Source organism: Panicum hallii, chromosome 9, assembly GCF_002211085.1.
Source record: "Panicum hallii strain FIL2 chromosome 9, PHallii_v3.1, whole genome shotgun sequence".
Classification (NCBI taxonomy): Eukaryota; Viridiplantae; Streptophyta; class Magnoliopsida; order Poales; family Poaceae; genus Panicum; species Panicum hallii.
Genome location: NC_038050.1, coordinates 63,091,178 through 63,227,683, shown reverse-complemented (window position 1 = coordinate 63,227,683; position 136,506 = coordinate 63,091,178). Strand labels below are relative to the sequence as shown.

The following is a 136,506-nucleotide window of genomic DNA, read 5'->3' as shown; positions in this document are numbered from 1 at the left end:
ACCAGGCAGGATTGGTATGGAGTCTATGATCATGACGCAAATCCATGTCGCAACAATGCTACCCCATATCGCTGCATGTGTGATCCAGTTCCATCTGATGACATCCATTGCCAGGTGAATGTTGACAAGAATGACAACAGAGAGTGTCCAGAGGTCTCCGAGGCTGGAACTGTCAATTACACTCTTCCTGTACGCAAGGTAAGGGATGAAGAAACATGCAGCGCTCTGCCAGACTGAGTCCATCATGATGAAGATGAATAGCCTCAAATTGTAATTCTCCTCGCGCTGGCCCGGGCCATATAGCTGGGCATATTTCAGCAATGTCCGGCGGCTGAGATCCTTGTCTAGAATGGCAACAACAATAGTAGGGACAGCGGTGTATATCACAGAGTATAGCACGCTGCTCCACTCAGTTATTGCTGTTGTCAGGGTAAAACCAGTGTAAAGTACATACCTGCAATGGTTAACGAATTAATATTTGTTCCTTGCGCAGACAGAACCAAGAAGTTAATTATGGAACTGTGCTTACCAGAATAGCACAAAGACAAAAGTAGCATTTCTGTAAAAGTTATATAGGATCATGTAGGCCATCCTCTGGTAGTTCCAATGGCCATGAACCAACAACAGAGGAACCAAAAATCTGAATTGCCCCATGGCAAAATCTGAGGCCATAACAGCTTGCCTTCCTTCTTGCCCACTGATGCCAATGCCAACGTCAGCCATTTGAATCATGGATACATCATTTGCACCTGAAAACATAATTCTTATCAGATTTTTGACAAATAAAGGATAGCTGAAGTTCTGAAATAGAATATAACAAATCAAATCATACCATCTCCAATAGCTAGAGTCATGTCACTTGTTCTCTTCTTTATGAGATCAACAATACCAGCCTTCTGCAGGGGAGCTACCCGACAGCATAGGACGACGTCACAGGCTATTGCAATTTCAAAAAGCTGCAAATCGAAAATTCATTAAGTTACTGACAATAGAATTACTAAGTTTATACATATTCTAGTATGATAATATACCTTCTCTTCCCAATCCGTATCAAAAATGTAGACGAGGCTGTTTCCATCAATAATCAAAGCAAGGGGCACTCTAAGTTGTGGATCTGTCGAGAATGATTGGTATTTGTTAACCATGGCGATTGCATCATCCAGACTCTTTCTGCATGAGTCCCTTGAGCGACTGTTGATTACAATCTGTGTCATGTCCCTTGTCAAAAGTTTGCAGGAATAGCCGATGGAGATGGCAGTTTCTTGCTTGTCGCCTGTTAGCACCCAGACCTTGATCCCTGCTTGCCTCAGTTTCTCAATTGCTTCAGGTACTCCATCCTGCAGCTTGTCCTCAATACCAGAGGCTCCCAATAGGCGCAAGCTCCTCTCGATGTCGGCAGCCACGCCGCGGAGTAGGTTCCCTCTTCCTAGTAGTGCGGTGCTAGCCTTTTCATAAGCCATTTGCCACTCTTGAAACTCTTCTTGGCTAAGTTCCCGCATACCGATAACAAGCGTTCGCAGGCCTAGTGATGAATAAGAATGGAGATGCTTCTCTGTTGCTTGGATAACATCTGAATTAAAAGTTTTGTCAATGACCCCAAACATTGAACTATCTGCGCCTTTTACAAAAAGCTTGACTGACTTATCAGGGCAGCCAATTATAACAGACATCCTCTTGCGGTCACTGTCAAACTCATGAAGACCAAGGACATCATATCTGCAAATCAAGTTCAGTAAAAGGAAATTGATTAACCAAATGCTCTAGGAAATAGGAAAGGCATATGACTTACAAATAAATGCTTTAAGTGGCATTGAAAAAAAATGTGGTAACAAGCAATAGTCTTCTACATGTATATAAAGACAACAGGCGAATCCATACATTGCGCGATAAATGGGAGTTAAGCAATAGCATTCAAGGAACTATATTAATTCAGGTAGAGTAGTCCAGACAGTTTTTCTGTTGTTCCAGTACTAAAAACACTACCGATTGTTTGCACTAGACCCAAAAAGGTGAATGCAAGCAACAACCACAAACAACAAAAGTTTGAACTACTGAAAAAACCAGAAACCAGTGGCAAGCTGCGGCTGCTATGATTCTAAAGAAATCTGTTAGCTGCACTCCACCGAGAGAGTCTGCCTACATTATAAATCGCAAGAAAAATTTCTCAATCAATAGTACCTCTGCTTCTCACCGAGCACATCGATCACGATGTGTCCTGATGTTCGTTCAACTAGCACAAAGCCATATGCCGCAGCAGCAGAGACCAATGCCTGCTCATCTGGTGACTCGCCCTGGTAATCTATCACCTTCTTCTTAGGGTCCGGGCCATCAGTGACCATGGGGACAATAGTGTTGCACGTTGCCAGGGCGAGAAAGAACTCTCGGGTCTGCCTCCCTTGCTCTGTATCACCCCCATCCCTGATCAACCTCACCAGTTCCTGATCGGTGTTCACCGATACCTTTGGCGCCCAAATCCGATCACCCTCTGCTAGGAATCAAAGGTAATCAATTGCCAACTCCTATTCAAACGAATTGATGGGGATAAGGGAGAAACTACCCTACCAGGAGGTCGCTGCCGTGCGATGTCACTGTAATCGACACCGTCAATGCTCGCGCACCGGAACTCCATCTTGTTCTGCGTGAGCGTGCCGGTCTTATCAGAGAATATGCACTTAATCTGGCCTAGGTCCTCGTTGATGTTGAGTGCCCGACACTGGAACCTCGTGTTGGAGGACTCGTCGAACAGCCTGGTGTCCCGGATCATGAAGTAGGCCTGGCCGAGCCTGACCAGCTCCATGGAGATGTAGAGCGAGATGGGTATCATGATCTGGAACACGATGACTGCCATGAGGAAGATGAACACGATCTGCGCCGCTATACCGTAGTAATTGTAGTTCTCGTAGTCATTGTTCTCGTCGCGTTTCAGGTAGTCCTTCTTGTGGAAGAACTGCGCGAGCTCGAGCTCCTCCTCGTGGGTGCGCAGCCAGACGCCGGAGAGCGTGGCGACGAGCGAGCAGAGCACGACGAGGATGGCGGAGAGGAAGAGCGTCTCGCGGTTCATGTGCGTCTCGAGGCGGCTGCGCTTCTTGGGCGTGCCGGCGTTGTTGAGCATAGCCTTGGTCTCCCGGCCCGCGTACACCACCACGCCGATGGCCCAGGCCGTGTTCTTGAGCTCGCAGCCGCGCAGCACGATGTTGGATGGGCCGAGCGGTATCCGGCGGCTCTCCCCCTCGAGCTCGAGGTTGGCCTGGAATCCGTAGATGTTGCGGTTGGGGCGCTCGCAGCGGATGACGGCGCCGGCGAGCCGCTCGGGCGGTGTGGACAGGGTCTCTTGCTTGGCGTAGCGGGTCTTGAGGTTGGACTCGCCGTCAAGGTTGAGCGTCTGCACGTATGCCACGCCGGTGGGCTCGCTGGTGGCGAGGAGGACCATGTCCGCTGGGAGCGACTCGTCGGAAACGACCCGCACGACGTCGCCGACGCGGACGTGCTTCCACTTGGTCGGGAGGAACTGGGCGCCCCCGGGGACGACCGGGGAGAGGACGGCGGCGAGGCGGCCGTTCTCGGCGCGGTCGGAGCGGTGGCGCCGCCAGTCCTCGTACGCGTCCTTGACGGCGGTGACGATGAGGACGAAGGCGAGCGGCATGACGGAGGCCCCGCGGCCGAAGACGGCGAGCTGGGGCAGCTGGTTGAGCACGGCGATGACGAGGAAGTAGACGTAGGCGAGGCGGTGGAACTGCTCGAAGAGGTTCCGCGGCAGGAAGGTGAGCGGCGAGTACTTGGCGGTGCGCACGGCGTTGCCCGCGAAGTCGAGGCGCTCGTTGGTGCGCGCGGCGTCGCCCACGCGCACCACCCGCGCGTCCTCGTCGCCCAGCTCCTTCTGCGACGCCGACATGTGCCGCGACGACCCGTGGTCCTCGGCCATGGCGGGGGGCAGAGGCGCGGGCGGGAGGAGGTGGCCGACCGGCGCGGAGTCAGACGACACGGCGCCCCGAACCCCGGGCTCCCGTGTTCCCGGGCATGGCGCTCCCGGCGCGCGCGCGAAGGTCGGGTTTTTGGAGCGGCGGCTCTGGGGCCGAGCGGCGCTCGCTGCGTTCGGGCTGGGAGAACAGGGGAGAAGGCAAGCTCACGAGCAGAGGACGAGTTGGGTTTTGGCAGGCGAAGCAAGGCAAGGCAAGCGAGGAGGAGGAGGCGCGGGTGGTTGGCCGAGGTGGACGCCTGGGAGTAACTATGGTGACTGGCACATTAAAGATTGGATTCACCAGGGCCCGTTTACTCCGTCTCCCGCAGGCTGAAGGAGGAGGAGGAAGCGAAGCGCAGGGACGGGAAAAAAGAGAGAAATGGAAGCCGAACTGGTTTGACCATGGCGCTTGAAATCTGGCAGGCAGGGGGAGTTGGTGAGGACGACGGCACCGTCCGTATGAGGGGAGAGAGAGAGAACTCGTGGACTTTCGTGTGTGCTCCGCTCGCCCTGCCCGCGTTGGTTTTGCGTTCTCTGAACCCACGAATCTGCCGCAGAAGCTATTAGCAGAGCTAAGCTAAAGAATTCCCATTACTGAATTATTAGACTATGAGTGGAGGAAGATTTGGTAACGCTCTCCCCCTCTGACTGCCCGTCCTCCCAGAAGCTTCTCCGCCCCGCTCGCCGCCGATACGACAGAGAAAAAACGACAAGCGGATGGGAGCTGAACGCATCGATTGTTTTAGCTTCTGCTTTGACCAATTTCCTCGCTAAGCGGCCTAACTAATCGCGGAGAAACGGAGCTGTCGCCTGCGGATCATCGGAGCGCAACGCGGTCGAGGATGGACGGGAGCGGCCGGCCTGCGGTGGCGGGACGGCGGCGAGGGGTTTCGCTTTCGCGGCCACTAAACAATCCAACAAAGGCTACGTTCCGGGCGGTTTGGTACCGGGGGCGCCAAGCCGGTGCCGGCCGGCTGAGCTTTGTGGGCGGAGATCTTGAAGCTTCGGACCCAAAAAGGCCAGAGGATGGATGATGGATTGGAGATAGTAGTACTTCTTTTCTTGGTGCGGGTGGGCCCGAATCAGTTAAAACCGAGGCCTGTCAGCAATTCTGCATGCTGATGCTCTTTAAATCTTTTCCTGGCTGCAGAAAAGGCTTCGCGTCCTGTTCAGCAAAGCTTGCTTCGCTTCATGGCTAAGCTTCCAGTTCCAAGGCGCTCTTTCTGGCTGGTGGTTGCTAGGCGTTCTACTAGTATTCATTCCAGAGGCTTCTAATTTGTGAGAGCATATGATTGCATAGAAAAGCTTACTTTCACATACCAGTATGTATACTGTATCATTTAATACGCATAAATTACTCAATGAAATGGCATTAGCTGGGTTTTACCGGATTTTAAGCAGCTCTACGTCGTAATCATACTCGGTTTCTTAGGTAGGGAGAAAATAAGGCAGAATTGCATTACTTGCACGGCAATCACACACACAGGATCTCTGACCGTCTGACTTTGCTGTGCCCGCACGTACTTCTTTTTCCCACCATTTTTATTTCGAACTCCAAATCACGGCAAGGCCCGCGACCACGCTAGAAATCGCAAGCTGCTGTATAGTATTCCATCCCCGCGTATATTTTTATCCAAAGAGAATCTTGCCAGGGAGCCGCTCCTAATAATCCACATAGTAGCCAGTGGTAATAAGCCAACGCCGCGCACAAATCTTCCGTTAAGCCGCCGGCGGCGCCGGGTCAACGTCCGGACAAGCGGCTCGGGCAGGGAGCAGTTGACATCAAGCCGCCAACGACCGGGAGGAAGAAAAGAAATTTTTCCCGCCCGTCTGCGTGCTGTGAACCTCGCGGCAGGCCATCTCGTCCGCTTCTAGAAACCGGATCGCGCGGTGACGGCCGTGCTTGCGTCGTCGCGGCCACTGGGCTCGAGCCCCCTGCCCAGTCCCGCGCCACGACTCCAAGGCTCTGCGTGCATGCTCCTATAGAAAAGGGAATGGAATTCGACCTGGTGGGAGAAGTTCTCGGGCGTTCGGGCGTAACCCTAACCACCACCTCCTCAGAGCGTGGTGTGGCAGGCAGCAGCCGGCTGACGCTCGGAGAAGTTTTCTTGGCACCGCTACGATCTTTTTCTTTCTTTTAAAAGAAAAGCATGGACTGGATGATGGGTGATGGCTGGTGTGGCAGAGGAGCACTCCATTTTTCTAGCTAGACATCGTGACCGAAGGCGAGTTTTCGTGGAACCTGGGATATGGTCATGACGAGTGATGGCTGCCTGGCACTGGCTGAGACGTGGTGCGGCATCAATTCCTCACAGTGGCAGTACTTGCGAGGCAGGGGGACGCGCACTGTGCAGGCTTGAATCCGTGAGGAGATGCCCAGCACCAACAGGAGGCGCTGTCCTTGGAGGCGTGGGTTTCAGAGCTTTGGATGGCTGCATGGGTGATCGACCCCCCACCGTGCGTCAAGGCGTGAATTGACCACGCCACGTCGCACAGTGGATTTGGTACCCAAAAAAATAAAATTGTTGCGTTTCAGCAACGGGTACTTTATGCTTGGATTTGATCTGTCCGTGGATGGATGCTAGTAGGAGAGGACAAAGGTGCCATTTCTTTCCTGTTCTCCGTCCTTCACTTGAGCACCTGATCATTGGATCTGTTCTGCACTTCTCTTTTCCAGGAAAAGGGCAGGCAATGAACTATTTCCTTGTAATAAACAAACAGGCTGGGGTTCTATGATAACAACAGGTTCGTTGGGAGCATGGAGAAATTTCCATTTTAAAATATCTTTTTTTTTCCAGTCTATATAAACCGACCAATGCTGATCGCTACGTTGGAGGATTATGTTTCTGTTTTTTTTTATTCCGTTAAGTGCGGTTTGGGTTTCTTGGCAAGGAAGCTCTGGGATGTTGACGAGGAGAAAGTTCGTGTGTGGAATATCTCCCCGCGTGAAGTTGCCCAGAATTGACCAGCCGGCCATAACAATCCATGGACAGAGACAAGCCTCATATGATGATGATGGTGATACGATCAAGGAAGGATCTCTTGGAATCATGCGGCGGCCAATAGGAAACAAAACCAGGTCAAACCTGCTAAACTATACTGGCTGCCTGGACTAGTTAACGAACCAAGGCGCGGCGAAAAGTTAGGCGCGCACGCGCATGCTATCACAAAGGCATGCCTGTAACTGGCACTCCTATTGCACCGCGCCAAGGCCTCGCGAGGATCAAACAACCTGACCCTTCTACAGAAGACAAAGCGCAGCGGTTGACATGGCGCCGGTGACTGAAGCCGATGACCAATCGGCGACGGGTTAAACAACCACGGTAAACCGGCGAGAGTCGCCGGAGCCACTTCGACCCGCACGTCACGCCGGGTTGAACTTCGGAGGGCCGTACGTGTGCCCGTGTCCACGAGTAAAAGGTCTCGTTGACCCGGCACGCCGGGCGCGACCGTCTCGGGCACGGGGAGGACCCGCCCGCCGGGCACGCACGCGGCACCGAACCCCCGGACGCGCGGGCCACTTGGCGCCCGGCGGCCGGGGGGACCTGGCGGCTGGAGTCCGTGTCCGTGCCGCGCGCGGGCCGGGGCGGCCGCCGCCGCCGGCCGGGCAGGTTGGTTGGCCTACCAGACTACAGGCCACAGGGCCAGACGGGGGGGTCTGGACACCTGGGGCCAGGAGGACGGGGAATTTTTGGAAGCCTCGGGGTCACCGTCCGGTCTGGCCTGTTCGGTCGCGGCAGGGGCCCGCGGCCCGCGGATCTGGCTTGCGGAGCACGCACGGGAGCATCCCGGCCGTCCGGTTGCCGTCGAGCGCCCCCCGCACGGGTCAAATCCTGGCTGCGCCTCCCGCGAAAGGCCCGCCGCGCCGGCTGCGTTTACCACCGGCCCGTGGGCCCGTCGCCGCGGCGGGGGGCTTGACTTGCTCACCAGAAACTTCAGAGTTCCTTTTTTGTTTTGAGTTCCTTTTTTGCTCACGATGATGATGGGTTACCAGCGGTATGAGCTGGGCTGGGGAGACCAAAAATAGCGTGATCGTGGAAGCAAATGCAAATACGTGGAACCGGCGAAAGGGTGTAGCCGTCCAAGCCCGCGCGGCGCACATGTGAACGCCACACGAACCCCGTGGTCGCGTTGGCGCGCCGGGGCCCCGCGTGTCAGCCGGCGGAAGCTTCGGCGAGCCGACACGTACCGACGCGTCGTGGACGGTTTGCACTTCCGGTCCTTGCACATGTCCCATTAAATGGCGACTTTCTGGAAGGGCTTGAGTGGTGTCGTGCTCGTTCAATTTCCATCGTCGAGTTTTCCATCGGAATTGAATTGCTGAGGGGTGCGACCTCTCAACTCCAGCCGAAAGAAAGGCACTACGTGCTGTGCATGCACGCAGCGTCACAGGCTCCCTCCATGCTTCAGAGAGGGGGAAGAGGAAACCGGGGAGATCCTGATCACTTTCAGACTCGGCGCCGGAGACTGGCAGGCCGGGAGCTACAGAAAAGAGAGGGGTCGCAAAGTTTGAACGTCCTGTCCTGTCTGCCTTGGACAGGCGGTGGATAAGGCGCATTAACATCTGATTGCTGCTGCGGTGATGGCTGATGGCCAGATGGGAGGAGCCGACGGTTTTGGATGCGCGCGGAACAAGCGGACGCCCAACCGTGCCCAGGAGAAAGGAGGCCTGGGGACCAACCGAGTTCTAATTCCGTGATGGCTGCCTTGATCCACCGCAAAACCACCGTGCTGCACCAACCAACCAGCGAACTATAAAAAGTAACACCGATTTCGCGTGGCATCATGCTACAGGGTGCCCAGCGGCCTGAAAAACGCGGTGCCCGGTGGTCCGTACGCCGCGGACCAGGTTGGCAGGGACGCAGGGGGCCATGATTTTGAATGGTCAATCTGCCGCCTGCCTGCAGGTGTACTATACTATGCCGCCGGGCTGCTGATGCTGAGACGCCCCGTCGAGGAAACCCTAACGATCCAATCGACGGGGGGTGATCAGCGTAGCAGCCCCGCGGCCTGAGACGCCCCGTCTCGTCGGTTCGCTCATTTGTAGCCAAGTGGAGCAGGTGACTACTGATGTGCAGTAGGCAGAGTACTCTGCTTTTGCTGATCGCGGATGCGGAGAGGAACGTATCAGGCCGGAACGGGCCCGGGATTTTGGTGGCACCATTTGAAAAACATGCTCCTCCGGCGATCGTTTTCCCCTTGTCTTACTCTCGCGCACCCTATCCGACGTCTGCCTACGCGCGTAGCTATCGATCCCATGGCGTCGCGCCGCCCAATCATGCGTGCACTAATCTTTGTTATCCGCAACAACAGAAGATTAAACAAAGAGAGAGTGATTTCACCAACGGAACGGCGATGCGATCAACGAGAAAAGCAAGGCAGCGAGCAGAACAAACAAGCAAACAAACAATGCACCCAACAGCAACACAATGCAGATGAGACAACGGAGCTAGGGCGTACCTCTGTCTGGCGCCGAAGACGTCGATGACGATGTGGCCGGAGGTGCGCTCCACGAGCGCGTACCCGTACGCCGCGGCCGCGTACACCAGCGCCTGCTCGTCGGGGGACTCGCCCTGGTACTCCAGCACCCGCTCCCCCGCGGCGGCGCCGTCGGCGGCGATGGGCACGATGGTGTTGCACGTCGCCAGCGCCAGGAAGAAGTCGCGGGCGCGGTCGGCCCTGGCGCCGGCGCCGTCCCGGAGCAGCGCCACCAGCCTCGGGTCCGTCCTCACCGCCGTCTTCGGCCGCAGGACCACGCCGTCCTCGTCTGCGTGCGCCAGACACAAGAAATTCGGTTCAGAAACTGAGAAATGTTCATTGGCATTGCTGTCGATTTCCCATTTTACTCCTTGTGCCGGTCAGCAGAGCAAAGGAGTAGTACTGCTCAAGCGGCCTGACGTACTCATTTGGTCTGGTAATTGCTCTATCAAGTTTCTAACCAGGGAAACAGAACAGATGATGACGATGACTTGTCGCTATCGAGGCAACTGGGATCCTTAAACAATGATAGATCGGTGTTGGGTTAGTTGAGGAGGGCCAGTAATTCTTATCCGACAGGGATGTTAGCTAGGGCCATCAGTGATCGCGAGGTTGGGCCGTCGGAGCCTTGACTCTGCAATGGGCGATCAGGACGCTCAAATGGCAACAAAAGCTGCGGCAAGCTCGGTGTCAGGAAGTGCCAAAAGTTTTAGCAAACTCAGATACCACTGGTGTCTCCCTGCAGCGAACTTTTCTCAGTGGGTCTTCGAAACTAAGGCGAAAAGCCTGTTCAAAAGCCTGATACTAACAGTTCCATAGTCAACCACGGTGAACAGTACTGCACGGTAATGTCTGTGTCCTACACTATGAATAAAAGATGGCGCGCACAGGAAACGGCACTACAGTAGTAGTGTCATCAGTTCCTCGGTCAGCGTCGTCAGAACCCTCAATTTCCAGCAGTTTTCCAAGCTCGTGCGATCGGAACGGAGCACGGTGACAAACTGACAATTTTAGCATTGCAAGTTCGCAACAGACACGTGTCATGCCTTGATTTGATATGCTAAACTAAAACTGCCCGCCACCGGTGACTATTCAACCGAACTGAATGATGAGTACTTGACCAACTGAAATGGGGTGTCTGAAACCTGCTTACCGGTCACGGAATGGCCGTCGCCGGCGCCGTCGGTGTCGCTGAAGTCGGCGCCGTGCACGCTGGCGCACCGGAACTCCATCCGGTTCTCGGTGAGCGTGCCGGTCTTGTCGGAGAACACGTACTTGATCTGCCCCAGGTCCTCGTTGATGTTGAGCGCGCGGCACTGGAACTTGGCCTCCCGCTTCTCGTCGAACATGTGCCGGTCCTGCACCATGAAGAAGGCCTGCCCGACCCTCACGAGCTCCATGGAGATGTAGAGCGCGATGGGGATGATCACCTGGAACTGGATCACCGACTTCATGAACGTGAACACCACCTCCGCGCCCATCCCGTACCAGTTGTACGTGCCGTCGGGGTCGTCCCTGGACGAGAAGTCCCTCTTGCGGAAGAACGGGATCACGGCGAGGTCGTCGCCGTGGTCGCCGAGCCAGATGCCCGCCAGGAGGGCCACGACGAAGCACATGACGAACAGGACGACGGCGAGCATGAGGGTCTCGCGGTTCATGTGCGTCTCCAGGCGGCTGCGCTTGGACGGCGCGCCGGAGCTGTTGAGCATCACCTTGGTGTCCCGCCCGGTGTACACGGCTACGCCGACGACCCAGGCCGTGTTCTTGAGCTCGCACCCCCGGAGCATGATGTTGGAGGGGCCGAGCGAGACGGCGCGGCGGCCGTCGAGGTCGACCGTGGCGAGGAAGCCGTAGATGTTGCGGTTGGGCCGCTCGCACTTGATGACCCCCGCGAGCGCCTCCGGCGGCGTGGGCATCGTCTCCTGCTTGGCGTACCGCGTCTTGAGGTTGGACTCGCCGTCGAGATTGATGGTCTGCACGTACGCAACGCCGGTGGGGTCGCTGGTGGACAGTAGCACCATGTCGCACGGCAGCGTCTCGTTGGCCACCACGCGCAGCACCTCGCCCACCTGGACCTCCTTCCACCGCTTGGGCTGGAACACGCCGCCCACCAGCACCGAGGCCGTGCGGTTGTTCTCGTTCTTGTCGGACCGGTGCCGCCGCCAGTCCTCGTACGCGTCCTTCACCGCCGTGACGCCGAGCACGAACGCCAGCGGCAGGACGGACACCGCCGGCGTCAGCACGCCGAGCTGCGGCACCATGTTGAGCGCCACCAGGACGAGGAAGTAGAGGTAGGCCACCCGGTGGAACTGCTCGTAGAGGTTGCGCGGGAGGAAGGTGAGGACGGAGTACTTGGTGGTGTGGATGGAGTTGTCGGGGATCCCGGCCGGCGGCGCGTTCGTGCGGTCCGCGTCGTTGATGTACACGAACCGGGCGTCCTCGTCCCGGAGGTCGCGCTGCGAGCCGGCGCGCTCGGACGCGGAGCGCCTGGTGGACACGCGCCCGAGGCCCGCGGGGGTTCCGGACTTGGACCCGTCGCGCTGGAACTGGAAGCTCTCGAGCGAGGACGCGATGGACTCGGCCTTGGAGCCCGACCTGAGGTTGGCCGCGAAGGTCACCGACGGCGAGTCGGCCATGAGCGACCGCAGCGATCGTGTCCGCCTGACCGAATTCGCGGGAGAGTGCCTCAGTATCGGCGACGGCACCGGGTCCGGCAGCCGCGCGGGCACGTCGTCCATGGCGGCTTCTCCCGCCGCTTCATCCGCCTGCTGCGACGGCGGCAAGGGCGGAGTGGACGGCGGCAGCAATGGCCGTTCCGGCCGCATCGCTGGTGCGCCCGTGGTTCGTGCTCGCCGCAAACTAAGCAGCCGCGGCGCGCAGAGAAGATTGGAATCAGCGAGGCGCGGAACAAGAAGGGATCATCACCCGACTTTGTCCGGGCTGGAGTTTACGAGAGAAGCGGCCAATTTTTTTGGAGCGGCCGATTGGTGGTTTGCTGGGGGCGGGCGGGGCGTTCGAAGGGGGACGGGAGCTCGAGCGCGATGACGCTCTGTTGCTTGCGGGAGCGGGAGAGGAGAGCTCAGGGTTGTGCCGCGAAGTGGACGTGGATGTCTTGCGGAGCAGGGAGGGGTCTGTGCAGGAGCAGGACTGGAGGAAAAAAAAGAGTCAGTTGGATGGCTGGCGGGCGCACGAATTGGACCGGAAGGCGTCAGCGTTTGATTTTCCGCCGGCCCTTGGCTGCGTGTGCACACGGTTCACGGCATTTGAAACAGTATCAACAGGGGCCTTGGCCGTCTCCCTCACTGCCTACTGGAAATTAAAAGAGACCGCTGTTGTGATTAGTAAAAGAAAAATTGTTTTATTAAGAGCTTGGAGGAGCACCGATATGGCAGTTAAGGAGATAAAACAAAAAATTATGATACCAATGTTGTATAGACAAGAAAATCATGAAGTTACCGTGCTACTGCATATCATACGGCTTATCCAGAAATTCCTCAGTTACCGAGTAACCGATTTCATCGTGACAATTTATTGTCTAAATTTGACTACCAACTAGACATGCCTAATTATTTTTTATATGCCTCTTGATTCTTGTACACCGTCTAGCGGAAAATTTTCAGTCACGAGCATACAGGTTACCACAACCATTGTCATGGTTCTTCGTCGAGGAACATAGGCAGGCGAATGTAGGCGCGGAATGTAGCGACAAAGCAGCTGCAACACCGATGGCAAGGCGGTGGAGGACCATTAGCGGACAGTGTCGGTTGCGGGAAAGCGTTTAAATAGCAGAGAGTACCGACCTTGTTTCCCCCTTTGGATAGGTGACAGGAAAAGACATTGTCCTGCGGTGACACCGAACCTATTCACCGTAATGAGAACCAAGTGGTAATAGTTAACTATTTATTTAGCAACTGGATAGAGTGTACCTCCATGTCCTTGCACACTGTCTAAGTGCTGGCATTCGAAAACTACTGGAAGAAAACACCATGGGCTATGGACAAAACTACGGTGTAAACAACGTCCACGTCATTTTGACAAAGAAAAACGACTAAAAATTGATATTACAGATTTCTCCTGGAAATTACTTCTTCAGTAGTATGCCTGCAGCTTTTAGCGCAGAGACGACAAGATACGGTCCTGTTAATTCGGAGCCGAGCCATTCTAGTAAGATGGCCGCGTCGTCATTTCGGCGCGCCTGGTCCACGGACCGTTCATACGACACCTATGGCTTCTAGAGGCTCAGAAAACGGGCCTGACATGGAAGTTTCTGAATCATGGCTTAGGTCAGCAGAAAAGGCCGGTGGCAGAACCACGGCGGCATGTGCAAAGTCCTCCCCCGGAGAGTCAACCGGCATCAGGGTCAGGCTGGCTAATGATTCAAAGTAATACGGCTGGACTTGATTAGGGCACCCGGTATTCTCGCTTCTAGAGAACGGGTCGTTCTAGACGGCTACTACTGGTCTCGGAAAATCACCGTTTCCTTCTAGTTTTTCTTTCTTCAAGAACGATCGCCGCTTCCCGTCCCTCTAAAGAGCTGCCTAAATTTCAGAGTTGTAGAATTATGCCGAAAGCACGTGCGCTTCTGGATCAGCTCGGATCTGGACGACAGGACTCGTGTGATTCTGTATCAGCACAACCTAGCAAGCACCTCCTCATAAAAAAAGAAAAAAAGAAGAAGAAGAAGCCTAGCAAGCACCTGGCTCCATTTGTGAAGCCCACCTGCTCCGGGCTTGCGGGCGGCTGACTCCAGCAGTGCGCTGGGCTGAGTGCGTCCCTGCCTGAGCCCTAAGCGTAACCGTGGGCCCTGGGCTGGTTCCACACACCATCTGGCACAAGAATGGGCCGCAAGTCCAATGTCTCGTGTGTTCGAGCCTGATTAGTTTGATTCCAAAATTTGACTTGCCAAAATTAGGGTATGTCAAAATATTGGTAAGAACTTTTTACCGAAATCTTGACTAGTAATTTATGAGTGGGTTACATTTTTGCATTCCAAATCTTTTTAGCAAAACTTTGATAAGGTAAATTTTAAACTTAAACGAATCAGGCTCTGTATGCCGAAACCACAAGAGGATTGACGATGGGATTCAACCGCAGATATTCCCAGTCGTGCGCGGGGATCCGAGCGGACCCGTCGCACAAGCGCTGGCTCTGCACGGCCCACTCGCTTTTTTATTTTTTACCGACCCATCAGTGGTTTTAACGGCCCAAATTTACTAATTCCTTCTTTCTTTCTTTTTTCTTTCCTTCTGGAACAAATAAGTTAAAATTTTATTTCACGGGACAAATATTTTTGTTCCATATTAAATCTAATACAACTTATTTAATCGATTAACTACAACATTTATTATTTGTTCTAGTGGAATAAAATTATTTTAGTTTTGCCCCTGCGAACATTTATTATTTGTTCTAATGGAACAAAAATATCGTATCCTTGTCTCTGCTATTTTGAACTTTCAGATTCTTTACATTCAATTTATTCAGAATAAAGCCACTAAGAAAGTTGTCCGCTTTCCGCTTGTGATTCTAATTTGTAAAACGATTAGTGCGAGATGTTTTAGACCTCCTTTGGTACTCCTTCTTGAAGAGCTTAAAGAAAATTTATATAAAGCTATGCTAAAGAGATATTTTTTTAAGTAACTTCATCGATGAAATATCTGGTGAAGCTGTTTTCAGTTTACACTGAAGAGGAGAAGCCGAAAATCGTAGTTTCGCTCAGCTTCTCCCGCAGACCCATATTTCACCAAACAAATTTTGAAAACAGTTTCAACTTCATCAGAGAAGTTGCTTCACGAAAGAGCTACTTTAGAAATTATTTTAGAAGAAGCTGAAACTGTTCCGGACGGAAATCTAGTTTCACCAGTGAACGTCATACACAGCTAGCTTCTTCATGCGCGCTCGCGAACGAATAAATGGAGAAAGCTCGACAACCATGTGGGTCTTGAAGTTGCTGCAAGTTGCTGCCCAAGAAACGGACTGGAAGTGCTTGTGTGATGGAACGTTTTCTAGTCACGCGCGTTATGCGTAACAGCGCCCGATTCAACGGGGGGCCAGGCTTCACCCCATCCATTCGACACTAGGGCTCTCAAAAAGAAAAGTTAAATGGCCATTATATAATTTTTAAAAAGTAAGGTCAAATGTGCACTTCGCCCTCCTCCCGCCACAATAAAGTTAGCATCAGAATAAAAAAAAAGTTTCCCGATGTATCACTGGCTCATTTCAACGCCAACATTTTACTGCCACATAAACGATCGTTATGCAATGAACTTTGCTTTGCAATGTTCAACAGTAACAAATTATGCGGCCCAACCATCCTTGAAGAAGCCCGTGTACCCGATGGAGCAAGCTAAAAAAGCCCGCGCTGCGAGCGATGTGCACAGCGCACCGTCCATGCGCGCCTGTGCCTGCACGAGGAGCAGCGGACCCCTTGAGCATATGCGCGCGGTGTGGCGCGCAGTGGCGCAGTCCACGACCACAAACCCCCCACTCGCGCGCTCGCCTCTCGATAGTTCACGGCAGAGCGGAGAGGATTCCACGGGACGGGAGAAACCGGCCAAAACCGCCCGCTCCGCCGGCCCCGTCCGCCCGTGCGGCCGTGCCAAGTGTGTGACCTTCTCCGCCGCCGTACGCGCGCGCGCGCTCGGTCCCCTGCCTCTGCCCGCCTGCCATCTGCGGCGTGGTGCGGTCCCCGTGGCCCGGCGCGCAGCCGGGGAGCGGCGGCGGGGCCGCCACCGGACGCGACCGTCGCGAGGCGCCGAGGGCCGGGGGGTCTACGTGGCGGCCGCGACGGCGGTTCGGCGCCGCCGCTGTTCGCAGTTCTCGTCGCGTTCACCTCCTCGTCCTCGGGCGTCCTCCCTTGCCGAGACGTGGGGGCCATGCACGCGCGCTGCGAAGCTGGTTTTGGATTTGGTTCTTGACGGGATCACAGGAGTTCACAGGAGTTCAGGATCCGGTTAGTTTGATACGATCGGCGCGCGTCGTGCTGGTGGCTTATCAGGTCCACGAGAAGGCGTTTCGTGGCATGCTGCAAAAGAGAGAGAGATAGAAGGATTCTTTATATATTTGGCTACAGGCTATGTGTTATATGAATATTTACCACCATTCAGAAAAAATAATTCGGGGTCTATGCCGTCGTCAGGAAGAAAAAACACATGTATAAAAATTGAGAACACCGCACCCAAAATCTGATGAACCTGTCCCTAGTTCTTCACTGTCTTTGGGTTTTACTACTGTACTTCCCTGTGCTTCTCTTGATCAGCGTGCAAATAAGTATCATTCTGAAATAATTTTCTTTGCCTGATTAGCTCTATAGTTGCAATGCAAAGACGAGGTGTGAACCAGTGATTTTTCTTACAGATCGACACTAGAAACTCGGGATATTTTCCATTCGTGGACCTTTCGTGTGTTCTCCTTTTGATAAATTTATCTGTGTTCCTGATTCCTCGGAAGGGGTAAATACGATACCTCCATCCAGACAGCGATTGGATTCGATAACAACGGGATGCCGCCAATTCGAGTGGGTCGGTCAGAGTGTGTGTCATCGAAGCTGGCATTCGGCAGCGCGCCACGTAGTGACCTCGCCGTGCAGATATTTCCGATGAGACAAAGCCGAAGCCTCCAGAAGCGTGGATTTCGAGAGCGTACAGTAGGGGGAAACGGAAAACGAAGTCCCAGCTCCACCACTTCAGCCCACCAGACATACCCGTAGTCCTGTTTAGTTTGCACCCGTAAACGAAAAAAAAGCTGTAAACCTAAAATTTTCAAAAGAATCTTACTAATTTGAAGTACTAAATAAAATTTATTTACAAAACTTGTTATATGGATGGGCTGTAAATTGCGAGACGAATCTAACGAGCCTACTTAATCCATGATTTGCAACAGTGATGCTACAGTAACCATCCGCTAATTATTGCTTAATTATGGATTAATTAGCATCATTAGATTCGTCTCGCGATTTACAACCCATCCACGCAAAAAGTTTAGTAAATAGACTTTATTTAGTACTTCAAATTAGTAAGATTCCTTTGAATTTTTTTTTTACCTTTTACGTCTGCCGAACTAAACACAGCGCTTGATGTTCTGATGCGAGATCTCCTGTTCTCCGCGAACAGAGATGATTGCTCATCAGAGACCCCGGACAAGGCACCGCGTGGACAAGAGCTGTATTGAGTGCTAGCATGCTGCATGATTGGAGCTGGAACATGCCATGCTCCCCCTTAGTTTCTTGCACCACTCTGAAACTCTGCATACGGTATTACCTAAACCTGAAAACTCCAGGCCACGCCTTGTTCACAAACCTAAAGAAACGGGTTGTGGTGGTTGATGAATTAGCACCCTATCTAGTTGAACACAAGACTGGACCACCTTTATCTAGCTTGAAGGAAGCAAGAGAAACCACAAAAGTCCAAGCCCTACCTTGTTCACAAAGCTTTTGTCAAATTGCAAAGGATTAGCTTCGAATTACAGAAGCCATGGTCCTAAGATGAGGTCTATTGCCATCACCACCAGTTTCTTCCTCAGCTGTTCCTGACCCCAAAGGTCAAGGCAGAAACAAGCCACAAACTCGAATGTCAAAGCAATTATCTTCAAGCACCATACAAGGTCTGCCACAACATAAGGCATGATTGATTATTGAGCTTCGCGGAATACACCCAAATAAACAACCTGAGGCTGAGGGAGAAATGGAAGTGCAGGAACTCAGCCACATAATTTATAAAATGCGACCAAATATAGCATGCAGACGAATTCATTCGCACAACTACCATACAGGAGGCAGAAACTCCACAACACCACTCAGCTATTGCTAATACAAACTAGAGTAGCTAAACTACTGGAGGACAGGCAGGCGGGCAGGCTTCACATGTAAAAATCTTGGCCTGCGCTCTACTACCATGAGAGCTACAACCTGCACACATCAAGAACCATGGAACTGTACAGAATGGAAGGATCTGATCATCCTAAAGATGATCATGCATCTCATCTTCCTGATGAGACCAAGGACCTATCCTCGGACCCCAGCCTGACCAACGGCTTTGTTGCCGCAGGGAGCTTTGCAGGCTCGGGAGCAATGACCTCCGCAGCAGCATCTCCACTGGGGATCAGTTCTGGCTTCTTGGTGTAGGTGAACTGCAGGTCCTTGTTTCCGGCCAGTGCTAATAACTCTGATTCCTCCAGCCCCCTAGTTGGGCCAATGCTACATCTATCTGGTTTGTGCTTTGCAAGGGCATCCTTGAACTTCTTGATCTGCATAAGGTGACCACTCCCATCAGTATTCATCAAATGGTAACAACCACTGCCGAGCAGCAAGCTAAAGTAGAGCTAAAATTGCACAATGGCTAGGAAATTGATCACATGATCACCACCCTATTCAGTTGGGTTCAAGGGGGGTTGAAAAGGTTTTGCTTGTTAAATTTTGATGAAAGCATTACAACAAACTCAACATTGGAGTACAAAATTGAATTGGGCTCTAAACAAGTTTCTCGTCATTACCAGTACTCGTATTATGAAATATATGAAAATGAACAGCTGATCGGGTCAGGATCTTACAGTTGCGTTGGTACAACTGAAGCTGCAGAGCCGTCCCTGAGCTCCCCTGTAGAACCTGAAGAAAGGGAGGACATGGACATGGAGGCTGTAGCACATAGACTTGTGCTCCTCATAGTTCACTTGCAAGAACAGCACATCCGGGTTCTGCTCCGCAAACTGGCAAATCTGCACAAGGAGATAGATTAGTCAGAACTAAGAACGACCAATCTCGTCAACGGTTCTCGGATCAGATGAAGAGTATGTTCGACGGCAAATTCGATACCCTTTTTTCGGTCACACCTTTGGGTGAAGAGCACGGCAACCGCCGCACCCGGGGGAGAAGAAGTCCACGATTACGAGCCTGTCGCCGGCGTTGGTCAAGGAATCGACGAGGTCCTGGGCGGACTCGATCTCCCGCATGTTAGGCTGCAGCCCCTTCTCCCACCACCTCATGGATTTCCCAATCGCAAGGTTCATATTCATCTGCAGGAAAAGAAACCCAAAGCAGATCATATTAGGGTTCCAAGTCTTCATCGTTCCAGTTTATTTTTCTTTCCAAATCAAAGCTAAGAAACTCGACGGGAAATGGTCAAACGTACTAGAAGATAAGAGTATGACCTCGAAACCTCTAAAAGTAAACCTACGCAATTTTTTTTAGAAAAACAATTTTAGGAATGAACGAAAATAATCGCAAAATTAGGAGGAGAAAAACTAGTAAGAAACACACGAACTACGAAAAAAACAGAGAAAAAAGAGATTAAAAGGGAACGGTATGATAATCTATATTCACCTGCACCGGCGACGCGACGAGAGTCCGGGGCGCGGACCTGGATCTCCTGGGCCCGACCGCCAGCCTCCCGCCGAGGAACGCGGTCTTCCTCCAGGTCCCCCCGATGCGCACCGCCGACGGCGCCATCCGCGCCGCCACGGCGCCCCTCCGCCGGTCCAGTAGCCCCGGCGCGGCCCGGTTGCCGCTCGGCGACACCACGCTCCCCTTCGCGACCGCCTGCGCCGCCGCCGCCGCCATGGCCGAAACCGCGCTCGAGGAAAGGAGGAAGAGCTCGCGATGGAGAGAAACCACAGCGCTCGAGACTCGAGAGGGAGGAGGGAGATGGCAGCACGAGAGAAGAGAAGCGAATCGAAGATTGGAGAAGCGGCGAAGGAAAGTAGCGCCTTTTAAAAAGGAGGCCCACGGATAAAAGCAAGCCGGAGCGAGAAAAATCGCCGCGTCTTTTTTTTCTCTTTCGATTTAATCCTCCAGTCAATTATCTCTCCACCGATTCCTCGCAGCCGTCAGATGGACCCGCTAGGCTGCCCTCGGCCGCCACGTGGGCAGCAAGCTCTGGAATATTCTCCCCCGCTGGGCGCCTGGGCCTAAGAAATTCCGAAATGGATATATTCTTTGTTTGAAAAGGAAATGGATATATTCTGGATAAGAATAAGAAACGGTCGCCGGGGCCACATGTCACGCGGCGGGTGGGAGGAGGGCGCGTGTGGGCGAGCGAGCGTGGAGTGTAAAATCGGGGACTCGTGGCGGATGTATTTTTGGGTGAGGATGAGGTGGTGGGGTCCACGTTGCAGCGGGGTGGAGGCGGGTGGCCCACGACCGCCAGAGTTTGCAGGTGAGAGGTGACGCATATTTCTTCTTTTGTCCCTTTTTCATTTTCGAGGGCGTGACTCCTTATTTCCAGGCCAAAAAAGAAAAAACTTTGAATATATTCTGGATTTCCCGAAGGGGCCCACATGGACGCGACGGTGGGGGATCGGAGAGCGTGGGTGAGCGTGGCGTGGTGTGTGATCCGGGGACTCGTGGTAAGGATGAGGAGGTGGGACCCACGTTGCAGGGAGGTGAGGTGGGCCCACGACCGCCACCAGGTGGCGCATATTTTTTTCTCTCTCTCGTTTTTGTTTTGGAGTTCGAAGACTTGCTTGTCGGGTTGGTCAAACGTCGATCTCTGTTTAGAAGATAAGTCGTCCCACCAGTTGAATGTTAAAACTGTGCTTTGCTTAATTTAAACTTTCCGGATAACTTTTGCGTTTAACAGCAGGGATGTGCCTGTTTTAGATGGAAAATAGCGTCAGGTTGCCATCTAGTGGTTTACACTTCATATTTGTATTTCGAGTAAAATAGAAGCGGCGCTTCGTTTCGTTTCTAGCTGAAGATTATCGCGATGCCTTCTAAGTTTAGTGTCGTCACAGATAATGTAGCAAGCTAGCAGCTATCTTTAGCAAACCAATTGGATATGGATTGAGTTCCAGTGCTGACTAGCAGCTCCTATTCATAGCAGGCAGCTTCGGATAAACGGATCATGGGTGCGGTAAAGCCATTGGCTCTATTGATAGCAAACAAGGTTGTTGGAACTTGGAAGCATGGATGACGCGAGTCGGCTATATTTACGAGCTTTGACTGGCCCAGGAGGACAGCACTAGCAAGTTCAAACCACACATGCAATACCGTGCTTCAACTAACCGTGATCCGGCCCAATATATTTTGGGCCGCACTAATGCACAGAGCTAAATCTGAAATTAAAACTTCCAGTGTTCTTTTTTTTCACCGATATAGTAAATTTTCAGTGCCCGGCAAATTGTAATATACAAATACAATAGAGTAATTTTTCAATGGTCGGAGAACTGAATCTCCAGTGTTCTTCTTCACCAAACATCTAGCAAGCATAGTAAAGCAATTATCCATTACACTACGGGAGGAATCAATCAACCAATACCAACCAACAACAGATACCTACAGCCTCTGATTGACACTTTCCCGTTCGTACCAACTTCTGAAAACGGTCAAATTCAGGAGAGGAAAGTACAAACTGCCCTAGGAAGCTTTATTAGCAGCAGGATTTCTACCAAATTGTATGATCACTGGTTTTCCTTTGAACACATAGCCATGAGCTAGATTCTGCAAAGCCATACACGGGACACTTATTAGCACCCATGGTTTCCATGGACCCAATAACAAAGAATCATGGAAATGGCAAGACCAAAAAGAAAAATCATTGGGGGGAGAAGGACATGCGTTGTTTACAGATAAATAATGCCATTTACGTTTCTTTTAAATCATCCCCCATGTTTTGGTGTCTTAATGACCCTTCAAATGACTCCAGTCACTAGTCAAAACTTGACTTTGGAGCACTCAGGTTGCACCCAACTACTCAAGAACTGGATCAATTAGCTATCCATCTTACTGTGCAACAATCCAAACAAGTGTATCATGTCAGAATCAAATCACTAACCAGAGCTCGTTGAGCGAGTTCAACAGTAGGAAATGTCACAAAGGCTTGACCACGCATCCGTCCCTCCTGGAACATGATTGAAGCAAGGCATATTATATAATGAGGGACATACAACAACTTAGCCTTTTGTCCCAAGCAAGTTGGGGTAGGCTAGAGATGAAACCCACAGAAAATAAGAATAAGAAACACAAAAAGGGCACAAGCCAAAGGAAGAGTTAGGAGTTAAACAAAAAGTAACAAAAATCACGGTTCAGGTACGTTAATTGCTAGTCTCCAAGCGTTCCTATCCATAGCTAATTCCTTAGCGATATTCCACTCCTTAAGGTCTCTCTTAACCGTCTCGTCCCAAGTTAGTCTAGGTCTACCTCTACCTCTCTTAACATTATCGCCCCGCTTTAAAACTCCACTACGCACCGGCGCCTCGGGAGGCCTCCGTTGCACATGTCCAAACCATCTCAACCGATGTTGGATCAACTTCTCCTCGATAGGTGCCACCCCGACCCTATCTCGAATCTCTTCGTTCCGGACTCTATCCCTTCTTGTATGCCCGCAGAACCAACGCAGCATACGCATCTCTGCTACACTCAGTTGCTGGACATGTCGCCTTTTTGTAGGCCAACATTCGGCACCGTATAACATCGCCGGGCGAATCGCCGTCCTATAGAACTTACCTTTTAGCCTCTGTGGCACCTTCTTATCACAGAGGACGCCCGAAGCCTGCCGCCACTTCAACCAACCAGCTGAAATTCTATGCCTAACATCTTCATCAATGTCTCCATCTTTCTGAAGCATTGATCCTAGATACCGGAAAATATCCTTCTTGGCCACCACTTGACCCTCGAGGCTAACGTCCCCATCCTCATGCCTATTCGGGCTAAAGTCGCACATCATATACTCGGTCTTGGTCCTACTCAACCTGAACCCCCTCGACTCTAACGTGTGTCTCCACAGTTCTAACTTCATATTAACCCCTGCCCTACTCTCGTCAACTAGCACCACATCATCAGCAAAGAGCATACACCAAGGGATATCACCCTGTATGTCCCTTGTGACCTCATCCATCACCAAAGCAAATAGATAAGGGCTCAATGCTGACCCCTGATGTAGTCCTATTTTAATTGGAAAGTCACTGGTATCGCCATCACATGTTCGAACACAAGTCATCGCATCCTTGTACATATCCTTGATGAGGGTAATATACTTAGTTGGGATGTTGTGTTTTACCAAGGCCCACCACATGACGTCTCTCGGTACTTTGTCATACGCCTTCTCTAAATCAATAAAGATCATGTGTAAGTCCTTCTTCTCCTCTCTATATCTCTCCATCAACTGTCGTACTAAGAAAATCGCCTCCATGGTCGACCTCCCAGGCATGAACCCAAACTGATTTTGGGTCACCCTTGTCAATCTTCTTAGACGGTGCTCGATAACCCTCTCCCAAAGCTTCATCGTATGGCTCATCAGCTTAATCCCCCAGTAGTTAGTACAACTTTGAACATCTCCCTTGTTCTTGAAGATCGGTACTAATATACTTCTCCTCCATTCCTCCGGCATCTTGTTTGACCGGAAAATTAGGTTAAAAAGCTTAGTTAACCATACTACCGCCCTCTCGTCCAGACATCTCCACAACTCAATGGGGATGCCATCGGGACCCATTGCTTTACCTCCCTTCATCCTCTTCAGAGCCTCCCCGATCTCTGCCTTCTGAATCCTCCTCACAAAGCGTCTGTTGGTATCATCAAATGAGTCGTCCAACTCGAAGGTAGGACCCTCATTTTCCCCATTAAACAAATTGTCGAAGTATTCTCGCCATCTGTCGTTGATCTCCTCATCCTTCACCAGAAGTCGATCTGTCCCATCCTTGATGCATTTGATCTGGTTTATGTCCCTTGTCTTTCTCTCGCGAGACCTAGCTATCCTATAAATGTCCTTCTCTCCTTCCTTCGTACCTAGCCGTTGATAAAGGTTATCAAAAGACTGACCTTTCGCTACCCTTACAGCTCGCTTTGCAGACCTCTTCGCTAATCTATAGCCCTCGATGTTGGTCGCGCTCTTGTTGAGGTGAAGGCGTTTGAAACACTCCTTCTTCTCTCTAATAGCCCTTTGCACCTCGTCATTCCACCACCAGGTCTCTTTCACTTCTTGCTTGCCTCCCCTACTCACACCAAACACTTCTGAGACCACCTTCCGAACACATGTCGCCATCTTTAGCCACATATCATCTACATCTGCTCCTTCTTCCCAAGGCCCCTCGCCTAGCATCCTCTCCTTAAACGTCTGTGCCTCTTCCCCTCTAAGCTTCCACCACTTCGTTCTCGCAATCTTGGCACGTTTGTCCCGGTGGGCACGTACCCGAAAACGAAAATCCGCCACCACAAGCTTGTGTTGGGGGACAACACACTCCCCAGGTATCACCTTACAATCTAAGCAGGCACGTCTATCCTCTCTCCTAGCAAGGATAAAATCGATTTGGCTCGAGTTTTGTCCACTATGGAAGGTCACTAGATGGGACTCTCTCTTTCTAAAGAGGGTATTCACTAACAGCAAGTCGTAGGCCAACACAAAATTCAAAACATCCTCCCCCCTCATTCCTACTACCATACCCGAAACCCCCGTGTACTCGCTCATATCCTACATTAGTCGCACCCACATGACCATTGAGGTCTCCTCCTATGAAGAGCTTCTCGCTGATAGGCACGGTACTAACCATGCTATCGAGATCTTCCCAGAACTGACTCTTGGAGCTCTCACTAAGACCTACCTGAGGAGCATAGGCACTGATCACATTCAGAACCAAATCTCCAATGACCAACCGCACTAGGATAATCCGGTCGCCTTGCCTCCTAACATCTACAACTCCATCCTTAAGGCTCTTATCGATCAAGATGCCTACACCATTCCTACTCGAAGTTGTCCCCGTGTACCAAAGCTTGAAGCCAGAACCCTCCACCTCCTTCGCCTTCTGGCCCTTCCATTTAGTCTCCTGCACGCATAGAATATTTATACGTCTCCTAATTGCTACATCGACTAGTTCTCTTAACTTACCTGTTAGAGACGCTACGTTCCAACTACCTAGACGAATCCTAGTTGGCTCGGCTAGCTTCCTTACCCTTCGCACCCGTCGAGAGAAATGCGAAGACCCTTGCTCATTTTTCACTACACCCGGGCGCAGATGTAGCGCGCCACAGAGGCTGCGACGACCCGACCCTTGCTCACTTATCATCGTACCCGGATCACGATACGACGCGTCCCAGAGGGGATGACGACCCGGCCCTTGCCCATTTAACACCACACCCGGGTTCCGATGTAGCGCGTCGCTAAGAGGGTTACGCCCCAACGAATTTCTTATGGGTTTCATTTCCATTAGAGTGGCTGATTTTTTACGCTGGTTCGCCAAACCTAACACAACCCTCCACATTTTCTCATCGCGGGCTTGGGACCGGCAACATATAATGAGGGACATACTGCCAATAAAAACAAAATTTTACAGTCTCAAATGACAGACGTTTTTCACATAATTTTCACCATGAGTAGTTCATAGATTTTTGCAAATTAATTCCTTTCTGAATAATGATAAGGGCACGAGTGAATGGTATGTAAACCTGTACCTGCATTAACTTGATACTCAGACCCGATCTTGCACTGTCCATACTTTCGAAAAGAGACCCTGGAGAGATAAGTTAGAAACATAAATTGCAAACAACACTGTAGATAAAAAATGTTTGGGCAACCTGGCACGACCTAGAATCTTAAGCACAGCCTCATTAATTCCTAGGTAGCATATCGTTGATCTGTCCTGTTACCTCATAACACGTCTCTATCCCCCCTGAGCAGTACATAGATACATGCAACCATGCATCTGTACTAATGATGCTGAGATAACCATAGTTAGATTTAAGGTATGACTATCGTTGGACAAGATTGCTTTGGTTCCTATTGGGCCTGAGTTGCAAAATAGTTGGATCACATTTCAACCTAGCAATTAACAATTACAGGACGAAGTTAACCTTGTAATGGTAACTCTATGATTCCTAAACGTTTTCTTTTAAGACAAATACTGAAGCAAGGATGTGAAAAGAGTAAGTCTAACAGCCTTACCAAAGACATAGAAGAAGTCATCATGAGTGACATCCTTTGCCAAGTTCTTAATGTACAAAACAGCAGCAGGATTTCCTGGAGTGTAATTCTGTAAAAGGAAAACATAATATTTGGAGTAAATTCACTTATCAGTAAAGAGCCTATGACCTGAAGAAATATCAATGATGCTTTTCAAATTCACCATTCTTCAAAATTTTAGGTACTACCATATCATCACATCAAGATGAAGATGAAGAAAAACTCAAAAACTGATAATAATGTATGTGCATACTAATAACTTGGAAACTACACTACAACATCACTAGTTCAGGAAATATTACATTGTTAGGACTGCCTATTAAATCTCTGTGCAAATGACATGATAGTACATTAACAATTTGTACCTTGAACATAGGAAGGGACAAAATCTCCTCTGGTGGTAATTTATCTTTCTCTATTTCCTGGGGTGTGACAAAATGTTTCTCTTCAAGCTGTTCATTTGTTGAATCCATTTCCTTGTCAGCTGTACTTTGTACTGGTGGTTCCTTCTGCGTAGTCTTAGGGGCAATTTTTATCTGAAGAGAACCATTACATTAGGAAAAGACAAGGCACTCAAATTTTCAACCCATGAGTACACAGATAAAGAGTAGTTAACCTGGAGTACTGGGTTTTTCTTTTTGATCACTTGAAGCTCAGTAGAAACCAATGCAGCAGGTTTTACCCCAACAGCTTCATGAGCAACACTTTTATCAACTGCAGGACCAACAATAACTTCATGCTTTGCACGCTTGCTTTTCCGTTTATCAACATCGTCCTGCAATAAACAAAGTGTTCATGAATGATTTGAAAAGGATTTTACAAGGTGGAACTAGAAACACAGAAGTAGCAAGTACATCAGATGATTCCAACTCAGACTCATCACTAGACAAATCAGCTGAACGAGCTTCCTCAGGTTGCGGTGGTGGTGGAGGATGAGGGGGAGCAGGCACTTGTGATGGTAGCGGTGGCGTAGGCAATGCCATCCGAAATGGAGCTGGAAGGTTCATCTTGTTCATTAAGTGCAACACCTGTCACAAGAAAATGCATCTATTCATGCTGAATGAAAATATAGGCCAAGAACCATGCCTTGCAAGTTGTAAAAGTGAGTGCATGGGGTGGAAATCCTAATAAACCTGTGTGTAGAATCGAGGGACGGCAATGAGGGCATTGACAATATTTGTCAATATGTTTCCATCTGGTGGTGGATATGCATACCTAAAAAGATGCAGAGCACATGGATCAAGCTCGAGCAAGTGAGGTGGTTTAGGATTGCCAAAAGTGTATAGCAGAAAGTACTTCAGCAAAGAACAAGAGGTGTTCAATTCCAAAACTGTGCAACATTGTGGATCTATAGTCAGCAAACTGCATCAACTAAGTCAACAAACAATAACTTGGGATATACATACTTTGCATCGACAGCTGAAAGGCCAGCAGCAGAGGAATTTTTTTGAAAAGTAAATCCAACTATTTCACAATGTGACAGACAACTCAATTCATAATCCCAATAATTCAACTATCCAAGCATCATGTTGTGAAAAAGGAGAGACAAATTCACAGTTAGTGAAAATATTTCTGTGTATGAATATGCAGGCAAACTTGGCCATTGATTATAGATGTCTCAATTCTAAATACCAGACAGCAGGTCAATTGTAAACAGAAATCAGTATTTGAAGGGAACAATCATATAAAATTTACAGGACAGAGTATATTCATGAGATTTAAGAAACGGCTAGGCACCTTGACATTAACATCAAGAGATAGTGTAACATAATGAAGCTGTGAACTGATAACATACTCAAGATGCGGAGGAAATGGATAGTCCACACCAAGCTTTGGAGCAATTGGTTCAGCAGTCGATGTAGGATTCTTCTGATTTTGGGAACCAGCACTTGGTACCTGGGACACCCCATGCACTAATTGGTCCTGAGGCTTCACATGTGCATTATTTGCATTTGGCTGATTTGCTCTCTCAACTATTAACACTTTCCCAAGGAACCTCAACCTGCAAAGCCATCCCTTAGTGAACAAGGCAACCCATGACATATCAGTTCAAGATGAACACAATGGGGCACTAGTTTACAATGTTGATGAAACAAACCTGTTCAATAACGAATGTGCATGATTGGCCGCGGCCTCATCCCTAAAATCTACAAATGCACAATTCCTCAGCCTGCAACAGACCAACAGAATGGTTTAGCAACCAAACAAACACAGGAGGCAGCCTGGCGTCCAAATTTGACCAATAACTACTCTGCTGAAGAAATATGGCAGAGATACTGAACCTACGGCACGATAGTCCATTGCAGCACCACATAATCAGTTATATTAGCTAGAACCACACGCTACTGCAACTAATTAAGCATGCGGAACAAACGAAGCAGAGCACCATTAAGCAAGTGACAGGGAGGAGGCAAGTACTTTCCACCGGCACAGGGGCGGACGGACGTGGCCCCGTAGTGGGAGAAGAGGCGGGAGAGCATCTCCTGCGTGATCGCCTCCGGGAGGTGCCGCACCAGCAGCGTCGCCGCCCCCGCCGGAGCGGGCCCCGGCTGCTGCTGGTGCTGGTGGTGCTGCTGGAGAGGCGGCGGAGTCGCGGGGTAGGGTGCTGTTGGGGCTGGAGGCAGCGCGTGCGTCGCCGGGAAGGACGCCATCGGAGCCGGCGGCGGCGGCCTCAAACAGGTCTGGAAGGAGTAGGGTTTTACCGGGGCGGCGGGTGGGTCAGGGCCGCTTCAGTCGAGGCTCAAGCGCCGGGTCCGGCGGAAGGAGCGTGGGAGCTCCTTCTAGAGGTGGGGTTGGGACAGGTGGGTGGCGCCGCGCCGGTAGCGGTGGCTCGCCGGATGGCCGGGCGGGAAGGCAAGGCGGCGAGGCGTCGTGTTCAGGCCGGACCGGAGGACGGAGGAGGGGTCTCAAGTGTTGGCTGTGGGCCGGAAGGCTCCAGAGATGGTGCTCCTGTTGGAAGCCCATATTGTGCAGATCTGCAGGACTTTTCACATGGGCTGGGAAGATGGGCTGCAATGGCCTCGGACGCGTCGTGGGGGCCTTTTTACATTAGGCCTGTGAATGACGGTCGGATTGATTTTGTCGCCCTGGTCCGTGTCACCGTGTGCACGTGCGATATGATCCTAAAGAAGTTCCTAAATTCAAAAAAATGTTTAGCAGGGTGACGTGTGATTTCAAAAAATATTTGTTTAGCAGGGATGTCCGGAGATCCACGTTGTTGACGCGGAGTTTGGAGCCGCTGCGTGCATGGCAGCGGGCAATGTCCAAGAGGGCGACTTCCGATTCACCGCCGATTTAGGCTGGACGGTCGAACCCCATTAAAAGTTCGTCGTTGTCAACGTCCGGATCTGGAAGGCCGGTTCGTCGTTGTCAACTCCACGCCGGTGGCTACGCAGTCAGCATGCACAACGCGTCGCGTTTCCATCATCCGTACGGCAAACCGCGTGCGCGCGCCCCCGCGTCGTCCTGTACGTACGAGACCTGATTGATTCGACCGGACGAGTGGAAAGGAATTAGGCCAGGCCAAACCAAACCAAATGGAAGCGTCGAACTTAAGAAACGCTCTCGTTTTCTCTAGACATTACGCGGCGGCGGCGATCAACTAAAGCGCGCTCGCTAATAAATAGGCGTGTGGAATACACGACCGGGGCGATTCATCAAGTGATGAGCAGCAGATCGGCAGTGCCTCCATTTTTGACAAACCGCATGGTGGCGGGGGGTCGGGTGTTCAGTTGAAGCCCAGCGGCCCTGGCTACACGGCGGAACGCATGCCCGTCTCCGTCTCCATCCTCTCCATCAAGGCCGGCGTTGCGCGGCACGTGTCGCCGTCGCCGCTTCAGAACGAGCCCCCCAAGCTGGCGCGTCATGCCCCCTGCCTCCGCGTTGCGACCACTAAGCCCTACGGTGACCGGCCGCCGTGCCGGGACGCGCAAACGCCATGCATGCCTCGTACTGCACCTGCACGACACGAACGATGGTGGGTCGGCGTCTCTAGAACCGCCCGTTCGTTTTGCGTTCTCCACTTCAGACCGCTTGACGACGACATGCATGCTCCGGCGCTGGTACTTGGAAGCAGGCTTTGAACCGTGTCAAGAGCAGTGTGCCAGCTTTCTTTCTTCCAGCTAGCTAGATTTTATCCTTAGGTGCTCATCTGAGAATTGTCCTCTCGACCAACGGAACCAAGCTGACCGCGCGCGAGGATAAATTAAACCAGACTGAGCGCCCGGCCCATTTCGGGGAAGCCATCGCGCGCAGAGAAAGACAAGCCGTCGTCGCTCATCAACGGCGCGGCAAATGAGCAGCTCTTGAGTTTGAGTGCATGCCACGAACACCACCTCAATTTTATCCGCGGCCACAGCCATGCACGATCGCCGGCACTACTACGCGCTTAAACTAATCGAACGTTAATCTCCCACTCTTCTTCCCTCTTGATGTATTTTAAAATACAACGAACTTTCTGGAGCGGAAACATGCATGTCACGCCGGATATCATAAAAAATATCTTCTCGCGCCCAAACCCGCACGCTTTTTAGCTCGTCGCGCGGATTTCCCCCGTTTGAAAAAAATATCTTAGCCCTTGCTTCCGAAACTCTCGAAACACGAGAGTCCCAGACCGACGCGCGATTACACACGTGTTCTAATGGCCGCCATCCCGCTCGACGGGGCTACTGTTGGCCACGAGGCCAGCGAGAGAGGATGATGCCAAGGACGGACGGGGACGTCGCCGTCGGGGTTCCCAGGCGGCGCACTCAACGGAGCAACACCTGGCAAGCTCCGCGACGCAACCAGCCGCACCACACGCCCGGTCGCCGGGCTTCTTGGACGAGACGAAGAAAAAGGGCGAGACGGGATCAAACCCGCGAGCGAGGGGTTAGAGAAGACCGGACAGACAGCCGGACAGCCGGTCCGGCGTTGCGTCATGACTGACAGCTCCGATCCGAAGGGAGGAGTCGGCCGCCGGAATAGCTCGAGAGGGCGAAACTGGCTGCTCGCGACATGTCACAGCTACAGTTACCGGCCGGGGCCGAGATCACGGGGCGCGCCCAGGCGCAGTGGCAGTGGCCAAGCGGCAAACATCCTCCGGATGTTGCCAAATGCTTCTCCCCCTGATCGTTTTCGCGCACATTTATGGCGTTCCAGGTCTAGCAAACTCTCGCGAGATGTTCGTCGCGAGGCTGCGGTGCCGAAACGTGTCCGTCTGTCCGAGGTCTACTGTGGCCGCGAGCCGTACGAAGCATGAACAGGTTGACACACGTACAACGTGCAGTTGGCACCGATCACGACTGCTGGCTGGTACGGTTTTTTTCCAAGCGTGCAGTTGAGACGCAGGTAGACGGAAAGATTGAGATTTTGTAGCTGCAGGTGCAGCTAGGTTAGCTGATAGTACTAGCCCCAACACGCTCGCGGACGGACACAGCATCAACCGCTGTCATGACGCTTCGCTCGGTGCAGTTGCACAAGTTGATGATGGGCATGTCACGAGCGGAGAACCTAAAGCTACCAGCATACCAAGACCTCGCCCCCCATCTGTTTAATGTTTATGGTGCAGGCTGCAGCACGAGTAATAAGTGAATCACTTGACTGAAGATCTGCTCACTTGCAACTGACGGGGACAGGGGCGTACCAACCACAGGGAAAAAAAGTGGGGCGCGGCGATCTGGCTAGTAGAGCGAGAGGAGGGTAGGTTTGGGTTGGGACTTTGGAAGCCTCCGGTCACCAAACCTTATCTGCTCCGGCCCGGCACCCCGCCGGCGCGTCACGCTACAGTACAAGGCCGGCACTCACGCTAGACTTCTTCGTACGATCGCAATAGCATACATGGCTGCCGCCCGGTACACGACGCCGGAGCTTGAGCCGGCGGTGCTGCGACCACTTTTTAGGATAGGGTTATGGTACGGGCTCGGAGGCTCGGACCACGTGGTTGTTCGGGTTCGTTTTGTCCACTCCTCTCTCTTTTTTTTCGTTTGGTTGCACGCGCGCTTTAACGCCACGGCTGGCCAATGGAATTGTGCCTCGGAAGGTCAGAAAAGGTGATTCGGTTCGGAGCCAATGCGCCATGTGAACAATGCGCCGGCGTCGGCGTGCGTGCCACGGCGGCGAAGCCTTGCGGATCGGAGCTGGTTGCGGAGTTTCGGACTGTTTGGCGACGATTTGAAGCCACGGAGTAGCAGCTCGAAGTGGCAAGTGCGTGACGCTCTGATCTGTCCATGGAGACAGGGAGTTTGGCGTCAGGCTGGCACCTTTTCAACAACTGATCGATCATCGATGCGTGCAGTGTGGCCATTTGTTGGCGGCCACGGAGTAATGAAAATCTGCAATGGTCTGCAGTAGCGGAAACGGCGTGGTACATGCTGCACAAGTGCACGAGGTTTCCATCTAGAACATGAGAGATGAGCTAGATGGATGAGTGTGGTGGGGTCATGGCGATGTGGCCTTGCAGATTTTTTTTTTCTTGGACACCAAGGCTGGAGCGACCAATCGGAGGCCACCGGTGGGCCAAGGCGGCAACGACGTCAACCGAGGCACGCGCCCGCACGAGCCCGAAGCGCGTCACACGTCGCGGGCAAGAGGGCGGCAACCGGGACGCCACGGCCGGGGGAACGCTGAGCATGGACATGGCACACGCTTCTTTGATAGAATTTGTCTTCATTCTCAATAAGAGATTGCATCGTCAAAAACATATAATAACACGAGTGCTTAATGTACCAAATGCCTCAATGTTTTAAAATCATGCAGTTCTGTCAATTGCGTGGAATAGGGGTGAATCTGGAAGCTTAGCGACACACATTGGTCGCACTATAATGACCTCATAACATCATGTCTATGCTTCAAAGGACTCCAAGTTTCAGATGTGTCTCCGTAGTGATCACTTCGGTCGCATACAGACACATATGTATTATGCAAGAGTTTTGTTGTCGTATTATTGGCATATATTATAAGCGAAATCGTATCGAAAACCAGACAAGAGTTGAAGAGAGGGGGGCACCTCCCTCGGTCTCGTCACACCGAAGGCACCTTTCAACTATGGCCGTGCTATATCTTAACTTGCAAATAATCTTTGGGATGCTTCACCTCACATTTGTACAGCCGCGTTAACTGTTTGATTAGTACCTAAGTAATCGAGTCATCGTATGATTTTGCTATAACACGGTTGTATAAATGCGCTATGAAGTATAAACCATGAGATTTATTTTGCATTTATGCATCATTTCAGGTTTACTAAGATATCTTATTGTCTATGCAACGGATCACTAATCTTTGACCCATGTTGCACAAAATTCCTCGTGTACATATAAGCGATACATTCGGTTGTGGGCCGGATCTCAAGAAACGAATTGTGTTTTCTTCTGGCTATCAAAAAGGAAACCAGATTTGAGCAGATATTATCTGATCCATTTGAATCCAATCACCTTTACAAGAGCTATGCTGCTAGCATCATTCTCCGTAAAAGCAACATGACACCTTACGGCAGCCCAAATCAACTGGACAGTGACAGAGCGTGTTGGGCTAACAATGCTGTCGACGAGGATTTTCAAACTTTTATGAAAAAAAAGGGGCACCGTCCGATCCCTTTCCAAAAGGTATTTGGGATCCCCGGCCTATAGTATATCAGCCATTGTCTTGCAATACAGGGGCTCATTTGGTAAATCCCTCCCTTGCTCAGAGAGCAAACAGATAGATGGTCGCACACAGCTGTCGGGAACGCAGCGGTGTCCCAGTGTACCGGCCACTTGTAACCGTCGGCGTTCAGCCCCGTTCCTCTAGAAGGCGCACGCGTGTCGCCCCCCGAGGGCTGCGGCGGAAGGTCGAAGAGCAGAGAGATGAAACGGACACGGCCGACGGAGAGACGGCAGCGAGCACGCGTGCTCGCCGGTGGTGGTCAGGTACTCAGGTCTGGTGGACACCCCGTGCACGCCTCGCTGGCTGCCCTGTACGTCGCTGTACAAGCTAGCTCAGAGATGGGCAACAGGAGCAAGAGCAAGAGCAGGGACTTATTGCGTCGCGCGTGCTGATCCACCGCGCGAGGATGCGGCGCTCGTGTTCGCGCCTGCGACCTGTGAGAGCGCACACCACGAACCTGTGCGGATCCTGGGCCGTTTGCTCGGAGTTTGGTCACCGGTCGCCACTCACCAGGTGGACTTCGGCGCCGGACCGCGATCCACGACCTAATACAAAATCCCACGAGGCCACCCTGAACTCCTGATGCCCTGCGAATATACGACCACCGATCAGTCAGTCACCGCCGGCCAAGTTTAGCCTCCCGGATCCGTGCCCGGACGGTATGGAGCAGGCGAAAGCGAGGTCGGGGGCGAGCACGGGAGAAACAAAAAGATTAAGTTCATTCTGACGCGAGCTCCGGAGACTCCCCTGCCTGTGCCGGGTGGTTAGTGGTCACGTCCCCCGACGGCCCCCTCGCGTCTAATCGGCCCGGTGGTGGTGATGCAAAAAAGGAAAAAAGGAGGGGGAAGCGCTTAAAGAAGATTATCTGACGAGCCCCGTGGCCCGCGGACGACGTCAACCGCCGGATAAGACGCTGGGGAATCCGCGCCCTAATCACCAGGCTGAAAGCAACCCGCATCTGGACCTCGGCGTCGGATTAATTAACCTAAACCCCCGGGAGGATTGATTAGTCCTCCGGCACGCACGCAGGCTTAGCTCTAGCTACCGCGCTGGGCAGCGTGCGCGCACCCCGGATCCCCCGCCGGGCCGAACAGGGAGAGCGAGAGAGCAATGCCAACCGATCTTTGTTTAGCAGGGTCCACGACGGCGTTCTTTAATCTTTATGGGCGGGAAAGGACGGCGAGCGCTAGTATAATGCGGGCGCCAATGGACGCGGAGCCTAAAGTTGTGACGTCACACGACGCAACGCAACGACGTGGACAGTCGAGCCAATCCGATCCGATCGGAATTCTGAACCCCCCCAACGGCGGCGGAGGTGGGATGAGGTGACGAGCAGCTGCCGCCGGAGTTGTTTTCGCGTCACGCCCGGTGGTGCCTTGCCTTCCTTCCCCTACGGCCTACAAAGCTTCTTCTAATGCTCGTAGCCTTGGTGTGAGGGGGAGGAGAGAATATTCGGGCCCCCCAACTCGCCCGGCCGCAATTATTATTTCCGCTCCTTCTTTTATCAGAGGGAATCTCGCCGATCCTTCCATTCCATCCCGCCCTTGCCGCCCCCGCCTGGTCTGGTCTCACCGGGTCTCGACGCACCAAGCCAGCGCGTGGAAATGGCCAGGCCGCGCACACCGCCCGGAAATCCCGGCGCCCGCTCCGACTCCGACCTCGTCTCCGCCACCCGCGCCGCCCGGCACGAGCCTCTCGCGTCGAATGGAAACCAAGCGATCTCGCGTGCCTCGTGCTGCGATGCGCGCGCAAGCAAAACGGCAAGCCGCACCGAAACAGATCACCAGCCGCCAAGCCGTTCCGTGGCCGGCCGCCCGCGCGGTTCCGGCCTGTCGCCGTCGTCGGCGTGCGTGCGCCGCAACAAGTTTTTTCCCGTGGGGCTACTGCCCGGGTCGGGGGTTGGTTGGGGACGGGTGCGCACGTTCGGATTCTGTTTCGCGTCCCGTCTGTTCCGTTGGGCGTTGGCCTTCGCCGCGCGCGCGCGGAGACGGCGGCGGCGGGGGCACGCCGCTGGCTGGGCGTTTTCCCGAACGGGATAAGGCCGGAGCCGGCGGGTAGGCCACTTCGCGCTCGCCATGCCGCCGATCCGATTGGGCGCGATGAGGACGACGTCGCCTCCAAATAATTGGCCGGATTTGGATTCCCACATGCCACAGGGGGGCGAGCGCGGAGCGCCCTGCGCGCCCATGCCCACCATGGCTGGCTGGCGTAGGGTGCGATGACGGCGGAGGGCCCCATGGATCGGACGAACGAACGAACGATCCATGATCCGTCCATTGCCCGACCCATCCCATCGCATCGCATCCATGGCGTCGTTGGTTCTAGATTTTCGTAAAGGCGTAACCGTGCGATGCCATGATGAGTGAACAATAACAAGTGGAAAGCGGTAGCAGTACAGCACGGTGGGAATGAGATCAAGCAGAGAGGTTAACTGAATCATCAATTTTTCACATAATGGCATGTCGAGCTCAAGCAGCAATTAATGGCGGTACATGTACATAGTATAAAGCTAGCGCTAGCTGGCTCATCAAGCGCCCAAATTAACTAATCAATTCGTAAATCCACCCTGCACTGCACTGCACTTGCAGGAGCACCCCCCCTAATCTACACCCATTCATTAATCCTATCAACAATCATTGGTGCTACCTCCCTAATGACACAATCAGAGCAGTAGGAGTAGTACTATGTACATACATCAAGACAAGGAACCTAGGATGGGGGGAATTAATTAACAAGGAGGCCCTAATCCCCTGGCGGTCTGGACGGATAATAATCTAGTCAGACCTGAAGTCAGGAGCGGCCGGGCTTGGCGGGGGCGGTGACGATCGGCGACGCGTCAGCGGACTGTCACCAACCCAGGCGAGGAGAGGCCAAGATAATCAATCAAATCAAGCAATTAATCAACCAAACCATGTGATCGGGGCGGGTGGGCGGCCCCGGCCCCCGATCGCCCGTCCGGGCTTCAGTACTTCCAGAAGTCGGCGACGTGCAGGAGCGGGTCGTCGAGCTCGTGCAGGAACTGGTGCGACGCCGACGACGGCGTCGCCGCCGACGAGATCTCCGCGCAGCCGCCGCCGGCGTTGGGGTCGGTGCTGAGCCCGGTCTCGCGGGACGGGCTGAGCACCGACGTCGTCTGCCCGGAGGCCACCTGCTCCGCCTTGCAGTACCTCCGGATCGCCGGGGTCAGGTCGCCGGAGTTCACCGCCGGCAGCGAGAAGTACTGGCTGGAGTAGAACATCGGCGGCGCCTGCTGCTGGTGGTGGTGGTTGTGGTACTGCAGCGGCGCTTGCTGCTCCATCTTGACCGGCAGGTAGCTCGCGCCCGGCGCCGCGGGGTGGGCGGACGTGGACGCGCCCTTGAAGTCGACCACCTCGTCCACCTCGCCGCCGAAGGAAGGGTCCATGAGGGGCGGCAGCTCGGCGTTGTCGAGGAGCTCGCTGATAAAGCCCAACGAGCCGATGCGCTCGAGCTCCGCGCCGGCCGCCGCCATTGGCTCCGCCCGCGCCGCGAGCTCCTTGTTGAACACCTTGCACACGGCCCACTCGTCCTGCACGCAACAAACAAAACCGCGTCAGGAAAAAGAAGGGGATTTTTCAGCCCACCGGCCGAAAAGGGAAACAAATTTCCAAGCTCGAACAAGAAATTAAACGAGGGAGAGGAAGAGAGGCGCGAGTGCGCGACGGGACGGATCCGGACCTTGGCGGAGCGCGGGAGCGGGTGGGGCAGCTTGCCCTCGAGGCGGAACTCGTGCATGACCCAGCCGGTCTTCTCGCCGCGCGGGGCGCGGCCGCGGTAGAAGACGAGGGTCTTCTTCATGCCGACGAGGATGCCGCGGCCCCGGAAGATCTCCTTGTCCTTGCCGGTGGCCTTCCAGTAGCCGGTCTCCGTGGCGCGGTTGGTCCGGGTCCCCGTCGGGTACTTGCGATCCTTGTGGCAGAAGAAGTACCACTCCTTCTCCCCCATCTTGGCCCTGCCTGCAGGAATCAAAACGCAAACTTTCAATTAGGCCATGGTTCCCAGGAAGCACCAGTACAGGAAGAGAAAGGAAGAAAAAAGGCGAGGGCTTGGCCGTGAAAGGATGCCTAGATAGTAGTACTAACCTGGGAGGTGCCATGGCTCGCACTTGTTGAGGTCGACCTCGCCGATGACGCCGGAGGTGAAGCGGTGGTCAAGGGCCTTGTGGGTGAGGTAGTGCGTGATGATCTCCTCGTCGGTGGGGTGGAAGCGGAAGCCCGGCGGCAGGTCCAGCTGGCCGGCATCCTCCACCTCCGCCTGGTTTATCACCGACACCTCAGACATCTCCGCCGCACCGAAACAGCAGCAGCAGCCACCCTTTCTCCCTCCTACCGCTGCAAGCCCCCCACGAGAGGAAGCGGAAATGGCTGCCTCACAGACAAAGAAAGAGAGAGAGAGAGGAGGAGGGAGAGGCGTGTGTGAAAGAGAGAGAGGTGGGTTGAGGAAGGAGGCAAGGGGCCTGGACTGGAGGAGCGGAGGGGCTCGGGCGCCTTTTATATAGGCTCGGCGCGGTGAGCCGGTGACGGGCCGGCAGCGAAGAGCCGTGCGGAGGCGGCTTGCGGGCGACGGGACGGACCCCGTCCGGGCGGGACCGGTTCGGCGTTCGCGCCTCTCGCTTCTTACCGCCGGGACGGGAGCTGTGGCCCCGAAGCAACTCCAAAATTACCTGTCCTGATCGCCGTGGCCCTCGTCCTAATCCTCTGTGCCCGCTCCGCTCCACCGGCCTGGCCCGTGGAATATTCACCCGCCCGCCCGTTCACAGCTCACGCGGCGGCGATGCGGTCGAGAATAGAAAACCACAGAGCCCTCCTCTGTTTTTTTAAATATCGCAGAGGCAGAGCCTCTGAATACTGTTCCAGTAGGAGTTTTTCCTTGCTGTCTGACCTTTGAAAACTAGTGGCCAGAGCCCGTCAGTCCGTCCCCACATGGCAGCGAGAGGGATTCAACGCGCCGCTGCACGGGCACAGCAGATATTCATCCCCTCCTCCTCCCTCCGGCTGCTTTCCAGAGATGAGAGAACGGCGAGGGATCCAGATTACCAAGGCAGCTACTCCGTGCCATAGTTGTGGCGCTGAGCTGCTTGCTCGCTTCCGTTCGTCGCCTCTTTTGGGAAACTTTCAAGCTAGTAGTTGTTCGTTGTCCACAGGGCGGGCGTAAACGTCACACGGCGAGCCGGCGACGGCGACTCCTTTTCTTTTCTTTTTGCAAAGATACCAACAGCTTTATACCTGTGTAGTGTATGGGCGCGGCCGGACGAAAAGGCGTAGGAAATTCGACGAGATGAGCAGTTTTCCCTTTCGGAAGGGAGCACACACCGGTGTCCGTGGCGCATCAGGGCGTGGTCCTGTAGTTTTCAGCATCTCCCTCGTCGAGTTCTTCGCTTTAGATGGAGGGCGAAATATCAAGCTGGTACCATGTCGCGGCCGGAAAGAGCTAGCGGTGATTTTTTTTTTCGCCTTTCCCCTCTCGTCTGAACCTTCCAAGCTTGCTGCCGTAAATATCCAAGTGCAGGGCATGGCCGCAACGCAGCAAAAGTATCGCTAGAAATATGTTCGGCTACGTTGTAGGTCCATACTAGAAAAAAGGAGAATCGTCTGAACTTTCTCCCTTTTTGTTCTCATTTCTCAAGTATTTACAGGAATACCAATCTGATAACTTTTTGGAACGAGATCAAAACTGAATGTTCCAAAATACAAAGAATGCAAAAGCTACATTTGATGCAAAATGCTGCCTTACTTTCTTTTAGGCAAATAAGACAGGATTTTGGTGACTCAACTACGGTTGGGGGAAAAAATAGTTTTTTAAGTGCGACACAGGAGGAGATAGGCCTCATGGACTCATGGTGGCAGGCAGAGGTGAGCCCCATATACAGGTAACTTCAACAACTATTTAATATGCAGCATGAACTTTCCTTGAGGGTGACTGTTCTGAAGACATGCTCAAGGTTCAAAGGACGCTGCATTAAGTACCAATCTGCAATCATCCATGGGTAATTCAACAACCTTTCCAAACGCTTATCTTATTACTCGTTTATATATCCTCTATCTTTGCGCATTATTCTGACCAGTAGCCGCGGTTAGAGAATCTCGGTAGAGGTCGTAACCAACGCAGTCGCATCCCATTTGCGTTGTTGTCAATTATAAACAGAGAAGTACACGGCTTCAGTACCCATCATCCTTCTCTGAAGGTAGCTACGCACCGCACCTGTCGCGGATTCTGAACGCGCAAAATTTTAAACTCTGAATGCCAATGATGATTATGTCGAATCCATTTCACTTCTCAGAAAATGGAGGAAGAAGAAGAAAGCCGGGCTTCTCTCCCTCGTGGGGATCAGGGGATGGATGGCGACGCCGGCAGAATCCCGGCGCAAGGCGCCCGCATCTCGGCGGCCCCCCGCCGCCGCCGCCGCGCGCGCGTGGCGTGCGGCCTCTACCTCACCAACCCTGCTCCCGGGCCGGTCCCTGCCCCCGCCATTCTGGTACTGTTGTCCGGCCGGATGGATAATTGTGGCGCGCCTATTCTTAGCCTCGTCGCAGCGATTCACACATGGAAAACTGTCCCACCCTACAGCCTGCCTCACGGGGCACGTGTCGCGACGTCGTCGCATCGACTTGATTCACGATCCGGTACTAGTATTAATACTACTACCCGCTTGGGCTAAGAAGATTCCTATTCTCTTTCTTAGAGAAGATAAGCATGGAGGAGCGGTAGATGATACGTAGACAAGTCGGAGCGCGTACGTACACACGTCAGAGCCGTAGTCGGCGTGCCTATCTACCGCCGACCGCAAACGAACCCAGCATTCTGCCTCGTCGGCTCGATCGAACGTGCTATTTATCCAAGGCAGAACCATGCTACATTTTACTCGGTGCTGATCTTGTGCTCGATCCATACCCCAGCATCCGTCGATCCGATGCCCTGTGGTTCTACCAGTCGAGCTTGGATGGACCCGGCGCAGATGCTCCGGTGGGGCCCGCTCCGTCCGCAGCGGCCAATCAAACGGAGTGGCCGTTTCCTCCGCCGAGCGAAATATAAGGCTGCCCGTGGCGGGGCCGGCGCGGCGCGATTGGGAGCCGACGACGTCACCCTTAACTACCGGCCCCACCCCACAGGCCCCAGCAACGGAACCCCTCGGATAGCTAGCGGCAATGGGGCCCACGACCTATGTGCGTGGGCCCCGTCTCTCTCTCTCTGCGTCAGCAGCAGCTGAGACCCGGCGGCCGCCGGCGGCGGCACCCGGCCGGGCCCAACGAGGCCGCGAGCCGCTTTTGCAGTGCGGCGCGTGCCGCGTCCCATCCGTCCGTCCGCAGGCGCGCCGAACCGCCCCACCCCCGCGACCTGCCCCAGCCGCCGCCCCCCATCCTTCCATCCCTCCACCTCGAGCAAGCCTTGCCTTTCGGACACACGCAGCGCGGCCGCTGTGACGTCGACTCGCCGTCCCACACCGCGCGCGCAGGCCGGCGACGGGACGGGCCGTGCCGTCGTGCGCGCGCGGCGCCGTGTGGGCACCAGTCGGTCTAAAGCCGCCGGGTTTTCTGGTTTAGGGTGCACGCTACGTACCCAGCCAGGCGTGTGGTGCGCCGAGCCGTGGAGGCTCGAGGCCGGGTAAAAGCACGGCGAGGATGTGATCCGACATGCCTACGCGTACCCGACTTCACTATCGGTGACGCAATGGCGTGGGCTCCCCGTCTGGGTGAGGAACGCGATCCTACGACTAGGAGCCGTAATTCTTGCACCCTGGCCGCAGTACAGTGCTGCTGCTCGTCTGCTCCTGCTTCATTAGTCCAGAAAGATAGTTCCTGGGCCACCTCCTGGCCCGACACGTGGTACGAATCCCGTGGTAAGCACGCACTAGTACTATTGCGGCCGCTGCGTGCTGACCGGCCTGCCGAAAAGGCGACGGGCTCTAGTTACCCCGCCTGTCCCCTTGCGGCTCACACATCCGAGTGATGATTGATCCGAGCAGCAGTACACGGGGCAGGAGAATTTTAACCGCCCACGCTAGGGCCAATAATAGGCCACACCGTCCATTGTTAACCCGCACGCGTCGCGGCGGTAACTCTCGAGATCCCATCCCCCGCCGCGCCGCGGCCGTACGCTGCGGTGACGAAACATTGGTTCGTCGTCGCGCACATGCTGCGAATCCCACCATGCACGCATGGACTTTATCTCCAGCGAACGAAGATTAACGCCAGACCTTTGTGTCCCGGGGCATGACGAATAATCAGGTAAAGGGCAAGCTCGCGAGTTTGGTGGCCGTTTGGTGCCGACCGTACACGTCCATGCGTCTCTTTTATTTCTCTCGGCAAACAGGGAGCGTCCGGTTTAACCGTGGGCGGAGTTGAGTGCGTGGATCATCCGTGTCCTACGACCCCGTATCATTTTTTTAATCGTGGAGGTGATGAGTCATGCGAGTAACATGCAGGTAAGATCGACTAGGACGCTCCTCAAGATATGGTTAGGACGAGGCATGATCCGATAAGTCTAAGCGGCTAGTCAGCACGTATGGCGTGCATCAAAGCTCGGGAGCCTTTCGCTAACCTTGTGCTAGCTCCCGGCGGTCGATCAGTCATCCTCCTTTTCCCTGTCCTGTCTGAACAGAAAAGCAAGCTTGGAGTAGTGTTCGGAGTTGGTTGGTCTGGCACTGACGTCAGAACTCAAGGCTAGCCAATGTGCAAGCGGGAATGCAGAGGATGCGAGAGCCACACTCGCCGCGCCCGCCGCACCGGCTGCAACATGTGCGCACAGCTTGGACAGCGGGACACTTGCCACAGAAGCCACAGCATACAACTGGCTGTCCATTCAATTCTCTCTCCTTGTAGGTGCATGACAGCTCGTTTGCGTTTCAGAGGGCCTGTTCAATGTTCATCAAGCTCGTCATCCTACGTATAGTGTGCTAGCTGTGAATGCACGCGACTCTTTCAAATAGGATGTTCGGATTAATATCGAAACGGTAACAACCAAGAAAGCTCGAGGGCGCGGCCAGGCCGATCGAGTTGCGTGCGCACCAACCCAAAACGACCCAGGCACCCAGCGGCCAGCACGACATGGTCGTCGTCGCCGCCGCCGCCGCCGTGCACGTCGAACATCTCGATCGAGCACTGTGCGGGCGCGCGCGCGCGCGTCCATGGCCGCGGCCGCACGCCACACGCCGCGCGCGGCACGCCCGCGCGCCACCCTCCGTAGCCACATGTGCCTCGGCCCGGGGGGCCCTAATGGCTATCGAACATGGCCGGGTAATCTCCGGTCGTCACGCGGGGGTGGTTTGGAGATTAGCGAGCGATTCGTGCTGCTTCACCAACACACCGAAGCAACTCGTTCCCGACGAGACAAGCGACAGCGTTATTCTAGGCCCGGGGACATAAGAAAGCACACAGATGTAGGGGTGGAAACAATGCGAGCTCTAGCGAATTCTGGCTGGGCGCACACGTCGGTTGTGTGTACGTGCGGGGTTGGTGTTCGCTTGTGTCTGCATGGGTTGTTCCGTGGGGGATTCGATCGTGCCCCGTTCGTGCTTGTTCCATTCGAAATGCAGCTACGGAAACGAGGAGCGGCGGCCGGAGGCCCACTCGACAGGCACGCATAAACCTGCTACTCCTATGTGCACTGCGTGCTTGGCTGCTGGTTGTTCTATGGGGATTATACATCCAAATCACCAACATCGATCACAAAAGGCCCCTAATCTTCATCATTAGAAAATTGCGTGTAGAAGGAACAAGCTGCCGTGGGTGCTCAAGCTGCATTTTCTGACCACGTCGTTGTCAACGGGCATACAGAGTTCAGTACCTTAAAAAAAATAATGGCCGCGTGCTATATTTATAGTCCGTGAGAGTTAGCATCCGCACAACTTACCCTAATTTCAACCGCAGAAAATTTCAAATGTATGGATAGGATAAGGGAGAATGCATAAACAAAAGTACAGACGCAGGGATGCGTTGGTGCCGTGGTGCCTTTCTGTCCTCAAACATAGTTGTCTTGTTTTTTTTTTGTTTGAAAGACCAGACGAGTGGAATTATTTGACAAGTGTTTTTCTTTTTCTTTGGCGCCAGACGATTTCTCTTATTTGACTTGCCGGTCGGTTTTGTGTATAGTTGTACCTGTGGAGCACTAGTTAAAAGCTTAGAGTAGCGTTGGTTGGTGACCGACCTGACAACTAGATCAATCAGATACCTCACCGGGATTATATTCCCTAGTTTACTACGCGAGAATAGTGAGGAGTCCATGGCACCTGTCCTCTCACCGGCAGCACGGGCTTTCTTTTTCAAAAAAGAAAGTCTTCTCCCGTGAGGCTAAATTGATGCCTAGATCGATGAGACGGCGCAAGGTTTTCTAGTGACTAACTACAGTATCATAGCTCCTGTATCCCGTATCCCGTATCCCATCGATGCAGACAGACAGCAGGCGGCAAGCAAGTTTCCTTAACTAAACAAAATTCCTTGCCCCCCAAAAAAAAGAAACTAAAGTCCTGCAATTCTTCAGAGAGAGTGGCATACAAAGTCACAGGGGCTAGTGACGGTTGCGGCATCCGTTCGAGTTCTTTGTTTTCTTGACCACCGACAGGAATGCAACACCGACTGACGGATACACAGGAGCACCGGCCTAACTCCCGTCATCGACATCGTAGCGTCATTCAGAGATTCCGGAGGACGAACAGGGAGCAAAACGTTAGGAAGGCCGGTTGGCCGGGGGCATCTCACTATGTATCCGATCGCGTACGCTCTTTCCTGATGGGCTTCGGGAAAGGCACCGGCCAGAGGAGTGGTGGAGGAGCGTGCATATTCCCCGTCGCCCGCACGAGAAGGACAAGGTCTCGGGATCGCAGCCGGGCCTACGGAGTAGGCGAATGTAGCATTTGACCGCCCGCGGATGGAGCGCACGGGCGGATTGCCCTCGAAAGCAGCGGCATGGAGCTCAGGTATCCTGGATCCGGCTCTTGACCACGGAACTCTGGCGGTTGTATCTTTGCGCTCCGGACAGGTCGACCCTGTTCTGGCTGCGGTCAGCGGACCGGAACGCCGTGGTGGTTTGGCGGCATTGCCGGCAGGACGCATGGATTCGAGGACGGCGAGCACGCACAGGGCGTGTTGCTTCACGGACAAGCGGCGCGTCGTACCAGCCAGGCTGCTATGGCTAGCTAGCTCCGTTGCAGTTTTTTCGTTTTCTTTTTTGAGGGGAATCACCAAACTTTGTTGATTGAATTGATGAATTGCAAACGCCTTCAGGCGGTGACCGCTGCTGTTTTATTTAGGCCAGAGTCCTATATGACACTGTTGGGCTGTTTCTGCTCGTTTCCGAACTATGAGAAGGCTTCCGGCCCAGTGAAAATTCCACGGGTTCAGGAAGACTGGAATTGGCGGGCTGCCGGAGAAGCAGTTCGATCGTTACCCTTGGCCCAGTAAGAAAGGCCCGTTGAGAGCTGCACCACTTCGGTGGCTAGATCCTAAATGGCCGCCGATGGGTAAACCTCGGAATGCGAACTTGGCGATCGGCCCAACCCAGCTGCTGGCGACCCGGGGCAATACGCATACGAATCAGCGGAGCACTAGAAAGGCGCGCCGCTTAGCCGCGCAAGGGTTAGTATTCATATCATCGGATTATTGTTGGTATAAATTTTAGTTCATACACGTAGTAATAATTATTGTATATATAGGTGTTATGGTTTGCAGGCTGCTATACATATTTTGAACTCTCTATTATCATGACGCTACTACTAAAATAGGATATTATTTTTCTATGGAAATGGAACTATTTTTTATATTTTATATTTTTTGTTATAGTATTTATTATTATTATTATTATTATTTATTTTAAGAGTTTTTTGTGTAGCAAAGCTTAAAGTTTTGAAATTTTGAACAATTTTTGTATTCAAAACTTTTTGAGGTAAAGATATTTCGGTGTCCGAATTGTAGGTAGAATGGGTCCTACGTAGATATTTATGCGGATGGATTGTAAAAGTACTTTGAATTTAAATTTTACAATATAATAAAGCTGTAGATTTTTTAATTCCGAGCAACTTTTGTACTGAACACTTTTTAATTTGAAGATGTTATGGTGTCCATATTTTAGTTACGACGGATCACATGCAAATATTTGCGCAAATGAATTTCGAAAGTATTTAAAATTTTAAAATTTGCTCTATAATGAAGTTGTAGTTTTTGAATTTTGAACAATTTTTGATTTCACGTGTTTTGGTATTTAAATTGTACATATAATGTTGCTCGTGTTAAGTAACGGATGGAACGAGTTGTGGTTTGATTTAATTAAAATTCGAGAGTTTTGTTAAAAATATTCCTGAGTGAGGATCAGGATGGAGGGTTGATTTTATGAAAAATTTAAGATTTTATTTGCAAATTGCTCTGAGAGAGGAGGTCAAGTTGCGGGTTGATTTTTATCTAAAATCTGAGGATTTATTTACAAAATAACCGGAACTCGTAACGTCTGGACCGTTAGCCTGTAACGTGGCCACGCCGGCTATCCTCTTTTGGTGCATGAATCCTTTATAGAGATTGGAATTCAGCATTCTGTGTAGTTGTATACTAGCTACAACAATACGGCGTCAAACGTCACGGCTCGAGTAGTTGCAGCCATCGAGGTCGAGCGACGTCGCAGGGTAAGGCTGTGTTCGAAAGTTTTCCTCGAGACAAGGTCGAGGCTTGATCCGCATCTGCCGCGGCGCCAAGCATATTCCACCGGAATCGGGTCGCCCCCACACCCATTTTAACCGAGGGGCCGGCCAGCATGTGCGTGGGTATGGATTGGAGAGAAGAAATCAGCTTTCCCTCAGACCTGCCGCTGCCTGCCACTATCCATGGTCGAATGCAGCAGCTCTGCTCCACTCCGGTCCGGTGCATGGATTTTGTTCCGCGGCGACGAGGAACTCCGGGACTCCGTAGTAAACAAATGGCGAGCAGGACTGAGGTCTCGCCGGCCGGCCACAGCAGCCCGAGCCCCGTGCAGTGATCCGTCGCCTGAAACGTCTCGAGGATAAGATACTTTACACGCTCCGGTCTGGTTCGTGTGTTCCTGCGACGTGCGCAGCGGCGTCTCTCCCCAGGTCGGACGGGATCACGGGACAGGCATCGCGCGTGCGCACGGCAATCCTGACCCGATGGCGATGCTCATCCAGGCTCTCAATTTCGTGAGCCTGGGGCCAGGATCGCTGCCTGGTCGCAGGGCCGCAGGCTGCCTGGCTCAGGACCGCATCCAAAACCTAGCCCCGATCGCCCGCAGTTTTCAGCAGTGGAAGGCCTAACAGTAACAGAGGCATCATGCTTGGATTCAGACATGAATACGGTAGTCGTTTGACAATGCCGTGGGAATATGGGAACGCGTGGTCACGACCTCGAAGTTGAGGTATGGATGATAGAACCCACTTGGATAGAAGCAAAGGATCCGAGTACATTACAGAGCTGAACGCTCCGGGTCTGAAACTCCTGCACAGCAAAGCACAGATGGCGGACGCACAATCAGACAAGCTCACCGACGAAGAACCCCTTTAACTCCCCTCACTCACGGAAGCAGGACTGACGACACGACGGAAGACTTAAAAACACGGACATGGACACACCATCACCGCAGATCGATCACACACGACTTTATTCTAGCAACATGGTAGCAGGAGACCACAGGTGGCTGGCTGGCTGATCTCTCCAACTCCAGATCATGGTGATGACCAATGCAGCCCCGGCACAGCGCATTTCTGCAGACGCAGGCAACAACAGCATGTCATTAATCTTCAATTGACGTAATATTAGAGAAAAATAATAATAGAGGACGGAGTAAGTAGATAAGCTATCAGTATCTACCGACAATCACTTTATGAAGCTTCTAGTGCGGGTGGGTAAGGTGTGCTAATTTCTCTACTCCGGAATCAAAGATTTTTCAGGAAAAAAAGAAAAGCAGTGGCAGCAGCAAGCGAAGCGTGTCACCGTGTGACGCGACACTTACACCAGGGGACGATCTTCCAGCGCTGGTTGTCGCCCTCGCACCACTTCCAGAGCACGATGTTGGTGCCGTCGCGCACCCCGCCGTGGTCCTTGTCGCCGTGGAAGGCGTCGAAGTTGAGGTAGATGTTGTTCACCATGCGGATGCAGCGGAAGCCGTGCCCGACGTCGCGGCTCTCCGTCCACAGCACCGACTCGTCCTGGTAGTTGGGGTTGTACGGCACCAGCTTCACCTGCAAAGCGCCCAAAAATCACTCCTTGGTTTCTCAGTCCGAATAGAATACAATGCGATGCGATCGAAGAAATGCAGGACAATGAACGACGACGGATGTCAAGTTACCTGGTGGCCCTCGCCCTGGGAGTGCTTGATGGCCTCGCCAGTGACCCTGTTGACGAGCGCGAAGGCCGGGTAGCCCTCCTCGTCCTTGATGCTGTTGCTGTGGCGCATGTCCTTGACCCAGTGCTGGAACTCGTCGCGCGGGTTGGTGGGCGCCAGGCACACGGCGCCGTTGCGGACGGTGACGCTGAACCCCTCGTCGGCCTTGCAGTAGATGCGGACGGTGGGCTCGCCGTGGCCGTAGCCGCCGCCGCCGCGGGGCGCGTTGGCGGCGCTGCCGCCGGCGTAGGCCTCGTCGCCCCACGGCAGGATCTTCCAGCTCTGGTTGTCGCCCTTGGCCCACTCCCAGAGCACGACGGCGGTGCCGTCGTGCACGCCGCCGTGGTCCTTGTCGCCGTGCAAGGCGTCGAAGTTGAGGCGGATGTTGTTCACCATGCGGATGCAGCGGAAGCCCTTGCCCACGTCGCCGCTCTCCGTCCACAGCACGGACTCATCCTGGTACTCCGGGTTGAACGGCACAAGCTTCACCTGAAATCAGAGGCACACCGCTCAGGCTTCCGATCTCCATAAAGAAACAACTAGAAATCAAATCAAGCAGGAAAACAATAGGAAACCAAGATCGGAGAGGAAAAAAAGGTACCGGGTGGGACTGGCCGAGGGAGTGCTTGATGGCGAGCCCCGTGGCCTTGTTGACGAGGGCGAAGGCCGGGTTGCCCTCCTCGTCCTTGACCTGGGCGCTGAAGCGCATGTCCTTGTACCAGTGCTGGTGCTCGTCGCGTGGGTTGGCGGGGGCGAGCACCACGTTGCCGTCGCGGACGGTGAGGCAGTAGCCCTCATCGGCCTTGCAGAAGATCTTGAAGGTGGGCTGGTGCGCGCCGCCGCCGTGGGCCGGGGGGTGCGCCGGCGGGTTCTGGCCGTGGTGGCCGTGGTGCCCGAAGCCGAACATCTTGCGCTCTTCGCTCGTCGGGGGGTTTTGGGAGGGTTGGGTCGCTCGCTTGTTCGGGGACAGGAGAATGGAGGATTTGCGACGGGGCGATGAGAAGCTGTGCTCCCTGGGGGTCCCATTTATAGATGAAATGGAGGGCGTGTGCAGATTTTACTGCGGAGGGTGAAAAAGAATCCGAGGTAACTCTGGTTAGCGAGAGAAATGTGAACGTTTGGTGTGCTAGTGGGGGACGTGCGAATGCCCTGTTAGTATGATGGGTGGGGCCCAGGAGGACCGTGCGACTGCCACCATGGATGACTCGTGGCCCTGGCTGGGGAACCTTCTGGATCCAAACCGCGGGATTTTGTTCGGTCTGGGTGATTAGCACCGGTGTTTACTGGGTGATGTGACCCCCTTCTGGAGTTAACAAGTGACGTTCGCATTTGACTCGCTTCGGGTGAAGTAAAGCACTCCACCGGCCAAACAGAATTTAACCCGTTCGAAAAGTGGAGACGAGACGAAACGGCCGTCTTTTGCACCACCGTTACTAGCCGGAACCAACAGAAGATTTTGTAATCGAGCAGGCGTATTACGGTCACTCTCTGGTCACGTTGGAGACCGAGGCGCGCCGAGCGCGCGCGCACGGTCACGTTGTGTCACTGAGCAGTGGCCCCAGCTCCCGACGCGTCTATGGAAACGGAGCCGCCCGCCGGGCGAAGCGCGTCCCGAAGACCCCCGCGGGGGGCGGCCGGCCGTGTCAGCAGTGTGGCATGGCAGGGTCGCCAACGTGGTGCCGTGGGCTCTTCGCCACGTGCCCACACATGTGTTAGCGGCAAACATAAACAAAAGCGCGGGGGGGACTATGAGGAGAGGTAGGTGGATTTGGTTTGGTATCTCCGCGCCTCCTCTAAACAAATCCCTCCGTAGGACGACAATGATGCGTGCAAGCTGGTCACTGATCTGTGTCTGATGCGTGCGCCCGACGCCGCATGATTCTGCTTCGCACATGATCGCTCGTGACGACGTGATCGCACGGTTCCCGTCCCCGGTTCCCGTCCCGTCCGACAAGCGTCCTCAGCCACGGTAGCCCTGCCTTTCCCATTTTCACTCGCTCTCGGCTCGCCTTTTTTCTCGAGAGAAGGTTTGATTCCGCAGCCAGTGTTTCACATCCGACCTGGACCGATCGCCGCACCTGGCGTCCATGCCGCGGCCGGCGCCGAGGCCGGCGGTAAAAAAAAAAAACGGTGGTGAGTGGATAAGACCGCAGTGAGATTCTCACACCCACGCGGCCACGCGGCATGTCCGTCGAGCCCAGAACGTTCGTACGACGCGCCCATGCGGCCTCGCTTTTTTAACCCCTTCTCTGCGACTCCTCCCCCACGCGCTGCCGCGCCGTTTCTGACCGGAGCGTGATGAATGATCGCTTGATCCCCTCGTCCACGGCTCCACGTCATCGCCCCCGCTTTTGTTTGGCACACCTACTGCCGTTCGCGAAGACAGCAGAGCAAACACCATGAGTGTCTCTCCTCCCGACCTCTAACTAGCAATATGATTATCTTATATTTTCGAAGCGATTAAAGAATTGTTTGTTTCCTTCAGAAAGACCCCAAAAATGATTTGCATCGCCACCACACTTGAAAGCCGTGGTACGTGTTCGGCCGATGTTGGAGTCGGGACGCACCAGGTATCGCCGTGTCAGGCTGCCAGTGCGAACAGAGCATGGGGGCGGCCGGACGTGTCATGCATCCGGCCCGGGATTCACCGAAAGCTCGAGCTACTTCTCGCTCACAGGCCAAGTCCAACAGCTTAATCCTCAAATGAAGAAAAATAATCAATCCAAACGCTTCTTCTTTTTTCCTTTGATAAGGAGTCCAAATGTTTCTTTGGTCTTCACTTGTACGAGTATTACCGCTGCAGTTTCAATTACTGGAATTATGGTTGCTCCGTACGTCATGCACTCATGCTTCAGTGGAGTTGGTGGGTAGGTAGCTTTTGTCCCGTAACCTGTAAACGAGACATGAATGACCTGGCAACTTTGCAGCTGCCGTACGAATTATGTGGTCCTGCGCTCCTGCGTCCGGCTCGTGACTCGGGGGATCCGGACGAAGGGAAAACCTGAAAAGAACTTGGCTCCATCGTGGCTGTACTGATCACGATTCTTTCACCACTCACTCGTCGCCTAGCCTTTCTGCCTCCGGTTGCATAGCTAGGCCGTGATTTACTGGAAAGTTCAAGTTCATACCCCGATAACCAGTACCCTTGTCCGCATCTTGCTCTATAAACCCATGCTAAGAAAACACGGAAGGGAGATTTTTTTTTTTTTTTGAGTGTGTGGAAGGAAGATGAATGCCCAGATAAGTACGCTCATTTCATGATTTTTCGGCCTTCTGGGGTTTTGAGTTCCCTGATGGATTCATAGCTGGGCTTTGCGTCTTCGGGACTACTGAAACTAACTGTGGGCTTTGACGGCCCACAAAGGCACTTTATAGGTACGAGGCCCAATACAAGTCGCTTGCGATGCCCATGAAAGCAAAAGACAAAGTGGGCCTGCCAGTTTAGCCGAATTTGTGTGTGGTGGTGGGGATGCAGACAGTTTTCAATCCCAAGATCAGCCCTGGAATGGAACCAACAAAAATAAAAGTGAAATGTCTGTCCATGTACACACGTCTTGACATTTGTTTGTCAAAAGAAAAAGGAGCCCAACAAAAGCCCGTTTTGTTCATATCGACCTCTGTCTCTCTCTTTTCCAAGTACTGCGGCGTCGTCCACTGAGAGATCAACAGATGTTACACTTCTTCAATTCAGATGACCCAATAGGTTATCAACCACATTCTCCAAATCATATGACGTCAGGACCATATCCTTTCCCCGGGGCTCGTTACCGTCACGTGCTTTGCTTTCACCCTATTTTATCCCCTGCCAACCGTATCCCCGCTCTCTTTTCCCAGCTAGAAGCCAAACCCTACCCGCTAAACAAACCCATGAATTCACCGTCACAAAAGGCGCGGCCACTACTACTCTCGACCCTGACAACACCCGAACTGAAAAAAGGCAACAAGAACAATCATGAAGCAGATAAGTTCAGCGCCACGGGATAACATATCAAATGCACAAGCCAGTGACCAGAGCCTGAAGCCAGCGTCAGAGCGGTTCACCTTTCGACCCGCAGTTTCCTCGCTCGTCTACGTCCATTCCATCTGACCCCCTACCATTCCGGGGCCAGGAAAGGATCGCGGTGCGTGCGCTGGACCAATTCCAGCGGCGCCCGGAAGAGCCTCACGGCAGCGGTGCCCGCCTCGTCACCCTGACAGCTCCCCAACTGTTAAATACAGAGCGGCCCGCACCTGGTCTCGATGGGAATGCTTGGCTCCTGATTGGGGGACGAATGGCAGGTTACAGGTGGACGACATCAGGTGTGTTCTTTTAATCGCTAGCATACGGTGACGACGGCCGCACTCCAGTGGATTGGAGGTGCGTGAGAGACGGGTAGTCGTCCGGGCCATGCGAGCATCCTGCTGCCGAAACGGGAAAGCAGCGAGGTGCTGGAGCAAGGAATATACTCTGAATCTACCGTGCAGAAATCAGAAATGGTTAGTAAACTACGCTGCCAACTCTTTTATCTTTGGCAGGTTCAAAAAAACTCTTTTAACTTTGTTCTTTTCGGGAGGTTCCAGGGGTTTCGGGATTCTTACCGCCACTTCCCTCCCCTTTCCAAAGCTTATCTGCATGGGAGATAAAAAGCACGAGCTGGAATGGCTATTGTTAACTCCGGTTAATTAGGACGTCGAATCAGAGGTTAATTTACTAGTACCACCTCCTCAGTTGCGTGCGCGGCAGGGTAAGGATTTGCTTGTGGATAATGAGCATCTTCGTTCGTGTGGCTGCTTACACCATTAAACTATGGCAGTTAAAAACTACTGACCACCAGTAGTAGATCTGCCAAACCAAGATGGTTGAGGAATGCTTCCGGGTTCATCGCATACGTGTTCATTTTTTTTTCTCTCCAGCGACTTCGTCAGAGGCTGTTACTACTGGCACTACCATTTTTTTTATTTTTCCTGGTCACAAGTTTTACCATTCAAAAGCAGAATTGTAATACTAGCAGGAACCAAGGGCGGAGTCGGAATGGTTTTGCAGCCCGGGCTAAAATAAGCGGGCAAGTGTTAGATTGAAAAATGGACCGGATGCTAATATTTTTAGATTTAAATACTACATGATGTACAAGGGAGCACCTAGGATGGACCCGTGATGCAGCACGCCCAGCACGGTCCCTGGCTCCGCCCCTGGTAGGAACTAATAGAGCCGTAAAAGAAATTCGACACGTCCATCTCAAATCCAACCAACCAAGCTTTTTAACACCTGCGTATGAAGTCCAATGATTTGACTCTTCAAACCGAGATGCGCCTATCATTATCTTGATCCCTGGCTGACAGAGAATCTCCTCCAGTAATTTCCTTCAGCTCTCCTACTCCTGGCTCCTAGCTCCAGCGGCCCTGCAGAGACGGTAGACCCCACCCAGAGCCGCCAAACGGAGTCCCAGTTTTGTTCTTGTTCGGCGACGCCGACGTCCCGGGAGTTCTTGATGTGCGAGAAATATTCCGATGCTTACAGTGACCGGGCGAGATTCTGCATGCACGGGCAGGCAGGCCCCTTTCGCCCATCTGAAGAAAGGTTTTTGAGCCGGGAAAAGAGGCTCTCATCCGCCACCTGACCCGAAAACTACTTGCCATCCGCAACTTGCCTGCTTTGGCCCAATTATTAAGTATCCGGCCTCCATCATTTCTCTCTTTTCCTCCCCTTGCTTCCTTTTCTTTTCTTACCCTCGTTCTGAATGGACTATTATCTTCTCGGAGCAGGTGTTATAAGTAGCTAGCTGTGTGGTTATTCTTTTTCGCTTTCTGTTTGAGTGACACCTGTGTGCTTGCTTTAGTTATCCGTGATGTAATCCTGAAAATGCCGTTATGTATAAGCACGATATAACCATTTTTCTCTAAGGAATTAAGCATGGCATAATTAAATGATGGATCCCATGGAAGGATTGCGTTTTGATCAAATGTTTTACACATAGGTATATGAGCAAATAAAGCCGGTTGGATACCAACATTTTTCTCCTGTTCTTGACTTCCAGTGCGTCGGTCTCAAGGCCTTATCAAGCCCTAGCTAGCTAGCTTTCTAGAAGCAGTACTAAGCTTGAGTACATAGTACCAGTATACTATGTACAGAAGAAAGAACAAAATGTTTACACACCACACACCCAATCAACTACGTACGGTGTCCCTAGTCCACAGTACTACTGCTGGACCCTACAAGTACAATCCCTTTACCTGTATATTAACCATTGCTTTATATATCTTCGCCCTATATTTGGTTCCATAGGGCCCAATGTTCAAATCACAATCTAGTGCTCAAGAATAATAGCTTTCCGTGGAGACCAATCTGTCAGTTCATCCCCATGTTAGAATGGAGCAGCATGTGGTGGCCCAGGGACCCCTGCAGCCCGTTGCCGATTTGGAACGTTGCACCGAAGCAGGAGCCGTTCGGTTTCTTGGCCGCGGATGCCGCGCCGGCACTCGTACTAGTCTCTGATGACCTCCTGCGCTTGCCAGCGGCGGTGCCGTCGCCCGCGGCCGACGTCGAGGCAGACGAATCCATCTGCCCGGGCATGATGTTGCCATTGTTGGCCAGCAGCTGGCTCGTGACGGGGTGGCCGAGGAGAGTGGCGCCGCCGTACTGGTGGTGGTGGTGCTGGTCGAGCCGCGCCATGTCCGGGACGCCGCCGTCCTCGAAGAAGTGCGCCAGCGAGGGATCGTTGAAGAGCTCGGTGAGGGACGGGACCCTGGGCATCCTCTGCGCGCCGGACGACGACGCGGCGTGCAGCGCCGGGTACGCCACCTGCTGCACGAGCATGGCGGCGCTCGGCACGGCGTAGGGGCGGTTCTCGTCGAAGCCGCACGGCTCGTCCTGCTCGTGGTCGGAGAGCGGCGGCACCGCCATCGGCGACGCGTGGCTGGTCTTCTTGTAGATCCGGCACAGCACCCAGTCATCCAGCTGCACCACGCGCAGACGATCGATCGCACAGATCATTAGAGAGATAAAAAAAGGATCGAGAGATTAAAATAGCTAATGCTACACAGATCGGGGGCAGATGAATCAATCATCAACACGTAGGCATCGCGGCTATCATTGTCGGATCAATTGACTTGGGGCAACCATGCCAAGTATGCCTAAAGAACAATTCTTTAAGAACGCATCATATATTAAATAAAAGAAGCTCTTGCGTCCATTTGCAAGCCACAAACCGATGCGATAAAAAAAATATTGACGTGCCACGAACCCGCATCAGAAACATCGCCAGAAAAAAGATCAGGGTGCAAAGTAGTGCATGCGCAAGCAGGGCAAAGTATGCAAGTAGCCACCATGATACTGACTTCATGTGGAGACATACTACATGGCAGAAAGCAAGCTAGCTAGCTAGGGTCTCATCATTTCTTCTTTGAATTTCACCTATTTTTCCATACATATGCAAATCAAAAGCTAGCTAGCTATGGAGAGTGTGGTGGTGATTAGCTACGTACCCTCATGGAGGTGTTGCGGAACTTCATGGGGCGGTAGGTGTGGGCGGCGTGGGCGTCGGCGGCGAGGCGGTACTCGTGCATGATCCAGTTGGTCTTGGTGCCCTTGGGCGGGCGGCCCTTGTAGAAGACGAGCGCCTTCTTGACGCCGACGCTCTCGCCGGTGGCGCTGCTGTGGATGGGCTTGTCCGTGCCGGTGGCCTTCCAGTAGCCCGAGCCCGCCGCGCGGTTCGGCCGGATTCCGTTCGGGTACTTGCGGTCGCGCGGGCTGAAGAAGTACCACTCCTTGTCCCCGTACGCCGCCCGGGCTGCAAGCACGCAGGAAAGCAAGCAAAATTATTAGTTCTCGATCGATTAATGAATTACTAGTCGTCCTACGGATCAGGTAGCGATCAGTGCGCAAGTCAAGATCTCTTCGGGTGCGTGCATGGATCGATCGATCGATCATGATATGATGTAAGTGCAGGAGGGGGAGAGGGTACGAACATGGCAGGTCCCATGGATCGAACTTGTAGATGTCGACGTCGGCGATGATGTCGACGGGGCACCCCGCGTTGGCGGCGCGGTTGCGGAGGTAGTGGAGGATCAGCTCCTCGTCCGTCGGGTGGAACCGGAAGCCGGGCGGCAGCATCGCCGGGTTCGCCATGATCATTGGCACCTGCTCGACCGAGCGCGCGCGCGAGCGAGCGAGGCGATCGCCCCCCTATAAAACCCTAGCTGCTGCCAGCCTCGACTGCTGATTAACCTCCCAAGTTAAGCTTCCGCTAATTAACTACGAGCTGGTGAGGGAGTAATGGCTAAACTAAAGCTCGCGCGCCCTCGTGGAGGAAGAGAGGGAGAAGCTTAGCTAGAGCTAGGAGAAATGGAGGACTGGAATTTTTGGGGACGGGAGGGGAGGGCCTGCTTATAAGCACGCGGGCTCTTGTCCGCTTGCGTGCGTGACGCCGCCTGGCCCCGGCCACCCCCCCCCCCCCCCCCACAACCCCCGGGGGCGGATCCGTGAGCCGCCGAGACCCGAGCGGCAGGCAGAGACGAGCGGGGCGGGGGAAGAAGCAAGCAATGGCAGCCCGGGTCGTGCTGCGTCGTGTGGCTATCGATGGATCGCTACTCCTCCACCGCGCGCGAGCGCACGTCCGGCGTGATGGCACCGGGGATTGGTGGGCGGGTGGGCCCCGTGACAGGAGCCGCTGGAACTCGGCCGCGCCGGCACGTGGTGGCGCTGGCGGCCGGCGCTTCCAGTCCGGCGAGCGACTGGGGCCGGGGGTTCCTTGGCAGATCCCATCGGCCAGCGGAATCTCCACCCCACCCGCCCATCCGTGTGGCCTGCGGCAGCGGGAAAAGACGCACCAAACTAAATTTAATTACTCGGTTTATTGAAACAAATAGTGTGGTGGCAACTTGATGGTTTCAAAATTCATTTTCGTGTATCCAGTTCATCGGTAATATAGATTGACAAATAAGACCAAAGGATGATGCTGATATAAAAAAAGGGTCCAAAGTACGAACACGCATGGAGCGTGCATGTTGACGGATATGCAGGTCTAGTCGTGAGGCCCAGATCATAAATTTTGCTTGGCCAGGGGGGATACAGCGCGCAAACAAGGATGCTACGGCAAGAGCTCTTTGTTGGAGCTTTTTCGGCAACAAAGGGGCAACAGGGACAAAATTGAAGGTGCAGATTAATCTGGCAGAACAGAGAAACAGCGGCACCATTTGCAGCCGTAGCATGCCTTCACCTTTATCACCTGCTGAGGTCATGCTTCGTGCTACTGCTCCCTCCATCCTAAATTAAAATTCATTTTAGCTTTTTTTTACATAGTTTTTACTTATATAGATATAATATACATCTAGATGTATAATAAAATATATATATTCAGAAAAGTTAAAACAATTATTTATCATTTTCGGTCACAGCATCAAAAGGCTACGTGTGAACTCGGTTGCTTGTCCTCTTGCTCGTCGAATAACCACTCGACATATCCAATATCATTTTATTGACTCTTGATTCTTGACTGAATTGATTGGTTCCAGTGACCTGACATGCAAGGTCTTTGTCAATCGAAAGGCCAGAATCCCAGGTGCAGCACCCGCTTATCCCCTGAGAGAGAGGAGAAGAGCAATTACTCATGTGGCGGCTTCATGTGGACACTTCAGTCCTCCACGTGTTAAGAAAGAATCCAATGGATATCACGGACTATTTCGCCACTAAAATTCAAATGAGGTGTGTTCTATCGTAGCCGTGTAGACTGTAGAGTTAGATTTCCGGCCACTAAATTTCAAATGAGGCTACGCTACGTATGTATGTACTAGGTAGTAGGTATACGTACGATTGCTAAGGGGGTGTAGCTGTGTGTGGTTGTACGTTTGAATGTCCTGGCCACACATACTTAATTTTCGTTCTAAAATGCTAGTACAACGCTGTGTTCCTCGGAGTACATAAGCCATTGTAGAATTTTGCAAGTCAAATTTCAGTTTTGATTATTAAGTGTAAAAGAAGTTATCTAGACTCACAGAAACTTTGATGTTATATAGTCCGTGATGAAAAATGCGTTCGACAATATAGTCAATAATTATCTTCGGTGATGCAATGATTTTTATTTGAAACCGCATATTCTCGTATAAATCCAGAATTATTGCAGTTTCACATTTGGGAACCATATAGTATCCTAAACGACTTATACATTTTAAACCGTGATGGCTATTTTTCCCAGCTCCAAAAGCCACTGGCTGCCAGATCGCCATAACGGTACGGTCTCAGAGTTTAAAAAAAAATCAAGCAGACACGTGTAGTAGCTTGCTCACCACACCACAGCACCAAACACTACACACCTGCGCAAAATAAACTAACCGTGAGAATTACAAGTCTGCTGCTGCCAATAAGCGAAGTGGTTAGGAAAAAGCTAATCTTTATCCCGAACTAACACGCGCGATGGAGACCCCGGCCCGGTCGATCCATCTGCCCCCTGGCCTCTCGCGGTGGAGAAGCACCGGGGCCCCACCGCCCGCATGCTTCAGGCAAACCCGTGGCCTGGTGGCGTGGTTATCTCGCCGGCGACGAGCGAGGATCGGTAGATTTCCGCCGATCCGCGGACGGAATTAGCAGCTGGGTATTCGCGTGGCTGGCTTAAGTTTAGGGGCGTGGTTATCCTGATGGTAATCTTAGCGGACGTGGCCGGGTCGCATCTGTCTGTCTCTCTGTCAGCCCGTGTCGCTGCCGGTGCTAGACTGCTACTACTATTAGCAGCTATTCAGTCCAGTGGCACGATCAGATTCAGGACGCCCAGGCTCAATCATGCGTTCAGCACCAGGGGCCGGTGAGCGAGAGGGGCCTAAAAATGGCAGGGCGCCGCCCCGCGCCGGGGTCACGCGTCGCGGCCGCCAGCGCGCGGCGGCGTAACAGCGACGTCGCGCGGCGGGTTCGTTCCGAGCGGATCGACGGGCGGGGCGGGCGGAGGACGTCGCCGTCGGGCGAAATAGAAAGGAATTCCATATCGAGTAACTTTGCGGTCGTCGTCGCGCGGTTCGCCTCGTCGCTGTTGAGGCACATGTCGACCAGCCAGCGCGAGCGCGCGAGTCCATCACGCTGGCGCGGGCGGTGACGGCATACCGCCTTCGCCCGGCGCAGGAGATGGAGATCGCGCCGCGTCCGTCGTCTTCGTCCCCGGCGTCGCGAGCGCTCCGACCGGCTACGTGCCGCGCCGCCCGATCGATTACAGCACGGGAGGTCTGGGATAGGTGAAAATGCTTTTTTTTTCGCAGTTAGTAATTTGTGCAAGTAAATTACGCGAACACGGTGTGGCGTGAAACGTGAAGCAGAGCAGGTACACGTAGAAAGAGTGAAAGACGCGTGAGGGCGACGCGTATCTACCGAGTTCTCGCTAGCTCCTGCCACCTCTCCCGAACAAGGCCGCCATTATCGTCATCGTTTTCTTTCTTGATAGAGAGGGGCAGAGAGAGCCACCATGTGCTAAAACGGTCGTTTCCCATAAGCGCAGCGATGAGACCAGTCTGATGATTGCCGTTTCGACAAGACCCGATTGGACTGATCAGTGTTATCTCGACTGTCAGCCCGGAACATTTAGCTTATTAGATAATCTCAGGGAGAATCATGGGCTATGCTTGAAAGGACATCGCTGTCCAAGTGTGAATGTGTGATCGCTATTTCTTTGGATGGTGGTGGGCCTGCGATATCTGGGCTAGGTATGCGAATATCGTTGATAGCTTATATATACTCGCTGAATGAGGAGATAGGAAAAAATATATAGTTTATATTCGGATCGAGCTTGGCTCGACCTTCTATAACAAGCTCAAGCTTGCCCTACTTACTGGCGACGAGTTCGCCTGGTGAGGTTCTGGCTCCTATTTTCTCTGAAGATAAACATGAACTCAGATGGTCAACCCTCATGCGGTCATGCTGCTCTTCTGTCGAATAGACTCGTGCTCTTTCTCTCCTCGCTTTTTCCTACTGCTAAAACTAACACTGGAGACTAATACAAGGTCAAAACTGCGAGTTGAAACTTGGAAGCCACTGCATATTTCTCCAATTCCTTTTTTATCGAAGTCAATGCGATAAGTACTGCTGCTCTTAGTAGTTCTACATCGAAAAATATTATTCAGAGGAATTCAGCATCTAAAAACAGTTAACAGCTGCAGAGCTGCACGCCCCAGATTATTTCACGCGATCCGTGATTTCCCGGGCCTCGGGTGCGTATTTCAGGAAGGAACTAGAAAGGCCCGCGGCTTTGCCGCGTGGAGTCTGTATCCCGCACCGCATCGTAGTATTATATTTGATGCGGACTTTAGTTTATTTATTGAAGTAGTTGTTGTATACAAGTAAACGTAAAAAATTAAGCAACGTAGTTAAGATAAATCCATCGTTTTGTTACTTTCATATAAGTGTCATAGTCTGCCCGCTGTTGCATTTGGTATATAATTTGAGCATTCTATTGTTGTGACGCTATTATTTAAGTAGTATATTATTTTGGGTATCGAAATGGAGGTATGGCATTTATTGCTGCATTTATTATGGTAAAAGAAAGGGTAAAATAATTTATTAGGGAGGGTGGAGCACAATTAGTTGGATATTTAATGTATTTGCAAAATCGTGAGGCAATTAATAGACGTGATGTTTTTTAAGAAACTAGTGGTTATAATAAAATATGCAGCGTTATTGTGAAGGTTGCATGTGAAGCTATAGAAGGATGATAGTATAATATTATATTTTTAGCAAAATAAGATATTATGCTGAACGAATTAGGAAAATATTTTGAATTTATAATTTTATTATGTAGAAAAACTTTAGGTTTTAAAATTTTGAGCAATTTTTGTATTCGAATTTTTTTAGAAGCGTTTTGAATTTAAAATTTTACTATATAGTAAAGATGTAGATTTTAAAATTCTAAGAAAATTTTATTTTTTATTTGAAGATGTTTTGGTGTCCAAATTTTAGATACAACGGGTCGTATGTAAGTATTTGTGCAAACGAATTGCGAAAGCGTTTTAAATTTTAAAATTTTTTCTATAATAAAGTTGTAGTTTTTGAATTTTAGATCAAGTTTTATGTTGAATAACTTTTGATTTCAACACGTTTTGGTGTTCAAATTGTACGTATAATGGTGCTCGTATAGAAATAACGAATGTAACGGGTTGTGGTTTGATTTAATTGAAATGGCGAGGGTTTTTCTAAAACCTTTGCTAAGAGAGGATCAAGATGGCAAGTTGATTCAATAAAAACTCAAGGTTTTATTTGCAAGCTTTCCTAAATCTGGAAGGTTAGACTTCGGATTGATTTTGAAAGAAGTTGAATTACCGGCTGGACTGCGGGTTGATTTTTATAGAAGTAGAGGATTTTTTGCAAAGTGACCGGGTATCGTAAGATCCGGATGTCCGCCCTGCCGATCGGATGGCCGGGATTTGGGCGCGACGTGGCCACGCTGCCCGGGTCTCTTCAAGGTCGGACTTGGGCCGGGCCTTTGGAGCAGGACGAGTTGCAGTACAAGACAGGCAGAAAAGCTCTCTGGTGGGTGGGGATGGGGACGTGCGTGCGTCGCATACGCATGGTTCGTGGCTCCTGTGCAGCCGTGCAGCCTGTGCAGTAGCTTCGAGCCTTTTGAACAGGACAGTTTGCTGGAGCGTGCAAACTGTAAAGCCAAGCGCGATCGCTTGCTCGATGCACACAGAAGTCCTCCCGTGATTATCCGGAGCTCCACCACCAGCCAGCCGCAGCCGGTATTCCCACACGTGCGCGCAAACCTTGCTGAGATGACCGGCCGGCCGGCCGGCGTATCCGACGGGACAATCCCTGCGGCGTACGGCCGCACGCCTCTCCCCCCCCCCCGGGGGGGGGGGTGGTGGTGGGGGATCGAGTCAGAAAGAGCGCGCCGGGGTCAGGCGTACGCGATGGAGTACTCTGATGCGGGCGAGAGCGACGTCAAATGCGGGGAAATTTCAAAGGAACCGAGGCAAACACGCGACCACCGGGCCGGACGCCAGACTTTCAGCTGGAACTGGATCGGAACGCAGAACGAGCCGGACGCCAGACTTTCAGCTGGAACAGGATCGGAACGCAGAACGAGCGAGTAAAGTTTAGCCCGTTTGTAATTTAATTTTATTTAATGCTTTTAAATGGTAAAATTCTCATGCTAAAGTCTAGCATTCCAGAACTAAACATCCTCTGAGTGCTTGTGGGAGACGAATGATTCTTGTGTATTGGTTGGAAACCAGGCCGGTCACTTTGCTTTTATTTTTAGGAGAAGTTCAATTTACACACTTGAAATATCACAAAATTTCGATTTTCAATTTTTAACTATAAAATTAGATAACATGGGCCATCAGACTGTTGAAACCGAACAATTTAGCCCTTTTAGTTATATCTATTGTTACTCTCCTTTTAGTTATTCGAATCATTTTTTTCATATTTCTAGTATTATTTGTTTGTAGTTATACTTATTATTTTTTAATAAATAAGATACAGATAGAGTAAAAATAGATAGATTATATTTTTAGAAAAAATTTTGTATTGGTTTCATTTTTTTGATTTAAAATGAATTAATTTCATTTTTATATATAACTTTAATTTTTATTTTTTTAAAAAATACAAACCACCTTTGAAACCACCGAAGGATCAAATCTGTCCAGTTTTGATAATTGGATATCTTTTATTATCCGGTTTTACAGTTGAAGATTGAAAATCGAATTTTTGCGATAGTTCAAAAGTGTAAACTAGATTTTTTTTCTTTATTTTTCCAATGGAGTGCTTGACCGGATCGACCACTTCCCCCGCGCGAAAATGTGAGGCACTTGAGCGTGGAAAATGCGCACTTGTGCCTCCACCCAGCAAAGTGTGGGTCGTCGGGTCGTCGTGGATGGATGCATGGGTCTCGTAATCTTGTTCGGTGCTGCAAGCTTTTGACTACTGGCACTGGCTTCATGTGCTGGAAGTGTTGTTGCCCTCAACAAAAAGATGGCGATAGCATCACCACCGCACCCCTCCTAGAGTTTTCAGGTCGTGATCTGGATAACTGGAACATCCGGGTGGCCTACAGTTGCTTTCTTGGCTTTAGGTAAAAATTTGATTGATGGGTTTGGACTTTACTCTCGATCATTCATAGAATAATATCCGATTTTTTTTGTTGAAGGTATCTAACAGAGGTAACCGATCATAGAATAATGTCCGATTTTTTTTTTTTGCTGAAGGTATCTATCAGAGGTAACCTTGACAAAAACCAGCATATGCATGTATCGCCGACGACAGGCAGGTGTGTGGTATCTAAATGGCGTGTCTTGTGTATGCCACAACAAGCGACATATATCTGTCCCAAATGAGACATCGATAGGCTCCTGCAGGTAAGTAATAGTCTTGCATAGACGTATTCGGAAATCGGAACCGTGCGCTGTCTGAAAACAGAAAGGAGGAAGCACCACTTGAACACGAACGCGGCAGCAGAGCCAGTGAAAATCGAGCCTAATAAATTAAAAGGATCAGCATCTCCAACACCGATAAAAAGTAAAGAGATCGATCGGAAAGGAAAAGGAGTGCCGGCCAGATAGAGGAATAGTACTGGAACATCTACACGCACGACAGCAACGTGGTGCTTATCCTCAACGACGAGACCAGCTAGCTACATGCAATCCATCGAACCCGCGCGCGTTACCGACGTGCCAGCGTTACGTCATCATGCACGGCGGGGCCCGCCCCGGACGTCCTCCCGCGCGCAGGCCCCGCGCCTGCGTGCCAGGTAGCCCCACCCGGATAAAAAAGAAGAGGCCCCCCTACCAATTCGTTGCGTTGAAGCATCGGCTGCGTACGTGCAGGCCACGGGAGGAGGGGCGGCGCGCGCGCGCGCGCTGTGCTGCGTCGCTTGGAGGGCCGGCCGGCCGGGCGCCGGCGCCGGGGCGGGCACGCGCCCCGGGTCCGCGTCCACCACGGAGGCCTTCGTCTCGTCAAACGCGAGGCGAATCCGATTGGTTGCAAAATATCTCGCGTGCCGTGCGGGTCCTGGGCGCCAGGTGTGTCCGCGCTGGCTGGCCGGTACGCACGCGCGCGGAGGATGCGGGGGCTGAGTAGCACCGTGCACTACTGCTGCTGCTGGTGTGATCTGATGCCGGCTCACTGATTGGGAGCGGAGCACGTGAGCCGCCGAACCTTCTGACCCTCGCGGGTGCGGGAACACGGTTCGATCAGAAAGAACTTTCGGATTGAAAACGCGAACGGTGCGGGTCCTTGTGAGAAGGAGCTGCAAAGCGCGAAACGCACGCGCAGATTGATGCCGTCATCTTTCCGGCCGTGCGCAGGCAGCAGCAGCGCCAAACAAGCACCCGTCGGTCCGTCACGGTGGCCGCCCGTGAATAAATGTTTCTTAGTTGCACTTGCACGGTGTGATTGCGCCTGCCGACGAATCGTCACGAGACAGCAAAGCGAACGCGGGGAAACATGCTCGGGCACTGTAGAAACTAAACACGGTCTCTCTCTTTCTGTCTCTCGCTTTCTCTGATAAGGTCTTCTTCCTCTCTCTCTCTCTCTCTCTCTTTGAAGCAAAATTGTCTTCCTCCTTGCTTTATCCTGAGAACACGCGGCCCAGTTAAACTCGGCCCACCATAGTCACTGTTCCTGGTCGCAACGACTCTCGGCCCATATGGAATAGCGTAATTGATGGGCCAAAAAAGCCTCAGCTCAGATCCCCCCGCCCTCACCCGGCCCAGGTCTTATCGCTCGGAGACTCTGATGCTGTGGTGAATCACGGAAAGCTCTGCCCATGACACATTTATACGCAGCTTGACAGGACAGGCCATTCGTCTAGTATTGTCTTCGAGACAGATTCGGAGTTTCGGACAGCTCCTGATATCAGCTCTTCCTACCTGTCCTAATATTCGACCTGGTTAGATTTCAGAACAGCCCATGCTTTTCGTCAGATCTTCTTGTCAATTGGTAAAGCAAACTAGGCAAGCAGCAAGCAGCATCCTGTGACACACCTCACTTCACTTGGGTGTTCGCCAAGCAGCTTTGCTGGCCCGACAGGCTGGAGCTATGATGAGGATAGCCGTAGGACCTACTGCTCCCTATCATGCTCGAGCTCGACCGCTCACCCTCCCTGGTCGCCGACGCCAAACTGGATCTTGCCAACCGTACCATGAAAACCACCCCAACTGAAAGCTCAGCTCAGCTTAGGTTAGCTCTAACCATGCGTGTCTCATCTAAGCTATCCGGAAGTCTAGCCCTCCTAATCATCCTTCATGTTATAGAAGTTTGTTGGTGAGTGGTGACAGGTCTATCTGCTGCTGGTACAGATCACTCCGTGATTGCACGCTGACAAGTTGACCGAAAAGGTCGCAGCTTTTCATCTGGCGAGGGCTTTGCTGGGATTCGCATGCATGCCGGCGGCCAGGAGCCCAGGACTGGGGGAGAGCGAGAGCACCTGAGCGGCGTTGATGAGGAGTACGACGCTGCCGCTCGACTGCTCGCTCGCTCGCCGATCAGTGGCAGTGAGCACTGAGCCGCAGCGCGCTGTGCGGAGGAGGTTGGGGTAGCAAGACCACCGCCGCGGTGTGGGCGGCCGGACTTGCAAGGATCAGGCAGTAATCGCTTGGCATGCCCTGCCAAGGACAAGGCCCCAAATCTCATTGGCGCCGCGCTGCGTGGGTACGGGGAGTGTGACGTCCGCGCCGGACAAAAGGTATCCGATGGCCATCTAGCGCATCCGTGTATCTTGCTCTCGTCCCCTCTGCATCTACCTCTGTTCCGTCACGGGAAACGACTGTTTTACCGTGCCTGAACCACGAACGGACGAGAAGGCTTAGTCGGATATGCTGGGATGGCAAGTGAAAGCGGTGGTGCGAATTCGTTGCCAAACGAACTTAATTGTTTGATGAAGCAGTCACAGTTATCTGTGAAACTATAGCTCCTGCACTGATCATGTGAAACGGATTTCACCTAGTTTGTCAGAGCTGGAGGAAAACTCAGCATGCCAATGAACAACTGATCCTGGACTTGTGAGTTCTTTACCCGGAGGCAGCGGTCTCGTAAAGAGGAGGTTGTTGCTGCTTGGGAATTCAGGCCGTCTAAAGGTTGGTGGCCGGAGTATAATTTGGCGACCAACCAAATCTAGGCCACCGCAACTAACGGACGCCGGACAAAACAAATTCGGAGCCCGAGTGCCCTGACTTGGTGCAACTCCGCCATCTCCATACCAACCAAGTGCAGCATCCGGCTCGATGCCGACGGGTGGTGGAGGGTGGCCACATGACACGCCTCGAAACACGACGGCTCCGACGGTGGCTGGACTCTGGAGAGTGGAGGCAATGCTTGGGGCCTTGGGCTGGAGCTGGACACGGCGCGAGATGATCGGCCGGATCGGCAGCCCACGCCTCCGCTCTGGAAAAAAGTTACCACCTTTGGGAGGATTTCCTTCCAAAGATGGAAAAGAAGCGGAGGACACAGAAAAAGTGATTGGCGGGGGGGGGGGGGGTGTGGCGGGGCTGGACGCTACGCGCTAGTACACGCGACCGGAGATCTCGACAGGCGGACAAGACAGCGAGACGGCACGGTGGTTTTTGCGGGGTTTCGAAGGGATCACGGGGAGCGGAGTGGAGCGGACAGTGGAGTGGAGCGGCCGGCGTGGGGGCGGCAGATGAGCAGAGTACAGAGGCGACGGCGACGCCCGCGCGCATCTCTCATCGAATGGAAAGGGGAAAAAAAGGGGCTCCCGTTCCCTCGCTGTCCCCGAGTTCCTTTGGTTTCACGTATGCGTTATTTTTCTGTAGCGGCGATGCTAGTGGTGCCGGCCGGACAGACACCGGGAGCGGCGCCGGTGTGGCCCGGTCCTGGCATCGGCATGGCGAGTCCTCCGCACCGAGCGCCGCGCTGGCGCGACGGAATGATGCCATCCTATGGACTTCATATAGGTCGCCATGACGATGCTATCATTGCTGATGAGAGATGCGTGTGGCCGCATACAACAGATGCATCATAGCCTCGTAGGCGCAGCCGCTTTGAACTGTTTATTTGCTTAAACTGGCTCGCCTCTCTCTCATAGCCAAACCAATGCGCCCCACGGACAAAGGTGAGTGCACGCGGTTACGCGCGACTTGAGGGTGGATCAGCGCTTGGAATTTTAAAGGAAGGTTTGAAAATTGAAACTTGTCATTTTGAGAAGGGTATATATGAGTCCACAACAAATGGAAAATTCAAAAATCTATAAAGGGTAGAGCATCAAGTTAAACCGAGAACGGAACCCCTAACCTCCACCCATCCCTTGAAAATTATGTTACGTATATTGCAAATTTGGAGATTTTTATTTTCACGAATAAAGACGAAACATTGCCTAATATAAAATTGATGTATTAGTGTTAGGAAAAAATTGAAATACAAGATTACACAATGAATTTTCCGACAAAAATGATCATTTTCTAAAGGAGTGTATTTGGGTTAGTTTGAGGCGAGGGTTGTTACACTGGTTGGCTCCACATTTTGGGATATAGGAGATTTGGTGCCTTTTCCTCCTCCTCTTTGTTCTCCCATCAATTGTTTCTATACATACTCTCCTTTTCATATAGCCATCACATCTAGTTAGTGTATATGCTATGTTGCATTGCTTGACTCCTTTTCATATAGCCGTTACATCCACAGTGTATATGCTACGTTGCATTGTTTGGTTCTAGTAAAAGATTGTAGTAAATTGGAAGATCCAAAACCATTACATTTCCATACACATCTCTCTTGGGATTAAACCCTAGAAACAAAGACATATTTGACGTGCTAAATGTATTAGCGCCCCGACATCCTTAGTAACGGTGAAGATAACTTTTTTTTTCATGCGTCAAGAAAACCCCCCAATCTGCTCAATGAAGTTTAAAATACTCCTCCCAATATGTTACTACATACTAAGTTAAACTCACATTGACACCTATATAGAATTATAGATGGATGAATATATCTTTAAGAGATACTATGATATCTCTACCCTACATATTATAACAAGGTAATGTAGGAGCGATCAGTAGAAACTGTTAATAGCATATATGTCCTTCTAAATGCGACGGCCAGTAGAAAATGTTTTGCTAATGGAGTAACCTAATTCGCTTGAGAGTTCCCTACAAAGCAGAAAATCTAAATAATGGAGGTTGTGCATGGCGCTGTTGCATTCTTTCTCCAAACATCACGTCTGCACGCTAGCATACTAAAATAAATCGCAACTTTTCCCAAAGATGTAATTGGTCATAGATTACTCTACCAAAACTACTTGGTGCGCAGCGAGTTCGTGAGAGATTCATATCTCTAGCACATTCCCCATTAACACCTCCCGTCGTACAAAATTATCCTGGTTGTCTCTCAGCCTGCTGACAGCGAAGCACTCATGCGTGCGACAGCGAGGGCAGCGGCTGCACAGTACGCAGCACAGGCAGAAGGGCATTTCAAAAGATTTTAAAATCCCACGGCACAAATTTAAAAATCGAACCGGTAGAAGCCAAACCAAATCTTTGTTTTTTTACGCTTCGCTTTCCCCCACTCCTTTCATCTAAAAAAACACTCGCTCCCCAACTCCACCTGCTTTCCTTCGCTTCCCTTCATCCCCACTCCACCAAACCCTCGGCGCCGGGGGAGCAGAGCAGAGCACAGCGGAGCAGGAGGTGGCGAACGGAAGCAATGGCCAATGAGTGGCGGTGGTAGCACCCTCCCCGCCTTTTCTCCCCGCCCTCTCGCCCTCAGGTTGGTGCAGCGGGTGGGAGTGGGGGAACTCGCGCTGCCCCCGTCGCTTCACCGGCACGCCTCCCTCGCCTGGATCTGGGCCGCGCGCGCGAGATCCTGAGCTTCGGGTTCGAGACCTCCCTTGCTCCGGTTGGGGATTTTTTCGGGCGGTTGTTGCGTGCTGGCTGCGTTGAGCTCGTCCTGATTTGCGCCTGATTGGTTTGGTGGTGGAATGGCGGCTCAGGTGACGGCGATGGAGCCCGCGGCGGCTGCGGCTGGAGAAGGGCAGCGGTTCAAGCGGATTCCGCGGCAGGCGTGGTCGGGGAACCTGGAGCTGGATCCATTGGTACGTCTCACTGGCTCCCTGCTCGTGGCCAGCACGCCTGCGCTGCCTGATTTGGTAGTGCGAGTGCTGGTGGCTGTGGGATTTGTTTTGGGTTTTTTCGGATTGCTGCGGTGGTGCACAGTCAATGTGGTGCGGTGGAAGCTTTATGTGTTTGGAATGTGTTAAAATGATGCTCAGGATCTCAATGTCATGCTGCTTGTTGGTTAGGGTTTAGGGGTTTCTGAATGTACTCATGCTTCGGTTGGAGCTTAAACTTGTGGTGTTGCTGCCAGGTGGTGCACTGCCATGGGCTTTGTGTCGCTGAGGTGAAACCTGCATTGCGGTGCTCATTTATTGAATCTTAGTATTGCTTAGATGCTTCGTGGATTACCTGTGTTGGATAAGTAAAAGGTTTGCATAGTTGACATTTGAAAGTTATATTATTTTTTCCCCTTCGTGCTATTCGGGCCATTATTTCTGTGAATCGACTTTTTGGCAGCTAAACAGGGGGCTAGGTCATGCCATATTATTTTTATTATCATGTGCATGGCATTCTGTGATAGAATTATGCAGCCGATTCAAACTTACTAGGCGTTATGCATTATGCTTGTGCATGTGTGTTGGATTATGCTTGTGCATGTGTGTTGGCGGGCTGGTGGGTAGGCTGCCAGGCAGCAGGAAGGAGGACCAGGACTTGTTGTGGTGCGAGGTGATGCCTAGGCAGCCTGGGCACCGATTTTTGAAATCATTAATTGTTCCCCTTGTGTACACTCCATTCTCTGTTGCTTTTAATTCATTTTCCTCCCTTTTATTATAGTTCCAGAATCAATTAAGTGGTGCTTGATTTGAAGAGTTTCAGGTGATATCACGAGCTAAGTGACTTTTCATCTTGAAAAAAGCTAAGCACCTTTTTTTCTTCTTCCAATTTTCAGCTCAATGAAAACTTAGAGCAGTGGCCACATCTAAATGAACTGGTACAGTGCTACAAGGCTGATTTTGTGAAGGATGACGGCAAGTATGGACGATACGAGAGTGTTGCACCACCTTCTTTCCAGAATCAAATTTTTGAGGGACCTGATACTGACATAGAAACAGGTAATCCATCATCCTTGTGGCTGAATGCCTGAACTAGTTTCACATGAATCTTGGGAAAGTTTTATATTCTTGCCCCATGTCACAGAGTTGCAGCTTGGCAACGCTAGGCATTCCAAGCCTGAGGATGCTACTGAAGATGATACGCCAAGCACCTCAGGGAGGCAAATATATGAAACCGGATCATCTGCTTCATCGTCAAAAGTGGTAAGGGCATGCTACCTGGATTTCTGTGCTGGGTGTATTTTGTCCTGTGGTTTGCCAGATTTCTGTTGCGCTGGACTCCCCTCTGCAGTTTATCTTAGTTCCTTTACAGTGGGAATTTCATATTGGATAAGAATTATTTCATGCTTGAGTCTACCTTTTCCGTCACTTCTTTTTTTCTTCCCTTGCTAACAATCTCCAAGTTATAATATGGGTGGAGGAAACTATTGATAAAATCAATTTGTTTTTTTTAACTTTTAGCGTTTTTTTTGTAATTTTTAATGCTCCCTCCAAGTTATTGCAACAAGTAGCAATTCTCATCTTTATATTGGGCATTAACAGTATTTTATCATATTTGTTTTCTCAGCACTGTAGTCTGTCACCACTGCCAGCATATGAGCCTGCATTTGATTGGGAGAATGAGAGATCTTTGATATTTGGCCAAAGGGTGCCAGAAAGTCTCCCTGCAATTAACAACAGGTTTCTTCAGTATGCAGACTAAAACATCGCATCCATCTTCCTTTAGTTTTCTCGATTTCTTTGGTGCTCTAAGCAATGTTTATTAGTAATCGTGTTTTAAATTATTCTGTACTGCTTACAGTGGCTTGAAGATAACTGTCAAGGTACTATCTTTGTCATTCCAAGCTGGATTAGTTGGTGAGCAAAACTAGATTTTTTTTTGTTTCTTCTTAACTGCTGAACTGTAATGTATCTAGTTTACACTTCACAGCACAATCTTAATTTTCTGTTTTCTCCATCTACCTTGTGTAGAGCCTTTCAGTGGAACGATTTGCTTGTACAACAGAGATAGAAGGGAAAAACTGTCAGAAGACTTCTATTTTCACATACTTCCAACAGATATGCAGGATGTAAGCGCAGTGCAAGTAGCTTCCTTCTGGCTCCTCTTTCCGTTTCTAGTATTCTTCTAGTGATATCTACATATAGAGACAATTATAGCTTGTTGCTATGTTGAAATTTCACTTTGATGTAATTTATTTAATAGGCCCAGATTTCCTTGGATCGTCGAGGTGTTTTCTCATTGGATGCCCCTTCACCATCAGTCTGCCTTTTGATTCAATTAGAAAAGGCTGCTACTGAAGAAGGGGGAGTAACACCTTCTGTTTATTCTCGTAAAGAGCCTGTAAGTAAAAAAACATTCTTCATTGTAATATTAGTGTTGTGCTGCCTAGGTTGATTGCGTGTTCTCATTATTCCTGGGCTCATTTTTGTGACAGGTGCACTTAACTGAGAAAGAGAAGCAAAAACTGCAAGTCTGGTCTCGAATCATGCCTTATAAAGAGTCATTTGCATGGGCTATGATTCCTCTGTTTGAAGGTAACCATGCTGGTGGTCTTGGTGATGCTGCTTCTCCTAGCAGTCCTTTAGCACCGAGTATATCAGGATCAAGTTCTCAAGATAGTATTGTGGACCCTATTTCAAAGCTTACTTTAGACGGAAAACTCAACCATTACTCAAGTGGAAGCTCAGTTATTGTAGAGATATCAAACTTAAACAAAGTGAAGGAAAGCTATATAGAGGACTCCCTCCATGTAAGAAGCAGCTCTGCACATTCGGTTAGTATTTGCTATTTTTATCATGTTGAATATTTGATTCTTTTGTCACCTGTAGGATCCAAAACGGAAAGTACATAAACCTGTGAAAGGTGTATTGAGACTAGAAGTGGAAAAACTTCACGACAGCCACAATGATGTGGATAATGTTTCTGAAGGCGGAAGCATGGCCAATGATTTGAATGATGCTGGTGACCTCAATAATGGCAGATGCAGCAGGAGTAGCTTTGATGGGATCCGCAGTTCTTTGAATTCTAGTGCTGTTGCCCAGAAATATGCTCATCACAATGGTAAAATTTCTGATGCAGATAACGGCGACAATGTAAGTGGCTGATTTCCTTGTCTGCCTACTTTTCTGTCACAAACTTGATATAGGATGATACTTTTCTGTTTATATGTGATGCATTCTTGTGTCATTCATGTTATTCTGCTTATAGGATATGCACTCTTTCTTATTGCAGTTTCAGGCTTTTGACTTTCGGATGATGACCCGGAGCGAACCATTTTCGCAACTTTTTCATTGCCTCTATGTGTACCCGTTGACTGTTAGCTTGAGCCGCAAACGAAACCTATTTATAAGAGTGGAACTGAGAAAGGATGATTCTGACATCCGTAAGCCTCCATTGGAGGTTTGTTCTCAATCATTTTATTTCTCTTGTTGAATGTTGCTGCTTGTCAACATTCTTATGCATTGGAGATGTGGGATTCCAGGCTGTTCATCCTAGGGAGCGGAACACAATGCTACAGAAGTGGGGCCATACACAGATTGCTGTTGGAACAAGAATGGCTTCGTACCATGATGAAGTTAAAATCAGTCTGCCTGCTCTTTTGACACCCCAACATCATCTTGTGTTCACTTTTTTCCATGTAGATCTCCAAATGAAACTTGAAGCACCAAAACCAGTATGTCTCTTGTTCCTTATTCATATGGATTGTGCTTAGTTGTTTATTTTGCTGATGTCTGACATGCTGTTATTCCTTCAGGTGATTGTTGGGTATTCAGTACTTCCGCTGTCGACACATATTCAGTATGCATCATCTTCTCATTTTTTTTATGTAAAGCAATAACATCATATTAGTTCTAGTCTGTTGCTTCATATACGAGATCACATCCCATTCCCAACCATTGCCGTTTTAGTTTTCTAACTTAGTCAATTTATGTGATCCATAGCTGATATCATGTAATAGGATGCAGTTGGTGTTGTAGGTGAAGAAGTGTTCATCACTTAAAATTGTGGACAATAGCTTGTATGATGTACTCCTTGCATTTTTTAATAAAATTATTCTAAGCACTTCTTATCTAACATTATTGGGAATATAATCTTTTGAAAGTATTTTTCGTGGAATTTTTTTGGTAACATTTTTTGCGACGAATTTTTGTATGCTGTGTATATTGGTGGTAAAACTTTCTACAGTTAATCAAACGACATCTATGTAAGATTGGGGGAAGTATCATCGATCATATATTTGATTCATGATGTAGTTCAATTATATAATCAATTCAATACATAAATTTGTTTGTAACTAACAAAGCACTGTGGCGGTTCCATGATTTGCTAATATGGCTTTGTACTGTATGCCATACTTCTAGTATTTTAAAAGAAAGTTATTGACAAGTGGTAAGGAATTGAAGTTGATATGCAACAACTTTCTGCATCAAATAGGTTACTTTCGGATGTATCCTTGCCAATTTTGAGAGAGCTCGTCCCACATTACCTGCAGGAAAGTGGAAAGGTTTGCTTCTTTACTTCACTTTTTTACTGCTTCTACCTACTTTATTCCAGAATATTTCCTATATGGAAGTACATTTGTGGTAATAGATTCTTCTCGAAATTCCAATTTTTATACAGGAGAGAATGGACTACCTGGAGGATGGAAAAACTGTTTTCAGGTTGCGTTTAAGGCTCTGCTCGTCATTGTTTCCAGTTAATGAAAGGATAAGAGACTTTTTTGTCGAGTACGACCGCCATACTCTACATACAAGCCCCCCTTGGGGTTCTGAGCTTCTTGAGGTAACTATTCCGCATCTGTCTGACTTATAGTGGAGCTATTGATGTATTTTTCTTTTATGATTAACACAGAATCTAGAGATTCTGCTTTTGTGGTCAGCAGATGTACTTACCTTAGGAGAAATATGGTTTCAAGATGGTTATGAAATTTGCTTTGTAATTTATTTTCCTAAAAAAATGCTTTATAGAATTACTTTTGCATGACTTTCCATGTTATTTGTACTTTACGGTAGATACCAGAGCTATATTCAGCTGATCTTGGGATGCAATTTTTGTAGGCCATAAATAGTTTGAAGAACGTCGAATCTACAGCACTGTTACAATTTCTGCAACCCATACTTAATATGCTGCTCCATCTTATTGGTGATGGCGGTGAGACCCTTCAGGTTGTTGGTTTGTTGCGTGCTTCCCTTGTGCATCATTATTTTTCTCTTATCTAGGCATATTTTCTGGATCTAAATCGGAGCAGAGTATACTTCATCATATATTTTTACACTTAATATCGATGCTAAGGATGTGTGTGGCTACGGCATTGCCATTTTGCAGGTTGCTGCGTTTCGGGCCATGGTTAACATTTTAACCCGGTAATTTTCTGTTTCCTTATTTTATTTAAGTTCACTGCTGCTACCATTCTTTGTTATGCTAGTTTCCTTATTGAGTGCTAGCATTCCATGGGGACAGAACTTCTCAAATCCTATTATCTGACCTTTAGAAGGCCAAATACTTGCCAGATGTTCAAGTGTGTTCAAGAGTGTTCCATAGAATTTTATTATCTTCCCATGGATTGTAGTTACTAAAGAGAGGTGAAGCATTCGCATTCTAAGTAAACCACATGGCCTGTCAATCTTAAATGTTGGAATGCTGCATGTGTGCTTCATGCTCAGGACCTCTCACTATTTTTTTTGGTGGCGCAAAAAAAAATTGAATGGATAATAATATTGGCTCTTATTAAGCTAATTCCGACTTCAACAATATCCACTCAAGATCTTTTTTTTTATTCCACTTGCAAGTTACAATTCAGATGCCGAGAAGTTGTTAAGATTTAAAACAGCATGGTGTATACTTGTCTTTAGATGTATATTGCACAATAACATGATAGCAGTGCCCTCTTAAGATGATCTTAATCTGTTTCTGTGGGATGCAGTTATTTTGAAATTATGATTTGTTTTCCATAGCATCCATCTTCCATTATCTATGACGAAATAGGAAGTAGGAAAACTGTTATTTTTTTGTTTGCCACTGCTCAGCACTAATGAGTCAGGATCACACCTGTACCTTAAATTGAATTGTAGATGCTGCATTTTTCTAGCAGGGTGCAGCAGGAGTCACCAGACGGGGCTGAGAGAAATAGGTTTCTTATTAACTATGTTGATTTTGCTTTCGATGACTTTGGTGATCGGCAAGCACCTGTGTATCCTGGTCTATCTACTGTTTGGGGAAGTCTTGCTCGGAGTAAGGTTAGCCTGGATTCTCTGGTTTGAGTAATCTTTTATTATTTTTGTTGAGTTTGGTCTATCACCAATACATCTTTTAAATTCTATATCCCCTTGGTTGCTTGCTGTTGTTTGTTTCCATCTCTAGCCTAACCTAACTTGCTTGGGACTAAATTGCTTTCTTGTTGTTTTACTTGATCTGTTGATTATTTTCATATTTGAGTTGTATCTGTTGTATAGAAGATCCCGGCAGCTGTCATATTACTGCTAGTGTCTCAGCTCTTGAATAATGCTATGCTGGCACTAGCATTGTTTGATCGCCCAGTATTGCATTGAATTTTGTGATTGTAACTTGTTAAGTCTTTAGAGAAGTTTACACTTGAATCTTGTATGGCTGTTACGCTGATTAATAAGCACTGCGCTCAGTATTGCTCACTTCGGTTTTTTTCCCTTTTGCTTCAGCTGTTCTTGCAACTTTATCCTCTGTTGATATATACATATATATAAATATTTTCAATTTATTATGTATATATATGCAACTTTATCACCAGGTTTCTGCTGTTCAGTCGTCTTCTTTTGCACATGTACATGTTTCTACTTTCTACAACTCTAGTTCACTCTTTGCTCTTTTGGCTTTTAGGCTAAAGGTTATAGAGTTGGTCCTGTATACGATGATGTATTGGCAATGGCTTGGTTTTTTCTGGAGCTTATTGTAAAGTCAATGGGATTGGAACAAAGTCGTCTCTTCTACCACAACCTTCCATTAGGTAGAATAGACTTAATGTTTAGTAACTAACTTTAACTACATGTATATTTAATTCTACAGTGATTGATTGTTTGTTACCACGATCTAGGTGAAGATGTTCCACCGCTACAATTGAAAGAAGGTGTTTTCAGGTGCATCATGCAACTTTTTGATTGCCTTCTAACCGAGGTTCATGAGCGCTGTAAAAAGGGTTTAAGCTTGGCAAAGCGCTTGAACAGCACGCTTGCTTTCTTTTGCTACGATCTTTTATCAATTATTGAGCCTCGCCAAGTTTTTGAGCTGGTAAGTAGGAACTATGAAGCCATAGAAATTAGAAAGTTTGTGCTCTCCCCCTGTTTTTTCTTTATTTATTTTGTGTTTTCAAATTCTCATTATGTGTCCCCAAAGTTGCAAAAGCTGTCTGCTTTGCCACAACCTTCAGCAGAAGTTTCTGTGCACAATGATGTTTATATGCTAAAAACAGATATATCTGTTCTTCAGGTTTCGTTGTATATGGACAAGTTTGCCGGAGTTTGTCAGTCAGTCCTCCATGACTGCAAATTGACATTCCTGCAGATAATATGTGACCATGATCTATTTGTTGAGATGCCTGGGCGGGACCCCTCTGATAGGTATAGTTTGTTTCTTATGTAGTTTTTTGTTGAAATATTTTATTTCTGATGGTTGTTGAGTGTTGACAATGCTTATGCGTTTTCAACATTTTCTTGTTGATGTAATTTTTTTACTGTAGTGCTAGTGAAGTTTTAAAAGACTTCACCATAGTTGTTTTAATAAACCCCATTTTTTGGGAGCAGTAATTCTGATCAGATTCGTTTGTGGCACTGAGATTCTATGCGTACTAATTGATCCCTACAATTATTTTGTTTAGTATTGCACTTTTTGCGTACTACCATTTTATTATGTTTTCAACCTGTGTCTGCTCTTTGCTTAAGATTTTAAAATAATCATGTATAGATTATTGATTTTGTTCCCAGTTCAAGATACGATCCTAAAATGCATGCGTCCAAACTTTAAAACATGTGACCGCAATCACACATTGAAGTTTTTAGATCCTTAACATGTGAATGATACTTCAAAATTCATCGTAAAAGTGTCATTAAAGTCTGCCGTATATTATGATAAATGGTTGTATAATAGGTCATGTCTATGTCGTAACAAGAAATAAAGGTCAGATGTAGTATCTTGAAGTTCCAATAATAAATGCAGTGGACCTTATAATGGCTAACATTCTCGGCCCCATGTTCCAATTTTTTGGGGAAATATTTTGAACTAAATATCTTTGTGTTTACAGAAACTATCTCTCGTCAGTTCTTATTCAAGAGATCTTTCTCACCTTGGACCATGATGATTTGTCTCAACGAGCAAAGGTAAGAATCTCAGTTCTGAGGGAAAAAAAGCATTGCTATTACCACAATTAAGTCAACCCTCCATGCCCACTCAATTTTTTTGATCCTGTCTAAATTTGTGATACAAAATGACTCTTTACTTTGTTATACCCTAATGTACTGTTTTGCAACCCTTGCAGGCTGCTCGAATTTTAGTGGTCCTTATATGCAAGCATGAATTTGATGCACGTTATCAAAAAAGTGAAGACAAGCTGTACATTGCACAGTTGTATTTTCCTCTTATAGGGCAGGTATGTCTCTTTTACACTTAAACACTAGCTATGAGAAATTGCAAGATTTAGTTATATACGATTTTGACATTGCAAGATTTAGTATATATAAGATTTTGATCACAAATTTCTTTGCTTATGAGAAAATATTCTTTGTCTCAGATCCTTGATGAGATGCCTGTTTTCTATAATCTGAATGCCGTTGAAAAGCGTGAGGTGCTAGTTGTCATTTTGCAAATCATAAGGAACTTGGATGATGCAACTCTTATCAAAGCATGGCAACAGAGCATTGCTCGAACCAGATTGTTCTTCAAACTTCTTGAAGAATGCATAAGCCATTTTGAGGTCAGTACTTTAATTTTTTGAGTTTTTAGGATGCTAAAAGTATCACTCAGTATAGCCTAGTGCTTCTGCTGCTCTTCAGCAGCAGCAGGAACAACAAAGGCTTTTAGTCCCAAGTAAGATGGGGTAGGCACTTGCTGTCTAATATTCTGTTAATGGCGGGCTTTGACTTTGTGGTAAGCTCTGATTATTGATGTCACTCCTATTCAGTACCTTTGCAGATAATTGCTTGGAGTATATCTTAAAGCGACTTAATATTGAGTTCATACCTATTGTATTTTTCATGTATGGACATTCCATGAAACTAGAATGTCATACATGCATATTTAAGTTTACCAAGTTTGTGTGCTAGTTCAAATTACACTAAGTCATCCTGTTTAAATGGGTAAGAATGATAACATTTAACATTGATGATATCAGATATGGTTAAATATGATCTGCATATTCTATCTACTCTTGGTCATGAATCTGCTTTGTTTCCATTGAACCATGTTAATTCTCATAGTTTTGAAGCTAAATAACTTGAAATGCTGTCTGCAGCACAACAAAACAGGAGACAGCATGCTACTTGGTGCTAGTTCTCGGAGCCCTGATGTTGAGCGTCCTGCGTCCCCAAAGTACTCGGAGCGATTATCCCCATCAGTTAATGCATATTTGTCGGAGGCATCAAGGCATGAAATAAGGGTAATTGTTCCCACACTATCAGGCTTCCATCCCCAGTTTTTTTTCTTAACCATGATGTACTCTCAGGATATACATTTTGCAAATCAGATATGGCCCTATTCAAGACATTAGGCATTAATTGCGCACAAGCTTGCTGGCTTTCTTGGATTGCCCTAGTTTTGGGTAGGTTGAGTACACTTTAATGAGCCCTCCTAGGGCATGTACTGGACCGGTACCACGAGCCGGTCAGGATTGTTGCTTAGCATTTTTTTTGTTGGCAACTGGCAAGCAATCTGGTGCAAAAGGGTATGCGGTCGCAGAAAATGTGGACAGTAAGCATCTTGGGCGCAAACCAGTCTTGAAATGACTAAATGGGGCTAGCATAGAGGGAGGGAGGGAGGGAGGGAGGGAGGGAGGGAGAGGTTGGTCTATTCCACAAACCACATTTCCTGGTTTTCTGGGGCTTATTTTGGTTTAACTCTACTCTCACAAGCAGACTGCTCCCTCGTTACAGTACATGATGGATCAAGAACATTGTGTTTATTGCCAGGTCCAGCATTTGATCTTGTGGCAATAGAAAGAGCTCGCTAGGGACATTGCTGCAGGTGCTTGCTGCTTGGCATGTGCATTCATATTCGTGGTGGATGAGTGTACAACCATTTTATGTCATGGCACACTGTACTGCAGCTCCTTGTCTGATATTATGGCACCGAATGGCTGTACTGCATTAGTAATAAGGCCTAGAATGACTTCATGAATTGCATGCTTCATAGAATTTTCTGAAACCAGGAGCATGGGATTGATGACTAAAGAATTGATGGCAGAATCCGATAAAAAGTTTCCTGAAATGATAACACCCACATATTTAATCATAGTGCAATACTCATCTAAATCATCTCAAATCACCCTGAGTGTGCCTTTAAAAAATTACTGTTTCTTGCTAGTTTCTGCATGGATGGTTTATAGTTATAGATGAAGAGCCCTGGACTGGTTATACTGCATGGTTAGAATTTTTATGGAACATTTCTGAGGGACTTGAAGGTGTTTACTTTGAGGCTCCAAAATAGGGAATAACGGTTACTAATACAATGTCTATTGAGATTTGAGCATATAGATACAATGGATGTTCCATCTCAGAGCCTGAAACAGTGGAATTGAGCCTGTGTGAAGCAAGACAATTATTTTAGCCACTTTTCATGAGCATATACTTCCTAAACTGATCTGAAGACAGTTATTGTTTTTTCGATGTAGCCTCAGGGAACACCAGAAAATGGATACATGTGGAACAGGGTTAGCCCTCAGCTAAGTTCTCCGAATCAACCCTATTCATTGAGGGAAGCACTAGCTCAAGCACAATCTTCAAGAATTGGGTCAACGGCGAGGGCATTGAGAGAGTCTCTACATCCAGTACTAAGACAAAAATTGGTTTGTTTTATGTATACAATCATCTCTGGTCTTTTGGGTTGTGTCTTTCTCTTTTTAACATGAGAATTCCTACAGGAACTTTGGGAAGAAAATCTCAGCACTGCTGTGAGCCTGGAAGTGTTGGGAATAACTGAGAAGTTTTCAGTTGCTGCGGGCACTCGTAGCATCACTACTGATTATGCTAAGTTAGATTGTATAACATCAATCTTAATGGGTCTTTTATCTAGGAGCCAGCCCTTGGCCTTTTGGAAAGCTTTCCTTCCTGTGGTCTATAATATATTTAATCTCCACGGTGCAACACTTATGGCAAGGGAGAATGACCGCTTCTTGAAGCAGATTGCTTTTCATCTTTTGCGGCTTGCTGTTTTCCGAAATGATTCGATTAGAAAAAGGGCTGTTGTTGGGCTGCAGATTCTTGTTAGGGTAAGCTGCTTAGCTTAATTGTAGCTTGATATGATCTTCAACTGAATGATCCTGATATAGATATTCTTGTGGTTCTAGAACTCATTCAACTATTTCAAGAACACTACAAGGCTGAGGGTCATGTTGACAATTACTTTATCAGAATTGATGTCTGATGTGCAAGTGACTCAGATGAAATCCGATGGTTCTCTTGAAGAAAGTGGTGAAACTCGTCGCCTTAGGAAATCACTGGAGGAAATGGCTGATGTGAGAAGCAAGGATCTGTTAAAAGATTGCGGCCTCCCTGTTACTGCATTGGAGGCTGCTCCTGAAGGTTCATCTGATAATAGGTGGTCCTGGGTAGAGGTGAAGCATCTGTCTAAATGTCTAGTCCAGGCCCTTGATGCTGGTCTGGAACATGCCCTCTTGGTAAGCAATATTTGCCACTGAATCCTGCTGTGCTATCCATAATTTGTTGCGGCAAAAAATGGCAATTGAGAATCTGAAAATGGAAACTAGTTTCTCGTTTAAGACATCAGCACATCAGTAATGCTAATATGCCGGGCTGCCACTTTTTTGTTCTTTTCCTATTTAGTCCTCTGACAACTTATGACCTATAAATCCAAATGTTTCTTGTAGGGTTCTGTAGTAACTCTGGACAGGTATGCAGCTGCCGAGGGTTTCTATAAGCTAGCTATGGCCTATGCACCTGTTCCAGATCTTCACATTATGTGGTTGCTGCATCTGTGTGATGCACACCAGGAGATGCAATCATGGGCTGAAGCAGCACAATGTGCAGTTGCTGTAGCTGGTGTGATCATGCAGGTTGTGATCTTTGCCCCAATACCTCCAGTAATATTCCAGTAATCCTGAAATGGCGTGTATGGACTTTTGTAACCTATGCAACTTTCTTATAGGCACTTGTTGGAAGGAATGATGCTGTGTGGAGCAAGGAGCATGTTGCTTCGCTGCGTAAGATTTGCCCTATTGTGAGCACTGATGTTAGTGCAGAAGCCTCTGCAGCTGAAGTCGAGGGATATGGTGCATCCAAACTAACAGTGGATTCAGCTGTCAAGTATCTTCAACTTGCCAACAAACTCTTTGCACAGGCTGAACTCTACCATTTTTGTGCAAGCATCCAGGAACTCATCATTCCTGTGTATAAAAGCAGAAGGTCTTATGGACAGCTGGCCAAATGCCATACATCACTCACAAACATCTATGAGTCAATTCTTGAACAGGAGGCCAGTCCTATACCATTTATTGATGCCACATACTACCGAGTTGGTTTCTATGGTGAGCGTTTTGGCAAGCTCAACAAAAAGGAATACGTGTTTCGAGAGCCGCGAGATGTACGTCTTGGTGACATTATGGAGAAGCTTAGTCATATATATGAGGCTAAAATGGATGGCAATCACACCTTACACATCATTCCAGACTCGAGACAAGTCAATGCTGATGAATTGCAACCTGGTGTCTGCTATTTACAGATCACTGCTGTTGATCCTGTGATGGAGGATGAGGACTTGGGTAGCAGGAGGGAAAGGATTTTTTCTTTATCTACTGGTACTGTACGTGCACGTGTGTTTGACCGTTTTCTTTTTGACACACCATTCACAAAGAATGGAAAAACACAAGGTGGCTTAGAAGACCAATGGAAGAGACGCACGGTGCTTCAGACAGAGGGTTCATTTCCTGCTTTGGTGAACCGCCTGCTAGTTACCAAATCTGAATCTCTGGAATTCTCTCCTGTTGAGAATGCGATTGGAATGATCGAAACAAGAACAGCTGCATTGAGAAATGAACTAGAGGAACCACGGAGTTCTGAAGGTGATCAACTACCAAGGCTTCAAAGCTTGCAAAGGATACTCCAAGGAAGTGTGGCTGTTCAGGTAAGGCTGAGTCTCCTTTGCAGAGTATTGGATAGATTTATCTATTTCTACTGTTTTCCCTATTTCTTTGTTATTTAATATTTAGCTAATTCTTTTGGTGTTGTGATGCAGGTCAACAGTGGAGTGTTAAGTGTGTGCACTGCATTCTTATCCGGTGAGCCTGCAACCAGGCTCCGATCACAAGAACTGCAGCAGCTCATCGCTGCATTGCTTGAATTCATGGCTGTCTGCAAGCGCGCGATCCGTGTGCATTTCAGATTGATAGGCGAAGAAGACCAGGAATTCCACACCCAACTCGTCAATGGGTTCCAGTCACTCACTGCTGAGCTATCTCACTATATCCCTGCTATACTTTCAGAGCTATGATAGTACTGTAGCAATCTGGAAATTAGGTAGCATGTGAATGGTTGTTCATTCTTTCAGTCAAGATCCCCACCAAATGTCCATATTTCCATTAGCTTTGGTTGTATAGTTCTGAGAACTGGAAATTAACTAGTCTTTGCAGTTCTGTACCGTTTTGTAGTACCAAGTCCCGATTTTGGAGTGTAAAGCTGGCTAATCCTTAGTGTTATGTCTACGTCACCGTGTCTTTTGTTGCAGTTTGCTAACTGTACTAGCAACGAGTGGACATTTTGACCCCCGTTGTAAGCTGGTCTTCTGGCGTGATATATAGTGCCTGGTGATTCTATTATCTCTTTTTCTTCTGGAAATTAGCATGCTTCCTAACAATTTGTTTGTGCGCATTATATTATTGAATTTATCTATTCGGATAATTTGTGTCTTGCATATTGTCCACTGTAAAATGATGTCTGAATAGACATGCCCTAGGGAGACTGAAGGGAAACTAGTTTATTTTCCATTCCAGTTTACATGTAGGCCTTGTTCGGTTAATCCCCGTTTCAAGCGGATGTAGAGAGATTTTGACATGTAAGCGATTTATTCCCTCGATCCTCTTCAGTTCCTACCAAACTGAACAAGTCTGTATTGGAATTTGGGATAGGGAGGGAATGGTACCAATCATACTGCCTGGTAGCTGGCATGTTTTTTAATCTCAATTCTATGTAATCTTAGAGTTAATGATCATGGATCAAAAGAAAAAAAAAGCTGCCAGCAAGTTGCTGAATATGATTCTGGAGCGACAAATAAATGTGACTGGAGGTTGTAATATTTAGATACTTAGCGGCAACATTAGACCATGTCTAACTGGTACATGAAAGACGACGGAAGCGAGGTATCCCTGTGCCTCAAGGTGATTCTTTTAGATAGAAAAGCCGTGCTCGAAAGTAAATCAGACACCCAAATTTGTCAAAATTTGATGCCACAATTCTTTACTGCATTTACATTGTTTCCATTCCAGACGTTGCATGTTACACATTAACAACAAATTCAACCACCTAATACAAGTATACAACATATAGCTACCACCTGCACGATAACAACAGAACATGTACAAGAACATGACATCAAAAGATTAATAGGGGTCATGTTCCAGTTCAGTCAGACTATACCATCCACAAACCTCAGTAGCAGGGGAAAATCAATGCAGAATCAACAAAATCTGAATCCAAGAATTGATAATGGCCATGAAGTTTCTGGATGGCAAATGCTTCTCTCGAGCCATGATTATTGACAAGAAGAACGGTCTTCAATTGGTGGCAGGGTCATGAGCTTAGCCAGGTAGAGTAGGATTACAGCTTATTCACGCAGTTGCACTTCATGAGGGCAAGGCTCGGCAAAAATCATGAGCAGAGGTCAGCTAAATGAGGAAGCTGAAGGTTGTTTTGCCATTGCTGCAAGCAGCTATACTCTGGTTATTTGAAATGGCGCCTAAATGCACATCATTGCCACTTTTCAGCTTGGCATTCTATCTGTACCAACCTACCAGGGCGCTAATTGTGTAGCATTCAAATCTCAATATGTTTTAACCTTTCCATTCGCTTTCTTGCAGGCCCAAGGCATTCATGAGGATTAGCATAGAAGTAGCCCTCTTCCTTCGGTTGTCCGGGGATAACACGCCTTCTGGTGGGCTGGCTCATTCGGCCCATGTGGAGCTCCTTGACAGCAACGGAGAATTCTTCCCAGGACAGCTCCTGGTCTTCAAAAAGATCTATAAGCTCAACTAGCTTCTTCCTGTCCAATTGTATGGTTTTATGGAAGCCTGCAAACCTGCATTCCCAGCATAAGCACTTGTCATCTAATCAAGAGGCATTTATGTTGCTGGTTTTATTGCAATGATTCTTCCATGCTTTCTTAAGAAAAAAAAAAGACGTACAAGTACAGCACTCACATGAGAACATACAGTACAAACATTATGCGCTTCCTACTAAATCAACCAAGTTGCAATGATAGATGAACTAGATGGAACGTCAAGGAGGAACAAGCAGTTGAATGCTACGAAGGTGACAAAGTATTCTGACCTGCGGTGCCCTTCTACGACTTTAGCCATGTTTCCATCATTACTGGGGATAAAAACATCACTGGCGACAGAAACAAGATAGTCCAGTGCTGCCATTTGAGTCGAGTGCTTCTGAAAGGGTCGTAACTCATCATCAGATAAAAGCATCTCCTTCCGCACCTACATTTACAATAGCAAATAAGCATCATTCCAGCATTGCAAACATTTATGGACGTGGAGTTAAGATGACCTTACGATGTTAGGAAATTCTGTCTTCAATACAGCTAGTCTTGTTTCACCACCATATATTTCACCTGAGGCAATATATATTTGAGTGTCTCTGGGGAAACCGAGAGCTTTAAGTACTAATGTTGTTTCTCCAGGAGTAAGGGGGCACAATCCCTCAAGCCTTTTCTTCTCAGAGTCTATTTCCTTTTCTTTCCACCAGGGATATGCATACCTGAGGTCCAAACAGCAGATAGCAATGAGTATTGAAAACGAAGGCTAGAAGGAGAAAATAAACTAACTATGAAGCAGTAACATCAAAAGTACCTCATTCTTGTCAACTCTTCTGTTTCTTCATCAGAACATCCATGTGTACATCCCGAGAAAGCAAGCATATCCATCTCATATCTCAGATGAAGCACAATAAAAGATCCAGTTCTCCTAAGAATTGAGACCATCTTGTTGCCTAGAGCCTCAATGGATGGTGTAAATCTCAATGCGTTGTAGTTAACATAGCAGCGAAGTTTCTGTAGCTTCAGAGGAAGGCCATTATTTGCAAGGCGAGAATCTGTCTTGCTAAAACGTACCACCTTGTGTTTTCGTACTAGAGGCAAGATCTGAAAACAAGAACACTGAGTGTGAGAAACAAGAAGCGAAAACAGATTGAAAAAAAGTAATTCTATATGTTTGAGAAAGATTACTATCTAACCTGCCTCAAATAGTATTTCTCACTAGACCAGCTGATTGGTTGCATTGACAGAGGAACTTTTTCACTGAACTTCTGCGGGAGTTCTTTGACAATCTTCACTTCATCTCTCAATGAATCGATGAAATGATTTACATCAAAAATATCCCCAAAATCACTGAAAAGTATAACAAAGTTTGCATCAGTATTCTCGCCTTTTTGTGTAATCAACCAAGAAAGCATAGGACAAAACTGCACACCTAGGATCAGCCCAGAAGGATTGCTTGTCAAGTTCAGGTATCACCATGGTCAGATTCAAGTAACGTGCTACAGTCACCATGTCGCATATCTGCACAAAATAACATTTTGTGAAGCAAAAGGAAAGCACAGTTTGAGGTCATTTGTCCTTGAAGCTGTGATGAGGAAGTGTTAAGGTAGAGTGATAGAGTATACTAACAGCTGCCCGCATTTGATTCAGACCACCATTGCATGAAACAAGAAGATAGCCATTACTCTTGTAAAGTCCTACATGCGAAAGGAAATGTTATATTTAGAGTGAATTATCATTTTGCCAGAATAAGATGACAGAATATTGTCAACAACATGCTATGCAATATCCTCTGATAGACATGAGCAAACTGTATTCTTGAGCACTCAAATTTACTGCAACTACACCTTGATCCAATGGTAAAAACAAAACTGGAAGCTGATTATTTTCAAGTTTTCATCAACTAACGCCTAGACCTAGATGATGATTAGAAATTTCAGAGTGGGAATCAACTCCTAGTTTAAGTAGTCTGTCTTCATGTTAAAATGACAAAAACTTAAAAAGAATTCCTTGCAAAAGATCAAATTGTGTCAAGGCCTACTACTAATTACTTATAGATAATGAAACCTGGGGTTTCTCATTCTACTTCCAACTTAAGGAGAATGCCCATGCTAACAAGACAAGAAGAATCAAACCCTTGATCAGAACCGACTCATCCCTAACGAAGAACATTTTGACTCCTCTTCTAATGTCTGCATCACAAACTACGAAACAAATAAAGAATACAAATCACCAAGAACCAAGAGGGAGAAATCAATCGCCAACTCAGTAGTCCAGCAATTTCGGAATCACCCAATACCCCAAATGCGCGAGATTAGTCAAGAACGAGTCAATTTGAGCGGGCTCTTTGAATCGCTACCGGGAAATGATTCGATCCAGCTTGCAAATGCTCTGGGACTACCACATTCTGTCTCCCGCCACGGGGGCAGGAAGAAGCGCCTCACCCAGCCAAGAACAGAGCAAGAAGCGGGACCGGATTCTACGAAACCCAACCCCAGGACCCAAGAATGCCCGGATGAAGAGGACGAGAAGCACGCACTCCTGGGAGGCAGAGCCGGGGGCGCCCGGCGCGCGGCCTCGCTGGCCGCAACCAGCGCTTCTGCGGCGGTGGAGTTGCTGCGGCCGCCCAGGCAGGACGGGCGCGCGATGGGCAGCGGCGGGCGGGGGATGCCGAGGAAGGTGAAGAGGTGCAGGAGCAGCGTCCAGGCCACGATGCTGGTCGCGACGCGCAGCGCCCACCCGACGGCCGATGCCCCGGCGCCGCCGAGGCGGCGGCGGACCGCGCCCGGCGGCGAGGCCTTCTGCTTGGCCATGGGGGGCTCGGCCTGGCTGCCTGCTCTGGCACGACCCTTTTGTTTCCGCCGGGCTCGCCGCCAGGAGCAAGTCGTGAGGTGGTGGACGAGCGCAGCAGGAGCGGTCGTTACCGTGTGATGGCGTAGGGGAGGTTGGTTGGTTGGGATTCCGGTCGGTGTTAGGGTTGCGTAACCGCAACGTTCGTGGCGTGGGTCCTTTTGTAATCATCATTTTGGGTTGAGCCCTTTGGCTCAAACATAAGACAAGGATACCCAGTTTTATTTCTTTTTTTAGAAAAAAAAGGAAAATGGTGAACCCGCGTTGCCACTTCTGTGCTATTGCAAAGATAAAAGAACTTTAAGCGTGCGTGTGAAATCTGCAACCAGTGGTACAGAGATTCTGGTGTCCGCAGATAGAAGGATTCGAAACGTGTTCAGTTTTGTCGGAGCTCGGCCAATCTCCCACCTAGAAAAGACCCCTCCATGTTCGGCCGCGTCGATCGAATTCACTCGATCTCGGATGGCCGAGGCTTCCCTGCTCGAGCAGGTGATGTTCGTGCGCAACTGAAACTCCATCAGGTCTCGGCACTTGCGGCGGCGCCGGCGCCGCGGTCGACCTCGGCAGCGTCGCGGCGTCACTCCAACTAGCGGCTCGTTGGCCTTCATTGGGCATTTGATGAGCGCACCCGTGCCGCCGCTCACCTCCTTTAACTTGTCGAGGAATTGAGATCAACTGTGATCGGAAGGGCTGTACTAGTACGGGTAGATTCTCGCGAGCTAGCGGCAGACCTTGCGGTGATCGTTATGCGGGGAAAAATCCGGTTACATCTTCAAACTATTATAAAAATCTAATTTTCAATCTTTAACTGTAAAATTGGATAACAACATAAACCATCCAACCGTTGAAACCGAATAAATTTTTATTATCCAATTTTAAATTCGTTTGAGGGCGTAAATTGAAATTTTTCTTTTATCTTTTTCCCGACCAGGATAGGTAGACAATAGACTTGCACATTAGGCCGTGAGCCATCAGCACTAGGGGTGGTGAAAGAGGAATTGCTCAAGAAATTTTTAGGATCTAATCTTAAATTTAAACTAGGATATGTGGATGCGAATGCAAATCGAGCTACGATGCTTTGAAATTCATTTTTTCCCTCCAACAACCAGTGGTTACGCACTTGCTGTTGGCGTGTAGCTTCCGGCCCGTCCCGGACAGCCGGACCCGACAAGCCACCATCCGGCCATCCCATGAGCAGTAGCGAGATGCCTAGATCTCGCGCGAAATGACCACGCCGCTGCTGCTCCTCGCCGTAATCCTCCACGTCTGTGCCGCCGCCGTCGAGGCGCTGGTCTTCGACGTGCCGTCGGGCAGCTCCAAGTGCCTGACCGAGGAGCTCCGCCGCGGCGCGCTCTCCCGCACCTCGTACCGCGTGGCGCCGGAGTCCACGTCGGCGGCCGACCCAAGGGTCTCGGCGCGCGTGACGGGGCCGCGCGGCGAGGAGCTCCACCTGGCGGAGGCCGCCGAGCGCGGGGAGCTCAGGTTCCAGGCGGCGGAGGACGGCGAGCACACCGCCTGCTTCTGGACGCCCCGCTACGAGCGCGGCGCCGTTGTTTCCGTCGACGTGCAGTGGGACACCACCGGTGCCAGCGCCCGGGGTACCCCGCCGGCCGTCGCGGACGGCCGCATTGCTGTATGTTCCCCAGTCCCCATCATCCATTAGCCTCATGCTCCGTATAGAAGGCCCGAATTAGCTCTTCTTCGCCTTGTTTTGCCTTAACAAGCTTAAGGAACTGAGGATTATTCTTTGTTTCTAAAATTAGCTTAAAGGAAGCTTTAGTTTGATCAGCTTGTAAGTTTACTGCATGTTAATAACAAGCATTACAGGGATATTAACATGAATGTCATGCCTAAATTGAAAGCTATTATACCTTCTAATAAGAAAAGATATGCCTAAATTACAAGCTAGTAGTATGTTTTCTACAACCTAATAAGAAAGCTGTAACCTATGGTCACATCCTATCTCAAGGTGAATTACAATCTCGTTGGTCACTTGGTGGTATAATGGGGCAAACGAATGCATACTCCGGCAGATCGGTGGTCGGAGTTCTTCAATGATTGGAAATTGTTTTGATCACTTCCGATAAAAATGAGTGTTTGTTCATTCCGTGACAAGTTCACAATTAATTAATTCAAGAAAATGGGTTTTTTCCATGCTAAAGGAGGAACAAGCATCTGTCACTTTCCAGTCCATTGCTGAAGAGTTGAAGAAATTGGAGGACTCTGCTCGACTCATACATGAAGAGATGATTTCTCTGCGCCAGAGGTGATCTTTTGATGCCTATTAATCGAAGTTTCTTTCTCGCCAACCCGAGTCTCACTCCTGATTTCCGGTGCTCCCTGATCTTTCATCCGTTTCTGCCAGTGAGCGCGAGATGCAGAGACTCAACCAAGACACGGCCACAAGGATGCACGCGTTTACCCTGGTGTCGCTGGCCATGTGCGTCGGTGTCGCAGGATTGCAGCTGTGGCATCTGAAGACTTTCTTTCAGAAACAGCATATACTGTAGAAGTTAGAACAGGTCCTGTACACAATCTTTTTCCCCGTGTTCGCAGGGTTGAACTGAAAATGGATCATTCAATCATATTTCTTTAAGAAATTGACAGTCATTCGACGCGCACCGATTTACTGGTTCAGATGAGAATTTCGCTCCTAGAACGGGGATGCCGGAACCTTTATTGTTGTTATTCACTTACCTTTAGAAAGAACTAAAGTAGTAAGATGAATGTTCTTCAGTGATTAGATTGCCGTGAGCCGAATCTGTGCTCCATGCATCGCATGCAGCGTGATCACGGTATGCGGCGCATGAGTGTAGGACGGCGCGAGCTCGAACTCGAATCGCTGGAGGATCATGGTCAGCGCCATCTTGGCCGCGAGCAGCGCAAAGTTCTGGCCGATGCAGGCGCGCGGCCCCCAGTCGAACGGTAAAAAGGTGGGCGGCGCCTTGGAGACCCCCGGCGAACCTGCCCGGCCTGAACTCGTGCACGTCTCCCCCAGATGCCCGCGTCGTGGTGGATGAGCAGCACGGGCAGGTCGACCACCACGCCGGCAGGGTACGTGACGCCGCCGATCTCCACCACCTTGTACGTCTTCCGGCTGATCGCGATGAACGGAGGGTACAGCCGGAGAACCTCGAGAAGGATCATCGTCACCTGCATCGATGAAGTAATATGTTTAATTGCACGATGTCCTTGAAAATTTGTAAGAAAAAAAATGGAGGGGAAAACAGGTTTCAGCGAGGACTGACGGTTTTGAGCCGGCTCAGGCCGTCGTATTCAGGCTTGTTTCTCATCCCGGACAGGGCAAGGACTTCCTCCCTCGCACGGTCCTGCCACTCCGGGTGCATGCTGAGCAGGACCATCGCCCAGGTGAGCAGCACGGAAGTCGTCTCCATCCCTGCCAAATACAAGAGTTTGCACTCCTCGACGACATCTTCCGTTGTCATTCCCAGGCTGGACTGGCTGTGCTGCCGCGTGCCTCATGTTGGACTGGAGAAGCAGGCCCAGCTATAAATGGCCAAACGTGCCGCACGGGCACGGCTCCAGCATGGCACGGTCCGGCACGACATGGCTAGGCACGAAGGCTTAGTCGTGCAGTACCGTGCCGGCGCTGCGTGCCGTCTCGCCACCCAGGCACGGCACGATTGGCGCGACATCGTGCCGGCACGACGGCATGTTGGCCCGATGGCTCCGTACCGGTCCGGGCACGACGTCCAGCGGGGTGCGACGAGGAGAGGGGAGGGGCGGCGCGTGGCACGGCGCGGCGAGGGAAGCAAGCGGAGGCGGCGGCGCGACGCAGCGAGGGGAGGGTAGCGGCGGCGTGGCGCAACGAGGGAAACCAACAGGGGCAGGGGCGCGCAACACGGCAAGGGGAGGAGCGGGTGGGAGCAGAGCAATTGAGAGGGAAGAGAACGGCGGGGAGGGAGGCACACACGGGAGAGAGGGAGGGGGTAGTAAGGAGGTGGTGGCCGGTCGGTGGGAAAGGGAAGGAGAGAGATTAGGGTCTGAGAGAGGAGATGGTAAGTTGTTATCGCCATATTCTGGACAGGCTAAAAGTGGGCCGTGGAGCAAGATGGGCTTGAGAAACGGTTATGATAAGCTTGCAGATCGGGTTCCGTACGGGCGTTTGGGGCCCACAAGGCCGTGTAAACTCAGGTTTAGGCAGTTAGGATTTGTGTCGTGTTTAATTAGGGTTAGTTAAGGAGAGCAAGTCTACGGACTATAAATATGTACCATGAATAAACAAGAAAGAGAGATTCATTCATCAACAACTCACGGCGCATCGCCTCCCCTGTTCCAGGGTTCTTCATCGGGTAAGTGCCATGTTGCCCCCTGATCACGCTTCGCGTGATCGGGGGCGCATTGCTCTTATTTGTTGCTTTATATGTTGCTCGTTCTGAAGCCTTGTAGATGGCGGGTAGCATTAGTTATCGTAGTGCATATAGAGTAATGTTATTTTTGTATCATGATCTTGCTCTGTTTCATTGTTCTTGCGTGCTCCGCGATCATCGTACCTGATCATAGGTGCAATAATCGCATCTTGCTTTGTTTATGTTAATAGATCTAATCTGTTATAGTCGGTTCCTGCTCGTTAGGGATTTAGCTCAATATGTGCATGATTAGGCCTTGCAAACGAGTTGAAAGCTCCGGCAGTACGTTAGTATCGGATCTTAGTCTGCATAGAGATTTCTTTAAGAATCGGCTCTTTAGTTGTTCTTAGGGTCTCTGTTCGGGTTGTTTGTTATGATGCTTTGCGTATTCGTTAGGCTCAATCACGTGTAGGATGTTCCGGTTGTGTAGTGAGGGCTTAGCTGTCGTGGATTGGATTAGATTAATATCTTTAAAGCAAGTTTTATCTTATTATTATATATAAATGTCGTTTGACCCAAAGATCCGATCCGGTAATGATGCAATCGGCTCTTTATAGCCGATACCGGGGAGGAGTGATGAGCCGATCACGGCTCGGACTAACCTTTACAAGTGTCTGTGCTCACAGGAATTTCACGAATCACACCTTCCTGATCAGGTACAGGATCAGGTGGCACGCCTAGCAACCCCAAGCCAGGGTGTGCGCCAGATCGCTGGGCCGTTGACCGAGGGACCGGGGCCCGCCAGCCGTCTCGGAAGCCTCCCGGCTCCTCGTGTTGCCTGTCGCTGCTCGCCGGTGGGTTTCGATCGACAACACATTCTGGCACGCCCAGTGGGACCATCTTCATCGACTTCGTCATCGGCGTTTGCACAATCTTCATCGACTCCGTCATCCTCGTCGGCTCTGTCAGCAGTGGTCGGCAGGATGTCAAGGGACGATCCGATCACTTACGAGGAACTCTCTGCTGAACATAAGCAGAAGTATGATGAAATCAAGACTCAGTTTGAAGCCGATCTCATCGGCTCTTTCGAAAGGACTCGCAGCCATGGTGTCAGGTGGAAGGGATTTTCACCTGAAGGTGCTCTTGATGGGGTGGATTTATCTACTCCGTCTAAAGATCGTACTAGAGCGCTGCGACAGGAAGTGAATTATGCGGTGGCTCATTCATTGCACCGACACTCGGAAAGTTTGGTTAATGCTTTTGAGCGTGTGGCTCTGCGTGTGGTCCAGGAGATTATGAAGCATCAACATTCCCCAACTGGACCTGCCTTGGGAAGTCATAGAGGAGAACTGCCGTCCAAACCAGACCACCACTACCGTATACACTTGCAGCTGCAGAATCACATGGTGCTCCAGCTTATGTAGTTTATAAAGAGGGTGGTGACCCCACGGATCACCAGTTTTTCAGCGAGCCGCCTAAGGAGATCCCACATGATTATGTGTGTATGTATATACCGGACAGTAATAATCCGGTACATCCTGAACAGAGGATAGTTGGAGGGGTTTCTGGAGCCGACGCGGAAAAACAAGCGTGGCTAGCAACTTACGCTACCGGGCCGAGTCATGACAGTACGCACTCGGCCCCTGGGTTACAGACAGCGGAGCAAATCAGCAATATTCTAAGGGATCAGTTCGGCATATTACCAAAAAGGAGAGCGATCGGCTACACTAAGCCGTATCCAGGAAACTATGACTTAATCCCATTACCACCCAAGTATCGGCTCCCCGAGTTCACTAAATTCAGTGGGGCAGAAGGATCTAGCTCTATCGAGCATGTGAGCCGATACTTAGCACAATTGGGCATGATTTCTGTATCAGATCCGCTGCGAGTAAGGTTCTTCTCGCAATCGCTTACGGGACCGGCTTTTGGATGGTATACCTCGTTGGGTCCCGACTCCATCCGTACCTGGAAGCAGCTGGAAGAACAATTTCATATTCAGTATCACACAGAAGCCGCGGAGGCAGGAATTGCCGATCTGGCACAACTTCGGCAGAAGCGTGGGGAAACCGTGGCAGAATTCATCCGACGCTTCAGGGAGATGAAGAATAGGTGTTATTCGACAAGGATCTCAGAAAAAGAAGCTGTCGAACTAGCATCAGTGGGATTGTTAAAGCCGATCAGGGATCTGGCTTTTCAACTGGAACTCACCTCTTTGGCACATCTGGTCCAGAAACTATCGACTTATGAGCAGCGTCATCCTGAGTTATACCAAGACAGGTTTAAACGTCAGGTGGCGGCAGCTGACACGGAAGAAGCCGATGACTCCGAGGAGGAACTAGAGGTATCGGTTGCTGAGTGGGCTCGTGGTGCAAATCCCGTCCCTTGTAAGTGGCTGAAACAAACTGGTCCGGCAAAAGGGTTTGACTTTGATGTGAGTAAGGTCGAACAAATTTTCGACTTGTTGCTGAAAGAAAAACAGTTGAAGTTTCCGGAAGGGCATAAGCTTCCCACGGCACAGGAGCTAAAAGGAAGAACATATTGTAAATGGCATGATTCCTTTACCCACGGCACGAACGACTGCAAGGAACTCCGTCGGCAAATACAATCGGCTATTGAACAGGGCCGATTGGTCTTGGGGAAGACCGCCATGAAGGTAGACACTCAGCCTTTTCCTGGTGTAAATATGGTAGAACAAAATGACCGGTCTGCAAGGCGGCAGTTGGACTTCGCGCTCGGCATCAACATGGCAGGGATAGCATCGCGACATCAAGCCAAAAATATGAAGGCTGGTTCTAGCAATCGGCCCCAAAAAGAGAAAAAGGAATATGTCTCAGAAGAGCGGGTAAGGTACGTAAGGAATCAACGTCCAACTTCTTCTGATCTTCTCAGGAAATACGAGTATCAGTACCAGCAGCGCCTCCGGCGGGAATCTGAAGACGAAGAATATGAGCATCGCACCGGGAAGCGTTTGAAGAAGCACGAGGATGCTCGTGGTCATTGGTACTGCCCATTCTTCAGGTATTGTTGGGATTCCGGTATGAGCCGATTGCCTACTGTTAAGGACTGCCCAGAGTGTGCACATATGAAGACAGAGGCAAGGGAATCGGTTTTCGGGCGATTAGGACCTGCGCCAACTCAACAGGAGCGGGTTCGGTCACCACGAAGAGAAGATGGAGAGGAGGATAGGTATCATTGCCCACGCTGGTGCCCGGATGGGCTAAATCGTTCACAAAAGCGTCGGGTTCAGAGGCTACGGAGCTTGGAAGAAGCCGAGGCCAAGTACATCGAGACGTTGAGAAAAGCGCGACCGGATCTGGCAGAACAAGTTCATCATGAGCAGGAAAAGAAGCCGCACGTGTCGAGGAAAGAATGGCGTCCCAAGCCGACGAAAGCCGATAAAAAGGTATCGGCTGATACACACATGGTTTTTGTACTTCCTGCAGAATTCCATGCTCAGGCCTACGAGGAGCCATCCGTAGCCCAGCTTGATCTGGGACCACGGCCGGTGATATTCGAGAAGCCGCAAGCCAAGAATTACAAGCACTTGAAGGCATTATATCTCAAAGGGTATATCAATGGTCAGCCCATTAATAAAATGCTAGTGGATACGGGAGCGGCGGTCAACATTATGCCATATTCAGTTCTGCGCCGATTGGGGCGATCTGCCGGGGATCTGATCAAGACTAACGTCACGTTGAGTGACTTTAATGGGCAGACTTCAGAAGCTCAGGGTGTCCTCAGTGTAGATCTCACCATCGGGAGTAAGACCGTCCCGACTTCCTTCTTCGTCGTTAGCAGCAAGAGCACCTATAATGTCCTACTCGGCAGGGACTGGATTCACACCAACTGTTGTATCCCCTCAACGATGCACCAATGCTTGATCCAGTGGGATGGAGACGAAGTGGAGGTAGTCCAGGCAGATGACTCAATCGAGATTTCGCATGCTGCCATGAGCATCTGGGATGCAGAGGACCAAGAGCCGATTTCAGGGATAAGCTTAGAAGGGTGCGACCGCATCGAGGCTACAAAAAACGGAGTGAGGCTGGTCTTATCCACTGGCCTTACGGAGTAGAAAGGTTACATGAAGGAAGTCACAATAATGTTCCCATTAAGGCCGATTCACGCAATCGGCCCCCAAAAAATGAATTTTTGGTGATAAGTGCTTTACGTAGTTGTTATGAGATAGCCGGCTTTGACAGCCGGCCCGATTCTTTTCTTAAACACTTGGAGAATTTTGAAATATGTAAATCGGCCGATACCACCGATCGGCTGGAGATCGTTTTGTTATCTTCTTTTCCTATTTGCAGCGTTGATTTAACAGAGGACGGGAAACTAGGATATGGCTTCACATCGGCTGATGAACTTGAAGAGATCGATATTGGTCCCGGGGATAAGCCGCGGCCAACGTTCATTAGTAAGAAATTGCATCCGTCATTACGAGAGCCGATGATAGCTCTATTAAAGGAATATGCCGATTGTTTCGCCTGGGATTATACAGAGATGCCTGGGCTCGACAGGAGCATAGTGGAGCATCGGCTCCCTCTCAAAAGTGGATTTCGACCGTTCCAACAGCGGATACGTCAGATGAAAGCCGATGTCTTGGTCGAAGTTAAAAAAGAAATAGAGAAAATGATAGAAGCCGGATTCATCAGGGCTTGCAGGTATGCTGAGTGGATTTCAAGTGTCGTACCCGTACAAAAGAAAGATGGCCGATGGCGGGTTTGCGTGGATTTCAGAGATCTTAATAGGGCCACTCCGAAGGATGAATATCCGATGCCTGTCGCAGAAATATTAATCAATGCGGCTGCCGGCCACAAGATTTTGAGCTTTATGGATGGTAATGCTGGATACAATCAGATTTTCATGGCTCCTGAAGATATACACAAAACGGCGTTCAGAGTACCCGGAGCGGTGGGACTGTTTGAATACGTGGTTATGACCTTCGGATTGAAAAATGCCGGAGCAACGTATCAGCGTGCCATGAACCACATCTTCCATGACCTAATCGGCAATCTAGTAGAAATATACATCGATGATGTCGTGGTCAAGTCAGCATCGGTCGAAGGGCACCTAGATGATCTACGGCAAGTTTTAGAACGAACCAGAAAATTCGGGCTCAGGATGAACCCGAAAAAATGCACTTTTGGTGTAACAGCTGGGCAGTTCTTGGGTTTCCTGGTTCATGAAAGAGGGATAGAGATCGGCCTAAAAAGTCAAGAGGCCGTGCGTACTATGGTGCCGCCCACTAACAAGAAAGAGCTCCAACAACTTATTGGCAAAATTAATTTTGTCAGGAGGTTTATCTCTAACTTATCTGGGCGGATTGAACCCTTTATGGAACTGGTGAAGATCAAAACCAATAAAGAGTTCCGCTGGGGGGCAGAACAACAACGGGCATTCGAAGAAATCAAAGACTATTTGTCGAGACCACCTGTGTTGGTGCCACCGCAACAGGACAGGCCATTTTACATATACTTGTCAGTCGGTGACACCTCTATCGCTTCGGTGGTAGTGCAGTTATACGACGGCAAGGAACGGGTGGTATTTTATCTCAGCAGAAGGATGTTGGACGCCGAAACAAGGTACTCTGATATGGAAAAGCTTTGCCTTTGTTTGTTTTTTACATGCACCAAGCTTCGTCACATCCTGCTGTCGGCTGAGGTAGTCATCATCTGCAAATCGGATGTTATAAAGCACATGCTATCGGCTCCTGTGTTGAAAGGCCGATTAGGCAAATGGATGTTTGCATTATCAGAATTCGACATCCGGTATCAACCCGCGAAAGCAGTTAAAGGGCAAGCACTGGCAGATCTCATTGCTGAGAGGGTTAATACCAACATAGCAGCACTTGCCGTACGAGCCTGGGCCATGTATTTCGATGGATCCGTCTGTGGAGATGGTTGTGGAATCGGCATCTTGCTGGTATCGCCTCGGGGGGCAGCCTACTCTTTCTCAATTAGGTTACCGGCCACCTGTACTAATAACCTTGCAGAGTATGAGGCGGTGCGCAAAGGCATGGAATTGCTCCTGGAGGCCGGAGCTGAAGCCGTGGAGGTCTTCGGAGACTCCAAATTGGTAATTTCCCAACTCACCAAGGACTACAGGTGTGAAAGTGAGATATTATTTCCAGTATGGGTGCACTGCCAGGAGCTGATGGCCCAGTTCAGGTATATAAATTTTTATTGGATACCTAGGCTCAGAATGCAGAGGCCAATGATCTCGCGCAGCTGGCTTCAGGATACAAAGCCGATGGGCCCAGACATCAGGTGTACTTCCTGGACCAGGGAGATTGGAGAGCCGATATCTTCAATTACTTGAAGGATTCGGCTCGGGGGGCACCCAGGAAGATACGCTATAAAGCCATGAGGTACGTCCTGATAGGAGATGATATGTTTTACAGGACCTTGGAGGGGCTGCTGCTCAAATGTCTAGGGCCGACCGAGTCCAGTCGGCTCCTGCACGAAGTTCACGAAGGAACGTGCGGGACTCATCAGTCAGCTCACAAGATGAAGTAGCTAATCAGGCGGACAGGATACTACTGGCCCACTATGCTTGAAGATTGTTTTAAGTATTATAAAGGATGTCAAGCATGCCAGAGGTTCGGAAAAATCCAGATGGTGCCAGCGTCCGTAATGAACCCCATTGTTAAACCGTGGCCATTCAGAGGCTGGGGCATGGATATGATCGGCAAAATTAATCCTCCATCTAGCAAGGGTCATCAGTTCATTTTAGCTATCACAGATTATTTTACCAAATGGGTGGAAGCTGTCCCGATGAAGTCAGTAGCATCCAAAGATGTGATTCATTTCGTCAAGGAACACGTTATTCACAGGTTTGGGATCCCACAGACTATAACAACAGATGGTGGCTCGGTTTTTATTTCGGAAGAATTCAAGAAGTTTGCTGTCGATATGGGTATCAAGCTGATTAGGTCGTCTCCTTATTACGCCCAGGCAAATGGGCAAGCCGAAGCATCTAATCAGAGCCTTATCAAGTTAATCAAGAGGAAGATCGATGAATACCCCAGGCGCTGGCACGAAGTTTTATCAGAAGCATTATGGGCATATCGTATATCTTGTCATGGGGCAACAAAAACTTCTCCTTATCATTTGGTCTATGGGTAGGAAGCCGTGTTACCGTGGGAGATTACAGCCGGGTCCAGGCGCATAGAGTTCCAGAATGACTTATCCGCTGAAGAGTATGCTACTCTGATGAGTGATAATGTGGAGGACCTCACGGAACTCAGGCTATGGTCGCTAGAAAAGATTAAGGAGAATAAGGCTAAAGTAGCCCGTGCATATAATAAAAAGGTCAAGCCAAAGGAATTCCAGGTAGGAGATTTGGTTTGGGAAGCGGTATTACCGTTGGGAACCAAAGACACAACATATGGCAAATGGTCCCCAAACTGGCATGGACCGTATAGGGTTGACCAGGTCTTACCCGGGAACGCATACATGCTTGAAGAATTGGACGGCGTCAAGTTTCCGGTAGCAGTCAATGGCCAACACCTAAAGAAATATTTCCCAAGTATGTGGGTCGACGAACAGTAAAGCCGATATCACCCATCAGGCAAGAAGCCGATGCAACCAGCAGGTTAAGAAGGGAGGTGAAGGTTAAGTCGACGACCTTAGCATTGGCAAGATAGGAAATGGGAAAAGGGCCGATGAGCGCTGATCGGCCCGAACAATGATAGAAAGGATTAGAACAGCCGATGCGTTGCCATCGACTTTAGAAGTTTTTGCTTATGGCAATCGAAACACCACAAATTATCAGACAGCCGATGCACCACCATCGACTTTAGGCTCATTACATGGAGACACAGTGGGTTCACTACATACAGATACAAAGTTTATCCTAAACAGGGCTGCTGAAGGAAGGCATCTATAGCAGCAATAGCATCAAGACGGATGCGGTCGACCTCAGCGAGTACTGCCTCATCATCTTCGTCCGCCCCCGGCACCACTTGTTTGCTCAAGTTGCTCAGCTCGGTCAAGTCCGCCTGCAGCTCGGAAGTCAAAGCTTCTGCCTCCTGCTTAGAACCCGCAATGAGATCCTTCTCCTCCTGGATGCGCTGCTTGGTGGCCCGGACTTTGGCCTCGAGGTCTTCCAGTTCTTTCTCCAAAAGCCGAAGCCGACGGGCAGAAGCGGATGTGTCAACCTTCGCGTCGAGTGCGGCCTTCTTCTTGTTGATCGACTGACACATCTCAGCGATGATGGTCCTTAAGAGTGATTGGGAACGCCGAGTCTCGATCCTGCGGCGAGCTTCTGCCACTTTTGTTTGGAAGGAAGAAAGGTGTCCGGCCGGCAAGAGCTTGGCCTGGAGACTCACCGGGAGCTGGGAACCGACCTCGTCAAGGATCTGTTTAACTGCACTGGAGTCTTGAATCAGCGCGGAGATCGGACCCAACAGAAGCTCTTTCACGCGGAGGAGCCGATCAACAGTGCTGGTCAGGCCCGAGGAAGAGTCAGCGGCTTCCAGTATGGTCGATCCAATCGTGGCGGGATCAAACGCGAGGAGTTCTGAAAGGTCCAGGTTCTGAAGAAAAGAGGGTAAGCAAGGTATTGCAGGAGAAGGCCAAAACAATTATAAAGGGAGAGGGAAAGACATACCTGTCCTGAGAAGGAAGTAGCAATGGCCAACGAAGGGACGATCGGCTCCCGGGGGTGCACCCTTTCCGAAGTACGAACGGTAGCAGCAGAGGCCGCCTGAACCGCACCCTCGGAAGAAGAGGCAACAGCCGACGGGGCAACGGTCGGCTCTGCGAGAGGGATGGCCGATGGGATGGCAATCGGCTTCGCGGGACGTACCTCCCGTGTAGGGGAATCAGCAGTGGCCGAAGCGGTAGAGGGTCCTTCCAAACGGGGGCCAGCAGGGGATGAAGACACGATCGGCGCCTGTGGGCTTGGTGAGGCAGCTGGGACAACAGCTGACGCAGAGGGATCCTCCAAGGTCGTTGCGCCCGGATCACGGAGAGTAATCAGGACCCTAAGAGGCACATTCACGTCTTCTGGCGCCCCTGAAGATGAACCTTTCTGGCATGGGGGCTCCTCCTCACTGGAGACTTCTACAACGGCAGGCTGCAAGAGAAGAGAGCACCGTTAAAGGAGACATGAACAAAGACCCGATTGCAAAGCGAGAGAAAGGGCCAAACCTGGGCGATGACTGGAGATGACGGAACAGGAGAAGATGGTGTGGCTTCCTTCCGGACCTTCCTGACCAAAATCTTCCTCGTTTTGGCGCGAGCTCGGGGGGCAACGGCTTCCAAAAGCCGTTTTCGCTTGGGGGTCAGCTTAGCAGTGCTCGGCTGAATCTGCATTATGCTTTTTGAGGGAGGAGGCGCATTCTTGCCGAAGAGAACCACCGGAGCAATCGCCAGGAAACAAAAGGGCGATCCATCTTCGTTCATCGGCTCTGGGCCATCTTCTTGCTGCAGAAGCAGAAAATGGAGTCAGAAAGGGGGGCCAGTAAAAGTTGAAAGAAGAAAGACCAATTAAAGGCGGTACCTCTTCAACCGGGATATCATACTCAGGATGGATTTGCTGCAGCATCGGGCCCAGAGCTTTTCGGAAAACATGAGTTTTCCACATCGACCATCATCCCTCAAAGTCAACGGCCGAAGAAGTAAAGGAAAGATTGACGGGAACAGACAAGGGAAGGTCTGTGAACAGATTATAGCACCTCTGGGCGGTTAAAGCGTTAGGAAGGTCCACCCTGCTTGATGTCAACAGGTGAAGAAGGAAGTGGGGAGGCACCTGCGCAAGACCGAACTGCCGGGCTGCTACGACCGGCTGATAAAACTCGTAACCAGGCTTGAGGATCCGGTTAGAGGTACTCATGCCAACTGGGAGGAGACAAGGCCGAACCATGATAGAATAAAGACGCCTGGTGTCGGCATCATAGGCAATGTCGGCCAGTCGGAAGGTAGCCGGGTTCTCAAAGAGCTCGGAATCGGCATAAGGAAGGAAGTTCGGGTTGTCAAGGCCTTTGTAGAAAATCCGGAACCATCGGGAAGCATCTAGAGGGTTCAGTTTCCCGCCAGGGAGACTATACAAAGCCTGCCCAAAACTGGTACACCTAATCGGTCTCCCACTCAGATCAGGGAAGGAATTGCCGAGTAAGGAAGGAAAATCAGGGTCAGAACTTTGGAAATAAAGACGAGCCCACAGCTGGATAAACCACCATGGGCCACCGGTCCTGATTTTCTTCTGAGAAAGAAGGCTAGAAGTCATCAAATGGAGATATCTGTAAAGCTCCCCGAGAAATAACCTACCAAGGCCAACAGATTGACCCCTGGCCAGCTCATAAGCTAAGGAGAGGTAATTCTTAGTTGGGGCAAGGGAAGGGCCACAGAAGAGGAAATGTTCGAGCCATAGGTTCAGAAAGGCTGTGTGCTCCTTCTCTGTTACAGGGCCCTTGCTTTTCTGGTGCTGGCCCAGGTATGTGCTCCAGTTAGTGCACTCGGTTTTGGATGACAGTTTATATGGGACCACAGGGAGGCTGTAAGCAGAGGGGCAGGTTGATGATATGTCCAAGCCAGTAATCATCATAACATCTAGCAATGTTGGTGTTAACGGGCTGTGCCCGAAGAGAAAACAATTCAAGGCGTCAGACCAGAAATAGCCGATGGTCTTCAGAAGGTTCTCGTCTTTTTCAAGGGGAGAGAGGGACAGAGACAGAGCATCGGCTATCCCGATGGACTCCCATAAGGGCTGGTAAGCGCCTGCTACTCTGTTGTACCAAGCCATCCAGTTTTCAGGAGGATTCGGCCAGGCACGGAGGCTGTCCGACCAAGATTCTAGGTCTATATCCTGACTCACAAAGGGGATCCGATTGTCTTCACAAGAGATCAAATCTATGGGTTTCTCATAGGAACGAGGCCCTAGGCAGAAAGAATTGGGGGAAGAAGGGTGCGGCAAGAAGATATCGGAAGCCTGAAAAAATCCCAAGAAAAAAAGGCAAGATTGCCGAGGGAGGAATTAATTAACCGCGCAGCAAAACTTGCAGATGCTGTGTTAAAATTAATGAGGGGTCGGAGTTCACCTTCAGACCAAAGACATCGGCGGCGGTGCGCGAAGACTCCGCCATCGGGAACCTTGAGTCGGGATCCTGGAGAGCGGATCTAGGTTTGGCGGCGCAGGATCGGATATGTGTCTCAAGGACCGGGAAGGATCTTGCGGTTAGGGTTTTGAGTGAAGGGGATCGGAGTTGATCTGGATCCCAGAATCTTTGGAGATTTGTGTCAGGTGAAAGGCCAGCGGAAGGGTAAAGTAAATTGAAGGGTTATTTCAAATCCGGATCGGCATACTCTGAAGCCAATGCGCTGCCATCGGCTCCTGAAACAGATAGATTGCGCACAAAAGGAATTGTTGGTACAAAAGTAGATTTTATTCACAGCAGAGTAACATACACAAAAGAGGAGTTAACTGCTCCTAAAGATGGCCTAATGAGAATACTACAGTCTACCACCAGTATACGCCGGAGGTCTTGCGGCGCTTGGGCGACGGAACAACGCTTGGGCCACTGTCGCCGGTGTCGCTGCTGCTGTCGCCGTCATCCCCGTTATCATCGCTGGTGAAGCTGTCGTCGCCATCGGCTCCTGTGCTGCTATCGGAGGAATCGCCCGATGACCTGCCAAGAAGGAAGGTACCTGCCATCGGATCTTCTTCGGAGGAGAAGGAATCGGCTCTTTCCTCCGAGGAAGAAAGGTCTTCCCCCCAAGACGCGTCGTCCTCATCCTCCTCCAGCTCGGCTCCGAGGAGGAGTGCGAGATCCTCGCCATCGGTTAGGGAGTCATCATCCTCTGACCGGTAACGGAAATCCCACTCTTCTTCATCCCAATGCAGGGGAGCACGGGCTTCGTAGGCAGTGATCGGATCATACTCCGGAGTTGGTTCTCGGGAGGACTCGGATTCATAAGAAATAACGGAGGAGGCAGAAGAGGAAGAAGCCATGGTAAAAGAAGAGGAAGGGAGTAACTGGTGATGGCTGCGAGAGGAAGATGGTTGGGGAAGTTGCCGTAGGAGAGTTTATAAAGATAAATCGAGAGGTGGAGTGAATCGGCATTGTGACGGTTCCCGAGGAGCGTGGTACAGAGCGGTCGTGTCAGTTGGAAGTCGGAAAGGCACGGACCGGAAGCCGAAGGGTCAAGGTAATTTTAAATGATTCCGGAATTACCATCGCCGAAACCAGGGGGGCATGTGTTATCGCCATATTCTGGACAGGCTAAAAGTGGGCCGTGGAGCAAGATGGGCTTGAGAAACGGTTATGATAAGCTTGCAGATCGGGTTCCGTACGGGCGTTTGGGGCCCACAAGGCCGTGTAAACTCAGGTTTAGGCAGTTAGGATTTGTGTCGTGTTTAATTAGGGTTAGTTAAGGAGAGCAAGTCTACGGACTATAAATATGTACCATGAATAAACAAGAAAGAGAGATTCATTCATCAACAACTCACGGCGCATCGCCTCCCCTGTTCCAGGGTTCTTCATCGGGTAAGTGCCATGTTGCCCCCTGATCACGCTTCGCGTGATCGGGGGCGCATTGCTCTTATTTGTTGCTTTATATGTTGCTCGTTCTGAAGCCTTGTAGATGGCGGGTAGCATTAGTTATCGTAGTGCGTATAGAGTAATGTTATTTTTTTATCATGATCTTGCTCTGTTTCATTGTTCTTGCGTGCTCCGCGATCATCGTACCTGATCATAGGTGCAATGATCGCATCTTGCTTTGTTTATGTTAATAGATCTAATCTGTTATAGTCGGTTCCTGCTCGTTAGGGATTTAGCTCAATATGTGCATGATTAGGCCTTGCAAACGAGTTGAAAGCTCCGGCAGTACGTTAGTATCGGATCTTAGTCTGCATAGAGATTTCTTTAAGAATCGGCTCTTTAGTTGTTCTTAGGGTCTCTGTTCGGGTTGTTTGTTATGATGCTTTGCGTATTCGTTAGGCTCAATCACGTGTAGGATGTTCCGGTTGTGTAGTGAGGGCTTAGCTGTCGTGGATTGGATTAGATTAATATCTTTAAAGCAAGTTTTATCTTATTATTATATATAAATGTCGTTTGACCCAAAGATCCGATCCGGTAATGATGCAATCGGCTCTTTATAGCCGATACCGGAGAGGAGTGATGAGCCGATCACGGCTCGGACTAACCTTTACAAGTGTCTGTGATCACAGGAATTTCACGAATCACACCTTCCTGATCAGGTACAGGATCAGGTGGCACGCCTAGCAACCCCAAGCCAGGGTGTGCGCCAGATCGCTGGGCCGTTGACCGAGGGACCGGGGCCCGCCAGCCGTCCCGGAAGCCTCCCGGCTCCTCGTGTTGCCTGTCGCTGCTCGCCGGTGGGTTTCGATCGACAACATAAGTATATATATAAGTGATTATGGGGTGGGCTCGTGCCAGACCATGTCAGTCCATTGGTCGTGTCGTGCCCGTGCTGGTACTGCGTGTTAAGGTTTCAGCCCACGCACAACACTACGGCCATGCCGTACCAGTACTGTATCTACCGTGTCGGATGGTGTTCCTGTAATATTTTTAGCCTCGTGTCCCGTGCGGTGCATGTGGCACGGCCCTTTTGGCCATCCGTAGGCTCAGCAGGTTATCTTTGCCGCCGCTCTCGCCTTCATCCATATATACCTCGCATCCGTTTCTCGATCAATCCTCGTAAGATCGAGGTGAGCTCGTTGTTGATTTCGCGCATCTTCCTGTTGTTCTTGGTGGGCAAATATCTGCGTGTGTGCCATGGCGTTTACATAGATTTGGTCAGTGCGGTAGCGGCAGAATGTACTTTGTATGGCGCATGGAATCATTGGGTAAAAGAAAACTCACAAGTAGCCTGGGATGATGATCTTCTGAATGGTGGCTACGAGGCGCTCAGCTTGCTCTGCCTGGAGCTGGAAAATCCGCCTCCCCTCGAGGTAATAGCTGCTGCCGAACGCGGTGCGAGAAATGACGTCTCCGGTGAGGTTCTGGAGCTCCGGCCAGACATCCAGCTCGCACCAGCCGTCGGAGCCAACAGACTCCGCCCATCTCCTCGCAGCACGCGGAAAACGCCGGCAGCATACTCTGCAAGGTCTCATACTCATCACTGAAAAGAGGATCACGACGAGAATGAATGAAAGAGAAGATGTTCATCAATACCTTGAGCTTCTCGAGATGGAACGCGGGGTTGAGGATCCTCCGGTGCCTGACCCACTTCTCGCCCTCGAGCCCCGCGACGCCGTCGGCGAGCAGCCTGGTCAGGGCCGCGAAGTTGGGCCTCTCCAGGTGCCCGAACTTGCTGGACAGCACGTCCCCGGCCACGCCGGGGTCGGCGACGATCACCCTGGGCACCGGCCCGAACCAGGAGAGGCACGCCCGCCCGCCGTGCTCCCGCACGGTCCGGCACAGGAACGGCGCGACGCGGGGCGCGATGTCGTGGCACCGCGGCGGGAGTGGCCTCGAGCACGCCTCCGGGATCAGCCGGGCGTTCTCCCTGACGTCGCCCGCGAGGAGGTGGTACGGCGTGCCGCGCAGGCCTGCCGGGGGCGCCACCACATCCGGTGCACCAGCCGGCCGGCCTGCCGGAGGAGCGCCAGGCCCAGGAGACCGCAGACCAGGAGGCTCCATGGCACGCGGTGGAAGCATTGCCGGTTGCCCCCACGATCGAGCGGCGGGAGAAGCAGACTTCGGTTGAGCTGAGATGATAGTGCGAGTGGACTTTGACTGGAGATGGATTGATGTGGCTTGGCCTTTGGGGTCGGTTTAAATAGACGTGGCTGGATTAGTCTCATATGACTGCCAAGCATAGTAATTTACCAATGTTTAGTAAAGTTTATTTATTGGGGTGTGAGATTACTGGACACTCTATGAGAGAGGCCTGGGCATGCCTCGGTGTCAAGGAACTTGGTGGTGAAGTACCATGCGGTGATTTGCATCCTATACTCCTAGCAGCACGGTGCCTAAATACTTTCTTGTGTCACCCCACCAATCCGCGAATCAGGCTTGATCGAAGCCTCGCCTCTGAACTCATGCCATGGTTCACGACTATGTTTACTATATAGGCCTTGAGTTGCCACGGACCTTGGTCCATGTCTCGATTCACTCTCCGTCATCGCTTTCTTGTCAAGAGGAACAGGAAATCAGCAAGCAATACGACTTGGCAAAAAGGAACATGAAGAATAGCATCACACTAAGCAACCCACAAATCATATCTGGTTATGAATAATAGATTTATGTATCAGAAATAGACGAAATAATGAATGCCAGAGGCTTTAAACAAATGTGGTGGTAAGGTGAAAAATGCTAGCAGAAAACAACTCCAAACTATACTCATGTATATGTTACTGTGCAGGAAGCTAAACAAATAGAATGAGAAATGGAGAACAAATGGTGAATCGAGGCAAAACCCTAGCATCAAACTGAGGATCTAAACTCACTACTGCTGATCAGTAAACTAAGCCAAAACTATAATGACGGAAGACCTTTTAGAGAAAAAGAAAGAGAAATAACTTCTGCCGAGCTGTTTCTGCCTATGATGAAGATGCAACCTCAATGGCACTACCAAGGGGCCATGCTGCTTCAACATGTGAATCGCCATAAGGCACTTTCTTGACCAAGGTAATGTCTTGATAAGGATCCACGCCTGAAAGAACAAAAAAGGCAATATAAATAAGAAAATATCTGTGAAGGCTATAAGTTCTAGGGTTATCGTGACATTTTTTCCTTTGAAATAAGCCATACCAAATCCATCAACAAGTAATGTGTACTGGTAGACAAGGTCTATGCAAAGGTAGGGAATGTTCTCCTCTGAGACATCGGGGTAGGTTGCCTGTGCATCCTTCACATTCAATTTACAAACACGCCGTGCATTTTCTTCAAAGTCCGAGGGTTTAACCTTAGCAGTCGCTGCATTTGGGTTAACAAAACCAGCCTGAACACAGATGAGAGACACAATTAGGTGCAAGTAGTGATTAGGATTAGTAAGCCAATAGCAATTCACTTCAGGAAAATCAGAGAGCTCATTTGTGAAATCGACTTGCCTCAGCAGCCCTATCAAAGAAAAATGATGCTACAAAGAGGTTCTTTTGTCCATCCCCACCGCCACCATTCCACACACCACCAAATGTGCATTTCATGTGAGTGCATGCTGGTTCATCAACTTTAAGAGCTCTCACTGCAAGAGCCCTGCACTTCGTATAACTAGCACCAGAAGGTGAGCCTGATGCTTCAAATGTATTATCACCATAGCTGTATTTCCCTGAAATTAATGGCACATTCAAGATATGATAAAATGTTGTAAGCAATAATCAGAAAACATATATTGACAATTTAAACAATAATTTGATTGGACAATTTCATCTTTGTTGGAAACTGGAACATGTATTAATCATAAGATTAATCTGCTGATAAAGTAGCATGCTTTTATCAAAGGCCTCTTTTATACAGAATGGTACAATGCTTTGACTAATATTTTATCAAAGGCCTCTATCATAAGATTGGTTTATGCATATTTCATAACAGGGTATGGACCCTGCATAGAACAGAACAAAGTTCAGGAAAATAGTATTTCGTACTTTTGGTTATGTTTCAAAATGATCATTCGCCCTTTCAATGCTGATATAATTTCACTGTAAAATGTAGGAAGTTCATTTCAAATTCCAAAAAGACAACGAGGTAATGGTAAATCAGCTTTAGATATTGGCCTTGAAGATTAAAAAAAAAGCAACCATACCATGATGCCCCTCCAACATACATTCGCTGTAATCATTGCCTTCGCCGGCTTTTAAGATCTCCGCTCTAGCCGCCAGCAAACCATAATGCAAATAACTGTGGATAACAATATTTGCAGTTATATATTATACCAATGCTCTTTACACATCTTATTTAAATGGAGGGAATATTATGATGCTAGTTCCTACAGTAGCCCATCGAATTGTGGTAAATTATGCTGTTCCATGTCATTACAAATGTAAGAAATGGGAGAGAAGCGGTAGGATTAACCAAAAGACATACGGTGGCTTCACTGGCGAGTATGATTGATGCCAAATATTATTATTGCCCACAGTTTAACTCTTTAACACTACAACCACCTGAGCTGCTAACATGTGGTAGCAACCTCCAAATAATTGCAGGTTTCACCTTTCTACAGTGACATAGGAACTCAAAATTGGAATATGAGATAATTGCTAACCATGCCATGACTGTATATGGACTGGTTCTATCAATTTCGAGTAAGCCACTTTAAGCACAGGCTTTAGACATCATTGGTATATTAAATTGGCAGAAAATAGCAGTAAAGTCAATTATAATCTTAGAATGTAATGACATATTTGATGCAGACCTGTGAACATAAAGATAGTATGTGGTTCCTTTAAGTAGGAGCTTTTTCACATATGAATCTTCACCATCTGACACTTCAGGCGCCTTTACTGCATCCTTCTCTGAGATAGCATAAGCCATTTGGACTGAACCACCTCCTAAATCAACAACTCCAACTGTGTTTGAGTATGGCTTTCCTAATTTTCCCAAAAGATAATTGATAGTAACCTACAAAAGAAAATAAAGGACATCCATGTTGCTTCTTTCTGTTGTGAAGGTTGCAGGAGAACATCAAATGGATAAGCAGTTTTACTTTCAAATTAAAAACACCAAAAATGTGATTATGGACATTGCAAAGTCAAAGTTAGACGGGAACAAGTTAACACTGTACCCACTGGAAGAAAATGGTGAGAAAGGAAGAAAAAGAAGCTCCGAAGCATATTGAATTTTGAATAAATTAGAACAACACTGTACCCACTGGAATGCGCCTTCCTGAGATCCATCTAGAACAGTCACCCAATCTGGCTGGGATTTGAAAGAACTCTTGTCACGAAGAAGTTCCCTAACCTGCAGCATTCATATTCAACAATAACAAAAGGAAATCAGATAATACAAAAATAAAGGAGAATACAAAGAACATCAAACATAAATGCTAAAATTAAGGCTACAAAAGAAAAGGTGGAATGATCACATTTTGAGGGATATGACATGCTACTGCCAGACCACCACAAGGAGAATATTTACCGCTTGCAAAATTTCTTCAGACCTTTCAGTCCCTAATGCTCTGAGACCTGCAGTAGCCTGCACAACGGTCCAAAATCACGTTTTGCTAGAAATACTGTTGCCAAAACTGATGTTATTTCAGCTTCCACTACCATAAAATGCAATACAAGAACCATCACTCACCCCAACCCTGACAGGCGTTTGCTGATGCAACTCTGCTGGAACTACCTTTTCAGCTTCCTCTAAAAGAGAAATAAGCGATTCAGCAGCCTCCTGCGGATCCTTCGCATAAGCACTCAGACCTGGTTTTTTCTAGAGCAAAATGAAGATGAACAATCAGAGATGTTAGATTTCCCCTCTCTTTTCTGGATGGTAAATTGCTATTTCTAATTCAAATATATAATAGGTCGACAGTATATGGAAGGTTAATTGCAGATATTAGGTCAATGGGTGCCTTAGATAAATGATCATCTTTCACAGCAAGTTCTAAGGTCCCCCCAAAAGGCCAAAAACTACATGGTACATTGTTTAGAGAAGTGAAGACAGGCTCAACCAGGATGATAAGCTGTTCAAGCCTCTAAATTGCTTCATAGAGATACAATCTCGGAACATCTACATGCGACTTTGCGATTTTGCAGAACATTTATTTTGGCATGATTCCCTTCCCGATGTTTTAAGGTCTAAATTTCCTTTTCTAACATCCATAACATGACACATTTCCTTTAAAAAAACATGATAGATTCTGTGAGGGGCAAAATATCAAGTTTTGGATAGCAAAACAGATAGGACAGAATTCCCAATCCAATTTCCTACTAATAAAGGGCCAATTCTTCAAGCTAGTTTTTAACGTGACAGTCAGCAAAGACTTTCCAAAATTTAAACTGATTCATAAAGACTGTCCAAAAGCATTCAGACAAAATCCAGGTAGAAATAGCTTTCTTAATGTTCTCTCTTTTGGGATTATTCCCCAAAAATCAGCTGTCTGCTGTAATGTATTTAACAATCAAATAACTAAACAATGCTCCTGAGTTCAAAAGCAAGAAACTCAAATAGAGTTTTGAAAGTCCTAAAGTTGACATGCTAAGTAAAAATCAACTGATTTCACATTTGAATAAATAACACTAATGTATCATGACAAGGTCCTAGCTTAATGCTTAGTATGGCAAGACCGCAAGACCTCAAGGCAAGCAATGTGCTTATAAGGTGAATAAGATGCTTATGCTTGCACCGGTGCTTAATGTGTGCTAGCAAGGTGGTTGAGCCTATTGTGTCTAAGCACCTTACATTTTACATGCCGATGATTAAGGATGTAACATCATTCTCTCTCTTTGAGCACTCATGTCTAAGCACCTTGCGTTATACATGCCCTAATGGGCTAGAGCCAGTCATACACCGTAGGTCTATGATACTGAAACTTCTACTTATTAATTGCAGGAAAAGGTACTACTTGTCATATCCTAATATGAAAGATAAAAACCACATAGTGGGATCACTTCATCATTCAATATTCATCTGGCCATGAAAGTCTAGAGATAGTAGATTATGGCTCCAACAGTTTATGGGAAACAAATAAAAGGATCAGCATCAATCGCCACATTTGACCATTCTTAATCTGGCCCTGAGTAATTATATCTGCAATACAAATTGCTATCGCAAATTTTTCACAAACTATGTGCAGGATATTATCCAAAAAAAGGTGCAGGATTGTTTGGTTGTGAACTCTCAGTAGCCAAACCAAAATTTTGGAATAGCGAAAAACCAAACAACTCGAACACTTTGTCAAAAGAAAATAATCATTGTTTAGATTGGTCATACGTTACATATCTTATTAGATTCCACCGGTGTTACTGAATTTTCATTGCTGTTAGAGAAGCCAATTGTCATTGGCGTTACCAATATTTAGTTAGGATTGGGATAGAAGCAGACCAAACAGGCCGTATCATAACAATCTCGTTTCAAAGGTCACTCCAGAACACCCCCTGCATCAGACCACAGAATGAACAAACCCACCCAGCAACGCCACACAGTACGCAAGTTAAACTAAATGAATGGACAAGAAAAAAGCCCAACCAATTCACCTGCTTGAACAGCTCGATCTCCTTCCCAATGGGCACCAAGTCCAGGTTTTCGTCGAAGCAATACACGTGCACGCGGCTTCCGGAGCTGCCGGCGTCAAATATCACAGCGTACTTGTTCGATCCGTCTTCAACGGCCCGGGGGCCCCACCTCCGACCGCCGGCGGCGAGGAGCCCACCCCCAGAGGTGGAGGCCGGCGCGCGCGGCATGAGAAGTAGCACGAACGAGATGAGGAGTACCGGCGCGAGCAGCACCAGCAACACCCCGCGGTACCGGTGCACGCGGTCGGCCACGGCCTCTGTCTGCTGCTGCTGCCGTGCCCCGGCGCCCGAGTAGCGCCGCATCCTCGCGGCCGCCGCCGTGGCCGCCGCGGCGTCCGCGGCGGAGGGGGCGGCGGCGAGATCGTCGGCGTGGAGCAGATCGGCCGCCGAGGGCGTGCGGTAGCGGATGCGGCCGTTGGTCGGCGACGGTTTCACCGCCTCCGGCTGCGGCGGCTCCAGCGTGGCGGTGCGGGGCGGCCGCCCGCGGCGGCCTTATCGAGCGCGTGCCGGGGTGGGTGCGTGGGTGGGTGGGCCTGCGCGGCAGCACGCAGCTGCGCGGTGCCACGGGCTCGGCGCGAGAGATCTCTCCGGCGCAGGTCACGGCGACCGTTGGGGTTGACTCCGGGGTGGCATTGCGATCGGGGCGAAGGGACTGGGCGGCAAATTGGCTCGATTCGTGGAGGCGGCCTCGCGGCTCTCGCCGTGCTCACGATCACAACTCACGGCGGAGGGCGAGGGGGGAGCGGGGAAACCGGCCTGGTCCGGGGGGACCTGCGGGACAAGGTGGCCGGTGGTGTTTCCGGGTGTGTGACGGAGATGCCGGGCCGGGAGAGCGTGCAGGGCCGCGGGCGGCTGCTGCCCCATGGGCCACGAGCGCCAGGCCCGTGGGTTGCTATCGCCACTTGGCTACTCACAGACGCACAAACCCAATCGCCATTTTTTTTTTGTCGGACAGTAGGCTAGAGTAGAACCGTTCCTATTTACTTGGAGAGCACGTGAGCGTGGTTACCTCCTCTTTTATTGGGGTGAGCTTACCACTCTATTTCAGTTAAAATGCACCTATTTAACTGATTAACTGAGTTTCAACGTGACATAATATGCAATATAATTAACTGAGTTTTAACGTGACATAATATTTAGAATTAATCTTAAGTGCATAATATGACAGATCAAGATCGAAACAGATGGAAGCCAGGCGGGGGGGGGGGGGGGGCGTGCGGTGCCCACTGCCCCAGCGAAGCTGTGCGGGGGGGGGGGGGGGCCACCAGGCCGTCGGGGTGGGGGGCGGCGGGGGGCGCGGGCGGCGGATGGGGGGGGGGGCGGCGTGCGGCGGCGCAGATGGGGGGCACGGGCGGCAGATCGGGGGGCGGGCGCCGGCGGCGGTGCTGCGGGGGTGGCGCGAGCGGTAGATCCGTCGCGCGGGGGGGGGGGGGGGGGGCCGCCGCGCGGCAGAGGGAAGAGGGGCGGTCTGCCGCGCGGGAAGAGGGGCGGTCAGCAGAGGGGAGAGGGCGGGCGGTGATGTGCACCAGTGCTCGCGCGCGTGGGAAGCGAGCGTTCGCGTCCGCCCGTTTTTACCGAGCCATCTCGTTCCGCATCTTCAGGGTATATTCCCCTACGGGAGCCGCTCCGTTCCACCATTTCTCAACCAAACAGCGGTAAAAATGGAACCGCTCCACTCCATTTTCACTCATTCCACCAACCACACGGACCCATAGTTTCTTCTCTTTTCTATCTTTTGGTACGACCCTAACCTCTCGCGCTTTCGTCAGTCTGACGTGCGACGGTAGCCCTCCGTCCATTCGATCTGACCGTCCAACAACGACACCCTAACCCCTCGCGCTTTCATCAGTCTGTCGTGCGATGGTAGCCCTTCATTCATCCAGGGTGTGTTCGTTTCCTAGGGTCTAAAGTTTAGAGGTGTTACATCAAAGAGAATCTTGTCATTTAGAAGTATTAAATAAAGTCTAATTATAAAACTAATTGCAGAACCTCAGGGCTAATTCGCGAGACGAATCTAATGAGGTATATTAGTCCATGATTAGCGAATGATTACTGTAGCATCATTGTGGCAAATTATGGATTAATTAGGCTCATTATATTTATCTCGCGAATTAGCACCCATCTGTGAAAAATTTATAAACAGATTTTATTTAATATTTTTAAATAGCAAGATATTTTTTGATGTGACCGGCTGCAAGCTTGACTGGTGAGGAAACCAGCGCACCCTCAATCTGACCGTCCAACAGCGATAGCGTCCCCACCCCCTCCTTCCCGATGCCCCCACCCCTCGACGATTACCATCTCGCTCCGCCCCGCCGCCCTCCCCTTCCTCTCCGTCTCCTGTGCAGCCCCGACGCCCTCCCCCTCCTCTCCATCTCCTGCGCAGCCCCGACTCCCCCCTCCCCTCACGACGGCCGCTGCCCTCCCCTCCAATCGGCGCTGCGCGGATAGACGGAAGCCTAGATACGTGCGGAGCGTCGCCTGGCCCGCCTCGCGTCGGTGCCGCTCGGATCGACGGCCGCCGCGCGCGGATCGACACCCTGCCGCTTCGCATTATCCTCACCCTCGCTTGGCTCCCCGTCCAGCATCCTTCTCCTCATTCGCCACCGTCCTAATGGAAGGCTCGTGGAGGTTGTATCCATGGATGTGGCAGTCGGATGCCCTGCCATCACCGAAGCCCCATTCCCCGCACCCATTGTCCAGACTCTAGCCGCCGACGCCGTGGGGAGCAGGACAGATGCACGGAGGTGCCGATCGGATGCGCTGCCATCTCCATCCACAATCCTCTTACCCAGGTTTGCATCGCTCTCATCCTCGCAAACGGTGTGGCCTCGGCCGTGCCTGGAGGGCTGGCCTAGCAGCTCACACATCTGTACTTTTGGAAGACTTTTTTTTTGTTTCATCACTTTTTCTTCTTGTTTGATCGTTTCTATCATTAAAAAATAGGAACGCATGTACCATTGCTGATTTTAGTTCCTGCTTGTTTAATTCCTCTTGTTTATTTGTTTTCTTTACAGATCTACCTATTATACAGCATGGAGACGCTTCTAAGAACAGAGAAGAGAGATCGAGCAGAGTCTGAGAGGAAAACAATCTGATTGTTTTGGCTTTTATCGACGAGGGCAGGCTCTGATTTGTGAAGACCACTGGGGCCTCTACGACTACATTGCAGGTGCCTACTTTAGTTTGCGCTGACGTCGGCCAAATTGCATCTGCCCAGAGGATGCTGCTCCCGTACGGCGGCATCGCGTAAAGCTGCCGGACACATGTAAAATTTGTTCAATAAACTAATGATCTGTTCTATGTAATGTTTTTTCATACAGAGTTGATATTACCTTTGCCAATCATAAATTTAGAATATGATTCATTCAGAAGCAACTATCAAATAAGTACAGGCTAGCATGTACATTTTTAGTGCAATGTTGAGAGACAATACATGTGTTTAGGTTCAGGATAAAATTTTGTTGAATCCTAGCATACTAAACGTAACTATATGAAGCTTGAGATGCACCTTAGATCTTAGACCATAAGTGGATCAGGAAAGAGATACTTCAGTTATTATCATTAAATATGGGTGAATGTGCATATGCTGTCCGCAAAAATATTTAGCTAGATACACATTTAGGACCAGACAAATTTGTTCATCTACCATCTATCAAGGATGTCATTGCCTACATGAGCATCTGCGCTCCTTTTATTGTCATGCTAAATTGTGCGGTTACCATCTGACTTGAATCTAATACTGTCATTCTCTTATTACTGGTCACTAAAAGCCACTATACTGAACAATGAGTTAGCTATAGTGGCCTCAGAAATTGTTAATTTGGACTTGAAGTCTGAATCGCCACACTACAAAATAGGTGGGTGTACATAGATTTCACTTACAATTATGTGGCTTGAAGCTTTGGAGATGCTGCTTGACAAGCTAGAACAAAACATGTGGCTGTCTGCCCATCTCAGGGAGCCGGCAGCAACATGGCAGTATCTACTGGAAGATGGGAAGCCAGATTTATTATATCCAACCTGCAGCAATTTTGTTTCTCTGTCCATATTGATTACTTGAGTAAGAGCCGGTGCTGCATTCTCATCTCTCTTTGTTCCTGAATTGGTCATTACTGTCAATTTCCCCGATCTTTGTTTGATTATGATTGTACTAACAAGATATGCATGGGCTCTATGATTTCTCTACATTCCCTTCATCCAGATGGTCAAACTGCATTTCACTCTATTAAAAGGCCCTGAGAAAGAGGGTACTTTCTGTTTACCGATGAATCTCAAGGGATAGTAATAATGTTTGCCTCTTAAGGTATGCATCCAACTTATTCTCACTCAACTTGCTATCTTGTCACTGAAATCTGTTAACTGAAGAAATCTGGTGTTCATATTTTTTAACGAAATCAACTTAAGTGAGTTGGCTGGATTCAAAATTTCGAGCTAATCTTATCTTAGCTACATCTAGCTGATATCAGTTTCTTACATGCCACTTGTGCTTATTTGTGATCAGATCTGGATAGCGTCATGTGTATCCCGTTTGAATGCTATTTGTCTTCCATGCCACTTATAGAGGGAGAAACCACATGCAACGAGAGAATAATAGATCCTGATGAAAAACTAATTAGTTGGGCAAAAATGACATGTACGAAAGCAAACAATGCATATGTACAAATGACATGTCAACTGTCATGAGATTTCTGGTACATATATCCTCCTAAACCAATCAGGATATACCATTTGTATGAAGTCTATGATTTGATATAAATTGCAAAATCCTAATGTTTTTATTTGCTTATTTCCTGCTCCTCTATTCATTATTCAAGGCTTTATCTTTCCTTTTTTCTGATAAAGTATCTCCTTTAAGGACAGTAATCCTGCAGTAATGTTTTCCAATTTTTTTTCTATGAAGCAATTTTTGCTGTTAATAACCTTCTCTCTGCAGGTGGTCAAAAGAATTATGGCTAGCTAGGTACAAACACAACAATTAAAGTAATGTTGTGAAGAGCTGAGTGATATGAGGATTAAGCATTGCAGCCTCAGCCACGTGACCTCTCTTTGGAACTGAACGATTGACCATCAAAAGCTTATATTGTTTAAGGTGTGCATTGCTATTCATGTTTGTCTTTGTATTCATACTTAGTCCTGAATCATGAATTCATGATAATTTTAGTAGTCTTAAATCATGAATTAATGATAACTAGGTTTGTGCCCTTGCGTTGCTACGGGCAATACAAATTATTGATTAATAACATTTTAAATCAGTAGACAATTCAGTAGATAATTTTAGTAGTCTTAAATCATGAATTGATGATAATTTTAGTTTAACATTACATTCTAAATCAGCTCTTCACATGATCTCAAACCGACTATAAAAGCACAGTCTTAGCTGTTTTTCTTAGTAGACTCTTCTCTGTTGTATGGGCCTGAACTAGCCATCTTTAATAATGCCCTTGTGTGCATTTGTTTTCTTCAGGTTATTTTGAGGAATTGAGTGATAATTAGAGGGAGCAAGCTAAAGAGTTGATGGAGTACCAGGTATTATTTTTGTTTCCTCATAATTGTGATGATCATTTGCCAATACCACTCTACCATAATAGATATCGAGTTACTGATGTTGTTTGTGTTTTGTGTCATTAGAACGAACTGGAGGAGTTTAAAAGTTTTTAATATGAGATTTATAGGTTATTTTTTATGACATGTTGCTACTTATCATGTGGAGATGCGATGGAGAATTGGTTTTCGAAGGAAGATATGGGTTCAGAGTTATGAAGGTTGTTGTCTGAATTTGACTTACATAATGAAAAATTAAAATATCAGTGTTAGAGATTTTGTATATTTATCTCATCAGGAAACTTGGACTTGCCAAATGATCTAACATGGATTTCACTGAAAAATGCAAATCTCGTATGACATTGCGTGCTCCTCAATTGCATTGAAGATTTTATATACCCCTCTATTGCATTGAAGATTTCCGTAGCAACGGACATGCCATTAGCTATGCTTCCTGAAATGCAATTTAAATTATCTACTGAACTAAATGCTATTAATATAATCTGTATTGCCCGTAGCAACGCACGGGCGTGAACCTAATCCCTTGAAAAAACACATACAAAACATGGCTTCAAATTTCAAAATACTCAACAGTCGGCATACAGGAAATGAGGAAAATACATCCAAAAGCACTGTGTGCATTATGGAAGAAAAACACAGTTTTGAAAGTACTGTGATACGCCTTGCATTGGTCAATGGAAGAGGCAGAAAAATATAATGAGGACCGCACAGCAGAAAATACATCACAATATTCTTTATCTATACGGTGACAGTACGTGTGCATACATTGAGTTCTCCTAACATATTGAAAAACATCTTAAACAAACAAGTAAAATACTATAAAATCATGAAAAGCAATTTCGAGGGAAGTTGCATTAATGTTTTTCTTCACGAAAAAAAACTTGTAAATTCGCCAACTTTGAACAGTGCCAACCTATATGCATCAACTTTGAATCTGCCAATATATACTCCAGTTCACAACTTTAAAAGCGTGGGCTCAGTTGTGCAAAAAAGCAGCAACCAACCTATACCCTAATTCCCAGCAGACTTATTCATCGCGTGCGAAAGACTAGCTACACATAATTTCATTTAACACATATGTTTGAAGAAAAATAAAAATATAGTTCGCAAACTAATTATTCAAATAAAATTTTGATTATACATTTTTATCCTTACAACGAGATTTTTAAAACTAGATCACATTTAATTATATATAAATTATATTTTTTAGAACATTATTTTGTTCTTATCTCATCATCGGAACATTCTATTTTGTTTTTAGATCATTTGTTATTCGAAACAATTTTTGGACTATTTGTATTTTTTGACAGATGTTTTATTTTGATTTAGAACACTTTATTTTATTTTTAAACATTTTGTTTTGTTCTTGGATTTAGATTGCAGGACACGTGGGGCGCCAAGCAGCAGGTGGGCCGGCCTTGCGATTGCAGCGCGTCAGTCGTGCCCGCTAGTAAAACCTCCCCTAATTCCCCGCCCACTCGAACTCCGTATTCGCCAGATCAATCAATCCCCTTACCGGCGACGACGAGCCCCGCGCGCGTCGTCCCCACCGGCCACCCGACGCCATCGCCATACGCAAGCTCCCAACGGCATCGCCGTCACCGGAAAGCAACATGCAACCCTCCTCATGTGCTCGTGCTCCTTCACCTCCTCCGCCGCTCCATTTCACTCCCACTTCGCATCCTCTCGCCCCACAACCCGGACTCCAACCGACCAGCCATGGCCCCCGCCGACGCCGGAGACTTCCTCTTAGACGAGGACGACGACGATTTCTTCGGTGAGTACAATCCTCACCCCTACCGCGGCGGCTACGACCTCGCCGCCACCTTCGGCACCCCTCTTCCGCCTTCCGCCAACACTTGCTACCCCGTCTCCTCCTCTACCGCCGCCACCGTCCCCAATGTCCCCTCGCCGCCTTCGCCCACACCGGAGCCGGAGGAACCTTATGGCGATCAGGAAGCTCCGCGGGAGCCGGTGCACGAATCCCCGGAGGTGTTTCCAAACGGGGCGGCTACGAAAGGGAAGAGGCGGAGGGGCGGGTGGTGCGGACGCGGCTTCTGGAGGAAGTGCGTGCGGGGGTTGGATTATGTATTCGGCTACAAGGACCCGTATGTGGAGCAGTGGATTGGGGTGGACAGCTACATGGTTCATGCGAACAGGAAAGAAAGTGGGGAGGACGCCTTGGCCTTGGAGGTTGAGGTGCCGGCACCGTCCGTGGGAAGAGTGGAGCCGCACGATGGCAGCGAGGAGCTGGTTCAGGGCAATGTGGGTTCCTGCTTTCTATATCCATACTTGCTAACATCTTCATTTTTATCTCCATACTGTATCAGCGTCAGGTATCATGCGTGTGGAAGTATATTTAAGTGCTATGTTGGAGGAAATTGTTTATTATGTTGTGTATGTAAAGTGTACAGACGGTTTCTTCCATTATATATGAGAAAACTAGCTCGAATTTTGTGTTCGTTTTAGCGGTATTTTTTGCTGGTGCTTTAACCTTGTGACTGAATTTGCATGCATTTTAATGTGCTGGGATTACAAGGATATTGAAGTTTGGTAGGCTGCATTTTTGTCTCCTCATATGAGGAATGATAACAGTTCAGATAAAAAGTACACTCTGCGGATCAATAAATCACAACTCTTAACAGACTGGCTTCTTATCTCAGAATGACCCCCACAGAAATGCACTAGAAAGCTGATCATGATACTATCACTGATTTGTTAAAATATCTCATAAGCTTGATTGTGGCAATAATTTGACTTAACTGAATTAGGCGAATGGGGATTTATTTATTTTTCTTATGTGTGTACATTCCTCATTTTTACGTGTAGTACCGTAAATGTTCTACTGTGATTCTAACTGCTTGTTATTTGAAAACAGGACTTATCATGGCATAATAACTACAAAGATGATGCCGATACTTATAGCCAGTCCATGTCTAATTCGTACTATACGCCTTCTTTTGCACAGTCTTATGGCCTTCCTGAAGTTTTTGGCAAGCCAGATTGGTTTCCAAATTTCAGCTACTCTGAGTCTCATCGAGTAGAGGAATTTCAGCACGAGGTACTTTTTCCGAGTAGACAATGTGAACTTCATTGGATGTAAACTTTTATTCATTATAACTAGCATTTATGATTCCATAAAACATCATCATATGTAGATAGAGACAATAATTAAAAACGAATAGAATAAAGTATTCTGCAAGTATTTTTTTAAATTCATAAAAGGAAGTTTTGCTATTATTTTATATGCTTACAAGAGACCATGCTGTTTGCCTCAAATTTGTATGTGTTTTTAGTTTTGGTTTTGGTTCAATTACATCTTATTAGTATCTGATGTCATGCTTTTTTATGCAGGCATTGTTATCCTACGATGTTGAGCACATGATGTCTGGTCAACCTGTTCATTGTTATAACCATCATTGCTATAAACAACCACTAAATATCCAGGTTGAATCCCCGGAACCAGATTCTTCTCAGAGGCTGGAGTATTATGAGGTTTGTTTAGGCATTTGATTTCCAGCTTAGTTATTAGGAAGCATGACAGTCTGGGTAAATGTGCATTAGGAATTTGGCCCCTTACAGTTTGCTTGCCTGGACAGTGAGGTCCATTTTATTCTTCTAAAGTTTTCCAGTTGTTCAAGTAACCCTTACAGTAAAGTGAGAAAAAGGAAAATAAAAGTTTTGGGAGCTATTTGGACAGCTGAAAAACCTCACTGAAGTAAAATGGCCTTTTTCCTTTAAAGTAATATACTTAATGTTCCTCCGTATTGCTTTAATTATTTTCTAAGATATGTTTGGTTCTGGTGCAGCATTTTTCAACATATTGTGGCCAAAGTGATGGCCACATTTTGGAAACTCCGGCATATGCATACAACATTCAGTCCTATATGCCGATCTCTGGCATGCCAATCGAACCTTTTAAGCCATCATGGTCTCAGAATTGGGGCCTTTCTGATGCCTGTACGCAAGGAAATGCTCTTGAAAACGATGCAGTAAGTACATAATCAAAATGTGATACATGTCTTTCATCTGGATGCTTAGCTTTTTTCTTCGTCTTGAGCCTTTTTCTCAGCAAGAGTTCTAATATTCAGTTCTACTCTCTAATAATCTTTGCAAGTATTTAGAGTATTATTCAATACTTTTTCTTGATGAATGTTCTCATGGAAAACCTGTAATTTAGATTGCATCTAGGACGCACTTCAAATCTTACCTTGGTTGTCAGCAAAACCCTTCCCAGTGGGGAGCGGCTCTCTTTCTCAAAAGAAAGGAAGGTCTTGCACCCCTGGTGCATAAGCAAGCTAAGAAAGAGAACCAAACAAAGCATCTTCCCTCCTAACGTTGATAAGGAATGACAATGTTAGCAAAGGATACATGCCCTTAATTTAGCAAGTCAATTTGAATTCATTCTGGAAGAGACAAGAGAGTTGCATATTTACAAACACAACTACTATTGTGAAAACCTGAGCTTAAGAGTGGCACATTATCAGTAGGACCATGTTTAGGGTAATCCCATGCTTTGGCTCTCCACAGCTTTGCCCAGTAAGATTATGGCCTCGATCTCCATGTGATTCTGCATCTCCAAAAGTGCCAGGGGTCACGAATAGAAACCAGGATTGTAGGATTGCAAATGTAAATAGGCTCTTTCACATATCTGGTAGTGTGAGATCTTTTTGGAAGCTTCTGGTATGACTTGATGGATCAGTTTCTTATCACATGGCAAGGTGTCAAAATCTTGTGTTTTATGGTATAGCACCTAGTCTAGAACATCACATAACGAAATTGTAAATCAAATTTACTCAAGGATGTGTTCAGAACTTCAGATCATGTCTGAAACGAAAAAACTGTACTTATCATCTCTGTATGTTGTGAAGATTTGCAATTTGTCTTCTGTTTGACTGAACATGTCGCAAGTTACCATGAGCCCGAGCCCCGAGCTAAGAACTGTTCTCTAGCACACTTTTCTGATGAGTATGTCACTCTTTTTTTTTTGGCAGCATTCTCTAATGTCTGGTGAATATGGAGGCATCGGAAGCTTGTTCATTTCCCCCTTCTATCCTAGAGAGACAGAAACGTTTGAGTGGGGTCCTAGTGATGAGCATGCATCCTTTCAACATAACTGGCATAATTTAAGCTACCAGAATGTGTCCATGGATGGTGTTTCTCTAATTTCTCAACAGGTAAGGGAAAAGGTGCTAGCTAACATTAATGGGTCATTTCATCCACGTGCAAGTGGATCTACAACTATTTTGAAGATAATGAACATGCTTGCCAATGTTAATTTGCTGATTTGCTGTTTGTTGCCGTGCTTCTTATTTTGAGTGTAGTTTATCTGAGTGTGTGGCTTACTGTGTGCTGGTACTATTGGGGAATTTGCCGTTTCTTCGTAATTAACACTCACCAGATATTGTGAATCAGCATCCATTTTTTTTTCTGGCCGAGAAGTAGGGAAGTATGCAATGCTCTTTTCGAAGTGTTGATTTTCTTGTCTGTCAGAGTATCAGTTATGATGTATGCTTGGACGCTGATGCTGTTTTTTTAAAAAAAATGTTTAAAGTTTGCTGAATTCTACTTAATAGCTGTTTTTTACTAAGGCTAGCATTGCTTCATTCAACCAAATTAATTCATTAATCTTTTTCTAGCAGTTAGGAAACTACTTCTTTTGCCCTGAAATGGAGTATTTTACTTGGCATTTGTTTTAAAGTAACTGAAAGGAACTATATTTCATATGATATGCTGATGGGCCTTTTTGTGCGGGGAGGCAACAGTTTATAGTACCAATGTGTTCCATGCACGTTCCTGGTGTTGTGTTACGTGTTACCACTGTGTAATGTAGTACTAGTACCTGAAATTTATTTCTTGAGCCGTTGGTTTGTGCATCGGTTTCCTATTTGTAGCACGTGGCATGCCTTGTTTTTTGGTGTTTCAAGTTCTTTGTGAATATGAGCGAAACCTAATTGTTCCCAACATTTTACCATATTTAACTTTGGTCTCTGTTTACCACATAAATCTTGCAGGCTGATGATTCCTACAGTATGAATGATTCCTTCTGGCCTTTGGGGCATCAATCGGCATACAGTGTCTAGTTCATGTTGTAATGTTGTCTCTGGACAACTAATAGCGGCAATATTCATGTATACTCAGCAAAAATATAAATAAGCATTTATGTATGATTAAGAGATTATTTAACTAAATCCTTGAATGTCAAAGAAAATAGCTGACTTCACTCATTAATAAAATTAAATTTGTATGCTTTGTGCTACTGTTTCTAGTTTTTTAATTTAGCAAATTGTTCACAGTTTATTTTTCCCAAGACTTGTTCTTTGCTTGCGGTTCTGGCTGAGGTTATCAGGTCTGTGTTTGGGAACCAGATGGCTCAATCTCTCTATTTCAGTGCTATGCATGGATCTCTACATTAAGTATATCACAGAAATTCCAGCATTGTTTGGCCTAATGTGTTATCATTTGTTGAAGAGCTTGATGGTTCTTCCATTTCTAAATGGCACAAAAGGGTTAGACCGCTTATTAGGATTTTTCTGGTTGTTACTCCTTTGTTCTCCTTATGTATGTTGCAAGATAAGTGAGGTACCTTATCAATATGTCCTTTGAAGTGCATGTTGTGCATGTAACATTACTTTTACTGTTACTGCATTGGTCCGAAATAATCCAATTTCAGGTTATTGAACTTGCCTCCAAAAGCCCATTCACGAGGGATGGAAGGGTTCAAACTTCATAAGGTTTATCATTGTCCATAGCCCACGCAGAAGTCAGAACGCACTCTAATGCTCGGTAAGAATTGAACTTTGCCAATTGATTCCTCTCTTAGGTTTACTGATTACAGTTCCCGTCAATTTGCAATTGTGCTTAATGGAATAGTTGGCACTTGGCAGTTGATAATTGGGATGAAATACTGCATGTTACTGGGCCCCTTATCCTGACCTGGCCCAATGGATTTTTCTGCTAGGGCCTTCTGTTGGAAATAGAAGTGCCAACATATTCGCAAAACACTTCCAACCTGGGTGTGCTTTCCTCCTTCCCAAAATTTTCACATACTATTTTCCTAAGCAACTCATGACACCAAATGGGGTCACTGTCTCACTGAGTAATCCACAGAGGTTAGTTTTGCACTCACTTTATTTCCCCGTTTCCTGGTGGATGATGATCAAACGAACTGCAAAACCCACCAGTGTTTGCTACAAGAATATACTTTTATACCTTTCTGCTCTGTTTTTTAATAATTCTGCTTTCTTGCACCCACATTCCTAGCTATTGTAAAGTGGTATTGTCTTAAAAGGGTCATGTTGCTCCTGCGGAACAGATATAATTGTATGCTCAGATGGTAGTATCATAAAGCTGTGCACCCAGATAGTGTCTTTTTCTGCAATGGTCTGGGGTAAGGGAGTACTAGATTACGGAAATGGACGATCCACTCATTTGGTGTGGATTTTTGTTTGATTCACCCTTCCAGTAGGAATCATGGTCTACTCTATTATATACTGATCAGCTGATATTAGCTTTTCCTTTGGCCCATATGTTGTTTCGTTGAGTCGGTGTAGACGTGTAGCCACATCCGAGGCATGCATGATGCACCAGATTTGCCCTGGAACTGTTGCAATCAATTAAAAGCCATTATAATTGGTGAACGAACAAGACAGCACTCATGCTGTAGTCTCTACTGTGCTCTGTACATCCGCATTATAATTGCTGAAAATACCTTTACCGTCTACAGGTGAAAATGCCTTTACCCCATGGACTGTGGTGAAAGCTACTGCCGTCCACAACCAAAAGATACCTGACAACCGGAGGCAATTCAAAACAGCCGGGTTGTCTTATCAGCTCATCCTATCTGTATTCAGGTGAGATCATGAGTTATTTTTCTTGAACTCAAGCTGTCGAGTTCTTTCTCTTTGCAATACTTGTGCATATCCACTTGTAATGGCATCTCATAAACATCCCTGCCCCTTAGCAAAGGGCCACAAGAATGTATGCCACCATGCAACTAAACTAAGCCTGATTGAATGCAGAGCCATATTAAACCACGGCATCCATCCTTTTCTTAGATCAACTACATGCATGTTAATGGTAGGGGCCTTCGTTGCATTTTAGGTCCGCCGTACAGGGACAAAGGCACCAGGCATTATTGTTGAACATGTAGGTCCATATGATCCGGTGGCTCTCGTCGGATACACTTGTTAATTAGTTCAATTATTAAAGAAAGAAGCATCGGTGTGGTTGCAGATTATAGACAACAGACAAAGCCGTCAGGATATTTGAATTTTGAATGGAGAGGATAAAGAAATCTACACAAAAAGACCATAAACTAATGGGAGACAAATGCAACTAGGCATGGTCACATCTACCTGAAAGTCTTTCAAGGCCGTGATGCAAGGAGTTGTCTACCTCAGAGAAGGGCTTTCCTTAAAAGTTAAAATGGAAAAAAAGAGAGTAAAATCGCCATGTGCGACAGCCTTCTCATGAATTGTGAAAGGTGTGCTTCATGGTTGCTTGCGAGCTTGTGAAAATAGGAAGTTTTTTTTTTCTTTTTTGAGAGCATGTGGGGATCAGGTAGAATAAGCAAGGATGTTTACCGTTCCTCTTTTGCTAGGGGAAACGCCTGTAGTCTCAGCCATATTCTGAAACAGATATTTTTACTGTGCAGGAGGAATGGAGGTGATGACTGGGCCGATCCCTGCCCGAAATTTCCGGCTGTGACGAAGAAGAATCCAGTTGGAGGCCACATGGGAAAGCGAAGGGAGGCTTGCCGTTTGCTCCGCTCCATTTCCGCCGTTCTTCTGCCAAGTTCCCAGTGACCCACGCGCGCACAAAAGAAAAGGTTGCCCGTTTGGAAGCATATGGCCTGTGCCGTGTCGCCTCCGTCGCTCCGTGGATCGCAGCAGAAGCCACACCGCACATGCAGATGCAGGTATGCATGACCTCCCCAACTCCACTCCACAGCCTCTCTCCCATCCCTTGCATGGTGCAATCGTCCCCTGTTTCGCCTTTCCCCTGCGCTCTTTGGCTCTTGCGCTGGATGCACTCGCGACAGCCTGCCGCTCCCTGAAATGTAGCTTTGACTAGCGTAAGGGGAGGAGCCTCAGCGTAGCACGAGCAGGGTGGTCACAGGAACTCGCAGGGCGGGCCTGGCGGGTGGGTGCCTGGGTGTTGTGGTGCTCAGGGGAGGGTAGTCACACTCACTCGCCATGGGGGTACTGCTCCTTTCTGGCTTAGAGGTGTCTTATTGGTGAACAAGTTTGGCTGGGCTCGCCGTTGTGGTTGGGACAATGGGAGGTAGGAGTCCGCATAAATGGTAGCACAAATTATAGTAAGACGCCAGTCCAATTAAAAGATGGCCACTCTAGAGAGTAGCTAGAGATTGACACAAATTAAGGCAAGGAGATAGGATGCTTTATGAACATGTCATGTCATGCTTCTGTTAAACTTGCAACCTCTAAACCTGAGGCTTAGCCATAGCCCGGCGGCCGGCGCTGACTATGTTCCGATACCTTTCAAACCAGATGAACTGTCAGTTGCAGAATATGATTTAGTTCCACTGGGATTTGGTGGTTAATTACTGTCAGTCAGTAGTGTGTGCTATGAATGGGACTAGGCACTAGCTGAAAGAAACATTGCTTGAATTCCAACCTGGTCAAGCTAGCGTAGTCATTTAAATCTTGAGAAAACATACAGGGTCGGTCCTGAAAATTATCCCATGTTGTCTAATTTGCACAAACTAGCTGACGTGGCACGCAAACACGTCATCTGACATGGTACACATGGCAGTAGTACTGTAGTAGCAATGACCGTGTGCACTTAAGTTTTTCCGTCAGATAAAAAGGTTACTTGAACTATTTAATCGAGAACTATCAGTTAAAAGGGTTAAGGTGAAAGTCAATAGTAAATTGATCTTCCCGGCCCTTGGTGTCGTACAGTACATTAGTCTCCAGACCCCCAGAGCACTTTGTCCCATCTTGTTCGGTAATTTTACCCACAACATCTAGCAGCTCTCTCTCATTAAGCATGCTTTCTACCTATTTATGCCTGATTTCTACCTACGGATGCTCGATTTCGGCAGATAGGCCAGCATCAGGCAGACGAATTAAAACAACGGAGAAACACACGAGTTCGAAAAGGAAAGCAGGCATTCAACACCTCTACGCTTTCAAACAAGACGCATGGTTGGGTACAACGAAGCATACTGCAGACCCGTCTCCCAAGCTCACGCCCATTTGGCCACTTCCAACTTTAGAGCAGGTCAGCTCAGCTCAGCCCGAACGCTTCCCCTTGTTCATCGGATCCTGATTCCTGAACGCCCCGCTTTCGTGCACGCACATGACGTGCTTTCCCCTGCCCCAAAGCGCCCCAAAAGTCGAGTGGACGGGACGGGCATGCATGTAAAAAACCGCGACGCTCCCCAGTCTCACCCCCTTGGCTTGGCCCGTGACCGCGCGCCTCAGGGTCATGGCGCCAGCAGTATCATCCTCTCCTCCCGGTATCCGCCCATGCATCTCAACTTTTATGATTGCCATCCGGATGCGGAGCGAGGACAGGCAGCGACTGGGCACCGGCACATGGCGCTGAATCACAGACGAACTGCCGAGGGGGCAGGCACAGCCCCAGCCCGGCGGTGCTGCTGCGCCGAGACGACGGCATCGGCAGTGAGCAGAGCAGGGGCCCGCCCCTCCGGCCCGGCGCCTCCCCCTCCTCTCGGCCCTGGCCCTCACGGTCTCGGGCGGCGACTCGCTCGGCCTGACGAGTTCCCTCAACCCACGCAAGCCTCCTTTAAAAGGCGCGGCACGTACCCGGCGCCCCCACCCCCACGCCGTGCGCCCTCGCGTGCGTGCTCCCTGCCTTTGCAGTGTTTGACGTGATGTAAAGGCGGGAACAGCGGCGATGTGTCGCCGCCCACCCCGCTCGCCGCTCGCCAGCGTCGGCGAGCTCGGGCGGTCGCCGGTCGACGCAGCCGCTTCGCGACGGCCGACGGGGAGCCAGAGGGCAAAGGATCCCGACGAGTGTGGATCGATACCATGCCGGATAGCTATTTGGGTCGTTTAAGGATTGGGTTCTCTCCTCTCCCTTCCGGCTCTCGGCATGCCTTTGGAATTTCGGAGCCAGACAGATTTGAAACAGGTCGTTTCGAGATTGATTTTGCCTGTCGATTTAGGGCAGCTCCAGGCCGGCGATAGAGGGGAGGGTGTCCTGGAGGTCAATCATAGCGGCGTAGATCGAAGTTGCATGCGCAGCCATGAAGCTGCGGGCCCTACCGCCGGCCGAGTCCCTACAGCATGCTCTCGCTAGCTAGCTACCCCGGTCCTGACTGTCTACGCCAAGCGCCAAATCTGATCCTGTTGCTTCATGAGGAGCTCCGGAACGGCAATAGCGTCGTGCGCTGTCGAATGGAACACGGGCTCCGGCCTCCGGTGGCTGTATCTTTTAGGCAAACTGATGGCGGCGATCATCGTCCCTGCTTGTAGAAATTCAGTAGTACGTGGGATGGTCATTGTCAATCAAGGATACAAAGAAGAAACTTTGAGAAAACTAAGCGCGCGGCTAATGAGAGCGTAGCCAATGCCCCAATGATGGTGGACCGGCTGCAAAGCAGGGGCGGGCCCAGGATTTGGAATTTGGAGTCCGGGTATTCAAAATTTTTAAAGGGTGAATTTTTTTTGGCAGCCTAAAAGTGCAGATTGGGGGTTCAACTGACCGCCGCTGCTCATCTCTCACTGGTTAAGATTGAACAGTGTTTGTTCCTGTGTCCCTCTATTTTTGGAATACCACTAACTGCATTTGGCTTTCATTGCTCTAGAATTGTCATGAATTAATGAGCAATCGCCAATCAAAATTGCACACTGCTCACCATTATTTTTTCAGAATCGCAGAGGCTAGAGAGGAAAAGGAAAAGTCGAAGAAATGAAGAAGAGGGCCGCGGGCTGCTGGTGTACCACCTACGCAGCTCAGGCCTGGCGCAGCTGCGCGCGGTGCCCAGCCGCCGTGCCGCTCGGGTGCCGCCCCTGCCCGCTGCCCCTGCCCCACCGCCGCCCGCCCGCTAGCCACTAGCTAGGGTTCGCCGCCGCCGCTGGCCCCGGCGGTAAGAGTCGGGAAAGGAGGGGGCAGTTTAGGCTATTTTGCGCCGGTTGAGGGGAGGGGAGAGTAGTTGGGCCGTTTGGGCCGCCGCAACTGGGTCCGGAGGAGGGGGAGTAGTGGGCTATTTGAGCCCAATACGCAATTTAAGATTGGGAAGCATGTTTGGTGGTGTTATTTTCTATTTTTGATACATATACATGTTATGTACTATGTATATAATTTTTTTCCCAAAAATTTTAGGTATCAACCGTACCATGAATACATGTGGGGCCCACCCCTGCTGCAAAGGCAGGCTTTCATTAATTCAGTGCGAGAGGTGGGCGCGTGCTGCTTTCTCCCCCTAATTCTGAGCTTAATCGGCATCATGAAATGCACATCAATCAATCAGGAGAAAGTGTACTCATGCGTGCATGGCCATTGAGTGCAACATGTACGGCAACCTACACGAGAGCAAAAAAAAAAGGAAAGTGGTTAAGATTCAAACAAGCTTATGCATGTAGATACAGTAAGCTTGGCACTTGCATGTGTTGGGTCATACTAGTCTACTGCTCCTAATTTCCCTTGTGCAACGACACGAAAGCTTTGTTCAGTACTAGGAACTAGATCTTAAGACGATTCACGTGTGCTCTGTGCAGATCTACTTCCGGTCAAGAACAGATGTGCACAGCTCTAAGCCTCGGACACTTGTCTTGGAATCTTAGGCGAGCTGTCTGGGATAGATGGAGCGCTCAAGAACAAAGATGCCACACACATAATTTCGAAGACCCGTTTGAGCGCCCAATGGACGCGGCGGCACCTGATAATCACCTCCTTCAGAGGCCGAAGGCCCCATGCTATGGGAGGATTTTTCTAGCCGGGTAGCGGAGTGCACCCGCCTAATCCTAGTTTAGAATAAATTTGAGGCAAGCCAAGGAATGTTTGATCTAGAGGCGTATGAACACGAATAGTATACACGGATTTAGAGTGGTTCGGGCCGCCTGAGCGTAATACCCTACGTCCACGTGTGATGTATTGCTTGTAAGTTTGGGGGAGGAACTCCTAACGCTGCGTGAGTGTGAACCTCTGTGTGTGGGTGTGTCAACCTTTGAGTCCGTGTGAGCGTGTCTTATAACGTGCGCGCTCTCCCTTTTATAGTCTCAAAAGGAGCGCGTACACTGAGCGGGCCCAACAGGTGGATCCGGCGACATATTAAATAACGTATACATTGGAGCCTTAATTGTCTCAGATCCGGAGATCTTCCTCATCGGCCTCCGTGTGTATCCTCCGTCTGGATACGGTTTTGTGCCGTCCTACTAGCATAGGGTCTGCTGCCGCTGACATACGTAGAGAGAGTCATGTTGTCGATGTAGAGTCAACTCCCGCTGATAGTCGATGGGGCTATACTGACCTGCCGTGATATAGCCTTTGCGCACTGTAGCAGCGCATGTTGTGGCCTTCCTGCAACAGGTCATAATAACTCTTTGTCCACGCGTGCGGCGCTGTGATGTGACCATACGTCCCTCGCACACGCACGCGGCGCTGTGATGTGACGCGCCGCCTCGGTAACTGGCGGCTTATCGTAATGTCACCCATACATGCCCAACTTGTCACAAGGCAGCCCATGTCCTGTCTTGGGTGCGCGCACCCCAACCACCCGCATTTAATGCGGTAGTTGAGCTGGCTTCTCGCAGAAGGCTGGTATCCACCGGACACGTGGCGGTGATGGTTTAGCGGCCGCTTCCTCAGGGGCACGTGGCGGCACCGGACCCCCTCCCAGGTGGGATGGGAGGTCCGGGCCCCCCTGGCTGGCCCTGGCGCTCAGGCCCTCTGGGGGTCTGGCTTCCACACGTGGGGGCCCAAGACCATCCCGCGGTGGTCCGGATCCGTGGTAGCTGTTCCTGAGCACCTCGTCCTTGCGGGCACATGGAGGCACTGGACCTGCTAGTACGTGGGGGAGGTCCGGAGACCGTGCCCCCAGTTGTCAGGCCCGGACCTTACGCCCTGTCGTCCAGAAGCTTAGCGCGAGGTTACGGATAACCTCGCACCCCTCAGGCTGGATACACTAGTAGAAAATACCCCTGTCCCAACGTGTACCCTTGTCGAACAAGAGAGTGTCATTATTATAAGCACGGCTAGAGGAAATCACTCCCAGCCCTCAGCCGGTTAAGTGCGCGTACGGACGGATCGCTTTGGGAGGCCAAAGCCGTGGTGCGAGCCTTGCGACCGGGCCCCACACCGGTGCACGTAGGCATCTGGCCTGCATGGACCATTGTACCCCGTGGAAATAAGAGCGGCACATGGCGCGGGCGTTCAAGTGGCCCACGCCGACTGTCCTATGGTCGCCTCGCAGCTCTACCATGTTGGTTGTTCCATGACACGCAAGAGAGCGAATGAGAGAAATGAGGAGTTGTTTGGTAAAGCAATCGTCTCATGAGCCACTCCGTCATGGTCGAAGATATGAATTAATTGTTCGTTTATAAGGTGACACTTTGACTAATAATCTATAAAGGTATGTTACTTTAAGTAGAAAAAAGATTATATATTATGAAAGTACTTTTTTATAATGAGTCCAACAATGTCAATCTTACTTTGTCAACCCATATACTTATGAAAAAGATTTGTATAGGACAAACCAAGATGGATTCATATCTTAGATAGGGGGATGTACATTTTTAATATTACGCAATGGTGAAATCTGTGCTATTCTAGCTTGAAAGGGGAAACTTTGGAGGACAGAGTTGATTGTGTTATTAAGGGACACAAGCAACACTATCAGGTGTGGTCGAGAGATTACAAAATGATGGCATGCTGGACTGTTGGAGCGGACAGAGACCACTGATGTTGTTAATTCTTGAGGGATTCGAAAGAAGTCTATTGAAAGAGCTTCTCAAAAAATAGTGAAACTAAAGTAGGTGAAATTAAAAAAACTACCTTATTAATTTTCCCTAGAGTTTATTTGTGGTTGCACTATTTTTCTGGATGGTTCTCCATCTTCCGATTAAACAGATATGATATTGTGATTAACAATATAAATTATCCATGAATATGAAGTAAAGCAGGTATAACATCATCATTGTTGTCATCATGGTTGTAATTATTCTCATACCAAAACCAATTATAGCAACTAAGCAATACCTACCCAACAGAAAGGTAAAACTCAGGTTAGCAAGAAATGATCATAAAGACTAGGCATATCCTTAATTAGGATCTATCATAGGTTAGCAAAAAATGATCATAAAGACTAGACATATCCTTAATTAGGATCTATCAGATTAAGACACGTGCATGCATAAAGAAAGTTGTATTTATTATGATTATTAGGATAAAAGAATAATCAAGGAAACACTTGAAAGAAATATTGCTCAGAGTTTTCAAGTCTTGATCTTGAATCTTTTATTCTTCAAAGCTCTTGGACTGCGCTCCTTCTAACGTCACACAAGCATTGGGCCCAAGCACAATAAATAAACAAAAACAAATAAGACAGATACACCAAATAAAAGGAAAATTTAAAAAGAGAGTACTAAAGAAGAGGGCCGGATGCTACGGTCACGTGAACGAACGAAATGCGAAAATGGAGCTACGATAGAAAAGAAACGGTTATCGGAAGATTTGTGTTATAAAAGAAAACAAAAGAACTATAAGCTAACAAATGCAAAGGATATTTGAAAGAAATATCCAAAATTACAATTATCTCATATTGTATTTTGCATTTGTAAAAGCGGAGTAGAACTTAGTCAAATTTTATTTATAATTGCGTATGTATAAATTATACTAAATAAACAATTAACATTGAAACAAACACGTGGGAGCATCTAAACGCGTAACTTTATAATTCATGTTGAACTAAAAAAATTATAATTAAAATATATTAAAGTTGATATTAATCAAGTTAATATTAATTAGGAGAAGCGGAGTAAAGACTTTGTCAGCGCCACAGGAACGGGGGTCCCCCTAACCCTGGACAAACCAAAGGTAAATGGGCCGAAAGGCCCTTGTAGCCCATTAGCAGTAATAGGACAAACTCAAGCATCTTACAGAGGATCTAAGACCGCAGGAGGCCAAGCACCTCCCCGGGACATGGCGGTCCCTTCGTGGAGAAGGGATTCGCTTGTTGGTGCATTTAATGTGCCCGCCCTGCTACGACCGGGCGAGGCTCAGGGGCGGTGCGCATTCCCCGTAAAACAACATGATTACGGGGGAGGGGGGCATGCTCACAGACGGCGCAGTGACCAGGATAGAGGGTGCCCCCCTCCCGGGTCACGTCCCATCATCTAACAATGGACGGTGGGGCGAGCCCTGCCATTTATGCCTCCGGTCACATTGGATAGGTGTGGAGAGGAGCGCTGACGACCCCGAGCGGTGCACAGGAAAGATCCTAGACAATGCACAAAGCCCGAGAGAAATCTCAGGGCATCCCGGGGTCCCTCGAGGAGGATCCCAGGCCTCGACAGTCCTGGCCCACAACGCAGGGCCCCGTCTGGCGGGCGGGCGCCACTTGCAGACCTGGGCGATGTGCAGAGCTCAGGAGAGACCTCAGGGTATCCCGGGGTTTCTCGAGGAGGACCTTAGCCAACGACAGTTCTGGCCCATGACGCAGGGCCCCATCTGGCGGACGAGCGCCACTTGTAGCCCCGGGCGATGCGTAGAGCCTGGGAGAGACCTTAGGGTATCCCTGGGTTCCTCGAGGAGGACCCCGGGCAACGACAGTCCTGGCCCACGGCGTAGGACCCTATGTGGCGGGCGAGCGCCACTTGCAGCTCGACGCCCCTCATAAGGCGCCACACACACTCAAGGCGGTACGCCTCTCTCCTGGGCCCACGGGGAAAGCTATAAATAGAATGGATAGGCAATGTGTAAGAAAAGAAAAGAGAAAGGGGACTCAACTAAATACAACTACTAGCTCCACACAGGATGTGGGGTGTTACGCTCACAATGGTCCGAACCTATCTAAACCCCTTTGTCCCCTGATCGTCACACGCCCGGAATCCTACTGTGTGTTACACTCTTGGCCGAATCTCTAAACGGGGGTTCCCACGAATCCCTGCTTGTGGTACTCACCCACCGTCAGCTGGCGCGCCAGGTAGGGGGTGTTGGCGCGTAGAATCTCTATCCGCAACAAAGAACCATCAAGAGAAACTATAGTGAATTGCTCTGACCGTTCCGACGGTGAGAGCAATGGTGATCATGGTCCCAGAAGGGGGCCATCTAATGCGCCACCTAGCGCGGAGGCGGTGGAACTAATCCCCTCGCACCAGGCCGTCACCGGCCGGTGTCAATCATCATGGCGCCACCCTGACTTGACGCTCTCAAGTCCGCCTCCGCCAATGTCAGGTTCGCCCAGTTCCGGGTTGAAGCCCAGAAGCGGGCGGTCCTGCAGGTGTCCCGGGCATGAGGGCGCCTCGACCTTGGCGGTGTTCCCCTAGGGAAGCACTGGTGGCAGCCCGTGCGCTCCTGCCCTCCCCCCTGCCCCCCCCGCTAAGAGCAGAGCCCAGAACGCCCGAGGGGAAGTGGCTCGATGAGCTAGCCAGTCTCGTTAGGAAGGCATGCCCGAGGCCGGGGGCTCTGGGCTCCCGCACTATCGCCAGAGGTCTCTCCAATGGGGACTCTCGGCCACCATCGCAGCAGCCCACTCCGTGCCGATTGTGTGACTTGCGCTCCCGCCTCGACCAGAAGATAGCCGACGACGCCCGGACTACCCTCGAGCGTACACGTGAGTGGCGCCGAGAGGCCGAGGAAGATCACACCTCCTCCGACTGCCCCGCGCAGGGAAACCAGGGGCAGCACGGCTCCGCCGGGGATGATGACATTGGACCCTACTGGACCGGGTGCCGGGCCTTCACTGTGGACTTGTGGCAGGTCGATTGGCCCACCAAGTTCCGGCCAGATATCACAGAGAAGTACGATGGTACCATCGACCCTGAGGAGTTCCTCCAGATCTACACTACAACCATCCAGGCTGTGGGTAGGGGGCCTCAGGTCATGGCCAACAACTTCTACGTGGCCCTTAGGGATACCGTGAGGTCCTGGCTGATGAACCTCACGCTGGGATCTGTCGGCTCGTGGGGTGAACTGTGCCAACAATTCATCACCAACTTTTCCAGGTCGTTCAACCAACCTGGGACACTGGGAGATCTCCTCGCGGTCAGACAACGCAAAGGCAAAACACTGCAACAATAGGTCCAACGTTTCAGCCAGGTGCGCAACACCATTCCTCGCATCTCGTCACCATGGCGTTTAGCGAGGGGGTCACCAACAAGTGTTTGGTGGGGAAGCTCGAGATGCACAATGTCGAGACCGTTGTCGAGCTGTTGGCTCTGGCGGACAAATGCGCCCGGGAGGCAGAGGCTCAGAGCCGCACCGAACGGCGAAACACGTCCAAGGAGCCCGCCTCCTCGGAGAGCAGCAGGCCCGGCAACAAGAAGAACAAGTGGAAGGTTGTCGCCGCCCTGGCGACAGAAGGTCGCAACAACCCACCTATAGGGAGAAAACCCGTAGGGGGCTCCCAAAAGCTGGCCCCGGCGAAGCAGGGAGCCGGCAAGTGGTGCCAGATCCACAGAAGCGATCGGCACGACCTCACCGAGTGCCAACTGGTCAAGGGCCTCGTAAAGAACCAGCAGAAAGAGCAGGGAGACCGCCGCCGTGGTGACGGCGACGAAGACGCCCCGGGTGGCGCGGGCCTGGGCTTCCAGGAGCGACAGCATGCCGTGGCCACTATATTTGGCAGAGCAAGCGCTCCTCCATCCTGGAGGAGAGAAAAGCTCCTCTGGAGGGAGGTTGGCGCTGCCTCCCCTGCGCCGGCGAGTGTCGA

The 136,506-nt window shown here is 49.3% G+C and overlaps 11 protein-coding genes, 2 long non-coding RNA genes and 1 pseudogene across 25 annotated transcripts in view; 5 read left to right on the top strand and 9 right to left on the bottom strand.

Annotated features, from left to right (window-relative positions):
* Window positions 1-12,544, bottom strand: part of LOC112874956 (phospholipid-transporting ATPase 1-like) — a 13,194-nt gene extending 650 nt beyond the window's left edge. The window contains exons 1-6 of one of the 3 annotated variants that reach the window (XM_025938580.1): window positions 10,590-12,544; window positions 9,419-9,725; window positions 1,032-1,716; window positions 833-956; window positions 530-749; window positions 1-454 (exon numbers count right to left, since the gene is read on the bottom strand). The exon at window positions 1-454 is cut by the window's left edge and continues 5 nt beyond it. In XM_025938580.1, coding sequence (XP_025794365.1) covers window positions 1-454; window positions 530-749; window positions 833-956; window positions 1,032-1,716; window positions 9,419-9,725; window positions 10,590-12,261 — 3,462 coding nt within the window. In that variant the 5' untranslated portion in view covers window positions 12,262-12,544. Of the gene's footprint in view, window positions 455-529; window positions 750-832; window positions 957-1,031; window positions 1,717-2,178; window positions 2,489-2,562; window positions 5,047-9,418; window positions 9,726-10,589 lie in introns of those variants that run through there. The other 2 variants (XM_025938581.1, XM_025938582.1) reach the window with 2 other exon arrangements.
* Window positions 12,545-18,121: 5,577 nt separating this feature from the next.
* On the bottom strand, window positions 18,122-20,117 carry LOC112876781 (thioredoxin-like 1-2, chloroplastic). Its single transcript, XM_025940957.1, is given in 5 exon segments — window positions 18,122-18,430; window positions 18,432-18,676; window positions 18,980-19,144; window positions 19,259-19,441; window positions 19,749-20,117. Coding segments are annotated over 5 exon segments (870 nt in total). The 5' UTR covers window positions 19,986-20,117; the 3' UTR covers window positions 18,122-18,390.
* A 1,367-nt stretch (window positions 20,118-21,484) lies between these two features.
* On the bottom strand, window positions 21,485-29,233 carry LOC112873072 (U11/U12 small nuclear ribonucleoprotein 65 kDa protein). The gene is made up of 11 exons (XM_025936101.1): window positions 28,732-29,233; window positions 28,412-28,483; window positions 28,109-28,315; window positions 27,447-27,528; window positions 27,168-27,341; window positions 26,930-27,088; window positions 26,679-26,849; window positions 26,296-26,383; window positions 25,806-25,864; window positions 22,198-22,263; window positions 21,485-21,863 (listed from the first exon to the last, which is right to left on the bottom strand). Exons 1-11 carry the CDS (start codon window positions 28,962-28,964, stop codon window positions 21,780-21,782), a joined length of 1,395 nt encoding a protein of 464 aa, XP_025791886.1. The 5' UTR covers window positions 28,965-29,233; the 3' UTR covers window positions 21,485-21,779.
* Window positions 29,234-36,356: 7,123 nt separating this feature from the next.
* Window positions 36,357-38,430, bottom strand: LOC112877165 (NAC domain-containing protein 87-like). The gene is made up of 3 exons (XM_025941381.1): window positions 38,034-38,430; window positions 37,630-37,907; window positions 36,357-37,480 (listed from the first exon to the last, which is right to left on the bottom strand). Exons 1-3 carry the CDS (start codon window positions 38,230-38,232, stop codon window positions 36,896-36,898), a joined length of 1,062 nt encoding a protein of 353 aa, XP_025797166.1. The 5' UTR covers window positions 38,233-38,430; the 3' UTR covers window positions 36,357-36,895.
* An 8,866-nt stretch (window positions 38,431-47,296) lies between these two features.
* Window positions 47,297-49,273, bottom strand: LOC112877395 (ricin B-like lectin R40C1). The gene is made up of 4 exons (XM_025941694.1): window positions 48,869-49,273; window positions 48,232-48,756; window positions 47,896-48,124; window positions 47,297-47,647 (listed from the first exon to the last, which is right to left on the bottom strand). Coding segments are annotated over exons 1-4 (1,062 nt in total). The 5' UTR covers window positions 49,175-49,273; the 3' UTR covers window positions 47,297-47,645.
* Window positions 49,274-54,166: 4,893 nt separating this feature from the next.
* LOC112877943 (NAC domain-containing protein 10-like) lies at window positions 54,167-56,679 on the bottom strand. Its single transcript, XM_025942318.1, has 3 exons — window positions 56,212-56,679; window positions 55,729-56,033; window positions 54,167-55,201 (listed from the first exon to the last, which is right to left on the bottom strand). The coding sequence occupies exons 1-3, from the start codon at window positions 56,375-56,377 to the stop codon at window positions 54,593-54,595; spliced, it is 1,080 nt and encodes a 359-aa protein (XP_025798103.1). The 5' UTR covers window positions 56,378-56,679; the 3' UTR covers window positions 54,167-54,592.
* Window positions 56,680-68,780: 12,101 nt separating this feature from the next.
* LOC112874368 (guanine nucleotide exchange factor SPIKE 1) lies at window positions 68,781-83,353 on the top strand. 3 transcript variants are annotated; one of them, XM_025937652.1, is made up of 31 exons: window positions 68,781-69,036; window positions 69,153-69,254; window positions 70,166-70,328; window positions 70,414-70,532; window positions 70,897-71,018; window positions 71,131-71,186; window positions 71,301-71,398; window positions 71,533-71,670; window positions 71,765-72,079; window positions 72,159-72,422; window positions 72,562-72,729; window positions 72,812-73,003; window positions 73,085-73,128; window positions 73,765-73,834; window positions 73,951-74,112; window positions 74,388-74,495; window positions 74,656-74,693; window positions 75,419-75,566; window positions 76,183-76,309; window positions 76,397-76,590; window positions 76,789-76,919; window positions 77,600-77,675; window positions 77,834-77,944; window positions 78,086-78,268; window positions 78,806-78,949; window positions 80,186-80,353; window positions 80,429-80,776; window positions 80,855-81,184; window positions 81,395-81,580; window positions 81,673-82,647; window positions 82,759-83,353. In XM_025937652.1, the coding sequence occupies exons 2-31, from the start codon at window positions 69,162-69,164 to the stop codon at window positions 83,011-83,013; spliced, it is 5,526 nt and encodes a 1,841-aa protein (XP_025793437.1). In that variant the 5' UTR covers window positions 68,781-69,036; window positions 69,153-69,161; the 3' UTR covers window positions 83,014-83,353. The 3 variants fall into 3 exon arrangements, with proteins under 3 accessions (XP_025793437.1, XP_025793436.1, XP_025793438.1); XM_025937651.1 differs by having other exon boundaries at window positions 80,180-80,353; XM_025937653.1 differs by lacking the exon at window positions 68,781-69,036 and having other exon boundaries at window positions 69,162-69,254; window positions 70,897-71,009; window positions 75,422-75,566; window positions 80,180-80,353.
* Window positions 83,354-83,948: 595 nt separating this feature from the next.
* On the bottom strand, window positions 83,949-87,739 carry LOC112872680 (O-fucosyltransferase 18-like). Of its 2 annotated transcripts, none has more exons than XM_025935753.1 (8): window positions 87,140-87,739; window positions 86,410-86,477; window positions 86,213-86,301; window positions 85,977-86,130; window positions 85,595-85,884; window positions 85,298-85,502; window positions 85,065-85,222; window positions 83,949-84,813 (listed from the first exon to the last, which is right to left on the bottom strand). In XM_025935753.1, exons 1-8 carry the CDS (start codon window positions 87,591-87,593, stop codon window positions 84,552-84,554), a joined length of 1,680 nt encoding a protein of 559 aa, XP_025791538.1. In that variant the 5' UTR covers window positions 87,594-87,739; the 3' UTR covers window positions 83,949-84,551. The 2 variants fall into 2 exon arrangements, with proteins under 2 accessions (XP_025791538.1, XP_025791539.1); XM_025935754.1 differs by having other exon boundaries at window positions 87,320-87,739.
* Window positions 87,740-88,811: 1,072 nt separating this feature from the next.
* On the top strand, window positions 88,812-90,253 carry LOC112874136 (transmembrane emp24 domain-containing protein p24delta10-like). Its single transcript, XM_025937311.1, has 3 exons — window positions 88,812-89,263; window positions 89,793-89,896; window positions 89,996-90,253. Exons 1-3 carry the CDS (start codon window positions 88,856-88,858, stop codon window positions 90,138-90,140), a joined length of 657 nt encoding a protein of 218 aa, XP_025793096.1. The 5' UTR covers window positions 88,812-88,855; the 3' UTR covers window positions 90,141-90,253.
* Window positions 90,254-90,330: 77 nt separating this feature from the next.
* Window positions 90,331-107,030, bottom strand: LOC112873326 (annotated as a pseudogene).
* A 78-nt stretch (window positions 107,031-107,108) lies between these two features.
* On the bottom strand, window positions 107,109-112,854 carry LOC112874135 (probable apyrase 1). Its single transcript, XM_025937310.1, has 9 exons — window positions 112,038-112,854; window positions 110,143-110,271; window positions 109,981-110,037; window positions 109,711-109,803; window positions 109,259-109,464; window positions 108,650-108,744; window positions 107,958-108,175; window positions 107,659-107,848; window positions 107,109-107,560 (listed from the first exon to the last, which is right to left on the bottom strand). The coding sequence occupies exons 1-9, from the start codon at window positions 112,377-112,379 to the stop codon at window positions 107,448-107,450; spliced, it is 1,443 nt and encodes a 480-aa protein (XP_025793095.1). The 5' UTR covers window positions 112,380-112,854; the 3' UTR covers window positions 107,109-107,447.
* Window positions 112,855-114,325: 1,471 nt separating this feature from the next.
* On the top strand, window positions 114,326-117,991 carry LOC112874137. Of its 8 annotated transcripts, none has more exons than XR_003224903.1 (5): window positions 114,326-114,871; window positions 115,094-116,139; window positions 116,281-116,382; window positions 116,581-117,168; window positions 117,544-117,991. It is a non-coding gene; the product is annotated as an uncharacterized LOC112874137 (long non-coding RNA). The 8 variants fall into 8 exon arrangements; XR_003224906.1 differs by having other exon boundaries at window positions 114,330-114,871; window positions 115,094-115,936; window positions 116,037-116,382; window positions 117,013-117,168; window positions 117,544-117,977; XR_003224902.1 differs by having other exon boundaries at window positions 114,330-114,871; window positions 117,013-117,168; window positions 117,544-117,977.
* Window positions 117,992-119,076: 1,085 nt separating this feature from the next.
* Window positions 119,077-123,896, top strand: LOC112876431 (uncharacterized protein At5g39570-like). Its single transcript, XM_025940545.1, has 6 exons — window positions 119,077-119,906; window positions 120,520-120,702; window positions 120,996-121,136; window positions 121,451-121,633; window positions 122,636-122,818; window positions 123,656-123,896. Exons 1-6 carry the CDS (start codon window positions 119,361-119,363, stop codon window positions 123,722-123,724), a joined length of 1,305 nt encoding a protein of 434 aa, XP_025796330.1. The 5' UTR covers window positions 119,077-119,360; the 3' UTR covers window positions 123,725-123,896.
* A 1,481-nt stretch (window positions 123,897-125,377) lies between these two features.
* Window positions 125,378-129,870, top strand: LOC112877879. Its single transcript, XR_003225579.1, has 3 exons — window positions 125,378-125,494; window positions 126,298-126,561; window positions 129,507-129,870. It is a non-coding gene; the product is annotated as an uncharacterized LOC112877879 (long non-coding RNA).
* The last annotated feature ends 6,636 nt before the right edge of the window (window positions 129,871-136,506 follow it).

Excerpts from the sequence above, each read along its gene's own strand:
- LOC112873072 (XM_025936101.1), bottom strand. The coding sequence starts at position 28,964 with ATGGCGTCCTTCCCGGCGACGCACGCGCTGCCTCCAGCCCCAACAGCA. Across the intron at positions 28,316-28,411 it reads GCACATTCGTTATTGAACAG|GTTGAGGTTCCTTGGGAAAG; the intron begins GTTTGTTTCATC and ends ATGGCTTTGCAG. Across the intron at positions 27,342-27,446 it reads TCCCTCGATTCTACACACAG|GTGTTGCACTTAATGAACAA; the intron begins GTTTATTAGGAT and ends TTCTTGTGACAG.
- LOC112877165 (XM_025941381.1), bottom strand. The coding sequence starts at position 38,232 with ATGTCTGAGGTGTCGGTGATAAACCAGGCGGAGGTGGAGGATGCCGGC. Across the intron at positions 37,908-38,033 it reads CGAGCCATGGCACCTCCCAG|GCAGGGCCAAGATGGGGGAG; the intron begins GTTAGTACTACT and ends TGATTCCTGCAG. Across the intron at positions 37,481-37,629 it reads CGCTCCCGCGCTCCGCCAAG|GACGAGTGGGCCGTGTGCAA; the intron begins GTCCGGATCCGT and ends TGTTGCGTGCAG.
- LOC112877395 (XM_025941694.1), bottom strand. The coding sequence starts at position 49,174 with ATGTTCGGCTTCGGGCACCACGGCCACCACGGCCAGAACCCGCCGGCG. Across the intron at positions 48,757-48,868 it reads CCCTCGGCCAGTCCCACCCG|GTGAAGCTTGTGCCGTTCAA; the intron begins GTACCTTTTTTT and ends CTCTGATTTCAG. Across the intron at positions 48,125-48,231 it reads CCCAGGGCGAGGGCCACCAG|GTGAAGCTGGTGCCGTACAA; the intron begins GTAACTTGACAT and ends GGCGCTTTGCAG.
- LOC112877943 (XM_025942318.1), bottom strand. The coding sequence starts at position 56,377 with ATGATCATGGCGAACCCGGCGATGCTGCCGCCCGGCTTCCGGTTCCAC. Across the intron at positions 56,034-56,211 it reads CGATCCATGGGACCTGCCAT|CCCGGGCGGCGTACGGGGAC; the intron begins GTTCGTACCCTC and ends GCGTGCTTGCAG. Across the intron at positions 55,202-55,728 it reads TCCGCAACACCTCCATGAGG|CTGGATGACTGGGTGCTGTG; the intron begins GTACGTAGCTAA and ends CGCGTGGTGCAG.
- LOC112874368 (XM_025937651.1), top strand. The coding sequence starts at position 69,162 with ATGGAGCCCGCGGCGGCTGCGGCTGGAGAAGGGCAGCGGTTCAAGCGG. Across the intron at positions 73,129-73,764 it reads CCGCTGTCGACACATATTCA|GTTACTTTCGGATGTATCCT; the intron begins GTATGCATCATC and ends TGCATCAAATAG. Across the intron at positions 76,310-76,396 it reads CTACCACAACCTTCCATTAG|GTGAAGATGTTCCACCGCTA; the intron begins GTAGAATAGACT and ends ACCACGATCTAG.
- LOC112872680 (XM_025935753.1), bottom strand. The coding sequence starts at position 87,593 with ATGGCCAAGCAGAAGGCCTCGCCGCCGGGCGCGGTCCGCCGCCGCCTC. Across the intron at positions 85,885-85,976 it reads AGAAATACTATTTGAGGCAG|ATCTTGCCTCTAGTACGAAA; the intron begins GTTAGATAGTAA and ends TCTTGTTTTCAG. Across the intron at positions 85,503-85,594 it reads GAAGAGTTGACAAGAATGAG|GTATGCATATCCCTGGTGGA; the intron begins GTACTTTTGATG and ends TTTGGACCTCAG.
- LOC112874136 (XM_025937311.1), top strand. The coding sequence starts at position 88,856 with ATGACCACGCCGCTGCTGCTCCTCGCCGTAATCCTCCACGTCTGTGCC. Across the intron at positions 89,264-89,792 it reads TCGCGGACGGCCGCATTGCT|GAGGAACAAGCATCTGTCAC; the intron begins GTATGTTCCCCA and ends TCCATGCTAAAG. Across the intron at positions 89,897-89,995 it reads ATGATTTCTCTGCGCCAGAG|TGAGCGCGAGATGCAGAGAC; the intron begins GTGATCTTTTGA and ends CGTTTCTGCCAG.
- LOC112874135 (XM_025937310.1), bottom strand. The coding sequence starts at position 112,379 with ATGCGGCGCTACTCGGGCGCCGGGGCACGGCAGCAGCAGCAGACAGAG. Across the intron at positions 110,272-112,037 it reads AGATCGAGCTGTTCAAGCAG|AAAAAACCAGGTCTGAGTGC; the intron begins GTGAATTGGTTG and ends ATTTTGCTCTAG. Across the intron at positions 107,561-107,658 it reads ATTACTTGTTGATGGATTTG|GCGTGGATCCTTATCAAGAC; the intron begins GTATGGCTTATT and ends TTGTTCTTTCAG.
- LOC112876431 (XM_025940545.1), top strand. The coding sequence starts at position 119,361 with ATGGCCCCCGCCGACGCCGGAGACTTCCTCTTAGACGAGGACGACGAC. Across the intron at positions 120,703-120,995 it reads TAGAGGAATTTCAGCACGAG|GCATTGTTATCCTACGATGT; the intron begins GTACTTTTTCCG and ends TTTTTTATGCAG. Across the intron at positions 121,634-122,635 it reads ATGCTCTTGAAAACGATGCA|CATTCTCTAATGTCTGGTGA; the intron begins GTAAGTACATAA and ends TTTTTTTGGCAG.